This window comes from Carex rostrata, chromosome 17, assembly GCF_964058835.1.
Source record: "Carex rostrata chromosome 17, lpCarRost1.2, whole genome shotgun sequence".
Lineage (NCBI taxonomy): Eukaryota > Viridiplantae > Streptophyta > Magnoliopsida > Poales > Cyperaceae > Carex > Carex rostrata.
The window spans coordinates 8,940,107-9,058,159 of NC_135934.1; the positions used below are offsets into that span (position 1 = coordinate 8,940,107).

A 118,053-nucleotide genomic window follows, 5' to 3' on the forward strand; every position below is an offset into this window, starting at 1 on the left:
TGTTTGTTAAATGAATAAGGCAATTATATCTCCCCATGGTGCTCCAGTTCTGATAAATGCATACCTGTTTATTAGTCAATGTTAGAAATTATGCATCATTTATGTATAGTCCACTTAATCAATGAGGGGAATAGTTAAAACTAATTTCACGTACGGTTTTGTTATATTGCAGTTCACCTTGCTATGCACGTGTTTAAACAGCCACAATGATATCTTCTTCTCCCCCTTCTGCGTATGCTAGGCAGTTCTTCAATCTGTTTGACCCTAGTATGTTCCCTCCACTTTCACATTATTTACTTACTGAATCGATGGTTTACAAGTAATGAAAGCTCATATGTTCACTGTTATGCCCTCCGTAAATGAGTGTTCGAATTGCGTAATCATTCCTACATTTGTTAATCTGAAACATAGAAATATGCTATGTTACCAACATAATGGTTAGAATTCCATTGCTACTTCTATTTACAGTGATGGGTCATGTAGTGCTGTCATATTGGTTATTCTAAATTGATGAGTTTATGTGGTTTCCTTGAAGAGTAAGGTTATTTATCCAAAATTCACAAAAGGAAGCATGGTCAGACATGAGAACATTTGCAGAGTATGGAGTCAACTGAATTTCCTTCTCTTTTAGTCCTGCTAAACGAGTCGGGCCGACTCATGGACTTTGAGCTGGACTCTTGAATGGGTCAAGTTGAGCTGAGCTCAATTCGAGTTGAGCACAACCTCATCCTGAACTCGAAATAATTCATGGTTTCCCTAATGAGTCGATCTAATCCGATCCGAGCTGAGTCCTTCCTTTGCTCCTCCCTGTCAAAGCTCCGAGAAAAACAACTACACTGTATAACTTCCGAAATATATAACTTAAACATTTTGGACTTAGATCTCAATTTGACTCATTTAAGGGGAAAATCAACAGGGATAATAGCCAGAAAACAAAATAAAAACATAACCATAACGGGTAATGATATATCCTTCTTTTCATCTATGCTAATCTTAATCATGGTGTCTGATTCAATAATGCAAAGAATACAGTTCATTTTTAACTTGGAAATTAGGAGAAACTATCAGTCATGTGTAATTAAACTGCTACTTGTATTTCAGGAAAGTGATATTGAGAAAAATTCTATAGTTTTGAAGGCTGGTGAGTTAATTGACTGTGTGGAGATTGGTCTGCTTGCAACAGTTGGTCTCACTTCAGTGAAGGTACTATAACTTAATGCATAGAAATATCAATTAAAATTCACTGTGACAAATTTATAAGTCCAAAAATTGTGTATTTTATTTGGAGATGCTTGCAAGGTCAAAATCTCTGAACTCATGAAATTTCAGAATTTTTGCACATGAGAGCATAGAAATATCAATTAAAATCCACTGTGACAAATTTATAAGTCCAAAAATTGTGTATTTTATTTGGAGATGCTTGCAAGGTCAAAATCTCTGAACTCATGAAATTTCAGAATTTTCGCACATGAGAATTATTTTCAGTGCTTAGTTTAGCGAGAGAGTTTCTGGGTCAGTGTTGACTGGTTTGACAGTTTTAGAGTTTTCAATTGGTGAGATTGTAAAATTCACCAAAATTATTCTACTGGGCCAAAAATGGAAAAATTTATATGGAGATGTTTAACAAGTTATGCTCTACATAACTGCAAAATTGCATGACTTAATTCACAGTATAGCTATTTTTGGCAATTTAATTTGTGTTTTCCTATTTTTCTGAGATTTCTGGTACCAATAAAAGTGCTATTGAGTTTTGATTTGATTTTAGACCTGGTACATGCCTGGAACAGATACATGAGGCTGGTGTACGGGTCAAATACCATGCGCAAGGATTTTCATCTTTACAAACCCACTGTTTTGACAAATATGTGAATAACTCAATCATAGGGGCTTTTCTGTTAATTTATCCTCACCCTTGTCAGATCTTACTCTTGGATTTTCTCTTTTAATTTGATAAATTTGTTCAAATTCTAATTTTTGTCGTCGAGTCGGTTCAATTGAATAAGCATACCTGTCAAGAATGTAAACCTAAACCAATTTATTAAGCCTCAAGTCTTATGTTACTGTACCTATACCATACCGGTACCAATCATTAAAAAAAACCGAAAACAAAGCAACTGGTATTAGGGTACAAAGACAAAAATTGAATAGAATCCTTAATTTCTGATTTCTTTTGTTATGATATGGAAAGCATAATCAAATCGTTACATTTAAGTTGAATTTCTTATTTTTCTTTGCATTGGACATGAATAATCTGGAATTGACTGAAACAGAAGGATTGTACCAGGTCAGTAGGTTTTTTTTTTCCTGCATTGATATCTTCTTTGAAAAATGATTTTGCAGATTTATTGCATCAAAACATAGAGAAATTCTTTTATGACCATGTAATAATTTTTTAAAAATGATTTTGGGGTTTGAGCCGAGTTCAGGCCTTTGAAATATACTAACAATAAATTGGGTTTGAGCCGAGTTCGGGCCGAGCCTAGAGAATCCAATGGACTGAGCCGAGTCGGGCTTTACCCTTCAAAATTGAGTTGAACCGAGTCGGGCTTTTAATGAAAGATTGAATGAGCTGGGCTGAGTTTTGGGTTTGATCCGGCTCATTAGCAGGCCCTCTCTTTTAATCTCGTTATTCCTTTTGTGTTGTCCTCCGCATTTCCTTCTCTCATTAGTACTTTGAGCTGCAAAGATATCTCAAATCTCAAATTTCATTCCTACACTGTCTTTTATCTTCCTGTTAGTCCAACTTATTTGCCATGAATTGTGGATTACTTTTCTATTTTGCAATTGGAAAATTTTTGGGACTTCTAATTTGTCGCAATATTTTTCCCCTGTAGTTTACCCAAGTGGAGGTAGAAAACAAAGAAAATCTAGAGTAACAAATACAAACGGAGAGAGTGGAACTTCTGTTGCAATTGGGAAACACATTCTCCGAATGAAGAAGGCCGCCTTCTCCACTGGTACTAAGGTAAATTCCTCGCCGTTCGAAAGATTGCTACATGAACGGTCTAGAAAAGAAACAATGTAGAAGTCACCACAAAAAATGAAAAGGGATACCGCAAATTTGAGTTGTGATGCTTAGTTATAGTTGTCCTACATGCTTAATTGTAGTAGCATTTTCCCGAGAGTGAAAGCCTAGGTTCTAATTCCATCAATAGTTGGATGTAGAGGTTCTGAATTTGGGAGGGGTAAAAGCTGTACAAATTCAAACATGTTACAATAAATTTGCTGGTATCTTTAGTTCATTAAAATTACTACATTAGCTAGTCAGATCTGAGGTATTTTCCAACCAATCAGATTCATTTGCGTTTCTCATCTTACGTCCAAATTCATCTCCTTCCAGATATTGGAGCACTAGGATGTTAGAAGGGCATTGAGACGTCCAGCAAAGAAAAATTCTGCACCTTCTCCCCCCTCAATTTGATATATCTAATTTCAATTGTCATTTAGTTATGCAGTAAATTTATTCTCGTCGCCTGAGCAGCTGACCCTCCCAGTCTTCAACCTTCTAAGGTGCTGAGACTATTTGATATTTCGTACAATCTGAATATTTTTTCCCTTTAGTTGTCGCTGAAGTTTCCTTCATATGTTTTCTTCTGCAGGTAGGATTTGGTCTACTTCATGATTCAGAGACTTTAGCCAATTACATGTTAAATTTCATTAAATATTATTCCTTCTTCAAGAAAATGAAGCCGCCTTTTTTTAATGTACAAACTGCTGCAAATTAAAAATAAAAAGTAAAAAAAAAATACTAGTTTCAATTTGCAGTAGCATATCTTTCCTGGCATTAAATTTCCCCGCAATAAAACAACCGTTCAATATGTAGACCAAATTAGCATACCAGACCAGCATATCCTACTTTGTTCTTATTATTCTTTGAAAAAAAAGAAGAGATAAGTGCTCAGGAAAATACTTATCTTCATCATTACACTGCTGAGAAAAAATATCTTCCCAACAAGACAACAGAACAGATTTAATAGCGCAACACATCAGTTGCGGCTACTATTACAATTACAATTACACAACCCATCTAGACCCAACCCTGCGTGGATTCCAGCTTCACCTCCTTGCCTCGCCTCGCTCAAGGGCTCAAGGCTCTAACCCCAATTCCAATTAAATACAAGCAAGGCAAAAAAAGAAAAGGAGAAACAAACGAAGGAAGGATTGCCGGTGGCTGGTGCTGCCGTTCTGCTGTGCTCGCTCACTCAAAATTCAAAATTGATTCATTTACTATTCTTTAATTTGCTTTGGTTAATTGCTCAGAGTCGGAGAGTCTAATTTCTTATTCACACCTAACGCAGTCACCACCCCTTCCATGGCAACTCAGTCAAGGCCTTCCAACAGTACTTACTAACTTGTATCAACTTGTATCATTTATTTTATTTATTTATTTTAAGTAAAAAACCTGTCTTAAAACCTTTACTTTGGCCTTTGGTCTCCCCAATAAAAATAAAAATTGGAAAGAGTAATTAAGTTGTTCTTGTTGCAGGTGCAATTCTTAAGCAGCTCAGTGATGGAACTGCCCAGTTCCACCTCCTTCAACCACCCATTTCTCCATTTTCAACTGCTCTCCCCTTGTTTGCTAGAATCGCCTCCTCTCTCCCTATGTATGTTTATTCATTCCTTTTCATTAATTTTTACCACTCTTCCCTTTCCTTTCCTTCCCTTCCCTTCTCTGCCCCTCTTATTTATTTGATTAATTGATTGCAATGAAAGCGGGATAGAATCAGCAGCAATGAAGAAAGTGGAGAACTACTCGGTTCAAAGGGTGACAGGCAATGGCCGTTGCATGTTTCGAGCACTGGTATAAATGCATCACAATCAATTACTATCTTCTTGTATACATAACCTACCATCAACCAATTTGTTGCCTATCCTGTCTGATGCTATCTATATTTTACTATTGCCTGCCCTGCCCTCTTCTTATTCGTTTTTCCTTCCACGTTCCACCTCACTCAGGTCAAAGGAATAGCAAGGAACAAAGGGGTCCCACTGAATCCAAGGATGGAGGTCCAGGATGCAGGTGATCCTATATATCTGCTTGTCAACCTTTTCTTTTCCTTTTTTTTATTTTTGTTCCATTTTTCTACCTTGTTTAAGATATGCTTGATTTTTCATCTCTCTTTTTTTTTTTTTTTTCCTTTGGGGGTTGTTTGTACTTTACTTTATTATTATTATTATTATTATTATTATTTATTTTTGTTTTTGGGTGGGGGAAGATAGATGATCTTAGGTTGGCTGTGAAAGAAGTGATATGTGATAGCAGCTCAGAACGACAAAATTACGAGGAAGCCCTTTTAGCAATTACTATCGATGAGCCTCTCAGACGGTTTGTTTCTTCTTTTTCACCTGTGTTTCTTTAATCAAATTGTATCTATGTATCCTATGATAAATTAATCTTCTTAATATCTTTACTATCATTAGATATTGCCAAAGGATTAGAAGCCCTGACTTCTGGGGAGGCGAATCAGAACTTTTGGTCAGTTATTCTAGTTAGTGTATCATTTTCTGCTCACCTCTACTAATGTTTGAAAAAAAAATGATGGAAGTAAAATCTCATAAGATTAAGAATAATGAAGAAATTAGAGAACCCATTTATTATTCATTGTTTCTAGTAAAGATGCGCTAGCACTTTTGGGTGGTACCTGCCTCAAGATGAATTTTTCTGCATTTATCTCTCTGTGTTTGTAGTATACACATTGCTGCTTTAAACCATAAATTTCAATTTAGAACTTTTTACATGATATAAACCTCTTGCATCATGGCATTGTTTTTCTTCATCAGGTGCTCTCCAGACTGTGCCACCAACCGATTATTGTTTACATTCCAGAGTGCGAGGTATTATTTCTTTTCTTCTGAAAAGTGTTTATCCAGCTTTAAAATATTAACAGGAAATATTTTTGTCGTGTGTATTATTAATTATCAAGTGGTTCTTTTGTTCACAGCATTCTTTAAGAGGTACTGGAAATGGTTTTATACCTATAGCAGAGTACGGACTAGAATTTTGCAAGAGCACCAAGCAGTGGAAAAAGAGGGTGCCTGTCAGACTATTGTATAGTGGTTCGAACAATTATGATTTGCTGGTATAATCAGGCCAGGCAATTTTAGTTAACATACATATCTGCCAAACTTTTGATTGCTGTTTTCGTTTGTTCCATACTTACACTTCCACTTGACTTCTGCTGATGTTTTTGCTTGTTGGGCTCTACATATATAATTCTCTTTTGTAGTAAAAGACTATCAAATTGGACGGAACGATTTACATGGTTACTTTTGTGTTCGTTGATCGTAGATTTGGAGTTGTAGAAAACTGAAGTTGGTTAATTTGCAAATTTGAATGAGATGTTATTGGTGCTGGATTTGCAGTACCACACTATAATCAATAAAGCTCAATTTTCTTATGTTGGTTCTTAATCTCTGTGCAACAAGCACCTCCAGTATAATAATCTCTGTGCAGCAAGCACCTACTGCTACACAAAAACAATAGAAATCATGAATGAATGCTCTGTCATCAGTGTCAAATTAAATGATGAATGATGAATAAATAAGGTGAGGTAGAGGTACCTAGATTAGATAGTGTCGGGAAAACCCCCAGGTGGCTGATTTGCTGCAGGTTGGTTATCTCAGGTAAGGCTAACGCTGGTTGAGATGTAGAAGGGTGTTGGAGCTGGTGGCGGGTGAGAATTTCAGTCTAGTTAGGGTTAGGGTTAAAGGTAGGGGAAGGTGAATTAGGGTTAGTGTCAAGGGAAGAGAGATCGGTGGATAGCTGGCGCTGTTGGGGTGTGTTGGCGGTGAGAGGCGATTTGGATTTGAAATGAGGGGCTGAAAGAGGAAATGAGTTGCCGGCAGAAAGAAAAGGAGGTGTTAGGATTGAGTTGGCGTGGTCAGGGGAGGATGGCGGCGACGGAGAGTCGGGCACAGAGAAGGAGGTGGTGGCCTGGTTAGGGTTAGGGTTAGGGGTAAAGGTAGGCGAAGGGGAAGAGGTGAATTAGGATTAGTGTCAAGGGAAGAGAGATCGGTGGATAGCGGGGGCTGTTAGGGTGTGTTGGCGGTGAGAGGCCATTTGAATTTGAAATGAGGGGCTGAAAGAGGAAATGGGTCGACGGCGGAAAGAAAAGGCGGTGTTGGGATTGAGTTGGCGTGGTCAGGGGAGGACGGCGGCGATGGAGAGTCGGGCACAGAGAATGAGGAGGTGGTCTCATTGTCTGGCGACAGAGAGTCGGGTACGGAGGAGGTGGTGGTCTCATCGTCTTGCGACGGAGAGTTGAGCACGGAGAAGGAGGTGGTAGTCTCATCGTTTGGCGATGACTATTCGGGCATGGAGAAGAAGTTGGTGGCACCATCTGGCGGCATTGATCTTTTCTTGATCGTCGCTTACACTCCTCCCTAGTTGCTCCTCCACTGGATTCAGTTGTTTGCCTGTTAGTTAGATATAAGACTGACACTGACAGATCTAATTTCGACCTGCACTTCTCTCTCTTCTCATTTCATATCCGGCCCAATAACATTAACAATTCTTGTGCAAGTCCAAATTTTCTATAATAATAATCATAATATTAAAAAAATAATACAAGATTCATTCATTCTCTTTATTGAGTGTCATTACAGAGAAATGGTTCCTTTAGGGCGTGTTCGGATGTCACGGGATTACAGAATGGGAATAGGAATGGGAATGGGAATTCACTTTTGAAAAAGTGGGAACCCACGGGTACGGAATGCATGGGATTAATTATGGGAATATGAAAAAATGAGTGTTCGTTTGTATCATGGGATTAATTGTGGGAAATCTTTATTTATTTTAAAATATGTATATTTATTTGATTGTTTTAGTTTTAATTTAGTTATAAATGATTTTTTATTTAATTATTTTTTGTGAATAGTATAGCGTTATGTTATGTTATGTATTGATTTTAATCAATTATGTTAAAGTTAGCTTAATATATAAAGTAATTAAATATAAAATTACATTGAAAAAAAAATGTCGTGCCACCATCTATTTATTTAGACCAATAATGTACTGTAAATTTAATATTTTAATGGGTTGTAAATTGTAACATTTGATAAACATATTTTAAAAAAAAATTATATTAATGAAATTAAATAAAATTGATTAAATAATAATATTAAAAAGTTTGATCATTTCTAATAAAAAAATGTTACTAGAATGGTACAAACAAAATAATCCAAAAATAATAATTAATAATAATAATTTAATAATTACCTAACCAATTTGTCAATTATCAAATAAATTTATTGTCAACGTCACTTATCTCTTGATTTACTGTAATTGATGGTCTAAAATAAAATAAAAGAAGTTGCATAATCTATCTAACATGTGTATCAATTTTATTGACTAGTCTTGGTTGATGTACACCATTAATTGCTTTAGAAATGGGGGGCCCATTACACATGAGATCCAAGTGTTAATAAGTGACACCTAAAAAAAAAGAACCCACGGGTCCGGATCTGAACAAATAATTAGTCCCACAATACATAGTGAGCAAAGAAAAGTCTCTATATATATGTACTTCTTTAATAATGTTTGTTGTGAAGTTTAGTGAAGAGAGATAAGGGATGAGACAGCTCCACGTGGATAGAGAGGAGAGGAGAGGAGAGAGAAGAATGGGAAAAAAATCATTCAGTCGGAGCTCATTTTATTTTTCCCATAAATTTACACGGGAGTAGGAACTTTTCGGGGAAAATGGTGGGAAACAGCTGGGAGAAAACAGGGCCTCCGAACGGGCTCGGGAAAAAAGTTGGGAATTCATCAAAAATCCCATCTATTCCCATTCAAACCTTGCGTGCCGAACAGGGCCTTAGCTAATATCTATCTACCACATTGATATTGCCAATTACAGGAATAGAGATGGATGGAACGGGATAGTATCGCCTATTCGCCTTAGCCCTAAGCCCTAAGCCCTTTTTTTTCAACCTTTTCAACTTTACTTTTAGGCTGTGCCAGTGACACTAGGCTAGTGCTCACCTATCTCCAATTCGAATTGAACTTCATCATTTAGAACTGGGGCAGGTCAATTATTACTTTACCAATCCAATCAATCAATCCCCCTAATTCAGATCACTCTCTTTTCTTGAGTCCTTACCAAACAATAACAACAATACCAATAACAACTGCTGTCGACGCCTTTACTCCCATGGCAAAAGCAACAGAGAAACAAGAGAAACAAGATCAAGGAGACGAAGAAGAAGAAGATTTTGCTTTTGGAGAATTCAAATCTAGCCATTATAATATTATGCCCCCCCCTCCTCTACTATTTTCCCCTCATACACCAACTCCAACTCCAACTCCAACTCCAACTCCTACTTGTCTGCATCACCTGCTTGGAGGTGGAATTGGTACCGTGCTATGCTTCTCTACTAATTTCTCTCGTCTTTTGTATTCCCATTTCTGATATTAGCTATATTTATGTATATTGCGTACTTTTGGGGAATTTTCCGATATTAAGTTTCAGTGATCAATGCACCTATATTAGGGGTGAAACCGGAGTGAATAATACCCCATCCGTATTTGAAAAAAAATTAGATATGAATATTTGATATCTACAGATATGGTTTTGCATTTCAATTATCCGTGTCGGAATAGTAGATATATACCGTATTAATTTAATATATATTATGAAAAAATTATGTTATTCATCATTATAATTAGACAAATATTATGAAATTTGGTATTTTTTAATAATATTTATATAGTTTTTTAAATAAATATCCGTTTTGATTTGTATCTGTCCAATATCCGATCCGTATCCCAAAAATGAAAAACAGATATGGATATGGTTTTAGCACTACCCGCTCCGTATTCGATCCGTTTTCACCCTGACCTATATTCTATATAACTTTATATATTGAGTTAAAATCAAACCATGTGTCTGTTGTGACAGTTGCAGATGTGTTTCTGTGGAGGAGGAAGGAGGCAGCAATGAGCATATTGATTGGTTTGGTGTCGACATGGTTAGTGTTCCAAGTATGGGGATACACTCTCTTGTCTCTTCTCTCCAATGTCCTGCTGCTCCTCATTTCCATTCTTTTTGTTTGGGCTAAGGCTGCTGAACTTCTCAACAGGTTCGTAGCTACTTCTACATTTTTTTTTTACTTTTTATATTAATTAGCTCCTGCATGCATGCCTCCTCAATGATGCTTACATGATTTGGTAAATTCGGTTCAAACTCAGGCCACCGCCACCTGTACCAGATATTCAGATCTCAGAAGATGCTGTCCATGAAGCGGTACTCTACTTGCAGTCTCTTGTGAATAAGCTTCTCTTGGCCTTCAAAAGCATTGTGCTGGGAAAGGATGTCGGCCTTTTCTATGTATCAGTATCAGTCTTATGGTTCTTGTCAGTATTCGGCAGTCTTACTAATTTTGCCACTTCTCTTTACATCTGTAAGTCCTCCATCATTTCTGCTATCAGGTCTTTAATTTCTAGAAGGATAGCTAACTAGCTCCATTCACTAGTCATAGCATAACTGGTATCAGCAGCTTGTACTGGTACACAGAGGCTTGGCAGTGTGCTATATATGTAAATGAGTGAGTTACTTTTAATTTCAAGTTTCTACTTGAATTTCCCAATGAACAATAATTGGGCAGCTTCAGAGGCTGTTTGGTTGTAGAATCAATCAAGTAACAATTAACAACTGCTTGCTTATTATATAGGTCTTTTTGTTCTTCTCATAGTCCCGGCATTATATGAGAAATATGGAGAGTGCATTGACAGGTGTTTAAGCCTGGCTTACACCGAGGTGCTCATGTATGAGAGGATATATGAGCGCGTGTGCTTCCAGTGCTACCGCAAGGTTAAAGACACCATGAGAGAGATAATCAAAGAAGACACAGCTAGCTACTAGTGCTTAGTGCTTGCTTTTTCTCCTGTACAGTCTTCGGTCCCACATACATTGGGGTGTGTTTGCGCGCTTGTTATCTTATTTTCTACAGATTCAATTTTCTGTGTGAATGGTTTCCCTCTATTAGTATCTTAACTTTCCACACTTTGCGGTTTTTTTTTTTTTTTTTTCTAAAAAGAATGTACTGAACTGATGTAGATAGCAGCGAGTGAGTTTGACTATAAATTATTTATTTATTTATTTTCTTTTTTGGTTTGGAGTTTGTAAGGACCTATGTGGTGGGTGATTTGCCGAATTTTGTGTAGATAAGATTTGGAGTGACTTCTGAGTTTTGTTTTTGTTTCCGCATTGCATGCATCTGATGCTGAGCAGGCACAGTTTTGTGTTTTTCATTCTTCTTTGTTGCAGTGAACTGTGAATATGATCTATTATTACAAAGAAAAGAAAGGGGATGGATAAAATGATGTGTTGTCTTGTCGTCTTGGTGTTGGCCTGGAGAATTTAATGCAAATGTGTAAGGTACGCAACAGAATACAGAGTTGTTTGTTATTCCCTTTGGGTGGGGATTAATTACTAATTAGGAAGAGAATCGGAATTAATGTTGCTAAGTAGTTGTTATTTGTGTTAGATAGATGGGTTGGGAATATCCAGCTGGAGGCTAAAGCTTGTCAGCTCAGCGACAGACAGAGACAGCGTTAAATCATTACGCTGCCTTTAGAATAGACAGTCTAGACCACAAGTTTGGTCCATTTAAATATCTGGCAAACAGTATTTTGTCAGCATAAACTTTTCAAATATAATCTGTTTTACATTTTGAAATTTGCTAAATTATAAAATCTAAACAGGCACATTGCCACAACTTTTCCATTGTGAAATAGGTAAGTTTTTTATTTTTATTTTTTATTAACTCTCAGAATCTGAAGAGGCTGTGGAAGTAGATTGCTGTATTAATTTCTATTTTATTTTTATTTTGCAATATGTTGTCGTGTTTAAGAGTTCAATTGTGCACGACGACAAAACTATATACAACGTGTATATTTTCTCGATCATCAAATCAGCCTCCAACATATCGCAATACAACCTCAAAATAACATATCAGTCTTCCATTTTAATTTTTTTTATTAAAGGACCTTGAATCCATGATACATTTAGTATTTCTTAGATGTTATTTTTGAAAGTTAAATCGGTTTAAGAGATGAAACTCATACCATACCACTGCATTAAGTCCGCAGTTTTAATAAAAAAACAATCTTCAGGGCCGGCCTTGGTGCTGGGCAGCCAGGGCGATCGCCTTGGACTCCAAGATTCAAGGGGACCTCAAAAGAAAAAAAAAGTTATTTTGCATATATAAAAAAAATTAATCTGTATATATTAAATAAAAAAAATATTAGAGCTCAAATTTTGAATATATAAAGGGTCCAAACTTTTCTATAAGTAGATATGATCTATTGGTATATCAATAAATTTTTTTTTGTATATATCAGTATTGTAAATAATGGTATGACACTTGTCAAACGACGGGATACCGTCAAGTGATTAATCGGTATGCAGCCGATTAATTAGAATTATGCGGACAATTTAACTTAATTTAACTTAGTTCTATTATTATAACATGACACTACGCTTCACAATACACACATACTTTACATGTGTAAGTAACACATTTATTTAATGAAAAAATAAATTCTAGAATCAAGCGTTTTCAAATACTAATAATATATTATTGGAAGCTGATATGAGTACCCGCGCTACAGTACCCACACCTAAACTGCCATAAAAGTATTTATTTTTATGAGGTCAACTATTTTTGTTAGAGAAATGTTGACGTGGAATTAGTGCCGAGGTTTTGAAAGGGTGCTGCTGGGATTTTAGAATAATAATTAGTTGAGACTATATAATATCTTTTTAGAATAATAATTAGTGAACACAATATAATTAGTGGGGAACCATAATACATTATTTCTCTAAATGGAGTTACTGTAGCGCGGGTACAGAAATGATTATTCTATATTATTTGAAAGACATGAAACATTTCAACATAAAATCACTAAATTTAGTTTGTAATAACCACTTAATTTAATATATAAATATGCTGTACTAATTGAAAAAATTACATCAGTAAGTAAGAAAAATATGTGATATATAAATAATAGAGGAATTAATCAATTAATTCAAAATAAGTAAAAAGAAAAAACATATATAAAAAAATTAAATGTATATCCAAGCATAAATAAAATTGCAATACATGATTTATGAAACTTATTATAACACAATCACAGAAAAAAATGTAAAAATAAATAATCATTGGAATAAATGAAAATAAATGAGAATCAATGGAAATAAACGGACGATCAAATGAGAATAAATAAAATAATTGAGAATAATCAGCTGATTAATCGGAAAAATTCACTAATAGAACTCCGATAAATGTATTCATAATGGTTTGACCGTCGTTAACGATTAAACATGCATATAATTGACTGTTAAGACTATTATTTTACAACAATGGTATATATAAACGGCCCAAAATTTTCTTCCGCACCAGGCTCCAAAATTTTCAGAACCGGTCTTGAAGTTTAAAACAAATTATATTAATAACTAATAAGGGAAACTTTATTTACGTCCGATCAATATTTGATTGCTACCATATTTTTCACGATGTAGAATAAGTTATAATATTTATATGTTTAGATTTTAAAGAAAATAACAAGCAAATATGTTTTCATCTTTTAGGAGTTATTTTCATAAATGGCCTGGCAACAAACTTAACTGTGTTATAAAATAAAGTAAAAGAATAATAAACAAGAGATTGAGAATGTATAAAGATGGCTATCTTTTATTCATATGCTTTTGTTGTGTATAATACATCCATACAAAGCCTCTATTTATAGGCTAGAAAATGTAAATTACAAGCCATCTAATATTAACTCTATTGATAAATGTGGGAGAGAAACATACTCCTTTAAAGAGAAGTTTTGAAGTAATTGCTCAGAAGAGTTGCAACATGCATGGACATCCATAAATACTTTATTCATAACACTCCCCCTTGGATGTCCATTACATAAGAATATGCCTCATTAAAACCTTACTAGGAAAAACCCTATGGGATAAAAACCCAGTGAAGGAAAAAGAGTACATTATTATTCTAAATATGCAACTATAACCTTACCAGGAAAACCCAGTGGGAAAAACCATGGTTAAGAAAAATATAGTGCATATTAACTGCCCCTCATGACAACATTAATCAAGATCTTTAAGTCAACGAACTCCAATATTACGAACTAGCTTTTTAAATATTCCAATAGGAAGCGCCTTAGTGAATAATTATGCTGGATTTTCACTTGAACAGATTTGCTGAACATTAATAACATTATCATTTTGAAGATCACGTGTGAAAAAGAATTTTAGCGAAATATGTTTTATTCTATCTCTTTTAATGTGTGCTTCTTTTAATTGAGCAATACATGTAATATTATCTTTATATATGATCGTCGGGATCATTTCTCTAGAAGACAAGCTACATGTCTGATGAATCACGGATCTTAACCAAACACATTCTCGGCTTGCTTCATGTATTGCTAAAATTTCTCAGAGTTAGAAAAGTATATGATTCATTTCATTTCAATGTCTTCGCGTAGGAGAAGAACTATATCTTGCTAATAAAGTTACCTCAAATGATATATCAGATCTTGTATGTTCAGTAAGATACATAAATTTTACTATTGCACTAAGATATGGTACTTCAGGACCAAGTAGTTATTCACCAGTTTCTTAAGGTCTGAAAAGATCTTTATTAACATCTAATGATCTTACAACTTTCGGAGTGCTTAACGAATGTTATTTATCCATATAAAATTATTTCAACACTCTTGCAATATAATTTTCTTGATACATAAAAATGTCATTTTTCAAATGTTCAATTTGTAATCCAAGGCAAAATTTTGTTCTCCTAAGATCTTTTATCTCAAATTCTTTCTTTAAATAATTTATTGTTTTTGGAAGCTCTTCAGGAGTTCCAATGATACTTAGATAGTCAACATAAACTGCAATTATAACAAAATCATTTCTATATCTTTTCATAAAAATACATGGACAGATTGTATAATTCTTATATCCATATTTTAATAAATATTCACTTAAACGATTATAGCATATGCGTCCATATTGCTTTAATCGATATAAAGATTTATTCAATTTAATTGAATAATGTTCTCGAGAACCTAAATTACATGCTTCAGGCATCTTAAATCCTTCAGGGATTTATAAATATCATTATCAATTGAGCCGTTTAAATAGGCTGTAATAATATCCATTAGGTGCAAATCGAGTCCTTCATGTATTACCAGACTAATTAAATATCAAAAAATTATTGCATCCACCACAGGTGAGTAGGTTTGTTCATAATCAATTTCAGGTCTTTGCGAAAATCCTTGGGCGACAAGCCGCGCTTTATATCTTACAATTTCACCTTTCTCATTTTGTTTTTGCATAAATACATATTTATATCCTACTGGTTTTACACCTTCAGGTATTGGAACTACATGCCCAAATACTTTTCGTTTTTCCAAAGAGTTTAATTCTGCCTCAATTGCACCTTTCCATTTTGGCCAATTATTTCCTTGTTGACATTCTTTAATAGACTTCGAGTCATGATCCTCAATATTTATTATATTTAGCGCTATATTATATGCAAAAATATCATTGACATCAATTTCATCTCGGTTCCATCTTATTCCATTCATGATATAATTTATAGAGATCTCTTCATTTTCATGAATTTCAGATACCTTAGTTTCTGCTGGAACTCCAATATTACTTAGAATTTGATTCTCTTATGGAGTTTTATCTGAAATTATCATATCCTCGACTTGACCATTCTTTGCTCCTTTTCTTTTTCGAGAATTTTTATCTTTGGAACCGATTGGTCTTTCACGCTTCATGCGCGTCATAATTTCATTAGTTTGTCCAAAATGGACATCAACTTTTATTGGAGCATTAGCAGCTGGTACATGTGATTTGGTCACTTTCTTTGAGTCTGTAAATGCGTCTGGCAATTGGTTAGCTAATCTTTGCAAATGAATTATCTTTTGAACATTTAGTTCACATTCTTTAGAGGATCAAAATGAGACAATGATATTTCATTCCAACTAATATCTTTTCCCAGCTGATTATTTTCTCCCCCTAAGGTTGGGAATATTGATTCATCAACATGACAATCGGCAAACCTAGCCATGAATAAATCTCCTGTCATTGCTTCTAAATACTTTATTATAGATGGAGATTCAAATCCAACATAAATTCTCAACCTTCTTTGAGGTCCCATTTTAGTGCGTTGTGGTGGAGCAATCGGAACATATACCGCACATTCAAAAATTCTTATATGGGAAATATTAGGTATGTGACCAAAAAACCAATTATAAGGTGAAGCTTTATAATAGCTAGTTGGCATGATGCGAATTAGTTTTGTTGCATGTAAAATATCATATCTTCTTTTTATATATGAACATCTACAGGATGTTCAAGATTAATTTTGACATTGTCTAAACGTATTTTCATAATTGGATAATCATAAAATTATGCTCTTTAATCAAATCAATTGAGCAAGTAATCTCGCAAACACCAGGTTGCGATTTGATAATAAACATACATGTGACCATCTTGTTCATGCATCAATTTAAATTATAAAATATTCAAATGGTTCACATAGTTGATATAGTGTTCCACAAATATCATATTTTATACGTTTTAGAAATAAATTCAACACATAAAAATTCATCAGATTAAAGAATCTTCTGGTTCTTTGATGAGTGTTCACATTAAGGCTCTATTTTTTCGCATCATTATTGATCCAGAATGACCCAACCGGTCATGCCAAACTATAAGTATATTCTTATCTGTAAACTGCTGATTTACAATAACATGTGCTTCAATTGAATATATGAGCAGTACAAGTCGGAGGAAAACATATTCAATTTGTTTTCAATAAGCATTGTTTTTTTTATACATATATTCAACATTAGTTGTCTCAGCATAATATCCATTTCGGCGGATATTCTTAAAACTTAATAAATTCCTTTGAGACTTAGAATAATATAATGCATCATAAATATAGATTTATTTTCCTCCATGTAACAACAAATCAAGTCTTCCGGAGCCTTCAGTCATTTTTTTTAACAAGAATTACAATCCTGTAAATAAATGCATGTATTTAAGAATACATATATTCACAAAATAAGTGTTTAGTTGTCAAACACTTCAAATCAAAAGTATTATTGTGTTTATTAAACAAAATCTAGATAAACAAGAAAAAATCATGTTCACTAGATTATTTCTTATTTATTCCAGAAAGAAAGAGAAACAAAATCAAATTTAAAATATATAATTTCTATACTAATATATCCACAGCAGATTATATCTTTTATATAGACACTATATAATTATCAAGGTGATGACTTCCATTTCCAACAATTATAATTTTCTAGAAAACATAAATATGTTAACTAAAGCATATTTGATAATTTGACTAAAATATATTAAATTTAATTTCGAACAATTTCACTGTAAAATCTAATAATTTCGAAAATAATTCAAAGTTTATTCTAATTCCAATTTTAGAATAAATGCATTAAGCAAAGTGATGTGAAAATGAGGTAAGGCAAGGTTTGTTAAAGCTAACGAGCTGGGTAGGAATAATTTGTATGTTTGTCAATAGCATCAAAAATATAATTTCAACAAATAAAATTTAATAACATTAATATTGCTAAGATCGAGATCACACTTTCAAATAAAATTTGTCTCGATTTTTTATTTATTTATTTATTGATGTTTGATATAGGTAAACATAATGTTTCGGTGTACTACAGGTAGCGTACAACAGGTACGTAGCCAATGATAGTACGAAATTTTCTTTCTCATTATTCTTTTCATTTTTTTTTCTTTCTCATTATTTTCTTCATTATCTTTCCACTTCTGGTGAAAATGTGTGTTTTTGGAATAATCACCATGATAATAACATCGATCTTGTCCACAACCACGTGTTTGTTCAAAATTATTATTGTTATATATTGATACATTCACTTCAAGGAATGAAACATTAATCAATTGAACGAAATTCATGATTTTCCATCAACAACTTGTTATTTTGTTCAACCACAATGAGATATTAAATCAATTCATAATATTTTTTCAAATAACGTAAAATTCGCGTATCACATAAATTTTCTTGAAATTTCTTTCAGAAAATTTCTTCAGATCTTCTTCAGGAAGATTAAATTATAGAAATATGTACATCGCATAAAATTTGTACATCTTATAAATTTTCTTGAAATCTTCTTCATGAAGATCTTCTTAATATTTTTTGGATTAAATTATAGAAATATGTACATCGCATAAAATTTGTACATCTTATAAATTTTCTTGAAATCTTCTTCATGAAGATCTTCTTAATATTTTTTGAAATCTTCGCCAGGAAGATTAAAAAATTAAAAATAAAAATAAATAATATTCAATACTATAAAGATTTTATTGAAAAGAAATATATATCATGGCAGATTTTTTTTTTCGATATAGGCTTTGGACCAAACATAATGCCTTCAATTTGGTGCTATGACAGAAACAAACGTAAGTGGCTTCAGACCAATTACTAAAAATAAGTAAATCTTTCAATAAAGATTAATAAGAAAAAGACCAATGTTAATAGAATATAATAAATGTAAAAAGAATTGATGAAATAATATTCAATAATATAAACAGGACATAATTGAGACAGATCTAAAATTGCACATTATAAAATTTATAATTTATTGGCTTCGGGCCCTCTAATCAAATTTAAAATTTTAATTATCATATGGCTTCGGGCCTATTGAATCGATTGATTTTTAATTTGAGATAAATACTCAACATTATCTCAAACTTACCAAATTAGTCTTCAGACCATTTGAAATTTATGTTTAATAAAAAATAAAATCATAACATAACATAAAAAAGAATTCAAGTATAATGTAATATAAAAGATAACTGATGACTTCATTATTTTTTTTTATTATTATTATAAATTTTTTTTATGTTGTTATCTTGTGACAATTTCTGACTAGAAGTATTATGATATTAAAATTAAAAATATATATTACAAGTTTGCCTCAGATCTTCAAGAGCTCTCGTGCTGATAACGTGTTATAAAAATAAAGTAAAAGAATAATAAACAAGATATTGAGAATGTATAAAGATGGCTATCTTTTATTCATATGCTTTTGTTGTGTATAATACATCCATACAAAGCCTCTATTTATAGGCTAGAAAATGTAAATTACAAGCCATCTAATATTAACTCTATTGATAAATGTGGGAGAGAAACATACTCCTTTAAAGAGAAGTTTTGAAGTAATTGCTCAGAAGAGTTGCAACATGCATGGACATCCATAAATACTTTATTCATAACAAACTGCATTAATTGTTTGACACGCAACTTATTTTCACAGATGACCTTAAAGGATGCAGTCAGTATTTTGCATGATCATTGTTTAAATTTAGTTTTTTGTTTTACATTTTTCTTTATGTGGCGTCGGTTTGTGAGAATAAATATGTTTTTTAATCTCTTGACATACATAGTGACAATTAAGTATATACTTATACATAAATGGATTGAAGAAGTACCAACGGGTCAATTAACTCTATTTTTTGTATTTAGGTATAATTTTTTTACATAATTTAGAGTAAATTGTCACATTATGTAAAATTGATCTTCATTTCTGCATGAAAATTTTGTATAATTAATACTCATATGTGTTTGAACTTTATAGTTTGAGAGTCTGGCTCCGCCCTTGCACTTATATACATGTCACAAGTAAGAAAAATGAACAATTTATCTTCACAACCGGCCAATTTGAAGAATTTTTCTTCAGACATGCTATATACTTTTTATTTTTAAAATAAAAGGTAAAATGTGTACTTTATAAATTTAAATTGAGTTTTAATAGACAATTGATTGGGTAAAATTTGGAGTTTCTAAGTTTGAGAAGGTTAAATATGATATTATAAAATTTTAGAGAGAAAATGTCTAATTTAAAAGTTATTGAAGGGTGTACGGTGTACATGAAATTCCTCTTAAATTTTAGAAAAAAATTATAGTGTACCCAATAAAAATTTTAAAATTGTCAATTTTCTCATAAAAATATCTTCATATTCAATATGCTCATAAAAATTTAGCATTCTTTCTTTAATTCTCTTTTATTCATTGAATATGCTATTTAGCTATTTTATTAAAAGCTAAATTAACAAATATACTCCTTCATCAAATAGGTATGTTCCTTAAAAGTTGAGACACAATTGAATTGAATAAGAGAGAAAGGTGAAGGGATCCCTTCACTTCATCTTCTTTGCTCCTGAACTCCTCTTTTTTAGCTCTCAAGCTCATTTACAATTTTGGTTAAACCGCTCGTATATCTTTGCAGTTTGCACTCAAATTTACTAGTTATTTTTTAAAAACTAAGCTCCAACTCTTCAGCACATAATTGGTATCTTCTTGTCGAATTGAGAATAAAGATTTGACCCGCATTGAAATCAAGGGTTCATTGGTACAAGTTCGACTCAACTGACATCAGTATGGTCCGCGTTTGGATGGCTCTGCAATAGAAAAACCATAAATTATGTGTTTATCTTGCCTCGTAAATTATGTTGCCATTTAGAGACACTACTAGAGTGCTCCAGAAACCATCAATTGGAGTGCTGTATTAGAGTTGTAAATGACCTGTTATCTTACCTTCTGGAGACACTACTAGAGTGCTCCAAACTCTTTCAATTGGAGTGTTGTATTAGTGTTGTAAATACCCTATTATCTTGCCATATAGAGACACTACTAGAGTGCTCCAAACACCATCAATTGAAGTCCTGTATTAGGGTTGTAAATGCCCAGTTATCTTAGCATCTAGAGACACAACTAGAGTGCACCAAACATCTTCAATTGGAGTGTTGTATTTGGGTGGTAAATACCCCCATTATCTTGCCATATAGAGACTACTACTACAATGGACCAAACACCATCAATTGGAGTGTTGTATTTGGGTTGTAAATGCCCTATTATCTTACCATCTGTAGACACTACGAGAGTGCTCCAGACAACATCAATTAGATGGTTGTATTTGCATCGTAAATGCCCTATTCTCTTGCCATATGGAGACACTACTATAGTACTCCAAACAACATCAATTGAAGTGCTGTATTACGGTTGTAAATGTCCTATTATCTTGTAGTATGGGGACACTACTAGAGTGCCCAAACATCTTCAATTCGAGTGTTGTATTTGGGTTGTCAATGCCCTATTATCTTGCGATATGGAGACACTACTAGAGTGCTCCAAACTCCTTCAATTGGAGTGTTGTATTAGGGTAGTAAATACCCTATTATTTTGCCATATAGAGACACCACTAGAGTGCTCCAAACACCATCAATTAGAGTGCTATATTCGGGTTGTAAGTGCCTAATTATCTTACCATCTGGAGACACTACTAGAGTGCTCCAAACACCTTCAATTATAGTGTTGTATTAGGGTTCTAAATACACTATTATCTTACCACATAGAGACACTACTAGAGTACTCCAAACACCATCAATTGGAGTGCAGTAGTAGAGTTGTAAATGCCCTGTTATCTTACCATCTGGAGACACTACTAGAGTGGTCCAAACATCTTCAATTGGAGTGCTGATTAGGGTTGTAATTGCCCTATTATCTTGCCATCTGGAGAAACTACTTGGGTGCTCCAAGCACCATCAATTGGAGTGAAGTATTAGGGTTGTAACTGTCCTATTATCTTGCTATATAGAGACCCTACTAGAGTGCTCCAAACACCTTCAATTGGAGTGTTGTATTAAGGTTGTACATGCCCTATTATCTTGCCATATAGAGACACTACTAGAATGATCCAAACACTATCAATTGGGGTGTTGTATTTCGGTTGTAAATGCCCTATTATCTTTCCATCTAAAGACACTACTAGAGTGCTCCAAACAACTTCAATTGAAGTGTTCTATTAAGGTTATAAATGCCCTATTATCTTGCCATATAGAGACACTACTAGAATGCTCCAAACTACATCAATTGGAGTGTTGTATTCGAGTTGTAAATGCCCTATTATCTTAACATATAGGAACACAAGTAGAGTGCCCAAACCTCTTAATTTAAAGTGTTGTATTATGGTTGTAAATGCTCTATTAATTTGCCATATGGAGACAATACTAGAGTCCTTCAGAGACCTTCGATTGGAGTGCAGTATTAGGGTTGTAAATGGCCTATTATCTTGCCATATAGGGACACAAGTAAAGTCTTCCAAACACCTTTAAATTGAGTGTTATATTAGGGTTGTAAATAACCTATAATCTTGCCATTTAGAGACACTACTAGAGTGCTCCAAAAACCATCAATTGGAGTGCTGTATTAGGGTTGTAAATGACCTGTTATCGTACCTTCTGGAGAAAAACTATAGTGCTCCAAACTCCTTCAATTGGAGTGTTATAGTGTTGTAAATGCCCTATTATCTTGCCATATAGAGACACTACTAGAGTGCTCCAAACACCATCAATTGAAGTGTTGTATTAGGGTTGTAAATGCCCAGTTATCTTATCATCTGGAGACACAACTAGAGTGCACCAAACATCTTCAATTGGAGTGTTGTATTTGGGTGGTAAATACCCCCATTATCTTGCCATATAGAGACTACTACTACAATGGACCAAACACCTTCAATTGGAGTGTTGTATTTGGGTTGTAAATACCCTATTATCTTACCATCTGTAGAAACTACGAGAGTGCTCCAAACACCATCAATTGGAGCGCTGTATTACGGTTGTAAATGCCCTATTATCTTGCAATATGGGGACACTACCAGATTGCCCAAACATCTTCAATTCGAGTGTTGTATATGGGTTGTAAATGCCCTATTATCTTGCGATCTGGAGACACTACTAGAGTGTTCCAAACTCCTTCAATTGGAGTGTTGTATTAGGATTGTAAATACCGTATTATCTTGCCATATAGAGACACCACTAGAGTGCTCTAAACACCATCAATTGGAGTGCTATATTAGGGTTGTAAATGCCCTAGAGACACTACTAGAGTGCTCCAAACACCTTCAATTATAGTGATGTATTAGGGTTCTAAATACACTATTATCTTACCATATAGAGACACTACTAGAGTGCTCCAAATACAATCAATTAGAGTGCGGTATTAGGATTGTAAATGCCCTGTTATCTTACCATCTGGAGACACTACTAGAGTGGTCCAAACATCTTCAATTGGAGTGCTGTATTAGGGTTGTAATTGCCCTATTATCTTGCCATCTGGAGAAACTACTAGGTTGCTCCAAACACCATCAATTGTAGTGAAGTATTAGGGTTGTAACTGTCCTATTATCCTGCTATATAGAGACCCTACTAGAGTGCTCCAAACACCTTCAAATTGGAAGGTTGTACATGCCCTATTATCTAGCCATATAGAGACAGAATGATCCAAACACTATCAATTGGGGTGTTGCATTTCGGTTGTAAATGCCCTATTATCTTGCCATCTAAATACACTACTAGAGTGCTCCAAACACCTTCAATTGGAGTGTTGTATTAAGGTTGTAAATGCCCTATTATCTTGCCATATAGAGACACTACTATAATGCTCCAAACTACATCACTTGGAGTGTTGTATTTGGGTTGTAAATGCCCTATTATCTTAACATATAGGGACACAACTAGAGTGCCCAAACATCTTCAATTTGAGTGTTGTATTAGGGTTGTAAATGCTCTATTAACTTGCCATATGGAGACACTACTAGAGTGCTCAAGAGACCTTCGATTGGAGTTCTGTATTAGGGTTGTATATGACATATTATCTTGCCATATAGGGACACTACTAAAGTCTTCCAAACACCTTTAATTTGAGTGTTATATTAGGGTTGTAAATAATCTATTATCTTGCCATTTAGAGACACTACAAGAGTGCTCCAAAAACCATCAATTGGAGTGCTGTATTAGGGTTGTAAATGACCTGTTATCTTACCTTCTGGAGACACTACTAGAGTGCTCCAAACACCTTCAATTGGAGTGTTGTATTAAGGTTGTAAATGCCCTATTATCTTGCCATATAGAGACACTACTAGAATGCTCCAAACTACATTACTTGGAGTGTTGTATTTGGGTTGTAAATGCCCTATTATCTTGCCATATAGAGACACTACTAGAATGCTCCAAACTACATTACTTGGAGTGTTGTATTTGGGTCGTAAATGCCCTATTATCTTGCCATATAGAGATATTACTAGAGTGCTCCAAACACCATCAATTGAAGTGCTGTATTGGGGTTGTAAATGCCCAGTTATCCTACCATCTGTAGACAGAACTAGAGTGCACCAAACATTTTAAATTGGAGTGTTGTATTTGGGTGTTAAATACCCACATTATCTTGCCATATAGAGACTACTACTACAATGGACAAACACTTTCAATTGGAGTGCAGTATTTGGGTTGTAAATGCCCTATTATCTTACCATCTGTAGACACTACGAGAGTGCACCAGACAACATCAATTGGATGGTTGTATTTGCATCGTAAATGCCCTATTTTCTTGCCATATGAAGACACTACTAGAGTGCTCCAAACAGCATCAATTGGAGCGCTGTATGACGGTTGTAAATGCCCTATTATCTTGCAATATGGGGACACTACTAGAGTGCCCAAACATCTTCAATTCGAGTGTTGTATTTGGGTTGTAAATACCCTATTATCTTGCGATCTGGAGACACTACTAGAGTGCTTCAAAGTCCTTCAATTGGAGTGTTGTATTAGGGTTGTAAATACCCTATTATCGTGCCATATAGAGACACCAATAGAGTGCTCCAAACACCATCAATTGGAGTGTTGTATTAAGGTTGTAAATGCCCAATTATCTTGCCATATAGAGTCACTACTAGAATGCTCCAAACTACATCAATTGGAGTGTTGTATTTGGGTTGTAAATGTCCTATTATCTTAACATATTGGGACACAACTAGAGTGCCCAAACATCTTTAATTTGAGTGTTGTATTAGGGTTGTAAATGCTCTATTATCTTGCCATATGGAGACAATACTAGAGTGCTCCAGAGACCTTCGATTGGAGTGTTGTATTAGAGTTGTAAATGGCCTATTATCTTGCCATATAGGAACACTATTAAAGTCTTCCAAACACCTTTAATTTGAGTGTTATATTAGGGTTGTAAATAACCTATTATCTTGCCATTTAGAGACACTACTAGAGTGCTCCAAAAACCATCAATTAGAGTGTTGTATTAGGGTTGTAAATGACCTGTTGTCATACCTTCTGGAGACACAACTAGAGTGCTGCAAACACCTTCAATTGGAGTGTTGTATTAAGGTTGTAAATGCCCTATTATCTTGCTATATAGAGATACTAATAGAATGCTCCAAACTACATTACTTGCAGTGTTCTATTTGGGTTGTAAATGCCCTATTATCTTAAACATATAGGGACACAACTAGAGTGCCCAAACATCTTCAATTTGAGTGTTGTATTAGGGTTGTAAATGCTCTATTATCTTGCCATATGGAGACACTACTAGAGTGCTCCAGAGACCTTCGATTGGAGTGCGGTATTAGGGTTGTAAATGGCATATTATCTTGCCATATATGGACACTACTAAAGTCTTCCAAACACCTTTAATTTGAGTGTTATATTAGGGTTGTAAATAACCTATTATCATGCCATTTAGAGACACTACTAGAGTGCTCCAAAAACCATCAATTGGAGTGCTGTATTAGGGTTGTAAATGACCGGTTATCTTACCTTCTGGAGACACTACTAGAGTGCTCCAAACACCTTCAATTGGAGTGTTGTATTAAGGTTGTAAATGCCCTATTATCTTGCCATATAGAGAGACACTACTAGAATGCTCCAAACTACATTACTTGGAGTGTTGTATTTGGGTTGTAAATGCCCTATTATCTTGCCATATAGAGATATTACTAGAGTGCTCCAAACACCATCAATTGAAGTGTTGTATTGGGGTTGTAAATGCCCAGTTATCCTACCATCTGTAGACAGAACTAGAGTGCACCAAACATTTTAAATTGGAGTGTTGTATTTGGGTGTTAAATACCCACATTATCTTGCCATATAGAGACTACTACTACAATGGACCAAACACTTTCAATTGGAGTGCAGTATTTGGGTTGTAAATGCCCTATTATCTTACCATCTGTAGACACTACAAACGTGCACCAGACAACATCAATTGGATGGTTGTATTTGCATCGTAAATGCCCTATTTTCTTGCCATATGAAGACACTACTAGAGTGCTCCAAACAGCATCAATTGGAGCGCGGTATGACGGTTGTAAATGCCCTATTATCTTGCAATATGGGGACACTACTAGAGTGCCCAAACATCTTCAATTCGAGTGTTGTATTTGGGTTGTAAATACCCTATTATCTTGCGATCTGGGGACACTACTAGAGTGCTTCAAAGTCCTTCAATTGGAGTGTTGTATTAGGGTTGTAAATACCCTATTATCGTGCCATATCGAGACACCAATAGAGTGCTCCAAACACCATCAATTGGAGTGTTGAATTAAGGTTGTAAATGCCCAATTATCTTGCCATATAGAGTCACTACTAGAATGCTTCAAACTACATCAATTGGAGTGTTGTATTTGGTTTGTAAATGTCCTATTATCTTAACATATAGGGACACAACTAGAGTGCCCAAACATCTTCAATTTGAGTGTTGTATTAGGGTTGTAAATGCTCTATTATCTTGCCATATGGAGACACAACTAGAGTGCTCCAGAGACCTTCGATTGGAGTGCGGTATTAGGGTTGTAAATGGCATATTATCTTGCCATATAGGGACACTACTAAAGTCTTCCAAACACCTTTAATTTGAGTGTTATATTAGGGTTGTAAATAACCTATTATCATGCCATTTAGAGACACTACTAGAGTGCTCCAAAAACCATCAATTGGAGTGCTGTATTAGGGTTGTAAATGACCGGTTATCTTACCTTCTGGAGACACTACTAGAGTGCTCCAAACTCCTTCAATTGGAGTGTTGTATTAGTGTTGTAAATACCCAATTATCTTGCCATATAGGGAGACACTACTAGAGTGCTCCAAACACGATCAATTGAAGTGCTGTATTAGGGTTGTAAATGCCCAGTTATCTTATCATCTGGAGACACAACTAGAGTGCACCAAACATCTTCAATTGGAGTGTTGTATTTGGGTGGTAAATACCCCCATTATCTTGCCATATAGAGACTACTACTACAATGGACCAAACACTTTCAATTGGAGTGTTGTATTTGGGTTGTAAATGCCTTATTATCTTACCATCTGTAGACACTACGAAAGTGCTCCAGACAACATCAATTGGATGGTTGTATTTGCATCGTAAATGCCCTATTTTCTTGCCATATGGAGACACTACTAGAGTGCTCCAAACACCATCAATTGGAGCGCTGTCTTACGGTTGTAAATGCACTATTATCTTGCAATATGGGGACACTACTAGAGTGCCCAAACATCTTCAATTCGAGTGTTGTATTTGGGTTGTAAATGCCCTATTATCTTGCGATCTGGAGACACTACTAGAGTGCTCCAAACTCCTTCAATTGGAGTGTTGTATTAGGGTTTTAAATACCCTATTATCTTGCCACATAGAGACACCACTAGAGTGCTCTAAACACCATCAATTGGAGTGCTATATTAGGGTTGTAAATGCCCAATTATCTTACCATCTGGAGACACTACTAGAGTGCTCCAAACACCTTCAATTATAGTGTTGTATAAGGGTTCTCAATACACTATTATTTTACCATATAAAATCCCTACTAGAGTTCTCCAAACACCATCAATTGGAGTGTAGTATTAGGGTTGTAAATACCCTGTTATCTTACCATCTGGAGACAGTACCAGAGTGGTCCAAACATCTTCAATTGGAGTGCTGTATTAGGGTTGTAATTGCCCTATTATCTTGCCATCTGGAGAAACTACTAGGGTGCTCCATACACCATCAATTGGAGTGAAGTATTAAGGTTGTAACTGTCCTATTATCTTGCTATATAGAGACCCTACTAGAGTGCTCCCAAGACCTTCAATTGGAGTGTCGTATTAAGGTTGTAGATGCCCTATTATCTTGCCATATAGAGACACTACTAGAATGATCCAAAGACTATCAATTGGGGTGTTGCATTTTGGTTGTAAATGCCCTATTATCTTGCCATCTAAAGACACTACTAGAGTGCTCCAAACATCTTCAATTGGAGTGTTGTATTAAGGTTGTAAATGTCCTATTATCTTGCCATATAGAGTCACTACTATAATGCTCCAAACTACATCAATTGGAGTGTTGTATTTGGGTTGTAAATGCCCTATTATCTTAACATATAGGGACACAACTAGAGTGCCCAAACATCTTCAATTTGAGTGTTGTATTAGGGTTGTAAATACTCTATTATCTTGCCATATGGAGACAATACTAGAGTGCTCCAGAGACCTTCGATTGGAGTGCTGTATTAGGGTTGTAAATGGCCTATTATCTTGCCATATAGGGACACTACTAAAGTCTTCCAAACACCTTTAATTTGAGTGTTGTATTAGGGTTGTAAATAACGTATTATCTTGCCATTTAGAGACACTACTAGAGTGCTCCAAAACCATCAATTGGAGTGTTGTATTAGGGTTGTAAATGACCTGTTTTCCTACCTTCTGGAGACACTACTAGAGTGCTCCAAACACCTTCAATTGGAGTGTTGTATTAAGGTTGTAAATGCCCTATTATCTTGCCATATAGGGACACTACTAAAGTCTTCCAAACACCTTTAATTTGAGTGTTGTATTAGGGTTGTAAATAACGTATTATCTTGCCATTTAGAGACACTACTAGAGTGCTCCAAAACCATCAATTGGAGTGTTGTATTAGGGTTGTAAATGACCTGTTTTCCTACCTTCTGGAGACACTACTAGAGTGCTCCAAACACCTTCAATTGGAGTGTTGTATTAAGGTTGTAAATGCCCTATTATCTTGCCATATAGACACACTACTAGAATGCTCCAAACTACATCAATTGGAGTGTTGTATTTGGGTTGTAAATGCCCTATTATCTTAACATATAGGGACACAACTGGAGTGCCCAAACATCTTCAATTTGAGTGTTGTATTAGGGTTGTAAATGCTCTATTATTTTGCCATATGAAGACACTACTAGAGTGCTCCAGAGACTTTCAATTGGAGTGTTGTATTAGGGTTGAATATGCTATATTTTCTTGCCTTATAAGGACACTACTAGAATGCCCCCAAACTTCTTCAATTGGAGTGTTGTATTTGGGTTGTAAATGCCCTATTATATTGCCATATAGAGACTTTACTAGAATGCTCCAAATTACATCAATTGGAGCGATGTATTACGGTTGTAAATGCCCTGTTATCTTGCAATATGGGGACAGTACTAGAGTGCCCAAACATCTTCGATTCAAATGTTGTATTTTTGTTGTAAATGCCCTGTTATCATGCGATCTAGAGACACTACTAGAGTGCTCCAAACACCTTCAATTGGAGTAATTTATTAGGTTTCTAAATGCCCTATTATCTTGAAATATAGAGACACTACTGGAATGCTGCATGCGCCTTCAATTTGAGTGTTGTATTAGTGTTGTAAATGCTCTATTATCTTGCCATATAGGAACATTACTAGAGTGTTCCAAACACTATCAATTTGAGTGCTATATTAGGGTTGCAAATGCCTTATTATCATAACATGTGGAGACACTACTAGAGTTCTCCAATTACCTTCAATTGGAGTGTTGTAAATGCCCTGTTATCTTACCATATGGCGACACTATTAGAGTGCTCCAAACATCTTCAATTGGAGTGTTGTAATTGGGTGGTAAATACCCTATTATCTTGCCATATAGATACACTGCTAGAGTGCTGCAAACACTTTCAATTGAAGTGATGTATTAGGGTTGTAAAGGCCTTATTCGCTTACCATCTCGGGACACTACGAGAGTGCCCCAAACACCATCCATTAGATTATTGTATTTGAGTTGTAAATACCCTATTATCTTGTCAAATAGATACACTACTAGAGTGCTCCAAAGACCTTCAATTGGAGTGTTGTAATAGGGCTGTAAATACCCTATTATCTTGCCATCTTGAGACACTACTAGAGTGCTCCAAACACCTTCAATTGGAGTGTTGTCTTACGGTTGAAATTACCCTAATATCTTGCCACATATGGACACTATGAGTGTGCTCCAAACACCTTTAATTGGAGTGTTGTATTAAGGTTGAAAATGCCCTATTGTCTTGCCTTATAGAGACATTACTAGAGTGCTCCAAACATCTTGAATTGAAGTGTTGTATTAGGGTTGCAAATACCCCATCATCTTGCCATATGGAGACACTACTACAGTGCTCCAAACACCATCAATTGGAGTGTTCTATTAGGGTTATAAATATCCTATTATGTTGCCACCTGGAGACACTACAAGGGTGCTCCAAACACCTTCAATTGGAGTGTTGTATTAGGGATGTAAATGCCCTGTTATCTTACCATCTGGAGACACTACTAGAGTTCTCCAAACACCTTCAATTGGAGTGATGTATTAGGGTTGTAAATTCCCAATTATAGTGCAATATAGAGGCACTACTAGAGTGCTCCAAACACTATCAATTGGAGTGTTGCATTAGGGTTGTAAATGCCTTATTATCTAGTAATTTGGAGACACTACTAGGGTGCTCCAAACACCTTCAATTGGAGTGATGTATTAGGGTTGTAAATGCTATTATCTTGCTATATAGAGACCTTACTAGAGTGCTCCAAACACCTTTAATTGGAGTGTTGTATTAAGGTTCTAGAGGCATTATTTGCCATAGAGAGACACTACTAGAGTGCTCCAAACACCATCAATTGGAGTGCTGTATTAGGGTTGTAAATGCCCTGTTATCTTGCCATATAGGGACACTACTAAAGTCTTCCAAACACCTTTAATTTTAGTGTTATATTAGGGTTGTAAATAACCTATTATCTTGCCATATTGAGACACAACTAGTGTGCTCCAAACACCATCAATTGGAGTGCTGTATTATGGTTGTAAGTTCCATATTATCTTACCATCTGGGGACACTAATAGAGTGCTCCAACCACCATCAATTTGAGTGTTGTATTAGGGTTCTAAATACGCTATTGTCTTGCCATTTAGAGACACTACTAGAGTGCTCCAAACACCATCAATTGGAGTGCTGTATTAGGGTTATAAATACCCTGTTATCTTACCATCTAGAGACACTACTAGAGTGCTCCAAACACCATCAATTAGGGTGTTGTATTTCTGTTGTAAATGCCGTATTATCTTGCCATATTGGAGACACTACTAGAGTGCCCAAAAACCATCTATTTGAGAGTTGTATTAGGGTTGTAAATGCCCTATTTGAGAGTTGTACTAGAGTGCTCTAAACACCTTCAATTGTAGTGATGTATTAAGGTTGTAAATGTCCTATTATCTTGCTATATAGAGACACTACTAGAATGCTCCAAACTCCTTCAGTTGGAGTGTTATATTGGGGTTGTAAATGCTCTTTTTAATAGACTTATAGGGACAATACTAGAGTGCTCTCGACACCGTCAATAGCAGTGTTGTATTAGGGATGTTAATACCCTATTATCTTACTTTCTTGAGACACTACTAAAGTGCTCAAGAAATCTTCAATTAGAGTGTTATATTAGGGTTTTCAATATCCTATTATCTTGTCATATAGAGACACTACTAGAGTCCTCAAAACACAATGAATTAGAGTGCTGTAATATGGTTGTAAATGAACTGTTATCTAACCATATAGAGACACTACTAGAGTGCACCAAACATCTTAAATTGAATTGTTGTATTTAGGTCGTAAGTACCCGATTATCTTGCCATGTAGAGACTACTACTAGAGTGCTCCAAACACCTTCAATTGGAGTGCTGTTTTGGGGTTGTAAATGCCCTATTATCAGACCATCTAGAGACACTACGAGAGTGCTGCAAACACCATCAATTGGATTGTAGTATTTGCGTTGTAAATGCCCTATTATCTTGCCATATAGGGACACTACCAGAGTGCTCCAAACACCTTTAATTGGAGTGTTGAACTATGGTTGTGAATACCCTATTATCTAGCCATACAGAGACACCACTAGAGTGCTGTAAAGACCTTCAATTGGAGCGTCGTATTAGGGTTATAAATGCCCTGTTATCTTACCATCTGGACTACAAGAGTGGTCCAAACACCTTCAATTGGAGTGATGTATTAGGGTTGTAAATTCCCTATTATCTTGTTATATAGAGACACTACTAGAGTGCTCCAAACACCATCAATTTTAGTGTTGTATTACGATTATAAATACCCCATTATGTTGCCATCTGGAGACACTACTAGAGTGCTCCAAACACCTTCAATTGGAGTGTTGTATTAGGGTTGTAATTACCCTATTATCTTGCCATATAGAGACACTACTGGAGTGCTCCAAACACCTTCAATTGGAGTGTTGTATTAGGGTTTTAAATACCCTATTATCTTCCATTATAGAAACACTGCTAAAGTGCACCAAACACCTTCAATTGGAATGTTGTATTAGTTTTGTACATGCCCTATTTTCTTTCCATTTGGAGATACTACTAGAGTGCTCCAAACACCATCTATTGGAGTGTTGTATTTGGATTGTAAATGCCCTATTATCTTGCAATATAGAGAGTACTACTACAGTGCTCCAAACACCTTCAATTGGAGTGCTGTATTATGGTTGTAAATGCCCTATTATCTTGCCATATAGAGACACAACTATAGTGCTCCAAACACCTTCAATTGGAGTGTTGTATTTGGGTTGTAAATGCCCTATTATCTTGCAATATAGAAACCCTTTTAGAATGCTCCAAACACCTTCAATTGGAGTGTTGTATTAGGGTTGGAAATACCCTATTATATTGTCGTATAGAGACATAACTAAAGTGCTCCAAACACCATCAATTGGAGTGTTGTATTAGGGTTGTAAATGCCCTATTATCTTACCATCTTGGGACACTAATAGAGTGCTCCAAACGTCTTTAATTGGAGTAGTGTATTAGGGTTGTAATTTCCCTATTATCTTGCCATCTGGAGACACTACTAGGGTGCTCCAAACACCTTCGATTGGAGTGATGTACTAGGGCTGTAAATGCCCTATTATCTAGCTAGATAGAGTCAGTACTAGAGTGCTCCAAACAATTTCAATTGGAGTATTGTATTACGGTTGTAAATGCCCAATTATCTTGCCATATTAGAGACACTACTAGAGTGCCCAAACAACATCCATTAGAGAGTTGTATTAGGGTTGTAAATACTCTATTATATTGTCATCTAGAGACACTACTGGAGTACTCTAGACACCTTCAACTGCAGTGATGTATTAGGGTTGTAAATGTCCTATTATCTTGCTATATAGAGACAATACTACATTTCTCCAAACACCTTCAATTGGAGTGTAGTATTAGGGATGTAATTACCCTATTATCTTACCTTCTGGAGACATTACTACAGTGCTCCAGACACGGTCAATTGGAGTGTTGTATTAGGGTTGTAAATACTCTATTATCTTGCTATATATAGACACTACAAGGGTGCTCCCAACACCATCAATTGGAGTGCTGTATTATGGTTGTAAGTGAACTATTATCTTACTATCTGGCGACATTACTAGAGTGCTCTAAACACCTTCAATTCGAGTGTTGTATTAGTGTTGTAAATGCTCAATTATCATACCATCTAAACACCTTCAAATGGAGTGTTGTATTAGGGTTGAAAATGCCCTATTATCTTGCCATATAGAGACATTACTAGAGTGTTCCAAACACCTTCAATTCGAGTGTTATATTAGGGTTGTAAATGCCCTATTATGTTGCCATCTGGTGACACTACTAGAGTGCTCCAAAATCATTCAATTGGAGTGCTGTATTAGAGTTGTAAATGCCCTATTATCTTACCATCTGGAGACACTACGAGAGTGCTCCAAACACCAGATTTTGTAGTGTTGTATTTGGGTTGTAAATACCCTATTATCTTGTAATATAGAAACACTACTAGGGTGCTCCAAACACCTTGAATTGGAGTGTTGTATTAGGGTTGTAATTATTCTATTACCTTGCCTTATAGGGATACTACTAGAGTGCTCCAAACATCTTCAATTGGAGTGCTGTATTGGGGCTGTAAATGACCAATTATCATACCATCTAGAGACACTATTAGAGTGCTCCAAACACCTTCAATTGGAGTGTTGTACTAGGGTTGTAAATGCACTACTATCTATATAGAGACATTACTAGAGTGCTACAAACACCATCAATTGGAGTGTTGTACTAGGGTTGTAAATGCACTACTATCTATATAGAGACATTACTAGAGTGCTCCAAACACCTTGGATTGGAGTGTTGTATTAGGGTTGTAATTATCCTATTACATTGCCTTATAGAGATACTACTAGTGTGCTCCAAATATCTTCAATTGGAGTGCTGTATTGGGGCTGTAAATGACCAATTATCATACCATCTAGAGACACTATTAGAGTGCTCCAAACACCTTCAATTGGAGTGTTGTACTAGGGTTGTAAATGCACTACTATCTATATAGAGACATTACTAGAGTGCTACAAACACCATCAATTGGAGTACACTATTAGAGTTGTAAATGCCATATTATCTTACCATCTCGAGACATTACTAAGGTGCTCCAAACACCATCAATTGGAGTGTTTTATTAGGGTTGTAAATGCCCTATTATCTGGCCCTCTTTAGACATTACTAGGGTGCTCCCAAACACCTTTAAATGAAGTCTTGTATTAGGGTTGTAAATGTCCTATTATCTTGTCATATAGAGACACTACTGGAGTGCTCCAAACACCATCAATTGGAGTGTTATATTAGGATTGTAAATGTCCACTTATCTTGCCATATAAAGATATTGCTAGGGTGCTCCAAACACCTTCAATTGGAGTGTTGTATTAAGGTTGTAAATGCTCTATTATCTTGCCATATAGACACAACTAGAGTGCTCCAAACACATTCAATTCGAGTGTTGTATTAGGGTTGTAAATTCTCTTATCTTTCCATATAGAGACACTACTAGAGTGCTCCAATTACCATGAATTGGAATGCGGTATTAGGGTAGTAACTGCCCAATTATCTTGCCATCTAGAGACACTACTAGGGTGCTCCAAACACCTTCAATTGGAGTGATGTATTAGGATTGTAAATGCCCTATTATATTGCTATATCGAGACCCTTCTAGAGTGCTCCAAACACCTTCAATCGGAGTATTGTATTAAGATTGTAAATGCCAAATTATCTTGCCATATAGGGACACTATTAAAGTGCTCCAAACACCTTCAATTGGAATGTTAAACAATGGTTGTAAAGAGATGGTCAACAAGAGAAAAGAGAAGACCCGAATTATACATGGGTCTTCATGAGATCTTGGTAATGGATACCGACGATCCCTTGACCTACGAAGAAGCAATGGAAAGAAAAGACTCCAAATCATGGCAAAACAGCTGCTATGATCAAATCCAAGGGATTGACTATGAATGGTAACATAACAACTTACAAGGCAAGACTTGTAGCGAAGGGTTTTATTCAAATCCAAGGGATTGACTATGATGAAACTTTTTCACCAGTTGCTATGATCAAATCTATTCGAATTATGCTAGCTATTGCCGCATTTTATGATTATGAAATATGGCAATTGGATGTCAAAACAGCTTTCCTAAATGGGAAATTGGAAGAGGAAGTGTACATGGTACAACCTCAAGGTTTTGAAGATCCGAAAAATAGCAGCAAAGTATGTAAACTTCAGAGAGCCATTTATGGCTTGAAGCAAGCATCAAGGAGTTGGAACAAGCGCTTTGATGAAGAGATTAAAATTCTTGGATTCATTCAAAGTAAGGAAGAACCTTGTGTATACAAAAAGGTTAGTGGGAGCCACATTATGTTCTTGATCTTATATGTTGATGACATATTATTAATGGGGAATAATAAATCTTTGATGAAGCAAACAAAGAAATCATTGAAAACAATTTTTTCAATGAAAGACATGGGCGAGGCTCAATATATCTTAGGGATTAAGATATATAGAGATAGGTCTCGTAAACTCATTGGTCTGAGTCAAAAATTATATATTGACAAAATCTTGTAAAGGTTTCATATGGAAAATTCCAAGAAAGGAAATGTACCAATGAGTGGGTCTGTGCAACTTAACAAGTCGCAGTGTGCCACAACACGCAAAGCCATTGAATACATGAAGAATGTTCCCTATGCTTCTGCCATAGGTTCCATCATGTATGCTATGACTAGCACAAGACCCGATGTCGCATATGCTATGAGCATGATAAGTCGTCATCAAGCTTCACTTGGTCCTGATCATTGGACTGCAGTCAAGAATATTCTTAAGTACCTGAAAAGGACCAAGAATAAGTTTCTTGTCTATTGTGGTAAAAAAGAGCTCATTGTAAAATACTACACTGATGCTAGTTTTATGACAGACCCAGATGACAGAAGAAGACAAAATTTCATTGTTATGGGTTGACACCAAAAGCAACATAGCTGATCCCTTCAATATGCCCTTATCACAAGCCAAAAGCGAAATTCATTTCGAGTCCATGGATCTACAAGATCATGGAGAGTGGCATGAAGACTAAAAGGGACTTCTAGTTTTAGAGTTTATGCATTTATTATGTATATGAGAAACTTTAAAACAAGTGGGAAACTGAAGGATGTGTGTTTTGAAAGTTATCTTTTAATAATAATTTATGTGTTGTTCATGATTTTATTACAAATATTATTATTCTTGTTTCTTGAGATTTAAATGTTATATCTTTGGAAGTATTCGAGAAGATGCTCTTGGTCTTAAATGATATAACTCCTAAGATGAGAAACATTTAATCACTAAATAAGTTCACGATCGTGGTAATTAAGGAGGAACATTAATTACCAAGGAAGATTGTCATGTAGATTAAAGTAAATTGAAGTTTAATAAATGTTGATAAATGATTATCATTTAATTACATGAATATATAAAAATGTGTATTTTATATATTGAACATGACCTGAATGAATGGAACATTATATGGATTGTGCTTTGTGTCATTAATGTTTTCATTGTGTCTTTAGAATCTTAGATATGAGATGTGTAGGTTTTTCACATGAGAAGTATATAATGTGATTACTATTTAAATACTATCTTAAGATAGGAATGAAATAGTAGTTCATTGTGTACAACTTGTGCAATGTTAATATTATCATTGTCCCTCAATTTGAGTTATGATATTACTGGGCTCCTTGGTAAAGTGGAATTATATTGCATGCAATATAACTGATGTAGTTATAATTATAATTTACTTGAGAGACCAAGAAAACGAATATAATGCAAAAATGACACAATCTTATTTTGCATATTATTCATAATATCATGTGACAAGGATAGACACAAAATTAGTGGATTGAGTAAATGATTACTATGTCGTTTGGATAATTATAATGTAATGATATAACCTTTTATAGTCAATAATATAAAGTTTTATATTATTGCCAAGATGACATAGATCCTTTATACGGTCACACCAACTGAAGAGAAACAACAAGTATTTTATATTTCATAATGATGTATAAGATAAAATACATGTGATGAAATGCTAAAATAAAATGTCATAATATGACATGGTTAGACCATAAATAAATTTATGAAGTTATGCAAATATTATTTGGTATAATGTTTGAATACATTATAAGAATAATATAAATATTATATAATAGAATAATATGAATAATATTATTTGTTCATAAATTAATTTATTAAACCAATAGTAAGATGAGATTATAAAGAGCATAAAATGGCTAAACAAGGCTAGTGACATTTGTATAATTGATTCAAACCTTACACAGAGAGTTGCCCTAACCCTTGCCTATTTAAAGGGGTGTAATTAAGGAAAATTAAGCTAATTTTTCTGCCAAAAACGTAGCTAAAATTGACTAATTTTCAGCAGCCATTTTTCTTCTTCTCCTTGGCCGAAAGTTGAGAAGCTTACTCTCTCATCTTCTGTTGTTAGGTTTAGCCACCAAGAAATCAAATAGTTTGTTGATTTGAAGATCAAGAGGTGGTTGTATCTAAGCCTTGCACTCCACATCTACCTATCTAAGAGGTGTGGTAGTTCGTTGTATAGGTTCAAGGTGAACCAAGAGGTGCTTTCAAGAGAACGGCGGTTCCAAGAGATCTAGAAGGAAAATTGACTTCTCTCTAACAAGAGATTTGACAATCTCTTTTAGGTATGAATTCTTATCTCATCTTATGTGAGAAATAAATTTATTTAATTTTATTTGAAGCATATGAGATGCTAGAATAATTTATTTAACGTAATATTACTTGCAATTGTCATACAAATGAGATCCGTTGTGTATTGAGTTAAAAATTTTGATTTTTACCCTCTTGACATACACATGAAATCCCTACAATAGAGACACAACTAGAGTGCTCCAAACACATTTACTTGGAGTGTTGCATTTTGGTTGTAAATGCCCTATTATCTTTCCATATAGAGGTACTACTAGAGTGCTCCAAACACCATGAATTGGAGTTCGATATTAGGGTAGTAATTGCCCAATTATCTTGTCATCTGGATACACTACTAGGGTGCTCCAAACACCTTCAATTGGAGTGATGTATTAGGGTTGTAAATGCCCTTTTATCTTGCCATGTAGAGACCCATTTAGAGTGCTCCAAACACCTTCAATTGGAGTGTTGAACTATGGTTGTAAATACCTTATTATCTTTCCATATAAAGACACTACTAGAGTGCTGCAAACACCTTCAATTGGAGTGTTGTGTTAGGGTTGTAAATGCCATTTTATCTTACTATCTCGAGACACTACTAGAGTGCTTCAAACACCATAAATTTGAGTGTTGTATTAGGGTAGTTGATGCAGGAGCACTTGAATCAGAACCTGAATCAGGAGCTTAATTTCAGCAAGTAAATCAGCAAAATATTTAGTTACTTTAGTCTTATGGTAATATTTTATCTTTAGATTTTATTTCTAAATTTTGCCTCTGGACAGCAGCTCGCTACTGTCTAAATTATTATTTAGGAATTTGCATTATTTCTATATTATGTTACCAAATATTGGTAACTTTCCTATTTAGTTTCTGCATTGAGTAGTAGCTATATTACCCGGCTTGTGGGTGAATAATGTAGACAATTTTGCTAGAAATTATTTCTGTTATAAAAAAATTAAGGAGAGACATATCTCCCCTTTATTTTGGTGATCTCTGAATTTTAATCTCTGAAGATTATTGGTATCGTACGCCTAAAGAACAAATTTCTGTTCTTTGCGGCGTCAGTTGGTATCAGAGCGAAAGATTGGACCCTGTGAGATACTACAAAAGATCAATGATAATGCCTACAGGTTGCGTCTTCCAAGTCATATGAATACCTCTGACGTGTTTAATGTGAAGCACCTGAGCCCTTTTCTTGGAGAGCCAGTTGAAGCTGATGCGAACTCGAGGGCGAGTTCTTTTCAACCCGGAGCGACTGATGCAGGAGCACTTGAATCAGAACCTGAATCAGGAGCTTAATTTCAGCAAGTAAATCAGCAAAATATTTAGTTACTTTAGTCTTATGGTAATATTTTATCTTTAGATTTTATTTCTGAATTTTGCCTCTGGACAGCAGCTCGCTACTGTCTAAATTATTATTTAGGAATTTGCATTATTTCTATATTATGTTACCAAATATTGGTAACTTTCCTATTTAGTTTCTGCATTGAGTAGTAGCTATATTACTCGGCTTGTGGGTGAATAATGTAGACAATTTTGCTAGAAATTATTTCTGTTATAAAAAAATTAAGGAGAGACATATCTCCCCTTTATTTTGGTGATCTCTGAATTTTAATCTCTGAAGATTATTGGTATCGCACGCCTAAAGAACAAATTTCTGTTCTTTGCGGCGTCAGTTGTAAATGCCCTATTATCTTGCCATATAGGGACACTACTATAGTGTTCCAAACACCTTTAATTAGAGTGTTGTATTAGGGATGAAATGGATTTCAAAAAAAAAAAATTAGGGATGAAATGCCCTATTATCTTGCCATAGAGAGACACAACTAGAGTGCTCCAAACACCATCAATTGGAGTGTTGTATTAGGGTTCTAAATGCCCTATTATCTTACCATCAGGAGACACTACTAAAGTGCTCCAATCACTTTCAATTGGAGTGTTGTATTTGGGTTATAATTGCCTAATTATCTTGCCATCTGGAGACACTACTAGGGTACTCCAAACACCTTCAATTGGAGTTCTGTATTAGGGTTGTAAATACCCTATTATCTTGCTATATAGATACCTTACTAGAGTGCTCTAAACACTTTCAATTGGAGTGTTGTATTAAGGTTGTAAATGCCATATTATCTTGTCATTTGGAGACACTATTAGAGTGCTATAAACACCTTCAATTGAAGTGTTGTATTAAGGTTGTAAATACCCTATTATCTTGGTCATATCGAAGTTGTCCTCCATCTTCAGAGATTCCATGCGGTTTTGTGAAGGATCTGTGCGGTTTAGTGCTGAACCGTGTGCTTCTGGGATGCTTTGACAGAAGACCTACAAAAATTCCTTGATCTCGGATATTATTGAGAATTTTGGAAATTGCTAGGTATTATGAGAGAAAATGACTGAGAATTATGTCAGGATTTATAAAGAGAGTAGTAATCAATATATTGGACTAGTGGAGTGTTGGTTATTTTGCTTAATGCATAAATACCTCTAAAATAACCAAATTATGGTTATTTTCTTATTTGATCATGCCTCCAATTTCTTCTAAGTCCCTGTGATCATAGAATGTAGTTAGTATACGAGTTATAATTGCCAGAAAATCTAGAATCTTAGAAAATTTTCCTGAATTTTCCTTCAATCCGCACAAGTAACAGAATCGCGTGTGATTTACTACTAAACCGTGTGTTTATTGGAATTACCTTATTGAGAACCAGCGGTGATTCATGTGCGACTGGTTTTACCTTATTCAGAGTCAGCATACGATATGAAGGAAATGTGTTCATTCAAATACTTATAATTTCTTCTATTTCAACAGTATACTGGGTGTTTTGGTCGCATGCGGTTCTCCGGTGATTCGCATGGCCGCAAGAGATCAGATTTTTCCTTAGCCATAGTTGCTTCTGTTGGAGCTCCGTCCATGTGCGATTCTAGCTTGAACCGTGTGCTACTGAGACTGCTATTTATAGTAGGGAGATATGAATTTTTGGGCATTCTCTTAGTTGCATGCGGTTCAGTGTTGAAACGCACGGATGGGCGAAAAAGGTTCCAAACAGATGTATTCACTCAGATTTTTAACAGAAGCATTATGATTAAGTACTTATTGTGCTCATTAGTTGTAACTCTCTATGTAAGCTTTAAGTGTTAAGTTATCCCTCTTAAGTATGCAAGTCCTAACTATGACCTAACTTTAGTTATGCTAAGAAAAAGAAAATGCAAAAAGTAAAAACAAATGTAAAGTAAGTTCTTGGGTTGCCTTCCAAGTAGTGCTTGTTTATGGTCTAAAGCTCGACCATGCTGCATCTAGTTTTAGTGGTTGGGTGGTGGCAAGAAGGTTCCCCCTTCACTAGTTGGAGATCATTCATATTTGCATTCTTTTCGGTGGTTGATGCACTTACAACTCTCCTTAGGATTCATCTCCGGCTGACCCGGTAGGTTGGATATTCCTCTTGAGAAATTGGCGAAATCATTTGTGAGACGAGCAACTTGATTTTCAACATTCTTCATTATGTCAGTTAGTGCAGCCACACTTGAGCCACACTGGACAGCAACTTGATTTCCATGCCATCGGTTTTGCAACACAATTAGAAATAGCACCCATAATAGAAGGGTCTGTTTTAATCTCTTCAAAATCCCTATAAAAATAATAGGGATTGAGGTAGTACGCTGCTTTATGGAGCTCTTGATAAAGTCTACCCTTCATTCCATCAACAATTACCTTTACATAAGGCTCGAACACATCTTCATTGTATCTAAAAGCCGCTTTTATCTCCTTTATTGCATCTTTCAAACCTCCATAAACAAATCCCATTGGTTGCTTCTCTTCACCATCGACAATACGAAGAAGAAGAACTAATGGCAAGAAAACTTTGGTTGCAATGCCACTGATTTCCAAAAATTATTGGTGGCAACAACATCTGACATCTTTCTTGCCTTGTCAGAAAACTTCTTTCTCTTCTTGTCAGAAAACTTCTTTCTCTTTTTCTTAGAACTTTCTATCAAATCAATATATTCATCAGAAAGGAAAAAACGCCGCAATTGTGACTTCTTTTGTGAAATACTATCTAAGGTGAGAAAGGAAGTAGCAAACCGTGTAGCTCCGGGTCGCACAATATCTTTATTGTTCATATGTACACGCATCAAAGATAGTACTTGATGGTGATTGTAGATAAAATTGGTGATCTCTTTAGCTTGTCTGATTGCATCACTTATCTCTTTCTGCTTTGAGATGCTCTCCAACATCAAATCAATGTTATGTGCTGCACATGAGGTCCAATAAATTCGTGGGTGTTTTGCCATAAACAATTCAGCAACTTTCATATTTGCTGCAGCATTATCTGTCACAACATGAAGCACATTCTCCTCCCCAACTTCTTTTACTCCATTTTCCACAAAATCTAGAATATATTATGCTGTGTGAGATTCTGAAGATGCATCAATGGCTTTCAAAAAAACTGTTCCACGTTCACTATTCACACAAAGGTTCATTAAACTCCTTTTTTTTCGATTAGTCCATGCATCTGTCATTAACGTGCAACCAGTTTTTGCCCAAACTTCTTTATAAGGCTGCAAACTATTGGTGGTTTTTGCAACTTGCCTCTGCAATAGTGGCATACGGTACTCATACACAGTTGGAGGTTTGTATCCTGGTCCATATTGACCCACTGCTTCGCAGAAACGAAGAAATGCCGAGTCAGTAAGTGAATTGAATGAAATCCCACGCTTGTAAACCCAGAAAGCTAGAAAGTCATTGACTTTATCCCGTAGGTCCTTACCATAGGTACCCTTAATGACTTGTTGCTTCCACAGCCCTTTGTCTTTCACCAAATTCATCGAATTCACCAGCTTCTTGAGCCGCGATCGCTTACTCTCTGTCTCCAACTTTTCTGACTAAAAACCCTCACCAATTATATTGACATCTGCTGTTAAATCTTCTCTTGCCCTCTTTTTATCTTCTTGTTTCTTTTTTAATGTCTCCAAATACTCTCTTATTTCTCTTTGCACTTCTGGATCGGCTTTAGGGCATTTTCGTATGTTACCTCTGATCCCCGCAAGATGATTTTTCAACCTGTTTATTCCTCCCTTATTAGTTTGATTGCACAACAGACACTTGATTGTATTTGTGTCATTCTTATTCGTCAACCTCCCATACTTCTAACCAGGATCATTTGAGTTTAATGGCCTATACAACTCTAAATTAATAGAATCTGAGTTCGACATTGCATGAGAACCAGAACTGGACATGACCCTATTAAAAAAAAAACAATCATCAATCTAAGAAAACTTTAATTTCAATCTAAGAGAATAGTCTGATACAACTTCAATATAAAAATATAAAAAACAATAGAGAAGCTGTTTATAACTTCAATCTAAAAAAACAAATTTGATTTTGTATTTGTTTAATTGAATAGTCAAATAGTCTGATACTGAGAACTAGAGAAGCTGTTTACAACTTTAAATTGTAATTGTAGGTGGCAGAAAGTTGCACGGCGTCAGGTTAGCTAACGGTGCAGGATTTTTATGTGTGGGTGAGTGGAAATGCTCCCAGCTGGGTTCAGTGCTCTGTTTCTTTGAATGTGAGCAGGTCACCGAACTCAGGGGAAGGCATTCACTCGGGATTTGCTTTCTGCTTTCCTTCCGGTTCACCCCTTGTGACAACCTACGTTCATGATCAGTTGTCGGAGGTTTTATTATTTGCGGTTGCAGGGACGTTTTACTCCCGACGGGCGCAAGCCTCCGCCGTTAATTACATCAAAAAGACCTTTCGAGTCTATCTGAATACCTCATGCATTCCGGGATGTGTGCCTATTTGGATTGAACCGGATAATGGGGCTAAAAGAGGCTCATGTATGGTCTGTTTTGGTCGTATGGTTGGTTCTCATTTGATTTATGGGTGCGTTTTGGTAAATTGTCATGATGTGTGCGTGAAAACATGGATTTTTTTTAATGTGTTTGAAGTGTGAGAAACATTCATGAGAAATATCATTTATGTGTTTTTAATTTGAATGGAGTATTTAAATATTTTTTTATATATAAAAAAAAATATGCCGAGAGAGGGGTATTTTGGTCATTTCAGGTTATGGCTGAGACCTGAATGTGTTCAAATATTATTTAAAATTATAGAGAATTGAATTTGGGTTCATTTGGGACTGATTTGAGTCGATTTGGACTTAGTATGAAGAAGTTATGGCCAAAAAGGACTTGAAAGGACCTATTTGTGAACTTTTTATATTTCAAGGACTTGTTTGTAAATTTCCAGGGACCTGAGGCTGTGACTTGAGCTTTTGACAGGGTCTGGAATGCAATTTGGGCCTTTAAGGGCTTGTCTGAGAAGGTTTTATGCTGGCAGGGACATTTGTGTAAATTTGTAGGGACTTCTCTGCAAGTTTTGAGTAAACAGAGGGGCTTATATGTAAAAGGATATCTTTTGACCACATGTGGACTTTAAGATAGGTGCAGAGCTTTGAGATTCGGGCTTTTGGGCCTTTGAGATGTGCACTGGGCTATTAATTAATGTGCAGGGCTTAGGATTAGTCCATTTGGGCTTTGAGATTGGTGTCAGATCGTTTTAATTCATTTGAATCACTGACAGAGGGATCCTATGCTATCAGGAGCCGTTTGATTTAATGGTTTGAATGTGGGCCTTTAGATCTGGGACATGCTTCAGGATTCGTGCAGATGAGATCTCCGGCTAAGGTTCTTCCCTGACAAACTCGTTCCGACCGATATGGGCCACGGCGACGCCGGCCAAGGGCATGGTTGTGATCGCCTCGACGTCAGGAGTTGATTGGTACCATTGTCGGTCACCGGCGGCCATCAGAAGTGGCGGAGCAGGCATCTACAGTACCAATTGGTACTGATTGGTTCTCAGATCGATTTCCATCGATTTCCTTGTGATTTCTCTCAATCAATTAGTTATTTGAGATCGTATGAGGCTATGGAAGGCTTTGGAGGCATCAATTTCACGTTTAAACAGGTCTTGGACATTATTTGAGCTTCATGGTTTCGGTTTCAATACCAAGTTGGTACCAGAAGTTGGTACAGGGGATTTCAAGTTAAATTGAGTATTCAGGGGGTTTATTCAGGCCATTTAGGAGTTGTTAAAGCATACCAGGGGCATTGGGTTGGATTGAGATGGATTCTAGATCAACTTGTCATGAAGAACATATTAAACTTATTATTTCAGTTCTTTTTAATCCATTTTCTCATGATTTATGTATATGATGAACTTGTTTTATTTCATAAACTCAAAGATACATGTATTAAGAATGTTTGTTCCAAATTTGGGACTTTTCTGAGTTTATTTACTCAATCAAATGACCTGATCAAGTGCCAGGGGTATATATGGTAATTTTACCATTTTAAATACATAATTTCCATTTTTTTTAAAAGATGAACTTTGGAAGCTCATAACTTTCTGTAGGAAAGTCCAAATTATACGAACTTTATATCAATTTTGTGTGTTTTGATGTGTTCTATCTGACTGTGAAGTCTGTTTTCCAATTTGGTCCCTGGTTTAATCAGTATTGACAGATCTGTCAGCATAGGTCAATTTCACTGCTTTTGAGTGCTTATGCTGTACCAGTGGCACTTCTAATGCAATTTAGTGCTGAGGCTGGGTATGTCATGGTACCAGGGATTGGTACAAGCCCTGTCAAGGTCTGGTCTGGTTCAATACAGGTTTTCAAGGGGATTTAGCCACTGTTTTCATACCAGAAAAGTGTAAAATAGAGATCAAAGAATTCAAAGTTCATCAAATCATCATTTTAATACATTTTAAACATGTCAGAACTTGGAAATATGCAGGGAGACCCCTGATTGTTTTGAAAATCATGTTTTGAGCATATCCACTTGATTTTAGAGAGCAATATCATTAAAACTTCATTAGACAAAGAGTGTAAATGGCACATGGCAGTATAACTGCTGCATATTTACATCTTAGTCCTCAGTTTTTCACTATTTGCACTTAGGTCCTCCAAAATAGTGAAAATTAGCCATTTAAAGGGCATAATCTCACCATTTCTTTGGATCTAGTTGCATCTAGACTCTCTCAAGTGGACTTAGGGTTGAGAACTGCAAATGATGCTTACTTGCTCACTTTAAACAGTCCTTGTGTATTTATCTTTTGATTTAAGTCACTTTTTTCCTTTTATTAATCACTTTTAATCAAAGAAATTAAGGGATTGGATAAGCAAGGATGCAAGCTTGCTCACTACACTTATCTTAGCCCTCAATTAATTTGCAAAAGTGATCAAAGGAGGCAGAAAAGAAAAAGAATGGAAGAAAATAGAGAAAATGTGCTAAACTGTAATTTTTATAAAAGATTTATATCAAAACAGTGGATCTTTGCACTTTTAATGTTTATATACATTGTTTAAATACTTTTGAGAGAGGTTATCAGATCAAAAAAACAGAAAAGAAGCCAAGATGTAACAAAAGAAGGTCAAAGAGCAAGAAACAAACTTTATTAATGGAAATTAATACATGAAATGGCCCCCTATGGGCCTTACATTGAATCCAAACCCTAATTACCTATGAATTAGGCTTGCTTATCACAGAGGAAGCCTATGGTGTGTGTGTGTACCACTGTATGTGTGTGAATGTGTGTGTAATGTGTCTAGAGCTTGATGTGTGTGTATCTTTCTCTAGCTTTCTCTTTTTTTCTCTCTGTCTCCCTTCTTGAGCTTCATTTGAGGTGCCTTTTTATAGGCTAGGAGCTTGGCTCCAGATTTGGTAGGGCTGAGGTGGTCTCATCTTGGCCCTAGGTGTTTGATCAAACGTCTGTGCTTGATTTATGCTTATTTGAATGCCATCAAGGCAGGGGATCACCCAATTGTGTTTTGACATGTCACTTGAATGTGTTGGATGTATTTGAGCCCCTTGGATTAACCTGTAGGGCATGGCATGGCATCATAGCCCTTGATTTCATGGCTTCAAGGGTGCAATTTGATTTGCATGACTCCCATTGCACAGGAGGAATATTCCTCTATTTTGGAATGTTCTCAGGTGTCTAGGACACGTGTCCAGGGGACCAGAGTGAGCTGTTGGTGGCTAACAAGCCATGTTGTGTTGGACCCGAGCCCCTTCAAGGCTTAACATGGGCCTTCCTCGATTATTGAGCTTCATAGCACGCAAAGATGACAGAGAGCATCGTTTTAACCTCCTTATGATGTTCCGGAGCCCAATTTACCATTTGGATAGCGAATCAGACCCCCTCTAGCCATGTCACCTCGGAGAGCATGCTCCATTCACATGCTAGCTCAATCGTCCCTTTTCTCATCAAATTGACAAGCCAGACTGAGTCGCCTACTCATATTAAGCTAGCTGGTCAAGTTTCAGGTCTCAATTTGGTATAAAACCCAAGTTCACAATTTTATTCTTCTTCCTTTCTCGGCTAAAATCAAAGCTCGTGAGAGAGAGAAATTGTTCAATTCTCGGGTACAGAGAGGAGATCACCAATATCTTTCGATTTGAGGTGAGAGCCATCGATAAACTCCTTTAACTTTCATGAATTTCTGCTTTGAAATTCATCCATGGCGCGAAAGAGGAGAGGGAGACGATGTCAGGGACTCGGGGCCCGCATGTCAGTCTCTCAGCGCATAGCACCCTTTTTGACTTAAACACGCATAGGCTTGGTGTGTTATGAGCCGCGCAAGGGGGCAGTGTTATGGTTCACAGTGCTCCAAGAGCACGTAAAGTGAAGGGGCCAAAGGCGCTGAGTTTAAACTCAGCGCTTCCCTTGTTTGCTCGGCTGGTTTGGGTGTATGATACACCATTGCACTGTCAGTCTGGTGTATGGAGTTCATTTGCCATGCGCTGAGTCTATCTATCCCCAGAGATCAGCGAAATTTCACTTCTTTCACTGGATAACGGGTCCCACTTGTAGGATGGGGGTTTGCGGCTCCCAATTTGCACCTAGGATGCTTAGGGTTATTGCTATGGGTACCCGAGCTGAGGTGGCACCACTCAGAAGCTGCCAAATCAGCATAAACTTTGAAAATTCATAACTCTTTAACCATTTGGAGTTAGAATCTGAATCTTATATCAAAATTCATGGTTTTAAATGTAGAATATTACCATGAATTTTAATATGTCATTTCCCTTTGTCTTGGGAGGGTTTTAAATCATTTGGCGTCTTTCCAAGTGCTTTAAATTATTACCAATTTTCTGTTTATTTAATTGGCAATATTTTAGGGTACAACAGTAACATTATTAAGTTCCAACTAACTAACTTGTCTAAACAATTTATGAATTTGCAAACACAATCTAAGAGAGGAAGAAAAACGAGACCTGGAGAGTGGAGGTGATTGGTGGAGAGGCATTGGAGGGTGGAGAGGCACTGGAGATAGGGCGATCAGTGGAGGAGGTGGTCGGTGGAGAGATGGAGATAGGGTGATCCGGTGATTAGTGGAGGAGGTGGTCGGTGGAGGTGGTCGATGGAGAGACGGAAATAAGGCGATCAGTGGAGGAGGAGAAATGCGATCATTGGAGACTGGAGATTTGAGAGGAGCTGCTGGAGAGAAATCCGATCGGTGCAGGCGGAGAGGAGAAAAGAGATAGGGTTTTGATCAAAACCGCATGGGAGGACTGAATGGCCATTCTGAGCACGGCTGCCGACTGCATACGCATATGCGGCCGCATTTGAAAACACTGCGAAGGAGAGATGAAGAAGTGGCGGGACGAAGGTGCGGCAACAAGATGGAGGAGAGAGGCGACGACGCGTGAGAGAGAGGGGGGCAGACTAAGAGTGGCGGCGCGTGACAGCGTGAGAGAGAGAGGGGGTGGCAAGATGAGAGCGGACTCAGAGGGGAGAAGAAATTGCTATTAGCTAAGTTTCTTTGAACCGATCAGATCCATTGGACAAATTCGAACTGTTCATTGGTCCGTCCAGGCTCGTCCAAATTCGGCCCACTTTAATAAATGTCCACTGATCTGAACTGAGTTTCGGGCCGTGTTTAGTAATAAACTCGTTCATTATTTGTTCAGCTCTGTCCAGCCCGTTTGTCCATGGACAAAGCCATTCAATTAGCACCCTTGAGCGCATGGGCGGATCATAGTGGAAGCAGGGGGGGTGCTAAGCCACTCCAAGATTTTCAAAATTTACTACCAAGTATATAGAAACTCTTATTGATTTTTTTCTTTTATATGTATTAACACCCCCATAATATTTTAACAAATTTAAAGGGACTTGAATGTAAATTTTAAAACTCAAAATCACGGACTGGGCTTCCATGACTGTTTGGGTGCTTCGATTTCTATGTGTGCATAGCGAAAAAGGAAAAGATTTTTTTTCAAAAAAGATTGTACCAAAGGATTTACTATGTCCCTTCCAAAAAACAACATTAGATTTCAAAGAATCCCCAATTTTGCTATGTCCCTTCATTTTCCACCACGATTGTCCGAAACAATATATATATTTTTTAAAGATGTTGTTTAGCCCCCCTATGCTCAAATTCGGGTTCCGCCCCTGCTTAAGCGAAACAAACACGAAAAAAGAAGAAGGCCGGTTGTGTCTCTTCACAATAGTCTGTGAATGCGTATCCTCTGCATTAACTCAAAAGAGAATATTTTGAGTTAATGAATTTCAACCGTCTGATTTTAAACTGAGCTAATTTGGCTCCTGCTTATAACTTAGGGGGTCTTTAATATTAGTGTAGATCTAATCCGTACAAATTTTAAAACAGATTAGATGGTTGAGATTTATTAACTTAAAAGATTCCCTACGAATTCCAAATTCCATTGTTTTTTAGGAAATTTATGATAGACAATAAAATGTTATACTTTTATCATTTTATGAATATAGTGGATTTTAAGATGCTTTATAAGGAAATCCACTATTTTGAAAGTTTGATGGATACGCTAGAATTTTTTCCTAATTAAATTTGTGGATGTTGTGTGCTATTATTAATTTCAATATATTACCAAGTGCATACAATTTGCTTTACGGTTCCCATTTCTTAAAAGTGAGATATTTCATGAGAATCGAGTCAGGGGACAGTTATCATTCCTTCTATTAATTTGTTTCATTGCTCTGTACGCTGGCCATCGCTATCTTTGTCGTGGTGCCCACATTCGAGCCCAATAAAATTTCTTTACATTGATTATAGCGTGCGTCCTTATCTATTTGCTACAAGACAATCCTCGACACTTTTCAATAAATGAATTTCTTTTTCATTAACTCTCTATTGGAAATTAATTGACAATTGTATTGGTTGTCAACATATATTAAGGTAATATAAAAAGCAGACAAGGAGATGAGATATTTTATGTAGAGTAAATACCTCATGAATGAATTAGGACTGAGAATATGATGTTAATTTGCTTCCTTCCCTTATTTAAATGAAAATTAGCGCTGGAGCAAATCTCAAGCTTTATCAATTTTTTTAATTTACTTTTATAATTTCCAATGTTCTTTTTCTTAAAATAAGCTCAATTGTTTTGAGTTTTTTCTTTTCTTTTTTCATCTTGTAGTTACAAACCCTTTGTAACTTAATATCAATATATAAATGAGGACATTGATCCTTATTTTTTCCTTAAAAAAAAAAAAAGTGTAATGGACCTTTAGATCAAACACGGAGCCGAATTTAAAAAAAAAATAGTGGTATGAAATCATAACATATCTGCCATAGTACCTAATTGGTATTAAAATCAAATATAACAAGTTTTATACAACTGTTCAAAACAGAAACAAAAATAAAAGAAATACAAAACCTCATAACATGTACACAACTGAGCAAGACAACAATATAAGAAAGTATAAAAAACATCAAAATATGCATAAAACTAATTACTATATATCTAATAAGTCTTCATCATCCTCCTCTTCTCCAGACATTGGAGATGAAGGGTTGCCAACTCCAAAAACCTGCATGTCTTCTGAACTGGTCACTTGGGAAATAGACATTGGAAGGTCCATTACTTGAGCCAATTATGAACTTCTTACCTCTTCCTCCTGAAGTTGATCTGGGAGATCCTTAACATCAGAAGGGAGCATTAGACTCAATTTTAAAAATAAATTATCTAAACGAGATTGACTCCAAAACTAGCCAATGAAATAATTCTTGCACCAATAGATTTAATTGGTAATGAATTAGCATCATTAAAACAAATTCGATTTCTTTCTAACCAAATGATCCATAAAATGGATCCTCGTAATAGCTCAACCAATAGCCTATCTTTTAAAACAAATCCGAATTAATAGCTGTATTATATATTTTGTTTGAATTTTTCTTGACAGAAAAACTTAACATAGCAGGGAGCAAAAGATTGCATTTTAGAATCGATCTTGTTGGAATGTGTATATAATGATTATAATTCCCTGACTCAGCGCACGCACACACGTATATAGCGGTGAAGCCCATTTTCCCGTTTCAGGCTGTAAATGCTATTAAGATAGGATTATACAAAGCAATTTATTGCTCTTGACATTTACTTAAATCAAGAGAAAGGGGAGGTAGCACAATTAGCTAGAAAAATGTCCTAGAGTTGTTATACTCAAAGATTGAGAGTTCGATTCCCCCTCACAAATTTTGGTAGCTACTATCAAGTTTTCAAGAAAAGACATTTACTTAAATCAAGCAATTGACTCGGTCAAAGAAACTGGATTAACGAATTTATTCAGAACCAAGAAACTGTTAAATGACCATGAAAATGTAAAAATTTAATTTGCATTGAACTCGGTCAAAGTTTTAGAAAATTTTGAATAAAATAATTCAATAGCTGTTACCCGTTTCAATTTTTTTTGGGGGAAGTTTGAAATATTAATTTTCGTTTCTGAAATTCTGGGTGCTGGCATTTTTTTATTTGTATCTGTGCGTTTGAGTTGTAATTTGTATTTGGTGTAGTGCGGAGTCGGCTTTAGAAATTAGAAATTAGAAATTAGAAATAAGAATAGAGCTGGCCATTACTGTCAGTCGCGGCTGAAATAAGTGCCTTTCTTTTTCTTCTTCTTCTTCTTCTAGTTAAGCAAGCAGTTTATCTTGTTTGTTAGAATAGAGAGATAGAAAGAGAGATCTGTTTTATTTCTGGTAAGTTAGCGTTAGATCTGAGACGATCGATCCTCGATCTTAAATAGCTTCTCTCTCTTTAAGATCAGATCAGAAGTGATGAGCGGGACGGCGCAGAAGTGCAAGGCGTGCGCCAAGACCGTGTACGTCATGGACCAGCAGCTGAGCTTGGGAGACGGCACCACCTTCCACAAGTCCTGCTTCCGCTGCCGCCACTGCAACGCCTCCCTCCAGGTACACAAGTAAACACTTTCTCTTCTGATCTCTTCAATCAATTAGCTCAAGGTTGCTTAATTAAGATTGGGATTGTAGATGGATAAAATAATTGGTTAGTTTTGTGAATTGTGAATTAAGATGGATGGACAAATAAATGGTTAGAAATGTTACAATTGGATAATTAATTGTACAGCCGAGCAACTTCTCTTCAATGGATGGAGTGCTCTACTGCAAGCCCCATTTCCAGGAGCTCTTCAAAGAAGCTCCCCCCTCCAACAATACCTTTCAATCTCGTAAGTAATGTATACCCCCATTTCCTTCCCTCTCTCACAAAACATACATATATATAACCTCCTCCTTTTTTACAGCTGCAAAAACTGTTGAGAAGAAGATTACTCCTGAATTAGTATGTTTATACTATGCTTTTCTCATTCTCATTCACATTTTTTTTTATATCTGATTGATTATATTTGATGTTCTATCTGATGGACCAACTTCTTTCTGATGCAGACCAGATCACCGAGCAAAGCTGCCACCATGTTCTGCGGTACACAAGAGAAATGCGCCACTTGTGGCAAAACTGCTTATCCTCTTGAAAAGGTAAAATACACATTTATATATGTGTATATCCAGTGAAATTTGTGCTGCTTGCTTCAGAATTATTTACCTAGCTTTTACCTCCTGCTTTGCACAGACAATTGTCATCAGTTCAATTACATTACATTAGTTAAGACAAGAAAGAGAACCTCATCAGTAGCAATGAAAGAGGTAGCCTGGGCAAATTAATTAATCGTATGATGACTGATAGAGAGAACTGATGTTGATGGACATGGCAGGTCACAGTAGAAGAAAAGGCGTATCACAAGTCCTGCTTCAGGTGCTCGCACGGTGGGTGTGCAATTACGCCATCCAACTACGCAGCACTGGAAGGCGTGCTCTACTGCAAACACCACTTCAAGCAGCTCTTCAAGGAGAAGGGCAGCTACAGTCACATCTTGAAGTCTGCTTCCATGAAGCACACAGCCCCTAAACCCGAACAGCAGCAGCCCATTATCTCTTCCACCCCTGACGTCTGATTGTTGATTACTATCCAACTTGTTTAATTTAATTGCAGCTCTCTTTTGTTGCAAACATTTTCATGTTTCATTAATCAGTGGTCCTGCTTGTTTCTCATGTATTGGGCACACATTACATTTTATTTGCTTAATTAAAGTATGCATGAAGAATGCATGCTTGCTTCATCTTCAGAAACATCCATCTACTCTATTCTACTGTTAATGTCATACTCGTTTGTTGTATCTCTGGTTACAAGATGTGTTTATTGTATAATTAAATCGATTTAAATCTAATGCTAAAGAAGTGATTGCCATTGATATGGTCACTGTTATGCTTTGGGTTGTGCATACTTTAACCGCGGACGGCTGTGGTGTATTGTAAATTGTGATCCATTCAACTTCCCTACGGTTTTGTGGCACTCAGTTCGCTGACTCCCTTCTGATCTTCGTAATATACTGTGGTCAGACATCCACTTTTCTACTATCAGCACTACGACATCCATTTGTTTAAGCACATAAAATTAGGCCTTTTCTCTGTAAATCGGGATTTTAGGAATAATATTTTCGTTTCTTGAATTGGAACATTATAAAGTATTACATTTAAATTATGAGATAACTATCAATCCTTCTGTCCACAATTAATCCTTGTGCACATTCCCGATTATGGAAATTACAGCATAGCAAAAGAAATGTTTTGTTGAAGGGCCCAAATGGTCTACTTCGGCCCATACAAATTACGCCTTTCAAATAAACAAAATAATCTACTTTTAATCAAAATATTGGCGGAAGTGTGGTGGGCCCATAACTACAGGTCCCAGTATCGAAATCTGGCTCTGATATTGAGTTGCTTCCACCGCCCCTTTTTTTTCTTTTTTTATTTAATTTACCTTTAGTTTTGAAGTTTTTCCGCGATAAAAACCCTAAACCCAGCGTTGGCCTGGGGTCCGCCTCCGATCGAAATTTCGGCGGGAAACGATTAATCTCCCGCCAGGTGCCAGCAGTTTCCCTCCACCGCCCCTAAAATTCTTGTCTAAATAAATCTCTTCCTTTCATTTCCTTACTCTCCTCTTCGTGCCCAGTGCTATTCCTCGCGAGAGAATTTAGATTTGATTTTAGTAAGACAAGTAAGAGAGTAGAAAAGAGAAGATGTTGGAGCTGAGGCTGGTTCAGGGGAGCCTTCTCAAGAAGGTTCTTGATGCGATGCGGGAGTTGGTCAACGACGCCAACTTCGACTGCTCCGCCACCGGCTTTTCCCTCCAGGCCATGGACTCCAGCCACGTGGCGCTGGTAGCTCTCCTGCTCAGATCAGAGGGCTTTGAGCACTACCGCTGCGACCGCAACCTCTCCATGGGCATGAATCTCAACAACATGTCCAAAATGCTGCGCTGCGCTGGAAATGATGACATCATCACCATCAAGGCCGATGACGGCACCGATTCGGTCACCTTCATGTTCGAGTCACCCAGTTCTGTTCTCTACCCTATAATCCCCCCTCTTTGTCTGTTTAATCATTCATTATTCCTTGATTAAATTGAAATACCTGTTTCATATTTTGCACAAACAAATTAGGCCTGAATTGTTCATCCTTAGAAGGGCACAGAAAATAAAAAGAAAATATCAGATTCCCTTGTACAATTGGTACCGACCAGTAGAACAATATATAAATTGGATGATAGCCTGTTATTGTTAGGTCAGGACTTGGGAATAATCTAATAATGACTATGTCTTAATTACCTTGCTTTCCTTATTACGGGAGTAAAGAAAGTTTCCACCATTGCAATCCTTTGATCAAATGATGGATTTGTTAACTCAATTACATCTTCTTGCTATGGTATTTACTGTTAGCAGGACACAAATTGTGGATATATACTGTATTACACTGCTTTTGTTTTGGGAATAAACGCTAAAATTCCTACCATAATTTTTGTATGGTTGAAAATTCCTACCTTTGTAAAAGTTCCTTAAATACGTGGTGGATAAATTAGTTCAGATGAGACAATAAATCTATTGTGATGGCATTTACTAAATACAAATATATAAAGAAATGATCCAAGTTGTGAGTTTGTTTTGGGTGAGTAATAATTATTAATAAAAATATGGAAATTGGAATAAAATGAAGAACAGATCAGGACAAGATAGCGGATTTTGAGATGAAGCTGATGGACATAGACAGCGAGCACTTGGGCATCCCAGATGCCGAGTACCAGGCCATTGTTAGGATGCCGTCCTCCGAATTCGCCCGCATATGCAAGGATCTCAGTTCCATTGGTGATACTGGTCTCTCCTCTTTCTTTTCCTTTTTCCCCCCTTATTTCGTTCTTGTCACCTGTCAATCCTAATTCTTCGATTAGAAGATTTGCAAGTAGTTGATTTGGAAATGGATTGCAGTTGTTATTTCTGTGACCAAGGAGGGCGTCAAGTTCTCCACAGCAGGAGACATTGGAACTGCTAACATCGTGTGCCGCCAAAACAAAACTGTTGACAAGGTATGTATGTGTTCTTCTCTTTATTCACCTTATTCCCTTTTGTCCCATTCTCTTGAATTATGAGATGACTATCCTGGAATATATATTTTTGGAGAATTAGAGTTTGTATTTGTTATTGTAAATGAATGAATGAATGAAATGCACAGCCAGAGGAGGCAACAATAATAGAGATGCAGGAGCCAGTGTCGTTGACGTTTGCTCTGAGGTATCTGAACTCGTTCACAAAGGCAACCCCGCTGTCAGAGACGGTGACAATCAGCCTGTCGTCTGAGCTGCCGGTGGTGGTGGAGTACAAGATTGCTGAGATGGGCTACATCCGCTATTACCTAGCTCCCAAGATCGAAGAGGATGAGGATATGAAGTCCTGATTTCTCATTTTTCCTTTTACTCCTAATCTCTTCCTACTAGTCATGTGATGCATGCTGTTAGACTGTCCCATTTGCCCAGCTTAGTTAATCAATATCCAGATGTTCAGTGTTTACTTTAGGTGACAATTAATTACTGCTTGCCCCTGGTGCTTGCCTTTTCTTTCTTTCTGTTAATGCGCACTTGGTGTATTTACTTGTTGGTTGCATCCTGAATTGGCAATTTTCTTTACTGTCATATTTGAAATGATCTAATTCATTTTTAGTTCCAAATTCCTTGTCACAGCCACTCGATCCTGGTTATCTTATTCTAAATTTTTAATGCTTTCTGTTCTTATTGTTCGGTAAGAGTGAAAGGGCAGCATTTTCATCTTGTACAGCCCTGTTCAAATAAAATGAAATGAAATGACATGAACGTGCAGTGTTGTATAGTATTTAATTTGATTGAAGAAAAAGCATCCTGTAAACAACACAAGTTATGGTGTAATTATCCAGTCATAATATAGGATGGTGAACCCAGAGGCAAAGAACAAAAATGGCCATCGGTTCAAGCCAAGAACAAAAACAAGTGTGCTTGCTTAATTAATTAAATAGTAAGAGAGAGGTTCAAGCCAAGAACTTCTCCAACTTCTCCACCTCCTCCACGCTTCCTATGAACAAGGGAACCCTCTGGTGGATCTGTCATGTGTTTGAGTCACATTCGTTAAACAAGTATAGTCAATGCTATTTGTTGTTGGTTTAGTTCTTGTAAATAAAAGCCTCATGTTTACTGTGCTGCTGGTTGAGGTACCATTGTCATGTCAGGTACCAGATTTTGTTGAACATACAAAAAAAGAAAAGGTTGCCTGTTTGTTGCAACGGCCCATGATGCAAAATGCTTTTGCAAATAGCATTCAAGGAATAGATAGTCTCAATAGACAAGTTACTAGATGTGTTTTGCTGACGTTTGGTTGTATTTAATATTTCAGTAATTAAATGGACTAAAAATAAAAATAAAGAATGCATGTATAAATCTTGTAATTGATGATGCGCTAAATACTTAATAAAATACAATGATGCGCTAAATACATGTTAATATGTTATACCTCTTGGGGCTGGATGTCAAGAATCCTGTGGTGACCGTCTGAGCCCTTCCCGCCGGCCTGCTCGACAATGAAGCTCATAGGGGCACACTCGTAGAGCAGTCTGAGCTTTCCGTTCTTACTCTTCTTGTCACGCGGGTATCCGTAGATGCCTCCATAGAGCAGCGTGCGGTGAAAGTCTCCCACCAAGCTGCCGATGTACCTGGCGGAGTATGGCTTCCCCAATGGCCCGGGGTCCTTGAGGCTGTCCATGTATTGCTTGAGCTTGTCATCCCACAGCTGGTAGTTGCCCTCGTTGAACGAGTAGATTTTGCCGGCCTTGGGAATCTGCACTTTTTCCGTAGTGAGAACAAACTCCCCATACATGGGGTCAAGCGTGAACGCATACACCCCTTTCCCCACCGTCAACACAAATATGACTGAGCTCGAGTACATACAGTACCCTGCTGCCAGAAGGTTGCTCCCCGGTTGGCACACACTCACCACACACTTTTGCGTCCCTGAATCTAGCTGACAAATTTATTTTATATTATTTATAAGTTTCAATAGCATGCATCTATAATTTCTATCTATATAATATATATGTACATACAGTAGAGCCGTCGTCGATATCAATATCAGCTAGGCATTCATCGTTGGGGCTGTAGATGCCGAAGATGGAACCAGTGGAGACAGCAGCATCAATATTGGAAGAGCCATCGAGCGGGTCAAAAACAACGATGTAATTGCCGGAATAGCTCTCCTCCACTGCCACCGGCACATCCTCCTCTTCCGATGCTATTATTCCGGTCCTTCCACTCGACTTGAGGCAGTTTGAAAACACCTACACTCTCTCATATAATATAAAACAAAATAAATTTAGTTCCGGCAAAGAATATAATCAAGTAATTAGTAAGTAATTAAGTAATGAGTTTTGAGTAGTAGTTACCTCGTTGGAGACAACGTCAAGCTTCTTCTGGTCCTCGCCCTGCACATTGACAGCACCTTGTACTCCGGTGAGGTTGGAGATGCCGGCCCTCTGCACCAAAGATGCAATCTGTTTGCAGGCCATTGATATGCTCGACAGCACGATCGTCAGTTCTGCGTCAATGACCCCTGCCTGCTCCTGCTTCAGCAGCCATGTTGTCAGCGTCAACAGCTCGTAGCTGCTCTTTGTTGCACTCTTGGCGCTCGCTGCTGTTGCCGCATCTATGGCCATGCACCGCACTGCACGTGCTCCTGCTTCAGCATGTTTGCAGTACTGCATGGCCCGGTAATTAGGGAGGATGTGGAAGGGGGAGAGAGAGGGCCTCTGCCTCTGCCTTTGCCCGGAGAAGAGCAGCCGGGAAGAGGCTGCGGCGGTGGCGGCAGCACCAGTCATTGTAAAACAGTGTTAACTAGTTGTTTTAGAAAGATTGGTCAGAAGGCCGAGGCCGCTGGCGCTGGTTTGTTGTTAACTAAATTACTTGGTACATTGAATGGTGTGAAGAATGTGGCTGAGGATGATCCGGCAATCAGATTGCCTTTGAGAGGATGCTATTGCTTCTCTACTTCTCCTTCTCACTGGGTCCCCTGCTGCTTCATTTTATTTTAATTTTCATTTTTCATTCTCAAATTTTACTAGAGAAAAATAAATAATGATATTTACATAATTTTTGTCCATCTATTTTGGTTTTGTTTAGGAATATATATATATTACCTTTTCTAAAGGCATATTACTGCATTTGGTCAATTTTGTAACTGAAAAATCAACGTAAATAAATTGACTTTCACAAGTTTTTGATACCAATTAAATTGAAGTCTAAAACATATAAGTTGTTGTGGTGTGTACAGAAAAAATAGAATAGTTCACATATATTGGTATTATTATATATAATAAAGAAATGTTCAAATAGCTTCAATATTTTTATGTCTCCATCATATCGATCTCAACAATTTATTTATTTTATAACAAAATAAAATAAAATTCATACGTCAATATAAAATCAACGATCCTATAATACTTTCTCAACATCTTAATATTATCACTTTTCAATTTGTTTTTATATGAATCAATAAATTAAAAATCAAAATAACTATTACAAACTTATCATTACTACAAAAAAAAAAACACATTTATTATCGCTCATTTACCATCGAGTGTCCTTTGGACCGATGATGTAGAGGTTGTGATATTTACCATCTGTAATGTAGATGAGCCATCAGTATTGATTTGATCAATACCAACTCTGTTATTTTTTTTAACTGATGACGATGTTCTCAGAGGCAACGATGTAAATACTTGGAACCTTGATTTTAATATAAAATAACTTATCATTGTATTCAATTGATGATTATGTATTGTGTAATTAAGTTTAACGATATATTATGCAATTTTAATGAGATAATTATAAAATAACATACATAATATCTACTCAATAGCAAATTAACTAAAGATTAATTAACTGATTCCTGAATATTTGGTGTTATAATTTTTAACAGAACAACACATCAAACATGCATATAAGATTCATCATTCACCATCCAAAATTAAAAAAAATATTAATTGTACATAACATTTATAAACATATAGACTGGAAATATAATATTCAACATCAATACAAAATGTATTCTTCAACATATATAGTATTAACAACAACTCTTCTCGACATGTACAATATCTAAGTCTTAGAGCTACTAATTCTACAACTACCTAATCCCACCCACTATAAGTCTATAACTAATTTTTTTGTAAATAATAAGACCAACAAATATATAAATTGCTTTGTTAAATTTGATGGTATTATGCACATATTGTAGTTCAGTAATACATTTACATATTTGCTACTTATCCGAATACATATTTATATAATAAATATCCAATTTGTTTTTAAAAAAAATTAGAATATAAATGGAAAATTAATTAGGTTAACTAAGTCATTATTTCATTCAATAATTATTAGTTGTTTACTTGTTATCCATTTATATTATAGATAAGGATATTAATTAAATTAATTAGGTCAACTAAGTCATTATTTCATTCAATAATTATTAGTTGTTTACTTGTTATTCATTTATATTATAGATAAGGATATTAATTGTTGTGACCTGATTTAGTGATCTGAGTTATTAATTATTTTATTAAACAATTATTTGTTTTTCTCTTGATATCCATTTAATTATTTCATTCAACAGATAAGGAAATTCATGACCGGCTTTGGATATGTCATATATAATGTGTGGAATTTTGGGATACGAAAATTTATTTTACTTGTATTCCTAAATAATAGAAAAATGAATTGATAAAGAGAAAATAAGTAAGTACTATTGCATTGATTGATTACTTCTTTTTGTCTCATTACAATACAAGGCATTAAATAGTAATTAAGCATACAAAAATGGAAACATTTAATTATTAAAATTATTCCACAAGAGTTGGCAATACGAAATATATGGATCAGAGGTAAACTTGAATGATGTTTCTTTTGTTATATTACAGTCTATTTTAATTGTTGTACACTTTTCAATCTGCAATGCCTTCTTTTGACTAACTCAGCTGCTTATGTATTTTGCTATTTTAGTTCAAGTCATTTTATACAGAAAAATGGAAAATGGCCGAAATATTTCACCATGCATAATTGGAGTAAAGAATAAAGAAATTAAGAGGAGATGCGTACCGAGCATATTAATTAAGAAAAGTGATGAGAGCATGCAGGATGCATCTTGGTAAGCTCCAATCGATCGATCAATGATCATGCAAAGAGAACATATATAGTAAAATGGCAAGAGGAGAGATCCAAAAGGATCGATTGATCCCAATCACTGTTAATTTCTTAGTTATTTCGCCATCGCTCATACCAAGGATCAATGCGATCCCTTTGGATGCATCCTTTTACCACTGCTTCCAGCTCCAACAATGAAACACCTCTCTTTTATTCTGTTTTTTCCTTTAACCTTGGTGTGAGCTGCCAAAGTGGTAATGAAACCTCTCTCTCTCTCTCTCTCTCTGTGTATGTGTGTGTCACCTTTTAAAGAACTAGGGGAGATATCGATTAAGAGAGAGAGAGAGTTCAAATAAATTAAATCTGTGTGGAAAAGAAGGTTGGAGTCAATTGCTAATTAACATCTGCATGTGCTGTGCCCCGTAATTAATTAATATTCTATTGTTAACTAGTTGAGCTTTCTAATGATCTGATTTTAACGGCCCAGAAAGTCTTTAATTTCTATCTAAGATTTGGAACCGGATCATCTGCCCCTGGGGACAGGAAATTCCTGCCTCCAGAGTCACTGCAGAGTGGATCCCCATATAACTCTAAATCCAAAATCACTTTAATCCTAAATCCTTTAACAGTAACCATGTCTACTCCGCAGTGACTCCGAAGACAGGAATACTATTTTAACAATTTATTTTTAACTCTTAAAAGACTCTCAGTAACTTTTGACATTCTCAAAATACTTTTCTGGGAACCACAAAAAATAGTTTAAAATAACAAAAAAAAAAAAAACTCTTTTTTATTCTATTAGTGACACACATAAAGTCACACTTATCTAATTAATGAAAGAAATCTTCAAACAGATGAGTAGATGACCCTTCCTTAACGCGCCATTGTGACCACAACTAATTCATTCTGGACAAACTCAAAATATAAAAGCTGTAAAACATAATTTAAGCTTTCCACAACTAAATTTGAATCACTTTAGTTCGAGCTCATATGAAAGAGTTATGATCAAAATACGAGAGCGTGTCAATCTGAATTCTGAAGCTTCTGTGGCGATTATAACTTTGTTGGAATCGTCACTATTGAAAGAATGTCCCAGATGGTATCATGACTTGTTATTGAAACGGTGAAACTTACTAATTAAAATAGCGTTAGAGCGGTACGATTCAAACAGTGTCAGATTCAATCATAATTCATGCGGCCAAACCGATTCAAACAGTTCTAAATTTATCAAAATACACTGTTTCATTCAAACATATATATATTCATATTATAAATCAATCAGAAACTCCCTCTTCTATACAACATGAAATTTTTAAAAATGCTATTTCTCAAAAAAAAAAACCCACCATTTTTGAAAAATTCAAAATTTGACACGGCCGCACCCCGTAGATGCGGACTCATTTACTGGAGACCGCATCTAAGGGATGCGGACCATTAATGAGGTCCGCATTCTCAAGAATCAAGATGCAGCTCCATTTGTTTTTCAAACTTTGAAGTTTGAGTACAAATTCATTATAAAATATTATACAGCAAACTTCAAAGTTTGAAAAAAAAATGGAGCTGCAAACCTATTTTGTTAGTTTTCGAACTAAAGAATTCGTTTAAAAAATTTGTTATTTTTTTTTTAGAAATAACATTTTCAGTTTAAAATAGGTTCACGAACTATTATAGTTCTTACAAAGACTATTGATTTTTGCCTTTTGCCCATACTTTGTGGCTGTTTCCCTCTCAACATATTTGAAAAGGATATACTAAGATAGAGAGTTATATTGTATATCATTAACTGTACATTCTCTTAATTTAATTAAGTTGATTGGTACTAAATAACTACAAAAATAATCACTTTTGCAAGCACATTAAAAAAAAAGAAACATTTTTTTAAGTTCATAAATAATCTGAAAGATACATCAGGGCATTATTAATGGATGACTTGGTTCAGAATAACTGGAAGTACAAATAAATTCCCAAATAGATAAAATCAGAAATTCACGTCCATTCCCCGGTCTTGGCTGAAATAACAAAAATTCGGCTAAAACAAAAAGTTTCTCAGAAACATGAATTTTACTAAGAGTTTACTGTTTTTGGTCTGCAAAAATAAAATTCGGCCGAAACAGAAAGTTCTTCGTAAATGCAAATTTTACTTAGTGAATTTAATTGACTTCTATTTTTCTTTTGACATCTTAGCCCATAAAATACAAAGCAGCTGTATGGGCAATATGGCGCGAGAAAAATAGGCGAATCTTCTCCAACAAAATCATTTTTTTTTTTTTTTTTTAAGGAAAAGCAACAAAATCAAATCGGTGCACGTCCTAAAATAGAGGACACAGGGGGGAGGTGCTCATAGGGGTGTAAACGGATCAAATATTATCCGATTTTGTCTGAATCCGAATATGAAAAATTACTTAAATTATTCGATTCGTATTCGTATCTGAGACTATCCGTATCCGTATTCGAAAAATTATAACGGATACAAATACGGTAAAACATTTAATTATCTGTATCCGACCGTTTATATTTTTAAACCAAAACAATGTGTTATATGTTCTTAAATTGATTTATTAAATTGCATATTATATCCAATAATATATTAAATTGCATATTATATCCAATAATATATTAAATTGCATATAGATATATATATATTTTTTGATGAACAACACTATGACATAATTAATGACTAATATATTATTATGCAATTTATGCAATTTAGATATAGATATATATATATTTTGATGAACAAGACATAATTAATTTATAATTAGCTTGTTCGAACAATCAATTGTGGGCCAATAATTAGTAGATTAATAGGCTAAGTTGAAAGTTGTTGCTTGGGGAAACCAATCGAACTTACTCTAGTTTGAGTTTGGTTTGAATTAATTTCGAACTAAATTTAGTTTGAATTAATTTCAAATCAAATTTTTTATGAACTCAATTTCAAATATTTTACGAACTTTTTTACAACAAGGAGGAGTGATCATAATCGTCGAAAGCGAGATGTGAAAGTCGTCTCGGATTTTAGAACTGAGAGCGAAGGTTATGACTTGTGGCTCGACACCAATTGTCTTCTGCGGATTAAATTGCTGCAACGTTGTCTTTTGTGGATTAAATTGTGGTTGTGCGGGATCTTTTTCGAACTAGAATAGTTCACGAACCTATTTCGAATAAACCAGGTCCAGTTTGAATTTGGTTTGAATTAATTTCGAACTATTTTGAATCGAATTTTTTATGAACTTTTTCGAATCAAACTCGAATCGAATCACGAACTACGAATTTTTTTGTCCAGCCCTACTTGGAGGCATTCCACCAATTTTATGTGTGTATATGCCGTGCAAACATTTTCCACCGGACTTGGGTACGTGTTTTCTACTATGCAATATTTAAATGGGTAATGTTAGTTTATATCTAACTTTTATCCACTTAATATCTTGAAAAGTAGTGTTTAAAGCTAATTGTTTTATTAATTAAATATAATGTGTATTAAATTTTTGTCAATTTGGAATTCAATTGATCATTTATTGCAAAGGCATTAAACCTTCACATTTATAATTTTTTAAAATTGTTTCATGGAAGACTAAAAATCTTTCAAATCAACTTAAATTTGATAGACATGCTATTTACTTTCTTTTGAAAATCTTCGCAGAAGTTGCGAAATCGTGAGGGGGAATCAAACTCTCGACCTTTGAATACAACAACTCTAGAACTTTTTCCTAATCAATTATTGTGCTACCTCCCATTTCTCATTAGACATGCTATTTACGAAATGAATAATATATTTACAATTTTAGTTTTCTAATTTGAACAATATTTTTTAAATTATCTAATAGATATAAAAAAAAATTTAACTTACCATTAAATCATTTGACCTTTGTATGGATCATGTAGCATTAAAACTTGGTGAAATAACATGCTGCCCTGCGTAAACGCTATTCAATATTTTTTTTTAAATTTACTAAATATTATATATATATATATATATATATATATATATATATATAAAATAAACATAGGCTAGAACCATTCATATTTTGTTATCTTCGTTAGACTAATTAATATCGGTACATACACAAACACGCACATATGCTATATTTAGTGTGTTTTGTGAACGGAGGTATTTTAAAATGGTACTAGATGGGCATTCGCAGAAAAACATGCATTTCCACCGGATCGAAATTTTTATTTCTACCATATGCACAAAATTTGTTGGGAATTCGAAATTCACTCAGGCATCTAATTTATTTAGCGGCTTCAAAAACTAAGGGTCGCCAATTAACTATGTGACCTCAGTCTAGGAACCTCCAAATGAGTTGGTGGACCCATTTTTTTTTGTAATTAGCACAGATCTCTAAGCATATATAATTGCAAGGAAGTCAAGTTCTATGTCAGCCGACGTGGCACAGATTTAAAGGATGTCAATTTCTATAAAATGTGTGTGTGCATGTTTATATTCAAATCTCTTTCTTATTGCTCGAGATCCTGATTTATTGGTTAGTGAGATGTTAGCACATGATTTTTTAGACATATATTTCACAAAACAACTTAGTGGTGTCTCTTTTCATGAGTGGCATAATATGTTTTCTCATTTAAATAATTGTCGACTTAATCCCTTTTAAATGACACTTTATTATGGAGATGGTCCTCTATAGATAAGTTCATGGTTCATTCTTAATATAGGTGACTTGAATATGGAGGTATCCCTAAGTTTGAGTTCACATCTATTTGGTTATCAAAAATTCCTCTAAAGATCAAAAATTTTCTCTATCTTCTCAAAAGAAATAAATTGTTGACTAAGGAAAATCTTTCTCACAAAGGTTGGATGGATAATATATCATGCCATTTTTTTTGTTCTTTTGAATCAACTGATCATCTATTGTGCAATACCCCTTCTCTTTTCAAATATGAAACTGGATTGCTCAATATAATAACTTTATGTTTGAGAGATCTACAATGGATGATACATGGTTTATTAATGCTTCTATTCCTTTTAAAGATAAGTCTTTGGTAGAGCTTGTCCAAAGGCTTATCCGAGGCGCTGTGCTTTGGTGTTTATGGCTTGAAAGAAATAAGCTATATTTTCAACAATCTCATATGCCTACTTTAAAGGCTCTTAATTGGCTCCAAAATTATTGTTTTAGCTACATTTTGGTGTAAGACTTTAAATAATGGTTCATTGCTTAATCTGTCTTTAATTATGTCTTTGGACACTAATGACTTGTCTTCTCAGGATCTGATTGTATTAGAACCATAGGAAACAATTCAAGAGGGGGATTCAGAGATGGAGGTCGAGCACCCTATGCTGACACAAGAAGATTTAACCCATATACTTGGGTTATAGTTTCTAAATGATTAGGAGTTGTTTGTTGCTTGATGTTGTTAGGTTCTTGTTCTACCATGCTTTTGTTGTTTTTTCTATGCTTTGAATGTTTGATTGGGCACATTTCTATGTAACTGCCTTATGTTTTTTGTTTGTTTTTTGGTACAAATTGTATGCATTTCTTTCTCCAGTTGTTTGGAGTTGGAAGCAAACAATATTATGATTTCTAATAAAATCTGTGGATCACCACTTTTTTAAAAACAAAAAAACAAAAACAGTCACAGCTAAATAATTTGGCAACCTAGATAGTTTTTGAATTTTAACCAAACGATGGTGTTTTGGTTTATTTTTATTTATTATGGTATAAATGAAAATTTCGGTCCACCTGATGACTTCTCGGGCTCAAGGGTTAACAAGTGCGAAATTGTAAATTAAAACAAATGGCAATTACTTTATATTTGTTAATTATAATTATTAATTATCTTTGGTTGATTTCATAGGATGCTCTGAAGCTAGCTAGGTCACAATTCAGAAACATGTTATCCTCATCTCATCTCATCTCATCACACAGAATTTAATTTAATTTCTCCAGCTACCTAGCTAGCTACTCTTATCATGCATATCTAATTAATGTAACCACGTGCTAGATCCCTTCTCGCAAACACATACACATACACATGAATGAATGATATATATATATATATATATATATATATATCCATATATAGAGAAGGATCAAGTTACAACAATTTTTGAGTTACAACACGTTACAATAAGCATTTTCTACATTTCAAAGTTCAAATCGTCGATCTAAACCGTTAGATGTGATATCTACAATAAAATGTGCTTGGAAACCAAATTTTACATTTTTTGGAATTTTTTTACTATTTATTAAGATAGGTACAAAATTTAATGGTATGAATTTGACTAGTTTTTGTATCCATCTTAATAAATAGTAAACAAATTTCAAAAAATATAAAATTTGGTCTGCAAGCACATTTTATTGTAGAGATCACATCTAATAGTTTGGATCGACGATTTGGACTTTGAAAATGTAAAAAATGCTTGTTATAACTTGTTGTAACTCAAAAATTGTTGTAACTTGATCCCTCCTCATATATATATATATACACAGGGGCGGATCTACTGTAGCACAGGGGGGGTTAGCTGCCCCCCACTGGATTTTCAAAAATAGTGCTAAAAATCTGCTTTTCGGACCTCTGCCCCTCCCTGGAATTCAAATTGCCCCCTATAGCCCATTTTGGAATTCTAATAGACAGAACGGAGCCCATATAAACTCTGAGCGAAACAAATTAGCGGAGCCCAAATAGGCGCTGATCCCAAATAGCGAAAATTAGTTGAACCAAAATGTTTTTTTTTTTTTTTAATTCAAAGGCAGAGGCTGCCAAGTTGAACCAAAATGTTGATTTCAAATTCCCTATAAATGTTGAATTGTTGATTTTTTTTCAAATAATTTAGGATTTTTATTATATTGTTGGTATTTTTTTTTTGTTATGTTGAATTATACCCGATAAGCTATTGGGTTTGAACCCGATAAGCTATTTGCATCCGATTATTGCCCCGTCCTGACAAAAATCCTGCGTCCGCCCCTGTATATATACACACACAAACCATTTCAATTTATTCATCTGTTATTTTAAATACAAATAAAAAACATAGATGGCGGAAACGGCTAACACACAACCTATATAGAGGTTGATTGAATGAGCACATGATACCCATATTTATGCTTTATATATGTATTATTTTTTACAATTGATATGGTGTGTGTTAGTTATTATTACATGGAATCTGTGAGCTAGCTGAAGAGCACATGCATTAAACGTAATTAAGATAATTAACTAACTAACTAACTAACTAGATCCTAATCAATTATATGATGATCAGTACACGCTACATATATAATTACATCATGCCAACACTAGTGGAAAAACTGGAATTAGGATCAGTTATTTACGCACATTAGAATCGGAATTTAACCGATCTTGATTCGGGCAATACTAATACGAAACTAATCTGGATCGGTTAAACAACCGATCCTAAAAATTTAAATTAGGATCGGTTATTTCAATTAACCGATCCTAATGGTACCATTAGGATCGGTTGTTACAAATAATCGATCATAATGACCAACTATTATGATCGGTTATTTCAATTAACCAATCCTAATAGTACCATTAGAATCGGTTATTTAAAATAACTGATCTTAATAGTACTAATTAGGATCGGTTATTTAAAACAACCGATCCTAATTCCTTTTTCTTTTTTTTCTTTTTTTTTTGCAGAACCAACATATATTATATGAATCCATATTACATATTAAGAAATTACTCACAAGTCTCAGCAATAACCAACCTGAAACAAAGAGTTGCAATTAAGAAATTACTACTAAACCCAAAGCAGCTAATAACTCAATATCAGAATTTCAGCCTCATTTTCAAGATGGTACAAGTAATAAATATCAATAGGAGGAATGAAATACTTATTCTATCTCAAAATTCAACATAATAGCTAATAATTAAAACCAATAAGCCTAAATTTACCATTTTCGCAAATAAAATAAGAATTATGATCATATATATTTGCAATGGCAGTCAACATCTTTCGGCTTTGTTTGCAAATTACACGCAGGATTAAAATTCTAAAACCAAGTCATCAACAACATAAAATGACTAATTAAAGACAACAATACCTTGAATTGAACACAAAATTACCAATACCAAAATAGAATTTAATTAATACACCATAAATTGAATAATTGGTATCTAAATTATAACTGTTCTTCTGTGGCAGCGAAGAAGAGAGAAAGCCAAGCGCGACTTGAGAGAGCCGAGCGGACTTGAGCACTGAGAGGGTCTGAGAGCCGAGCAGACTTGAGAGCGGAGGCGCAGGTGGATTTTTTTTTTCTCTGGGCTCTGGGTGAGCCCGAGAGGAGGGAGAGCCAAGAGGGTGAGGCGAGAGAGAGAGACAGAGAAAGAGAGAGACACGGAGGAGAGGGAGAGAAAGAGAGAGGAATGAGTTGAGACTCAAAATTTTTGGCTAAGTACAGAGGTGTGAAACGAAAATAAATCCTAACGTCAAATTAGCATTAGGATCGGTTAATTCGAGAAAACCGATCCTAATATTATTAGGATCGGTTATTTTAGAAGACCGATCCTAATATATATACTACTAGGATTGATTCTTTAAAATAACCGATCCTAATAGTATTAGGATCGATTATTTAAAATAACCGATCCTAATGTATATATTATTAGGATCGGTTCTTTAAAATAACCGATCCTAATGTATATACTATTAGGATCGGTTCTTTAAAATAATCGATCCTAATACTATTAGGATCGGTTATTTTAAAGAATCGATCCTAATAATATATACATTAGGATCGGTTATTATAAAGAACCGATCCTGATAGTTTTTAGAATCGGTTTTTTAAAATTAACAAATTCAGATAGGTATTAGTATTGGTGTTTGATAATAATCAATCAATATAGGCCGATCCTAATTCCAGTTTCTTCACTAGTGCAAATCTCGTATCACCGGCTTATATATCAATTCTATTATATTAGCTATATCACTAACGATAGAGTTATTGAATCTATATATGATTGGTCGAAGAACCTAATTATTGACAAGCCTTCCTAGCAAAAATATGTTTTTGGGAGAACTTCCATGTACAATTAATTAGAGTGTTTTAATTCCAGCTTATATATATGTTTCTACGGGCCATATATATTAATAATATCATCATTTTTCTTGCTTAATCAAATAGAGTTAAAAGATCAGCTAACACATGCGCACATTTAAAGCCACCTCATCATCCTTGTGATCACAAGATCCATATATAACGAAGACCACAACAGCCTAATGGACACATAAAACAAAATAAATTATAAAACAACAACAACCGCCGCATACATAAAAAATGACATTTATAATAACAATGATCAATAATAGAAACCGTGAGTTAATTATTTAGTGCAGTGGCACAACCTTCTGTTTCTCTACGGATCAAAAATAATTTCTATAAGCGACAAAGGAAAAAAAAAATCCTAGCGCCGCCGTCATTCTCCTTCAATTTTCTATACCTCTCCATTTTATCTCTTTCACCTCTTCTAATTTTCACCTCCGATATAGTGATACCTTCCCCTCTCTCGTCTTTATCTCCTTAAACGAAGAGAAAAATAAGGGAGAGGAGAGGGAACCAAGCGGAGCCGACCGGAGCCGAGAGCACGGTATCGTCGGATCTCAAAGCGTAGAGTCTTTACTATCTCCATCTCGATCGAAGCATGGCGGTGAGTGAATTTAGCTGTCGGAGCGCAACGGCAATCGGACAAAAGCAGATCCGGTCGTGGAAAGATATGGAGAAAGAGGTAATAGAGTGTTTAAGAATAGATATTAGGATTAAGTGATCAGAGTAATTTACGAGATTTTATAAGAATAAATGAGTGTAGGTCTAAAAAGGAGGGTCATTTGACTCATTGTAAGTCCATTTTTTTTTATTATCAATGAAATTGTTAGTAGGCATTTAAAGCCACTAACTTTCAAAAAAAAAAAATTCTACAATATAAGATCGATGTTGATGTCTACATCGACTCTTTGATAAATAATGATAATAGAATAAATAAGATAAGTTTGTAGCGTGTTTAAAAAACAATAGCTTAAGTTTAATGGACACTTAAGAGTACCGTTAATTAAGCAATCGTTATGCGCATGATTAAGTAACCTTTAATTATATACGAATGTAAATAATTGGTTGTAATAAGTAAATTTGTGTAAGAATAGAGTATATATGCTTATTGTTTTCGTGTTCTAATTAGACCTCACATCATTATTTTTGCATTCAAAATCTAAAAGGTCGATTTGAATCACTCATATAATTATTCATATTAAAATATACTTCGAAATCAAACTTCATATTTTTAAAAGAAAAAAAAAGGTCTATTGTTTCAGATAGTTGCAAAATTACCGTTTTTTATAGTCCATAATCATTTGAAAATTTGTGATTTTGTACCTAGCTATCTAAAAATAGTAAAAAAAAACAAAGTTAAAAAAAATATAAATTTGATCTTCAAATATATTTTAATATAAAGATCGTATTGAACCGTTCAAATCGATTAATTATACTTTAAAAATAGAAATAAAAATGTCAGACAGAATTGGAGCACGAAAATAATAAAGTATTTTAACTCTACTCTTTTGTGTGATTATTAAGTATATATCAATCATCATTTTGGGAGAAATAAAAAATAACTAATATCTGAATATCTGATAGCAAGAATGATTTTTTTTTTTTTAAAAAAATCCCCAGTGAGCTGTTATACAGCATATATTGTACCATATATTGCAAACCGTACTTCAGAATGTAGTCATATAAATTGAAGGGTGTAAACAAAAATAAAATAAAATTGGATGCATAGGCACTGAGAAGCTAGGACAGTTTGATTTTAATTTTTTAAAGAGGACCAGAAATCATTTACACTTAATTTTCTTTATAAAATCTAAAGAAAACAATAAATTTCCGATTAACAGATAGTTTTTAGCTAAATATTAATTTTTGATCTTGGTAAAGAAAATATCCATCAAAATTCAAATAAAAATCTTTATAGTTATTAAATAGTTGTTTGAACCCAAGTCTCCAACTGTCCTAGTATAAAACAAAACACAAAGTTTTCTGATATTCGAATATCCAATCAAATTCGTCTTATTTTTATTGAAATTCGTACGAACAATTTAAATTACGAATCAATTTAGATTAATGTGTAGGGTTGGTAAAAAAATCCGTAGTTGATGATTCGATTCGAGTTTGAAAGTATAATTTGATTTGAAATTAGTTTATTCTGAAACGAACTAAACCAGTTTGGTTCGAAATTAATTCGAACCAAATTCGAACTGGATTTGGTTCGATTGAAATGGGTTCGCGAATTTTTATGATTCAAATCTCATAATAACATCGGTTGTTCATTTACCTAATGAAATTAAAACACAAAATAGAGAGTCATAATTTAACCTAGCCGACGGCTATCTCTCATCTCTCTCGCTCTCAAATCTCAATAACCTAGTTCGCTCTCTGCCTCTCCCTGACTCGCTCACTCTCGCACTAAAACCTAGCTGACGCTCTCGACGACTAGCCATCTCTCCAGCCGTTGCTCCTCTCTTCGGCCTAGATAGCTATTTCTCCTCTCTCCGGTCGTCTCTCCTCTGCTTTCTCTACCTTTCGGATTCTCACTTCATTAGATGGTTCGATCGAGGGTTTGATTGAGTGAGCACTCGGAATACGATTACTTGTTTTACTGCATATTCTAGTTCTTGCACTTAATTATCTTTTTACGATTATATGTTGTGATATATTTTTTCATTGATCTTCTCCAGTGATGGTCCGTTTGCTATTATGGGTTGGTTAGAGGAATTAGTAGCATCAAACAATTGCTGCCCTTGTTGAGTCATGTTTGCTATTTTTTTCTGATTTTTTGTTATGGGTTTTGTCTTTGGTTATGTATCAGTTTTACTGGTAAGAGGCGTTGTTATGGGTGTTGTTGTGATTTTTGGTTTTATGCGGTTATCACACCGTGTTCTGATACTATGTTGAAATTATGAAATCTTTTGGCTATGCTTTTGTGTGTGAACTGTGAAGTTTGAAAATATAATTAACTTTACGTTTAATTTCTGTTTAATTTAGATTTTGGTTGTGCTATTTTATTTAATGGTGATTGTTTAATGAGGAGGGTTCAAATGCCTTCATTTTTTTGTGCCTCCATCATGTCTTCATTTTTCAAATCTTTAATAACTCAAGATTTAAAACTTAAAAGTCAAAATAAAACCGTTAGATGTGATCTATGTTATTTTCTCTATGTGCTCATAAAAAATTTTCATATTTCAATTTTGTTTTTATGTGAATCAATAAGTTTAAAAATTAACATCTAGAAATCATCCAAATTAGTGCATTTTTTACAAGCTCTTGATGACAATCAAAATAAAATTGAAATGTCATAATTTTTTACATGTGCATAGATAAAATGATGTAGATCATATTCAACGGTTTTATTTTGATTTTTAACTTTTAAATTTTGAATTATTAAAGTTTTAAAAAATGGAGACATGATGAAGACACAAAAAATAAAGACATTTGAATCCTTCACTTGTTTAATTTAGGTTTTGATTGTGCTCTTTTCTGTTTAATTTAGGTTTTTGTACTTAGTTTAATGGTTATTGTTCAAAATCATATCTTAACTCGAACCATTTTCGAATCAAATCAAACTAGTTTGAGTTGTACCGAATCAAACTTGAATTGGTCCATTCAATTCAAAACTCAGTTTCAATTTCAAACCAGTTTGGATTCGAAATTAATTTGAACTTGAACTTGGGTAGATTTGATTTGGTTTGGTTCGTTGCCAGCCCTCCTATCAATAATGTGGATCTAATTCATTCGCAAAAATCTCAAACGGATCAAACGAAAATGATTAAATATCGGATTAATGATAAATCTGATCCGATGTTCATAGAATATCTTTTTCTCCCTGTATTAAAAATTTAAAACAGAACTAGTAAAACAATTTTTAAAATATCTGAAGATGGGCTTTGTAAAATCACATATATATTGTATTCGGGCCTACAAATGGGCTTTGCATTTGGGGAAAGGCCTCCCCAAAGGACTTCCAATTTTATTTTGCATTCATTACAATGGATGGATGATATCATGCAAGTTTTGCTTTGATAACTGATTAGTTGAAAAAAAATTAACTTTCAATTCAATATTGAAAATAGAAGGTTAACCATAATATCTTATGCATTGATGATTGCCAACTATATTTTTATGTGTATTTGTGTGCAGTATAGGGTTAATTAATTTTTGAACAGGCAGAGTGTTTATAATTTCCTTGTTTGCATAGCTATGGCCTATGGGGGATGGATAGATGTATATATCATTTGCGATTAATTGATTGGTTGTTGGTCAATGAATTGTAAAGATAATTATTTATTATAATTAACAAGGGACAGACTAAATATAAAGTGATGAACCCTGTCTGCGTACGTGCAATCTACAAATTAAAATTAAATTTTGAAATTTGAAAGACCGATTCGATTGGATTCCATTCTTGGGCTACACCTCGGCAGCACGTTGTAGTGCAAACAATATATACATGTACACTGAATTTATATGCTATGTAATTAATTAAGCAAAACAAAACCATTTATTATTATAAAATAAAATAAATGAACACGGCAGGGAGGCATGGACCGCATGGAGGCAATTAGGACTATAACCACTGACGCCTGTCCGGCCGCAAATCACGCTAACAAATTAATTATCTCAAGTAACATCCCAACAACCAAATTTGAAATTCCAATGGCACCATGGACAAAGTTCTGATCTCTCTCCATTGCTCATCTGAAGCATCCCCAAATTTCTTTCTTTATTTATTCTTTAACATCAAATTTTTAATCGTAGATATTACTTTTGAGAAAATTAATAACGTTATTTTTTTTGTTTGCATATTGTTGCGTCAAACCTATTAATATTTAACAAATGCATAGCGCGGATTATTAAATACAAAATGTCAATTGTGACCTTTTCAAATTTCACAGGACATGATCTTGAGTCACTTTCATAAATCCCAACTTAATATGTTCTATAAAATGGTTATTGACATGTAAACATCGTCATTTGATGCTGATTTAAATTAAACAGTAATCGAAAGGAGTTCAGAATTTTGAAACATTAAAATTTTTAATTCGGAAATACTAACATAAATTCATCTCATTTCTTTCCAACCATAATTAAATTTAGCCGCAAATATGTTCCTTTTCCATAAATAAGATGTTTTTTCCGGTTACATTTTTTTGTCGATTGCTGAGAGTAAGCCACGAAATGAAGCGATTTAATTAATTAAAAAAAGAGAAGAAATAAATATAAGTAGGAAAAAATATTAAAAAAATTATAAGAAGCGCGATACTTGCAATGTGTAATATTGTGTTACAAGCAGCAAAAAGCAATGAGAAAAGAATACTAAAGCGCGTAAGTTTCGGTTGTGGCGCACAAAAATTGAAACTTTTGGTACCTTTATCAAAAAAAAAAATGAACAGAGAGCGGAATTAGAAGATTGTATATGGGGCCCGTGCATGGGACCCGCGGGTAAGACATCAGACATTCAGACATGGCAAATTTAGGCGCAATTAATTAATTAATAAAGATTTCCATTTGTCGATTTGCCATTGACAGAAATTAATAGAGGGCGAGAGAGAGAATATAAATATATAATATATATATATAAGAGCGTGCGGCCACGACCTCAGAAGAAGGGACCCAGATGCCAGCTGCATCTTTGCTCCCGGCCTCTTCTCTTCGCACAGAAAAGAAAAAGTAAAAATAAAAGTTAATAATAATAATAATAATTAATAATAGATAAGACGTAGAAAATAACGAAGTCCATTGTATTGCATTCATTCATTCATTGAGCATAATTTGGTTACATTACATTACATGCACTACTATCTAATTCCAACAAACAAGAAGAAAAAGGAAAGATAACGAAAAAGAAAAGAAAGAGAATTGAAGTAAGCTGAGCTGAGCTGAGAATTCAGCTTGGCAGGAGAGAGAGAGAAGAGAAGAAAGGAAACGGAGAGGGTATACAGTGAATCAGCCAGTGATCAGCATATCGAGGATATATAAATCATATTAAGGCGATATGAGAAAGCTTTGCCCGAATCTGGATCGTGAGGATGGGCTGGAGACGGTGCTGGAGGTGCCCATCCCCGAGGAGATGTTTGCATCCCTCTGCGGGTCCGGAGGCAGCTCCCGTGGCAACAAGCTCTTCGGCTACTCCAACCTCGTCAAGGCCTGGATGCTACGTCCCCACCTCGGCCACGGCCAACATAACCAGCATCCACGCTCTGAGCCCGCCTCCATGAGTCGTGGTGAGCTGCAGCTCATGCTTGGCGTCATTGGTGCCCCCCTCATTCCCCTTTCCGTCCCCACCTCTCAGTCCCCTCTCGCTCACCACCTCCGCGACGACCATTTCGTATGTTCTCTAGCTATCTTTTATCAATTAATTAAATTCACTAGATAGATATATAGATTTAATGCAAATGGTGATCACCATGCATGCTCATGTAGTAACAGATGTGGGAATGTTGAAGTTTTAATTTTCTGTTTATTGTAAATGGGCGTTCGCCTTGTTTCAAAAAAAAAGAAAAAAGAAGAAGAAGAAGAAGCTATATATATATATGGTGCTAATTAATACTACAATTAATACATATATATCATATATTCATGCATGATAAATAATTAATGAAACAGGAGGCAACAACGGCGAAATACATCGTGCAGCAGTACATAGCTGCTTCTGGAGGTGAATGGGCGTTGAACTCAGTCACCAGCATGTACGCCATGGGCAAGGTCAAGATGTCCGCCTCTGAGCTAAATACCAGCGATGGCGCTGCTATAAATGCCACTGATGCCATTAACACAAGTGTGCCCAGCAAGAAAGGATCCGGATCCAACAAAGGGATGCACGGCTGTGAGATAGGAGGCTTCGTGCTCTGGCAGAAGCAGCCCGACATGTGGTGCCTTGAGCTCGTTGTTTCTGGCTGCAAGATCAGCGCCGGAAGTGACGGCAAGGTCGCTTGGCGCCAGACTCCATGGCACCAGTCCCATGCTTCCCGAGGACCCCCAAGGCCCCTCCGCCGTTCCCTCCAGGTACGTACATGTATTCCATTGTAACAATTATTAGTTTATTACAAATATGCAGCACGTAATTAATTATTAACTGCCTTTTGAATTTCCAATTTAATTACCTATTAATTTATTATACATATAGAGTACTATGCATTTCATTCCAGTCCACACTTGTTTTTCTTTTAATTTTTTTAAACATTACAAAAAAAAAAAAAATCATACAATACTTCTGATTTTTGAGGAGGCTGCACTTGCTAATAGATAGTCAAATGCACGCATGCATGCCACTCCTGCCGTCCTGTGATTACGGTAATACACTACATATAATACAATATAACTGTACAATACATGGAGAATGAATCAATGAATTATGATTTTTGTTTTTTGTTTTTTTTGGTTGAAATTATGAATTATGAATGGAATTGACTGCATCAGTATTAAAAAAAAAATTTATGAATGGAATGAGTAGGTGTAGCTGGGCCGCCTTTTGAATTTTCTTTTCTTTTTCCATTCCCATCCTGCTGTGATTCATGCATGCCTTTGTCCATACAGATCACATCTCTTTCTAGACTTTGCCCCCCCAACCCGAAGTCTTTTGATCAACAAAAGAAAAAGAGCACAATATAATAATTAGATGCACCCCCAAATTCAAACCTCACCTAAAATCAGTTCGCAGTGACTCTTTTTTTATGGTTTGGTAAAAGTTGAGAGTTAATTTGATTATGCTTAATTAAATTAATCAAATGGGATCGACTACTGATTGACTAATGTCTAAGACTAATTATGAGTTGAAGATTGATCGATGAGAATCAGATACGACAATCAATTACCAGTTGAATTTCCATTCCACTTGACTGCAATTTGATCATATATGCTTTTTGAGTAACAAGAAAAACACACCATCTGCTTCTGTTTGTAAAAATTAGGCATAGTCTAGTCCAGTGCCCAATGGAAAGATGATAGGTGATAGATGAGGCGTGCATGTGCATGTGATGCGAGCCAGGTGCATGTAATGCCAAAATATCAAGCACATGGTGGGTGGGTGGGTACTGGGATGGGTTAGTGTCGCAGTGACTAGTATAGCCAGTGTGTGTGTTGGGCTTGTCAGTTGAATTTTTCTCCTCCGAGCAATGAGTCAATATGACATAACCTCCCTTGATCCCTTCGCTGTTAGATCAAATTTACATATGCCAAGGCTCAAGATTCTCTTTAACTGATACTAGAGACTAGATAAGTAAAAGTAAAAGAATGATTATTGTTTGATTATACCACAAAACGAGTAGCTATTTTCGCGTACTAATAACATACTAGTATCATACCCGTACGTTGCAACGGGAACATACTATAAGAAAAAAATATCAATGAAAATAATAATAATTATCCAAAAATTAAGACACATGTTAATAGCTCGATTCGAATTTAATATCAAATATCGTACAACAATTCAATATTGACATATAATATGATATCAAAAAACATAAATAAAAAGTATTATCGTGTGTATGTATAGAATACACACACATATTATAAGAGAAATATATATTTACACACACGTTCCAATTTATATTTTTCTTTGTTTCCAATTTATATCCCTCTTCTTCTTTGTTTCCAATTTAGAATACACACACATCCATTGATATGTTATATATTGAAAATATATTATAAAGTACCCACAACAATATGTATAAAAACAAAGAAAAAGGAATAAGGAAATAAAAAAAAAATTCCATTGTGATCCGTATAGAAATGAAAAAGAAGTAAGGAAACAAAGAAATAAGAAAATGGAAAGTAGAGTCTTTTTAATTAAAGAGGAGAAATATGAAAACAAAGAAATAAATAAACAAATAAATATATAGCTAAATTTTAAAATTTGTTCAATTTTAATTGTAATGTATTGTGTAGTAGCACATGTGGTGAGTATGTTTTTAACTAAATTTAGACTTTTATACATAAAACCGATGCATTTAATTAAAAAAAGACTAATTATGTAATTGGAGGGTTGAGATCAAATCCGAAATTTCATCTTTCAATCGTAGCTGTTGGCGGATCGGACACCCAACGTACTTAATAATAGAATGGAGATATCATGCATACATGTAATGAGTACACAACGTGCATACCCTTTTTTTTTTTTTCATTCTTTACCGTTATGAGGTTAAAAAATGCACCCCCAACATGTTATGTACTGTTCGAAATGTGCATACCAGTATGCTACAAGCCCCTTTATATATAGTTGGAGAATAAATGACTTTATATGACCAATTAATTATCTTAACTCTCTTCGTCTCTCCTTTTTCTTACTTTATGTTTTCATGAGCTCTGTATCCCATTTAAATGTAATATCCTTTTCTGAATGGGTAATTTAATTGTGCCTAAAACAGCCTCTAATTTATAAGAGGGGGATCATTATCATATGAATGACATATATGCTGACAAATTAAAAACGTGCAGGGATTGGATCCGATGCTGACGGCCAATCTGTTTGCAAACTCAGTGTGCAACGGCGAGAAGTCGATAAATGGGGAGGACTGCTTCGTGCTGAAGGTGGAGGCAGAGGCGGCCAGCCTACAGGCACGCAACAGCAGCAGTGTTGAGATCATGCGGCACACGGTGTGGGGCTACTTCAGCCAGCGCACCGGCCTGTTAGTGCAGCTGGAGGACTCCCACCTGCTTCGTATCCGGTCATCCTCTGCCCAAGGCAGTGTCTACTGGGAAACCACCATGGAGTCTGTCATCGACGACTACCGCCCAGTTGACGGCATCAACATTGCCCACTCTGGCCACACCACCGTCTCCCTGCTCCGCTACGGGGACACCACAGAGGGAAACACCCGCACACGCATGGAAGAGGTGTGGACCATTGAGGAGGTTGACTTCAACATATGGGGCCTCTCCAAGGACTGCTTCCTCCCTCCCAGTGACCTCAAAGACACCAAACAGGACACCACCAATGATCATGCCGTCGTCCTCGATAAAAGTAAAAGCAGTAATAATAGCAATACCAATGTAAATTCATCATCATCTCAACCACTGCTCAAAGTGCAGTCTGCCATTAGGGTGGGGCCGGCTCAAGTGGCTGCAGTTGATGATTCTGATTTACCCGATGAAAACCAAACTACTTGACCCCTCTTTTTTTTTTTATGATTTCTTCCATATTTTTGCCCCCCCTCCCCAATTGACTCACGCGTGCAAGATGATGCCGCACATGTAAATATTTGGAAATGTGAATTTCTTTTTTCCAAGGGGTATATGTAAATGCCTGATAGAATGGTAATTTTGTGTGTGTATTTTGAGAGAATGAATGGAGAGAGACTAGACTAACAGCCTAGTGTATCTTGAGCCTGTGCTGCTCTCTTCTTCTTATAAACATGCTCTGCCTATTCTAGTATTTTAATTACATTGCTCTTACATACACAGCTTCTTTAATTCTACTGCCTAATTTTGACTCCTTTCTAGATTCTGGAGAACAGTGTTATTGTGCAATTAACCTTCCCAAAATCAAAATCAAAATCAAAATAAAACTACTTCACAACTTATAAATCAGAGGTGACAGTTTTTGAAAATTAAGAATGAATTATATTAATTAGTTCTGTTGTTACAATTCTCTGATACATGGTATTTATAAAACTAACTATACAATTAGCCGTTGCCTCATTTCCTAATCTGTTGGATTGTTGCCTGATTATTAGAATCAAACTAGGTATCAAATATGACTTGACAGCTATACAATGGATGTTTTTTTTTTGAAGGTTGGTGGTGAAGTACCACCAACAGATATATTAATAAGAAAAGTTATTTACATTGGACTACCTAGTCCAACTTACATTAAAATTGATCACTTAACTATCAAAAATAGATTGCAGTAAATTACAATGTAGCTCTCCATGCCCAACCTCCGCTCCCGTTGGACACCTATCCCAATTGTTCCCAAAACATAATTTCGATTGTTGTATTATTAATCAACAAATGCACCGGTTTACTCTTGTTGGAGAAAAATCTTCTATTTCTCTCGCGCCACAAAGCCCAAGCTCCTGCCGCCCAAATCCTGTTAATTGTCGGTACTATACAATGGATGTTAATTTATATGTTAGCTAAACTATGCCTGTGATGAATATTCTGAGGCTAATGTTTTATTTCTCAACATTTTTTTTCTTTTTTGAAAACCTAATAGTGGCTATCAGATGTATTACAGTTATTCAAACTACAACTATAGATTACTACAAACTACGAATTACCAGTAAAACTACATAATATCTACATGATTCTGAACCCAAAAACACGCATCCTACTCAACAATATTCCATCCACAATTTGGCTTCCTTCATGGCATGTTGTGCCATCCAACATGGATTTGTTGCGCACCCTTCAATAATATTTTTGTAGTGTCCTCTCCACAGAAACCAGCACACTGCAAAGAAGTAGGAACCCCACTTGTTGAGAACCTACGCTGACATGCTCTCTATGATTTATCCTTGTCCAAACTCTCCTTGTATAATTGCACTAAAAAAAGATGTGAATTGCTGTTTCCAATGGGCACTGCTGACAAACCTCACATCTTAAATCACATTGCAATTCTCTATGAATCATGATATCATGCATGAGCAGTCTACCTTGTAAAAGTAGATAGGCAAAGACACGAACAGTGGGGGGGGGGGGGGGGGGGGGGGGGGGGGGATTTTGAGGTGCCAAATGAGCCGATATTCTCATTTTGTTTTACCTGCAGCTACAACTAGTTTATAGAAAGAATTAGCTGAGTATTCGTTGTCATTTGTCCATAACCAACGAATTTGATCTTCTCCTTGTCTACCAGTTCATCCTAACAAATACCCCTGCTAAGTGCCATTTGCAGAGAGTATTTTCTGGTAGAAATCTCAGGTGTACCTTGGGACGCCTTCGTTGGGTATGTCCAAGAAACAAGCCAATAAGAGATCGATGAGTCCTGAGCAATGCTCCATGAGACACTCCAATCAAATAGCGGTCTAATTTTCAACAACTGTAACAAAAAAAATGAGCCTTGCCTCTTCAGAACTTGATGTGTTTGTGCAGCTGACACCAAATTGTAAAGTTGGTGTACTCTTTGGGTCCACAATGATTCTGAAAACCGGTACAACCGCCACCACCATCGCAGTAATAGAGATTGGTTTTGAGCAATGAGGTTAGCCCCTCCCATTCCTCCATATTCCTTTGGGATACATACAATCTTCCAATTAATTAAAGATATACCCCTTCTATTTTCAGATTTCCCCCATAAAAAATCCCTTCGAATTTTGTCAATCCTTTTGATCACCCATATAAGTAATAGAAAGGAAGACATGAAATACATAGGAATTGAGCTCATTACCGACTTCATTAGCTGCAGACGACCACCTCTCGAGATGAGTCAACCTTTCCAACCTTCCGACTTAGATTCTATTTACTTAATCAATGGCATAAACAGGTCTTTGCTGGGCCGTTTTAAAGTCAAAGGCAACCCAAATAGTTGATTGGAAAATTAGAAAGAGAGCAACCTAGTACAGCTGTAATAACCACTTGATTATAATCAATATTAAGATATATCCATGTGCTTTTGTCAAAATTAATCTGTAAACCTGAAAATTAACAATCAACTTGATTGAAACAACTTGATTGAATTACAGATGCTTAAAGCAATCAGATAGCCGCTGAGAATTAACAAAATTGTGCAGATCGCACGAAACAAGAAATAACACTCTGAACTTAACTTTCTAATGGAGGTATCAATTTTGGAGCCAATGTGAATGAGGTGTTATATTATTTATTTAAAATGTCCAAAGCAAAAGATGGGAATAATTGCTTAAATTCAAACATTGTCCTATCTAAGAAAAGAAAAGAACAAAAGTTTGGTTTGGGTAACTGGTGTCTATGTGGCGTGAGCCTCAATCAAATTCAAGACTGACCACCCATCAGTGCAAACCTAGTTCATCCTTCAAAAAGAAATACTAAAATACAATTGATATCAAATAAAGCAATTCTTGTAAACAAAGAAAAAGAAACCCTGATGAGGCTCACCAATTTGCTTTTAGATTAATCATAGGGTCTAAACATGATCTCTTATTTTTGTTGGAATCCTAGTAGAATGGGCACTTTGTTGCCTTTTGGTGTTTTCGTATTGGTATCAGTACAATATCAATGGTTTCTAACAGAAATCAATGGGATGCCCCACTTTATTTTGATGCACATCAAATAAGATTTAATTTGTTGATTAATTGTCAATGGGTTTACAGCGAGGCAAAATAACAATAACAATTCCAAATAAACAGAGGCAGGTAATAGTGAAAAACTGAAAATTGAGGAGTTAAATATGAGATTTAGGAGGATTTGTTGAAATATTATATGAGACAGTTGATCGATAATGTATTCCACAAGATATATTAAATTGAATTGATTGGAACATTGGTGTCAAAGATACAGGGGAATTAAATATAGAGCGCTGTTTTAAGGAGGTGTGATGAGAAATATTCAAACAATTTGATGTTAACAACACCCTTCAATTTGAAGGTACTTAAAAACAATACTTTTTGAAAAGAAGAAAGAACATGTACCAACATGGCAACACTGCCCATTGAAGGTACATTTTCTTTCTCAACAGCAATACAGAACAAAATTCATATATCACCGACTGGCTCTGAAACGACATAAGCTGCTTTCTCTTTTGCACTCCTGTGAGTGATACTGGTAAGGTGTCGTTGAGGCCTTAAAAAGATGCACTTTTAAATGAGATTACGGGCCATAGGTCCTTGAGGCCTAATAAAAATGATTGTAGAAGCATATGGAGGCCCAATAAAATAGAATAAAGAATGGGTTTTATTGGCCCATTGAGAATGTGGGACCCAACAGGAAACAGAATAAGGAAAGCGCCCAAGGAATATACCAAAGGGCAAGGATGGATCTGGGAATCAATGCAATGCTGAAGGAATAATCCTACCTAGGGTTTTCTTACCCGTAACCCACCTCATCTGCGGTCTTGTGTCTCTCCCTCCCATTCATTCCCGTAGGCTCTAGCTCTTTCAGTCTTTCTTGAATGAATTGATCCACGACGCCCAGTCAAGTTGTCAGTTTCTTGAATTAATAATGAACCATACTAAAACCGTCTTTGCATTGTGCCCCTGGAACATCAGACCGGAAAAAATTATACAAGTTGCCAAAGTTAAAAATATAATTTGTAAACTATAAAACTATATTAGTGTAATTCATGGAGTAACGAATGAGGCAAACAGAATAAATACAATTCTATAATTATAATAATGATAATTCTTCTTATTATGAGTAGAACTAGGGTGTTCTTAAGCTCACCAAAGTGTTTGGTGAGCTTAACTTCAAATTCTATTAAATTGGTTTCAAATGACGAATTCGAACCGTTGTAATTCATTTAACTTACGAGTGATATCTACATGTGAAAATTTTAAATATTCGAATTAATTTAGTATAAAGTCAAGTGGTCAAAAAATATTCAAAAAATAAATACACTAAAATTAATTTATTAACCTTTTGACCGATTAACTTTATACTAAATTAATTTGAATGTTTAAAATTTTCACATGTAGACACATCACTTTTAAGATAGGCGTGTTCTAACGGTTTGAATTTATCATTTGAAATTGATTTAATGAGTTTTGAAATTAAGCTCACCAAACAGTTTCGTCAGCTTAAAAACACCCTGGTTCTACTCCTCTTATTATTATTATTATTATTATTATTAGAAATGCGAATGAATTAGGATGTAAGGAGGCGTAAATGCCGTAACCATCCCTCCATCCGACAAAACCACAATCCCCAAACCCAATTCCTTCTCTTCCCTCCCGCCTCCCTTGCTCGATTTTTATTCGAAATTAGTAAATTATCCAGTCTAGCTACTAGGGTTTTACTCAATTAGCAAAAGGAAGGAGAAAGAGAAAGGTAGAAGAAATGCAAACGGAGTCGCGCGTCGGCATGGTGGTCGGCGCTCAAGCAACCTCCGCCTCCGCCTCTGTGGACGGCGGCGCTCGCCGTTTCACCACCGCTCAACAGCCGCAGCAGCAACACAAATTGCAGCATCCTCTGGGGACGGTCTCGCAGCTCCTGGCAGGCGGCGTTGCTGGAGCAGTGAGCAAGACATGCACCGCCCCTCTGGCCCGCCTCACCATCCTCTTCCAGGTACTTTCTTTCTTTCCTTCTTTGGCTCTCCTCTTCTCTACCCTCCTGTATGGGCTCTCTCTGCCTAGGCTACGTAAAAAAAAAAAGGTTTTATTCTAAATATCATTTGCTATTGCTGTTATGAAAACTGAATGGTATGTTGTCAAATAAAAGGGAATAATAATGATTATGAATCAGGTGCAAGGGATGCACACAGATGTGGCGACAATGCGACATAACAGCATCTGGCGGGAGGCATCGCGGATCGTGTACGAGGAGGGCTTCATGGCCTTCTGGAAGGGCAACCTTGTCACCATCGCCCACCGCCTCCCCTACTCTTCCATTAGCTTTTACGCCTATGAGCGCTACAAACACGTGCGTGCTCATCAAAATCTCTATTCAATTCTATTCTATTTTATTCTATTTAGCTCCCTTAAAAATAAACCACACACGGACTCACATCTGACTGACAAACTGACACCTCACAATAAAATAATTAAATCAACTCAGCTCAAATCAAATCAAAAGATGCTTTCTTTCTCCCTCTTTTGCAAGGGATGCTTTATTTCGTACTGATTTGGGACAGATGTACTGTTTATTTTCAATTTGGTTCAGTTGCTACAAACGGTACCCGGATTAGATAGGCACAGGGAGTTTGTTGCAGCCGATGTGGGCGTCAGACTGATTGGTGGTGGCCTGGCTGGAATAACCGCTGCCTCTCTTACATATCCCTTGGACTTGGTCAGAACCCGGCTTGCTGCTCAGGTCAGCTCATCCCATCATCTCATTTTCTCCTCCCACTTCAACCTCTGAAGGAAGATAGTTATCTGTAGAAATCGAACCATGCCTTATTCAATTCTTTAATTGCAGACAAATACAATCTATTACAGAGGCATCAGCCATACACTACGTTCCATCTGCAGAGACGAAGGCATCATGGGCCTTTACAAGGGTCTCGGAGCGACCTTGCTCGTATGTCCCTTTTTTTTGTTCCTTTTTGTATTTGCTTTTCTTTGTTTTCTTTAGATGGAATTAACTGCCTTTCGGAATTTGCAGGGAGTGGGTCCCAGCATCGCGATCAGTTTTGCTGTTTATGAGACATTGAGAACTTATTGGCAAACGAACAGGTCATCTTTTTGATCTTGTATTGGTTCATCACAACTTCATGTCTTGAGTTCTATGTTCTTTTTGCATGCCCATTGCTCATATTGCTTGCTTTCCCTGTTTTTTCTACTCTTAAGTTGACTTCGATTTTCTTTTTGCATGCGCATAGACCACAGGATTCTAATACACTGGTGAGCCTGGCTTGTGGAAGTCTCTCTGGTGTGGCTTCATCAACTGGTAAATCAGTTTTTGCTTGTGTCTGTGTCCTTTATGCGGTTCAAATTCAAGCTTCATGTCTAAATCATTTACCTAATTGTTGAATCTATACATTACTCAGACCTGTTAAAATATCTACGACAATTCAATAACAGAAAAGAAAAAACAAAACCATTGGGTTTTTTCAGAATTTTACAGTCGAACTCACTATTTTACACTCAAGTCGAATGATTTAATTTTATCTGTTAGCTAGAATTAAACATTTTACTGCAGTAAATTCATTATGTTAGCAGTAGATTCATTATGTTTAACATGGCTAGTTATTCATTATGTTAGCAGGAGATTCCTGTGGCAAATAATAGCAGCAGCAAGTTATTCATTATGTTAGCATGGCTAGTTAACATGGCTGGTTATTCATTATGTTAGCAGTAAATTCCTATTGAAGTTTAACATGGCTAGTTATTCATTATGATGTTAGCAGTAGATTCCTGTGGCAAATAATAGCAGCAGCAAGTGTGAACCATTTTACTGCAGGTCTTTAAAAGTAACAATCATATTTTCCTTTACTGTTGTTGTTGTTGTGGTACTGCTATTATGGGGTCTTAATTTGAAGAGGTTATTTTCTTACCTCTTTGTTAATGAGCTGTTGCTTAAATTGTACATGACAGCTACATTTCCCTTGGACCTGGTGAGACGAAGGATGCAACTGGAGGGGGCAGGTGGTAGGGCTCGAGTGTACAATACAGGCCTATTTGGTACATTTGGGCAGATAGTGCGTACAGAGGGACCACGTGGATTATACCGAGGCATCCTGCCAGAGTACTACAAGGTCGTGCCAAGTGTTGGCATTGTGTTCATGACCTATGAAACCCTCAAGAAGTGCCTCTCCCCTGCCTAACATCAACTATTAGGAACTACTGCTAAATCATTCAGGTGTGCTCTTAGCTTTTAGATATGAAACAGTGGCAAGTTTTGTGGATGTTGCCACAGCATAAAGAAATACTCGCCTTTTCTTCTTTTCTTTTCTTTTTTCTCTCTTTTTTTTTTTAAATATTCAGTGTGTCTATTATTGGACCACAGTTGTGGTCAGAGAAATTTGTAACACTGGAGCAGAGTGTACAATCAATTCATCCAATTTTGATGGTTGCAATCCACAAGGGTTTATTATTACCCCATTTCACAGGGGTATTTATTTCTGGTACGACTTGCTTGATCTTGTCATGGTTTACATTTTCCTGCTGTAAAATATAATATATAATATTCCTTTTCTGTTTCCTGCACCTTTTTAATTTTGAAAATTTTATTGGTCGTCCTTGTTTTATCATGACTTCTTTCCTTGTTTTGTGTACATGTGACTATCTGATGGAAACTGGAGTGTACCTTTTGGAACTGCTTTTCTTAAAATCTGCGTGTGATTCTTTTCTGGTATCAAGCTTTGAGAACCATAGTAACATTCCTGTATAGTTTTAATATAAAATAGATATGGTTAATTTTTTTATAATGCAAAACTATACAAAGATATTGATTTTGTGAGTGTAGGTATAAACCTGATATTGATTTTGATATTGAGCGTAGGTGCAATAGTTTTTATTGTATATAAATGCAACACTAGATGCGCTTAATAACATTCTGGTTCTATTTGTATAATAAAGATATCATTGTAAGATTCATTAAATACTTGCTTAATTCGTGGATTTTTTTTTCAGGGAGGTAGGTGTTGATAAAAAAAATATATATATTGATATCCAAAATTTGACTAATATGATTTAGAAACCAATTGCATATTTGCATTGAAGAAAGAGTTTGGTATTCTTAACCACATCGAGGCCAACAATCATATGAGGTTCATCTGTTAAACTTTAGTGCTTCAACAACTTATTTCACAAGATACAACAATTTGGCCTCTTTTTCACTCAAGAAAGCCAACAAATAAACTGATTATAACATTTTCTTTGGGCAACTCTAAATCTCGATATCATTTTCTTTTCGCATAAATAGTACACTTTCAATACTCGGAGGGATTATGTTAAACTAAATAGGACACCATCCGGTGTAACGAATGTGATCGAGTGTGCGGCGCAGGCCGTATTTGGTGACAGATGCATATGCTATTCTGAAGCCTTCACCATAAGCAGATGATGTGTCATGTTGGATCTGATGCTTGAAAAATTCCCCGAGTTTCTTCTCCATCGCCGACGTGCCTCCTTTCTTTGACGAGGTCGACGATGATGGAGCAGAACTGGAGGAAGATGCCCCATTATGTGTGTCCGGCACAATTTCAGACTCAAGCCATAGGTAAGATAGCACTTGACATATACCTTCCTCTACTTCTGGGCTTAGATTGCGGTATCCTAATTCACATGGGGATAAAAATCTGTGTTTGTTTCACATTTTCAAAACTAAAAGCAAGTGACCAAACCAAAAGAAGAAAATGTAGTTTTTTAGATAGAGGATGCTGGTAAATTAATGGGAATCTTGTAAGTTGAGCACAACATCTATTGATATTCTCTTTGAGTAGGTTTGTCCTGATATATTGGTAAATGCAATAAATACCTTTGAGGCGTAGCCAGCCATGCATAAGTTCGTGAGCAAGAATGGAACCCGTTAGAAGCCTGAAATAAAAAGAAAATTCACGAAGATCTGTCAAATATTTCATGTTTGTGTGATAATCTCAATGGAATAGTAATAATCTTAAACAGTAAACTAACCGGGGAAGGCCATACAAAACTAGAATTGCTGTCACTTCACATCTGCGGGTTAGTTTTTGTGGGTAGGTCCTCATGTCAAATATTCTATTCCTGCCTATTCTTGGCCGCCTTTGTATCTGTATAATATAAAAGAAAAGGTTAGTGGTGAAAGCTCAAGAAAAAAAGTTAAATTACAAAAGCTGATATCATATTGTCAATTTTTTTTCAATCGAAACAGTTCTTCAGGCAAATTACTCACACTGCTGACAGTCTGCTCCTCAGAGAGACACAATCCCCTTGTTTCAGGCATGTGATGTGTGCCCTAAAGAAGAAAAAAAAAAAGATTAAGATAATCACAAAAAATAAGTAAAACTTGTAAATTTAATTATGGATAGTTTATATTACATCCTTTTCTCCTTCCATGGCATCATTAAGTGCTTGCCTCTCAACCAAAAGCATAGGAATTTGTTGATCTATTCTCATATTCATCCCCTCGTAATAATCTCTTATTGAATGGTACAATGGCTGACAATCGCCTGTATCCATTATTGCCGAGTCGAGGCACTCTAGACACAAACTCCTTCCATCTCCAAGTGCAATGTACTTTATGCTCCTTGACTCCATCCTTTCGCAACTGCAGCAGCGGGGGGTGTTGTCATGCTCGTGCGAAGGACAGTACTTCTGACCCCAAAATGGATGCGCTCTGTACTCTATCAACCCTGTCCTGTTTGTTGGTATCTGCCAATAAACCAAACACATCTCTTCATTTCCAAACTCATCATTGCATGTATCATACATTCAGAATCATAAACATTTGTGTTACTCAAGAGAATGGGTATGATTCTTACAAACTGATGGCACACATTGCATTTCGGGTGATGCAGCTCCTTGTAGCACAGTTTGTGGAACGCGTCAATCCCTAACAATGTAAACTGCAACACCAATGCCACAAGAGGATTTAATATACCCGTCATAAGATAATTGGATTAGAAAAGCATATAAAATACAACATACGACCCTATATTTCATACATATGAGTATACCTCAGTCTCACGAATTGCATGGCCACACAAAGAGCAGCGGAAACACTGAGTGTGCCAAAAATTACCCATGCAGCTTAGGTAATGGCCATATCCTATTTCTCGTTGACAAGCCGCACACACTCTGTAAAATGCAGTTCTCATTTAAATGACCCAAAATATTAACTTGCCAGTTAAATGAAGGAGAAAAAAAAAAAGTACCTGTGTTCCCTTGGCAAGAATTGTATAGGTGCATTTGGGTAATAAGCCGATGGTCCCAAGCTCTGTTGCAGTTCTCTGGCGAGTTGTTCATCAGTTTTCCCTGGTGCATTTTGACCTTCAAGTCAAACATATTGCAAAAGATTAGTCCATCACTGTGAAGTTTTGAGTTTTAAAACTAAGAACTATGGAGAAAGTATTTGCCTTTGGGATGCTTATTCTCCTCCGCAAGAGAAAGTGCAACGGCACGGTCCAGTTCTTCATTGTCGGCTTTAGACTGATCATTCTGAAAATTTAATTACACTAACCAATTTAAGTATTCCTTGATTTTTTTTTTTTAAATTAATCTTTACTCCAGGATACAAGAACAAGGTGAAAGAGCAATTTCAGGGTAATGAAAGGGAAGAGATTACTCTTGATTTGTTGGGTTCTCGCCAGAGCATGTTTTCTTCACCAACAACACGAGGTGGCCGCCTCCCACCGGATTCGGCATGATTCCTTCCTCTGAGTAGTTTGCACAGCCACTTTATTAAACCAGATTTTCTACTTGAACATGACGTATCTTCCATGAAATCAATTCAGCTCCAAATTGATAAGCCAGCATGAGTTTATTATCCCTCCTAGGTTATATATTTACTTCTTTTTGAAATTTGAAGGGGGAAAAAGGAAAACAGATCATGCAAGTTAACACGGCGATACTCTTAGGTCTTAACAGCAAATTTCTTACAATATAATATTTTGGTGACTAAAGCACATCATTCAACCCCAATTTTTTCCATCATCAGCAGCCTACTGGTTTGTTGATTGTGAGTTTGAAAAATACAATAATGAGCATGATCCAAATTATTGTGTAATATAATTAATGTTATGTCTTTTGGATGGAAACAAGAAAACTAAACTTGTGGAAAGCATCTACGACTCAAAGGTGATTGTTTAACATCTTTTGTGGATTATAAATTGCAATATTACCAACAAATCACATCGAATTGATTGGATTTTTTTTTTTTTTTTTTAATTCAGATGCGTAAGCTAGCTGCAGGGTGTATACTTCGTAGGATAATAATTAATAAGTAATGTAATAATGGGGGAAATAAAAAAAGGAAATTATATAGTATACTATATAAATTCTGAATGGCCCTAGCTACAATAATTATACAGATAATGAATCTCAACCGTTCATCTTTCTATACGATTTGAGTCTGTTATAGTCCGGAAATTTTAAATTTATTAATTAGCTAACAGTTATAAATTACGCCTAATTAAAATTTTGAGTCAGTTAAATAATGAATTAAAATTGGGGATACAATTACTAAACCAACGTACAAATTTCAAATTTGTAAATTAGGTCCGAAAAATTTATTCGAAGCATTAGATTCAAAATAAATGAACACAATGATGAAATGATAAGTACACACTTACGAGAAATTAAATTATAAAACTTGTGACGTATTTAGGAATAAAGACTTCAGAAAATAACATAGTAATTAAATTTAAAGAAGATTATAAAATAATAACTATTAATCAAATTTTAGACTAACTTCATAATTAAATTATAAATTTAAAACCACGAATATTCGTACAAATAGTCAACAAAATTTTCCATTGATTTTTATTGAATAAATTAGAATGTCAAGTTGCGTCTAATCATTAATTGACGTTAGAAAAATCAGAAATAATTTGACCGTCCAATTAAATCGAATTATCTGAGAAAATTTAGAAATTAATAATGAAAAATGTAAATACAAGTCGCGTTGAATTATTGGAAAATAAGCATTTTTAAATTGGTATGTGTTAATAAACAAAATGTATCGAGTTCTAAAATTGGAAATATATGTATACGAATTATTCGTACGAGATAAATTATAAAATTTACAAATTTCGTTCATTAGGGAATTATAAAGGTTTAATTAGCTATATATATATATGAGAGTGACTAATATGCTTTCGGTAGTATATGGGCCGATATGCATACAGTCCAAATTTGAAATTTCGAAATCCAAAAAGTCAATTTGAACCGTTCATCTTGTTCTCTATATTAATATGTAATGTTATATGTGATCTCTACAATAAAATGTGCTTGGAGTCCAAATTTTACATTTTTTGAATTTTTTTTACTATTTATTAAGATGAGTACAAAAACTAGTCAAATTCAGACCATTGATTTTTGTACTCATTTTAATAAATAGTAAAAAAATTTCAAAAAATGTAAATTTTGGTCTCCAACCACATTTTATTGTAGAGATCACATCTAACAGTTTGGATCGACAATTTGGACTTTAAAAATGTAGAAAATGGTTGTGGTAACTTGTTATAACTTGATCCCTCCTCTATATATATATAGAGAGAGAGAGAGAGAGAGAGTGACTAATGTGCATTAGAATGTATATGGGCCGAAATACATACGGTCCAAATTTGACTTTTCAAAATCCAAACGGTTGATCCGAACCGTTCATCTTGTTTTTCATATTAATATGTGCTTGGAGACCAAATTTTACATTTTTCTGAATATTTTTATTATTTATTAAGTATTTTACAAAATTGTTGATCCAACGTTGGCTTAATAAAACAGTAAAATCAGTAGCCACCATTGGATCAATAATTTTGTAAAATAGTTAATAAATAGTAAAAAAATTCAGAAAAATGTAAAATTTGGTCTCCAAGCACATATTAATATGGAGAACAAGATGAATGGTTGGGATCGATCGTTTGGATTTTGCAAACTCAAATTTGGACCGTATGAATCACCGGATTCAAAGTTCAAATAGCCGATTCAAACCGTTCATCTTGTTCTCCATATTAATATGTGCTTGGAGATCAAATTTTATATTTTTTGGAATTTTTTTACTATATATTAAGCTATATATATGTAAGGGTACCATGCACTGCAATGCATAGGCATTTTTGTGTATTGGACTATAAATCACCGGATTCAAAGTCCAAATGACCGATCCAAATTGTTAATCTTGTTCCCCATATTAATATGTGCTTGGAGACCAAATTTTACATTTTTTGAAATTTTTTTTACTATTTATTAAGACACTTTGAAAATCGCTGATCCAACGATAACAGCAAAATCAAAAGACACATATGTGATTAACATGTTTTATTAAAATATTAGGATTAGGAATTTTAAATTATGAATTAGCTTTTGAAAACAGTATTTTGAACGACTAAATTTTATATAGGTACTTTAAATGAAATCAAAGTAGTTAGATAATTAGAATAGATTAATTAAGTAGAACATGTTTAATTTACCGTAACTCACGAATAATTATTTTTGCAAATATTTTGACATTAGAATTTTAACAAGCAATTTATCTTCAAATTAAAATATTAAAAATACCATTTAAGTTAAAATCAAATTAGATTAAATTAAATCAAAGTGAATTATCAATATCTGATGAATTTACTGTTAAAGATTAATGCTAAGCTCGATGGTATGAAAGTGAATGATCAATATCTTACTAAACAGGGTGAGTTGGATTGATTGACTCAATAATTTTTATAAACCAAAATAATTGAGAATTTAAATTAAACACATTAATTGGGGCGAGGGTTAATATAATTTAACGTAGATTTTAATTAGTTATAATTACGTAATTTCATATCAGAAGATCCCGTACGAGTCTGATTCATTGACTGATTTGGCTGACACGCAGTTCGGAGCAGATGAGGATCCCATTGATTTCACAGAGGTTTAGCCGCCACGTCTTCAGCCATTCAGGTGTGGGATATCTGAATTATTTCTTTTGTGGGCGTACTTTTACCTGTCGATCCATCTGACCTGACATCCGCACTTTACTTTTAAGTAGTTGAATTAAAACTACAGAGCATGTTTATCCTTTCTGCACTGTATATAGAAATTACATAAACCCTAAAAAAAAATTCAAATTTACTGTATTTTAGGTGTAAAGTAATTAAATAGTATTATATATATTATTAGAATATTAAGTTATTTGATTGCCCTCTTCTCATAGAAGACAATATATTATTATATAGACACACGCATGCAATCGTGAGAGCTGAGCAGAGGCTGAGTGACTTCGTTCCGTCTTGTAGTATGGGATACAGGACGACTTGACAGCCATTGAGCCGAGGTGTCACTTGACTTTTCAGGTGGTCTTTTATGACTTATATTATATGTATAAAATTTGATTATATGTCTTTTTTTATCATTTTACCATTACGTGCGGGCCAGACTCGAGCCCTAACGTACGAAACGATTTGGGAGTGATTCCCCTCTACATTAGAAGCTACATGCCTAGAATGGCTTCCACAAGACCGGACTCGAGCCTTGTGGAATTGTGATGTGGTGCATAAGGCCGAACTCAAGTCTTGATGCACAGGGCCGGACTCAAGCCCTTGATCCTATTGGTCTGGCTGGACGGTAGAGTTCTCTCATGCTCATGGGGGATGAGTTTGACTTATTTTACGACTTGCATGTATGATTTCTCCTATTTTATATGTTTGGTTGACGAATCATTTAGGCAAGATGAAACACGGAATTTAAGATATAACCATATGCTACTATGTTATTATCTTGTGGGCAATGCTCGATGTCATTTAGGCAATGTGTATCATTGTGCCTCTAATCACAGTACTTGAATTATATTATATTGGATATTTTGATTCTATTAGCACGGCACGGTGTGGTTTACTTAATTCGTATTATTATTATTATTATTATATTTGTGTACACGGTGCTTTGGTACTGGATTCCGATTTGATTATAATCCGCTATTGTATTTTTATTTTGGGATTATTCTGCACGTTGACATAATAGATTAATCACATCATGGCATTAAATAAAAGTGTTTTTCTTAGATATTGATATAGGTTCACACGTGCATGTTAAATTATATTCATAACTGTACGCAATTTATAAATAAAAGTGTTTTGACTGTAGAGAATCTCTGAGGGGATAATTTTGGGTTACATAATGAACGATTCGTCGCTCACCCACAAGTTGTTTCGTGAGTTTTAGGTACATAGTCCAGCGATCCGCAACAGGAGTTGTCAGGAGCTGTCCCCGATGGCCACACTGCTTGATTAGCTAGCAGGGTTCAGTTTTGATTAGGTTTATGAGTCTCATATTTGTTGTTTTATTATATACGGGCTCAATAGATCATGTATTTCCATCACTATATTATGTTATCTTGGATATGACATGGACTGGATTGTACTATATGTATGTTTATTTATTTGCTATGTGACTGATGCTTGATATTTTATATTTCACTTCCGTTGTTTATCATTTTGATTATTTTGAGCCTTGCATGTTTATTGATTAATAAACATGAGGCGAGGCTGATCACACCTTAATCCAGTATTCATTGTTTGGAGTGTGACAGAGTCGACCTTCCAAATTCAGTTTTGTGCTATCATTGCCTCTTGGTAAAACTAATCACAAACTTCAACACTTGACAGCGGAGCACGAACTGCCTATAGTGGGAACAAAAGGGTAAGAATTGAGAGAGAAGGAAGGAGATACATACCGTGGATGCAGGAAAGGGAGAATGAGGAGGAGGCCGTGGGGGCAATAATTGGAGCTGATCCCACCAAAAACCAAAAAAGTAACTTTGGATCTAAGGAAAGGGGTGAGGAGGGGGTGGGGGTCGGAGCAAGTGGTGAGGTGAGGTGAGGTGAAGAGAGAAAGAGAAGAATAAAGTGGATAGCTAGCTGCTGGTGTAGGTAATATAGGTAATATGAAATTAACAAATTAGGATTGAAGGAAGAATAGAAACAATTGCTCCTCCCCCACCCCAGGCATCTTATATAAATAACAAGTTAACAGCCCAATCCTTTTTTCTAAAAAAAATTGTGTGACTTTTGTTTATACTTTGGAATGAAAAAAGAAAAGGAGAAACAAAGAGAAAAGGAAAGGGAATACTAGATGTAGAGGAGTTAAATTAGATTATTGAGTTGGAGGTGGAGAGAATAAATAAGGTGGTGGCTAGGAAAGGAAGAGATTCTTGTTCCCCCTCACATTCCATCCTTCTTCTCATTCTTCTTCTCTCTTCCCGCCTCTCTCACTATATCACAAATCGCAAATAAAATTAAATAAATAAATACATAACAAAAAAGCAAAGCAATGAAACAGAGAAGAGAAGATAGAAAATGGGAATAGGATGCGGCAAAAACACGCTTGGTGCCAATTTCTTTTCAAAAACAACAAAAGGCAACCCCCCCCCCCCCCCCCCCCCCCCCTCCACTTTCAATCTTTCTTTCAAAACTAATCGTCCGTTGCTTACACTTGCATTTTCCAGTCACCTGTCAGAAGTTAGGAGTGTTATTAAAATTCAAAACGAATCTATTTCATTCAATTATACGCCGTCAGCCGTCACTTCCATCTCCATTCTGATTCTACTACTTTATCAAGTAGCAACGGTTTCTTACGGACCGTCAAACAACATGTTATTAGACCCTTCTCTATGAGTCTATGAAGGCATAATATTTTTGTAATGAATAATAAATAAGTGGGCATAACTCGATACATAAAAGAAGGAAAGCGAAATACACGTCTGAATGCTTGTTATTATCATTGTTATCATTGAACTGTATCGCTCTGTGATAAATTATTTTAAATAAAATAATATTTTAAGCTATTAGAATTAGGGTGTTCTTAAATTCACCAAGTTCTTTGGTGAACTCAAGTCTAAAACCTATCAAATCGGCTTTAAATAATGAATCTGAACCATTGAAATCCGCTTATCTTACGAGTGATACATCTACATGTAAAAATTTTAAACATTCGAATTAATTTAGTATAAAGTCAAGCGGTCAAAAAAACATTCAAAAAATGAATGCATTAATTAAAATTAATTTATTAACTTTCTAATTTTGACCGATTGACTTTATACTAAATTAATTCGAATGTTTAAAATTTTCACATGTAGACACATTACTCGTAAGGTAGGCGGATTTCAACAGTTCAGATTCGTCATTTGAAGCCGATTTGACAGATTTTTAAACTTGAGTTCACCAAGGGACTTGGTGAACTTAAGTTCACCCTAGTTCTACTCTGCATAACACTATCAAGTTCATTTTTAAAGATGATTGTGATGATGATAGCGGTGAAGATGTATTGAACAGGAGCAGATATATCTATCTCTTGATTTTCAAAAATAATTTTAGCTCATCTATATTACTCTTGTTGAAAATGTTTGCCTACCCCTATTAGAGCCCAATACATTTTTCCAGCAACAGACTCGGAACCCAACTGATTTTTGTTGATTTTTTGCAGTCCAACTAATTTTGCTAGTAGCTAATCGTTCTTTTGTTTTCACTGAAGCGGATTCAGATCTTAATTGTGAACTAAAATCGCAAAAGGAACAACAAACTAAAATTGCTACAGGAACAACAGCAAACTAAAATCGTACTGATGGTGGCAAGATAGGATGCAGCTCGCCTCGGCTCAGGCTCAGCGGCAGAAATCCTGATATTTTTACTGGTAACTCTCACTTTTTTTTTTCTTAATCTGTAGCACTTGGAATATAACAAGCTTTGTCTTTTAAGATGCAGGTAAGATTTGATTTAATTTCTTCCTTGAAATATCTACAAATTAAAACAAAAAGACATAATGAAAGAGAACCGATCAATTTTATTTGTAGCATTTAAAAGGAAAGAAAACCGATCACATGCTAGCTGCCATATATAAATGTATGCTTAAGTTCTAAATTCTTTCTTTTCAGTACTTAGTAGTAATCTATTATAGATCAGATTATAGTAGGTATTTCTAATTTTATTTTTTTAAGTTTATGAATCAGAGTATTCAAAATGGACAAATATTTTAAGAAACTATCTAAACCTCCAATTAATTCACCTTCATAGGAATCACAACAAATCAAATCTAGTTTAAGCTCTAATCGTCCTCATGGAGTTAATATTGTCGAATAAGACCATCCTTCTGATCTCGCTCTAAGACCATTATTCATATCTCAATATAATCCAAATGAGCATTATTGTATACATGGCTCAATTAGAAGATTTAACACTTGTTAGTTTAATCAGTACAACTCTTGGTTGGAATATAGTATAAATTAAGATGAGGCATTTTGTCTTTGTTGGTATCTATTTAGATCCAAAAATCTCAAAACAGGTGGAAGGATCAACTTTGTAGGAGAGGGTTTAGAGAAAATGGAAATGCAAGAAATGATTTGACGATATACCAGTGACTCAAATAGTTGGCACAATCATGCTTGAAGAAAATGTTTGAATTTGATGAACTAGAGACAACATCTAAATTATGCTAGAGACAAAATTAAGTGTTAGACACAAGATGAATTATAAAGCACAGCTAAATGTCTCTCTTACTATGTACAATATTTATTCGAAGTTTATCAATGAGTGAAATTGGCATTGATATGATAGTAGTCGCTTGTGTTGAAAGGACATTTTGACAATGATTACGGTAAAATATAGTTTAAGAATAGAATGGAAGATAATAGATGAATTATTATTTGGATACTTACATAAAAAGAATTTGTTTGATGGCGTATATAATGAAATTATTATATAAAGACTCGTGGAAGAATATTTGATTCGTCGTCATCAGCTTGACTATCTAGCATTACTATGTTTGTTGTTTTTTTATATGAAAAAAGAATATTATTTATTGTAATATTTAATATTATGCATGTTGATATTCAATACATGAACTCTCTAAAATAAAATATAACGATAATATGATGAGGTATTGAATAAATAAGGAGATAGGATGAAAAGAAAAGAAAAGGAAATAAGAAATGAAACTAATTTTAGAAAGAAAATATGTGGATGATAAGCAAACTCAGCGATCAGTAGTCAGCGGGATTACATTAAATCAAGAAGTCTCACATTGAGAAAGTATTCGTTATTTATTATTTTATAAATAAATATTTGGGTCTTAGGGGCGGATCAAGAATTTTTGTCAGAAAGGGACAACAAAATATCGAATCGGATTTAAACCCATTAACTAATTGAGTACTCGATAAAAAAACAATATTTTGACTTATATTTTTCAATACCCTGACTTATAATTTCTGATCTTATAACTTATAATTAATATTACCAATCATAATTCAAGACATTTAGTTTGATTTTAACACTAAATTTAATCCGAATTAGAAATCAAACATCCAGAAATGACAAAAATATTTCAGAAAGAAACAAAATTGATCGGTACCAATAAATCACCACTAAAATTCAAAGAGAGAAGGTGGCTGCCCCCTGTGCTACCGTAAATCCGCCCCTGATTAGTCCCCTCTAGAGTTTGGCAAAAACCCGGGTCGGGTATACCCGCCCGTACCCGCCGCCCGGGTATGGGTCGGGTACTCTGGTACGCGGGTATGGGCAAAAATCGAACCGGACCCGTTATTTTGGACCAATACCCGACCATACCCTACCCGAGTTTACCCGTACCCGACTAAACCTGTACCCTACTACCCGTACCCGTACCCGTATACCCGAGTACTGTTCATCCATTTCAAAATTCAAAAAATCTGATTTTTTTTCCCCCCCAAACCGGTGCCATCCCATCCGGACCCGACCGGCCGGACCCACCCGGACCAGACCGGACCGACCGGATGGGACGGTTTTTTTTTTTCTTTTTCTTTTTCTTTTTTGTTTCTGTTTTCTGTTTCTGTTTTTTTCTGTTACTGTTACTGTTACTGTTACTGTTATTCTTTAAAAATTAAAAATTTAAATTTTATCCCTCCAACCAAAATTTCTTTAAATACCCCTCTTCCTCCCTTCATTTTCACATCTCCTTCTCAATTCTCATTCTCTCATTCTCTTATTCTCTTAATCTAAATTTCTATTATTCTCAAATTTTAAATTTATTGTTAAAAAAATATATAGTTGTACATTTAATTCCTTCTACAAATACGCAAACGGAATTACGAAGGTATCGAAATTACGAAGTTCGGGACCTTCCACAAGATTTTTCCGCGAGATTTAAATGTTATATTTATTTCATGTTAGATTAATTTATTTTTGTAGAGTAAATTTAGTTTATGTAGATTTATTGGATGTTAAGTAATTAGATATTTACATTTGTTAGATTTATTTTATGTTAGATTTGTTAAGTAATTAGATTTATTAGATTTATTGAATATGTTAGATTTATTTAGTTTATGTTAGATTTGTTAGATGTAAAGTAATTAAATTTGTTTTGATGCTAGATTTTATTTTTGAAATTCGGATTTATTTTTCATAGGTTTAAAAAATGGGTTATATTTATTTTTGAAAATATGTGAAGTAATTAGATTTATTTTGAATATGTTAGATTTATTTTTGAAAATGTTAGATTTATTTTGAATAGGTTAGATTTATTTTTGAAAATGTTAGATTTATTTTGAATAGGTTAGATCTAATTTCTGTTTTTTTGTTTCTGTTTTTTTATTTCTGTTTTTTTTATTTCTGTTTTTTAATTTCTGTTATTTAATTTCTGTTTTTTATTTCTGTTTTTTAATTTCTGTTTTTCAGATTCATTCTTGTAAATGTTAGATTTATTTTGAATATGTTAGATTTATTTTTGAAAATGTTAGATTTATTTTGAATAGGTTAGATTTAATTTCTGTTTTTTTATTTCTGTTTTTTAGATTTATTTTTGTAAATGTTAGATTTATTTTGAATAGGTTAGATTTATTTTTGAAAATGTTAGATTTATTTTGAATAGGTTAGATCTAATTTCTGTTTTTTAATTTCTGTTTTTTTGTTTCTGTTTTTTTATTTCTGTTTTTTTAATTTCTGTTTTTTTAATTTCTGTTATTTTATTTCTGTTTTTTATTTCTGTTTTTTAATTTCTGTTTTTTAGATTTATTCTTGTAAATGTTAGATTTATTTTGAATAGGTTAAATTTATTTTTGAAAATGTTAGATTTATTTTGAATAGGTTAGATCTAATTTCTGTTTTTTAATTTCTGTTTTTTTGTTTCTGTTTTTTTATTTCTGTTTTTTTTATTTCTGTTTTTTAATTTCTGTTTTTTAGATTTATTCTTGTAAATGTTAGATTTATTTTGAATATGTTAGATTTATTTTTGAAAATGTTAGATTTATTTTGAATATGTTAGATTTAATTTCTGTTTTTTAATTTCTGTTTTTTTGTTTCTGTTTTTTTATTTCTGTTTTTTTTATTTCTGTTTTTTAATTTCTGTTTTTTAGATTTATTCTTGTAAATGTTAGATTTATTTTGAATAGGTTAGATTTATTTTCTGTTTTTTTGTTTCTGTTTTTTTATTTCTGTTTTTTTTTATTTCTGTTTTTTTATTTCTGTTATTTTATTTCTGTTTTTTTTTTAATTTCTGTTTTTTAATTTCTGTTTTTTGAATAGGTTTAAAATATGACAACTCCTCCTCGCGAGGGGCAAGAAGATTTTGCCTCGAGATTGTCGGCCTCACTTTTTGGCCCCGATATGCCACGATCTCATTATCCACAAAATTATCCGCCTAATTATCTTGATAGTTCTTCCTCCCAAATGCCACCACCTAATTATCCACAAAATTATCCACAAAATTATCAAAGAAGGGACCAAATGCTAGATTTAAATTATCAACAACCCCCACAAATGAGTGCACCGCCATCGTATTATACTTCAAACGATCCAAACGTATTCATTCCACAAGAATCACTTCAACCAACACCATCGTATGCATATGGAGGCATGGGCTCTTCTGTAGCATCGAGTCAATTCACTGACACTGCCCCTTCGACAGCTGAACCTGAAATTCAAGAAGAAGTTGTTGCTCCTTCGACAAGTAGACCCTCAGAAGCACCAACAGAAAAGAAGACTAAAAGAGAAAGAGCTCCTCCCAATTACAATCAACCGTGGGTGAGATTTTATGAGATTACCAGAGATGAGAGAGGTATTATGCAATTACTAGATTGTAAGGTAAAAAATTGCAAAAGACATTTTGAGTATAAATTAGGTAGTGGTATGAGCAGCTTTAAAAGACATTCTGAAATGCATGAAAAAAAGCACGAGGAACCAGAAAAAGATGCTCAACCGAAAATAATCCAAACCCTTATTAACGCGGATGGTACCAGAACCAACCCAAAATTCGATGAATCAAAAATGCTTAGTGAATTGGCTCGGTACATTACCCATAAAGAACAACCAATAAGTATGGGTAGTTGCATGAGTTTTTCCCGGTTATGCATTCGGGGGTTAGGCCAACCAATGTACAAGAGGATGCATCATAAAAAGATGGTTGGTGAAATAAAAAAACAGTTTCTCTCTAAAAAAGATGACCTTAAAGCTCTATTTGCATACCAAAGTAATAAGGTCTCGATTACATCCAATATATGGACTGCCGATAAACATGGACTTGGGTACTCTTGTGTTACCGGGCATTGGATCGATGATCATTGGTTATTACAAAAAAGGATATTAAGTTTTGGAGTGCTAGATTCCCCGCACACTGCAAATGTAATTTTCAAATACATTATTTCCGTTTTAGAAGAATATAACCTTAAGAGGGATATGGCTAACATGGTTTTTTCTATCTCATTCGATAATGTGAGCAACAACATAGCTTCCATTGAGATTTTTAAACGGTCACTAAACCCGATCATGAATGGTGAAATGTTTCACCAAAAGTGTGCGTGCCACATACTTAACCTCGTCGTGAAGGCGGGTCTTAAAACAGAAGCCGTAAAACTATTGATAATTAAATTTAAAAATGCTCTCAACCACGTTGTTTCAAACCAAGAAAGAAAACAAAAGTTTAGGGGTCTGTGTGTCAAATATGGATTGGACAAGTTGAAAGTACCTTGGGATATAGATACCCGTTGGAACTCTACCTATAGGTTGTTGAACCGATGCATTCCTTACAAAGCTGTCATAGGGGAGTTTTTGAGAAGCTCCACCCCCGAGGCACTACAATTGGAACTCACCGGCGGAGAATGGGAGCAACTACAAAGGCTATGCAATTTCCTTCAAACCTTTTTTACAGCAACCGTACAACTATCATGCTCATACTCACCGACGTCATTTCAGTTGCTCAGACATCTCTATGACATCTCCAAGGTGTATTGTCAATTGGAACAAGCTGAAATCCACGATAAATCTCTCACACCAATCGTAGATGCCATGAAACAAAAGTTTCTCAAATATTGGGAAGATGTACCGCTCGTCGCGATTATAGCGAACTGCCTCAACCCGGCATACAAGAAGTTTTACACGATCAAAGTAGTTCAAAGGTACAAAGATAATCTACGTTTAGACAGTACCAGGGTGGAGGCATACGTGGATTCGAAATTCGAAGAGATGTTTAACATATACAACTCAAGAATGAGTGCCAACCAAAATCCGTCTTCGTCCCGTGCCACCCCTAGGTATGAATATAAATATACATTTGTTTTTTAATCTTTATTATTTATAATATATATATTATTTGTCCACTAACTTTTTTAAATTTTTTAATAGTTTCACTTCCAGGAGCACTAGCAGTGGTGGTTTGTTAGCAGATTTTCAGTCGGAGATCGAACCACAAACAACAAGCGAGCTAGTGACCTATGTATCGATGATGAACGAAAGTGAACATGGACTTGACGTCATGGCATGGTGGAGGAGGCATCAAAGGGCCTTTCCAACACTGGCGATGATGGCTCGCGATGTATTTGTCGTGCCTGTGTCAACCGTCCCTTCTGAAAGTTGTTTCAGTTCGGCGAACAGGATCCTCTCCGATAAACGCAGTAAGTTGGGTCCATGATCGGCGTAAAAGCGCAACGCAAGTTTCGGTACGCTTGGGGGCGTACCTTTTAAAACCGCGGTTACACCTTCCGATTAGGGTTGCAAGTGTACAACCCTATCGAGGAGTATAATCGGGTATCGATCCACAGGGACGGTTCCCTTATCTAGATATTTACTTATCTCGACTAAAGACTAGAAGTGAGAAAAAGGGGTTTTGGTGTTTAATTTTCCTAAGGAATCAACTCAAGCAATCACACAATGATATAGAATAGTAAATGTGCAAGAAAAGGTATAAACTGTGTTTTGATTTGGGATAAAAGGTGTTTCAAGGGTTTCAGACTTCATCTCTGATTTGCCTCTAGTGGTACGGCCCTTACCAAGTTGGTACGGCCAGGCCGCACCAACCTGGTATGACCAAGCCGTATGGGGCTTGGTACGGGTAGGCCGCACCACTCTTGTAAGGGCCGTACTGGTTTACCAGAACAGAGCTTACAAGTTCGAGTTGATGCATTTCTTGCTGGTACCTCGTATTAAACTCTTGATAAAGGTTCAATTGACCATACCTAAGGTTCCTAAACCTCAACTCTCGTTTGTTGGTTCAAGATCTAAGTTTTGGATTCAATTCTTCACCTTCTAGGGTTTCTAAACCTCAACTCTCGTGTTTTGGTCCAGATCCTCTAGTTGATTGATTGGAGATCTAAGGTAACCTCTAATCTGTCGATTAGAGGAGAATTCAACCTTTCGGCTTCAATTCGATCAAGTCTACCTAAAGGGATTGGTTTGGTTGAGAGAAGGCAATGGTCACATGACCTTGTTAGGGTTGATCTACCACTATAGGCACACCACATGCAATCACAGAAACACAAAGCAATCAAGACAAGCAAATTCACAATCAATTCAATCACAAGAGTTCATACAAGATCCAAATCAAGAAAAGCAACACAAATCAAGAAAATCCATCTACAAACCCTAGAAACAAAAGTCTACTACTCACAAGTCATAGATCTGTCCAGATATACAAGAAAAGAGATAGAGAAAGTCATGAAAGAACTAGATTGAAGATCGGGAATGGAGAAGGTGTAGATCCGTCGATTCTCGCCTCTTCCTCTTCCTTGATCTTCTCTTCTTTCTCCTTTGCTCTCTTTCTCTCTTTCACTGAGCTCTCAATCTGGAATGAAGTGGAATCCCCGAAAATGGAGAGATCCCCCGCTATATATAGCCTCTGCCAAGATTTGAATTCTGTCAGGCGGCACCTATGTACGGCCCGTACCAATTTGGTACGGCCAGGCCGTACAAGGTGGGAAGAAGGCTGAAACGGCTAAGTTTGGTACAGGCCGTACCAAGTTTGGTAAGGGCCGTACCAAGGTGTCAAAAAACGCCGTTTCTTCGTGTATTTTGCTCCAATCCTGCAGAAAACAAACAAACTCTCAGCAGTACCAAATTCTAAGAATATATCAATGAAATGCACATGGTTTTGACAATTTGGAACATGGATTTGGTATGAAATCAAGTCAAATATAGGCTAAATATGCGAGGTATCAAATTCCCCCAAGCTAAACCTTTGCTTGTCCTCAAGCAAAAAGATTCAAACTTGGATTCAAAGCTAGACAACTAAATCTAAATGCTGTTGCAAATCTAATTGTGAAAACTTACGTGAATCTGCTATGGTTAAGAGTTTCTAGAATCATTTTAGTTGTAGTTTGGACATTTCTTTATAAACCGTAATTCACTCCACCAATTGGTCGATTGAACTTCTTATTTTGAGATGCTTTTAATGATTGTAAAGGTTTCATGATTAGGTTTGATCGAAACAATTTTATTCTTTTACCAAATCTATGCTTTTATTCATGGTTATTTTAATTTTCCCCCAAGCTTGAAACAAACTTGGGTAAGAAAATTTCAAACATGTGTTGGTACAAGCAAAATCATACATTTATTTATATATATTTTTTTTATTCATTCAATTTTTTTATTTCCTAGGTTGGGAGGCGAGCTCAAAGGCGTCTAATTCATTTTGAATCAGACTTATTGCCAGTACTCGCTTATTGCTCCTCTTTTCATCATCATTTTTTTTTATTTTGGGAGACGAGCTCAAAGGCGCCCAATAGGACTTATTGCCAGTACTCTTATTTTCTCCATCTTTTATTATATTATTATTTTTTTTATATTCTTTTGCTCATACCAACGGATACTCCAATAGAAAATCTCCATTCCTAAAGGTATAGTTCAGTGTATTCAAATAATTTCGTTCGATACAATCCTAAATTTTTCATCTTTTTCAATCATTAAAAACATCTCAACTTAAGCAGTTCAATCAACTAATCATGGGTTAGTTCTAATTCATTCAGGGCTGTCCTAAATACGACTAGAAATGTTTCAAAGTTACTCTTAATTCTAACAGTTCACGCAAATTTTCACCTAATAATGCAAGAAAATACGAAAAAGTACAAGTAAAAATAACGATAAAGTAAACATGACCTACATGCAAATGTCTCCCCCCCAAGCTTGCCCTGAGCATTGTCCTCAATGCTTCAAGACATAAAGATAAAGAATATGTAAAAGCTCGGGTAAAGGAAAGCGAACCTGAGAAGTCTAGGGTGGTGGTGGGCCAGGCCAGTGACCGTGGTCCATGAAGAATCGCCAGTCAGTCATCTGTCGCTCCATACGCTGAATACCCAGGGCCTGCTGAGCGACATCGGCCCGAATATCAAAAATAGCGTCCCCCTGAGCGGCCTGCGTCTCCTGAATGGCGAGCTGAGACTCGAGCAAGCCGGACTGAGTCTCCTGGATGGCCCGCTGCGAGGCCTGAATAGAGATCTGGGTGGCCTGCATGGAGGAGATGAGGGCGTACATCTCGCGCATGGTAGGCTCATGAGAGGGACCAGCTGAGGAAATGGATGGGCCAGCCTGATATGTGGAAGTGGATGGGCCAAGCTGGAAAGTGGAAGGTCCAGCACCGAATGAGGAAAGGCCTGCAGCAGGAGAAGGGAAAGGTCCCTGCGGAGAGAAGAGAGGGACCTGACTAGGAGAGGAAGGCATCAGGAGTGGAGAGTGAGGAGTCAGATGCTCATCCTGATCCTGAACGGGAATGTCGAGCATCTCCACATCGTCCGTGGGTGGTGGTGGTGGTGGTGGTGGTGGAGGTGGTGCGGGGCCCTGCTGGATACGAGGGGGACGGGTGAACAGCCAGGTGCTCCGGTCGTCAAAGGAGAGAGTGACCGGGAAAGGCATGACATAGCTGGCCTGGTCGCCGATGCGCCATGCCCAAACACCTCGTCCATCACGTGCTGCTGCTGGCTGGATAAACTTGTAGTTGTGCAGGGCCGTCAGAGTGAAATGGCGGGGGCCCTTGCACTCCTCATCTCCGATGATCTGGACACCCAGTCGCTCAGCAATGAGCGTGACGTAGGCGGAGATAGAGACAATGCCACCAACCTTGGTGGCGCGCTGGAGGCCGAGCCAGTGGTGGATCATCGCGAGCATCAGATCGGGCCGCTCGAGTGCGTCGTCAGGGCGCAGCATATGATCCAGCAACTGCAGATCCTCGACATTAGCACGGGTCATCGTCTCACCACGTGCAAAGAAGGTGCCGCCGAGGATCCGCAGTATACAGCGGAGGACGGGATGTGGGACATTCAGCTGTTTGAACTCCGGATTGAATGCAGAGCCCGCTCTCCTGCCAGAGATCAACTCCCAGAAGTGGTTGCGATCCAGATCGTCAGCGAATGAGAGGGAGTCCGTCGTCGGGTTTGGTGCAAAACCAAACCACTCGCGCAACTGGGAGAGCCAAACACGGTGAACCTCCTGACGAAGGCGGAACTTGATGTATGGAATATCCTTCTTGTTATATCGAAGCTCCAGAGAGGAGAGGAACTCAAGGGTGAGACCCGAGTATCCTCTCTGGGCGATGCTCCAGAAGGAAGAGGATATCCCAATCCGACCAGTGAGACGTAGGAACTCCTGGTCAAGTCCCAGAGTCTGGAGGGCCGAGAAGTCTACGATCCTCGTATTGGCGAACTTTCTCTGACGGAGGGTCTGGTGGAACTGCGCTGCGCGCTGGGTGGAGTCAGAGACACCCTCATCAGTGCCGTAGGAGTCGGAGGCGTGGTCACTGGAGGGTGTACCAGAAGGCTGGTAGGATGGGCTCTCGTGCCCACCTCCAGAACCGGCCTGAGAGGCACTCCTAGACGAGGACTCTCCTCCATCCCGAGACTGCGATGCGCTCCTGGAGCTACTCCGGCCGGAGAGACGAGATGACGTGGGGCCAGAAGCGGAGGGGACGGAGGACTCAGAATCAGACCCGGAAGGAGTGGGGGTGTGCGAGAGGTGCCGACGCATCTCGCGAAGACGCTCTTGGCGTTGCTGTTGAGCATACTTGCGTTGGCGTTCTGTGTTCGGGTCGGACATGTACGTCTCACACAAGACCTAAGCAGATGAAGGCCGGTCTGGACTGGTACGGGTAGGGTGTACAAGTCTGGTACGGGTAGGCCGCACAAAGTGGTACGGGTAGGCCGTACAGGACGTTGTACAGGCCGTACCGGGCTTGGAACTTGTGCTGGTAAGGTTAGAACCTGGTACAGGCCGTACAGGACTTGGTACAGGCCGTACAAGCTGGTACCAACACCAAATTGGTAATATCAGTGCTCAGAAAGCTCAAACCAGGTACAGAACACAAAAATTTGGTCAATTCAAATGAAGCAAGTAAGCACTGGTACAAGGTCTGGTACCTGTGCTGGTGCTGGTACGGGCCGTACAGCCTGGTACGGGTAGGCCGTACCAGGGTTAGGGTTTGCAGGAAAATGGCAGAATCGCTAATGGAAGGGAAGAAGAAGACGAAAATGAAAAAGGGAAGGAAGAAAAGGGAAAAGACAAGTGAAAACCACTTACCCGAAGAAAGAGGAGGTGCGGCCTACGCCGGTACGGGGCTGTACTTGGTGCGGGGCCGTACGTGAGAAACGGAGGCGGCAGGGAGGGCGGTGGTGCGCGGTAGAAAGGAGAAGGAGGTGGAGGTACGGTAGGGAGGAAGAAAGAGAGAGAGAGAGAGAGAGAGAGAGAGAGAGAGGGAGAGGTACGGCAAGGGAAGGGGTGCGGGGAGGGGAGGGGTTTAAGAAGAGAAGTGTGGCATTGAATGCCCTTCTGCGTCGCCCAGCCCTAGGTACGGCCTGGCCGTACCAACATGGTACGGGCCGTACCGGCCTTTAGTGAGCCGTGCCAACCCTAGATACGGCCTGGCCGTACCAACCTGGTGCGGTCTAGCCGTACCAGGGAAGGTTGCTGTTCTTTTGGCTCTTGAAGACTTCTCAATCTCGCTCAGGATGCAGAAAAAGAAAACATGAATGCATGTCTAATTGTTCCTAAGATACACAAATAGGCTTGGGCTGCCTCCCAAGGAGCGCTTGTTTTAGGTCTTAAGCTCGACCATCTCTCTGTTATGCTTCAACTCGGGCGGGATCAGAGAGATCCAAGTTGACGCGCATTTCATGGGGATGATCAGCAATGTAGTGCTTGAGACGCTGACCATTGACTGTGAAAGTCTGCCCTTCCTTGCTCTCAAGTTCCACGGTGCCATATGGGAACACTGTTCTTACCCGAAATGGACCAGACCACCTGGACTTCAGCTTCCCTGGAAAGAGCCTCAGTCGAGAATTAAACAGAAGGACCAGATTTCCAGCACTGAATTCACGAGGTGTGATGCGCTTGTCATGAATCTGTTTGGTCCTTTCCTTGTAAATTCTCGCATTTTCATAAGAATTCAGGCGCATCTCCTCCAACTCGTGCAAGTCAAGGATGCGTTTCTCTCCAGCTGGAAGCAAGTCCATGTTGATGGCCCGCGTGGCCCAGTATGCTTTGTGCTCTATTTCCACGGGCAAGTGGCAGGACTTTCCGTACACCAGTTTGAAAGGGCTCATCCCAATTGGCGTTTTAAAGGCTGTACGGTAGGCCCACAGTGCGTCACTCAGCTTAAGCGACCAATCCTTCCTCGTTTTTGCAACTGTCTTTTCCAAGATAGACTTGATCTCCCTGTTGGAAATCTCAGCCTGACCGTTGGCTTGAGGATGGTAGGAAGTGGTCACCTTGTGAGTTACTCCGTGACGACTGAGAAGATTGTCGAACTGGCGGTTGATGAAGTGTTTGCCACCATCACTGATGACGGCTCTCGGGACTCCAAAGCGAGGGAAGATGATGTCAGTGAACAGTCTTTTCACTGCATTGGAGTCCGCATTCTTGCATGCCACTGCCTCCACCCACTTGGAGACGTAGTCAACTGCCACCAGGATGTATTCGTTCCCACAAGAGGGTGGAAACGGTCCCATGAAGTCAATGCCCCAGACATCGAAGATGTCTACCTCAAGAATAGAGTGGAGAGGCATCTCATTCCTCTTGGTGATGTTTCCGGTGCGCTGACATTTGTCACAAGCTGCAACGAAGGACCTAGCGTCTCTGAAAAGGGTAGGCCAGAAGCCGGATTGTAGGACCTTTGAAGCAGTCTTGGAGAATGAAGCGTGTCCCCCGTATGATGAGGAATGGCAGTGCTCGAGAATGGAGCACGTCTCGTCGTATGGCACACAACGTCTGTAGATGCCATCAACGCCAGTTTTGAATAGGAAGGGGTCATCCCAGAAGTAAAACTTGGCATCCGATCGAAGCTTCTTCTTTTGCTGGTAGGACATGGTAGGAGGGAGTACTCCTGAAGCTAGATAGTTCGCAATGTCCGCATACCAGGGCACAGATTTGGTGTTTACTTGGTCCGCGGCGTGGAATGTCCGATCTTGCACAGCATGGGTCGTGTGCATCGATGTACCGACCGAGTTTATCTCCTCCATGGCAGAGATCGAATGGAATTGATCATCAGGGAATGAGTCATTGATTGGCAGGTTAGCAGAGTCTTCATCTTTCCAGCGAAGCCGGGATAGATGGTCAGCCACAGTGTTGTCGACTCCCTTTTTGTCCCTGATTTCAATATCAAACTCTTGCAGGAGGAGGATCCACCTGATCAGGCGAGGTTTAGCATCCTGCTTGCTCACCAGATACCTGAGCGCGGCATGGTCTGTGTAGATCACTATCTTGGAACCAACCAAGTAGGATCTGAACTTGTCGAGAGCGAACACAACAGCCAGAAGTTCTTTCTCGGTCGTCGTGTAGTTCATCTGGGCAGGATCTAGCACCTTGCTAGCATAGTAGATAGCACATGGCTTGTTCTCCTTTCTCTGCCCGAGAACTGCTCCCACAGCATAATCGCTCGCGTCACACATCAGCTCGAATGGCAAGGACCAGTCTGGTGGCTGCAAGATGGGTGCTGAGACAAGGGCTCCTTTCAATCGATGAAACGAGTCGACACAATCCTCTGAGAAGACAAAATCAGAGTCCTTGATGAGCAAATTGGTCAACGGTTTTGCGATCTTTGAGAAGTCCTTGATGAATCGGCGGTAGAAGCCAGCGTGTCCCAGAAAGCTTCGGACTGCTTTGACATTTGTTGGGATCTCCAGCTTCTCGATCACCTCCACCTTGGCTTTATCAACCTCAATTCCTTTGGATGTCACCACATGTCCAAGGACAACTCCTTCTTGGACCATGAAGTGACATTTCTCCCAGTTTAGGATCAGGTTGACCTCTTCACACTTCTCCAGGATTTTGCAGAGGTTGGTTAGACATGAGTCAAAGCTGGCTCCATAGACAGAGAAGTCGTCCATGAAGACCTCAACCTCATTCTCGATGAAATCCGAGAAGATAGCCATCATGGCTCTCTGGAAGGTGGCAGGTGCATTGCACAGACCGAATGGCATCCTACGGTACGCGAACGTACCGTAGGGGCATGTGAAAGTGGTCTTGTCTTGGTCGTTCGGGTGAATGGGGATCTGGAAGAATCCTGAGTACCCGTCGAGATAGCAAAAATGAGAATGATTGGCCAGCCTCTCAAGAAGTTGGTCGACAAATGGCAGTGGGAAATGATCTTTGCGCGTGGCAGCATTGAGCTTCCTGTAGTCGATACACATGCGGTACCCAGATACCACACGAGTCTGGACCAGCTCGTTCTTCTCATTTCTCACCACTGTTGTGCCACCCTTCTTGGGCACCACATGGATGGGACTCACCCACTTGCTATCAGAGATGGGGTAGATGATGCCTGCATCTAGGAGCTTGAGGATCTCCTTTTTCACCACCTCCTTTAGATTGGGGTTGAGTCGCCGCTGGTGCTCCACAGACGGCTTGTGATCATCCTCGAGCAGGATCCGGTGTGAGCAGGTTGCTGGGTTGATCCCTTTCAAGTCCTTGATTGAGTACCCGATGGCGCCCTTGTGAAGCTTCAGCTTCTCCAGAAGTCTGGCAGTTTGATCGGGGTTTAAACTCGCGTTGACAATCACAGGACAAGCTTTATCTGGGTCGAGGAACTCGTATCTGAGATTAGCTGGGAGAGGTTTGAGTTCGGGTGTTGGGCGCTTAGGCTGATCGTTGACACAAGCCGTGTCGGGGTGATCTGACTCGTGCAACGTCAAGACGTCAGCCTTGTCAAGACGTCAGCCTTGTCAAGACGTCAGCCTTGTCAAGCTCTGCTCCGCCACTCGTCTCAGGGTGTGTCGTACGGTCCTCGTGTGATCCATCCAACTTGCATCGGAGATCCTCCAGATCTTCAGGAATCACATCTGCTGCACAGATTGACTCGCTTGCTTCGCTTGGCAGCTGGGATAAGAATTCAGAGTGATGGCGCAGCGAGTTGTTGACTTGGTCAAGAAAGTAGTCCTCAGCTAGATCAGCTAAGAGCTCTTCTATCCCATCAACCCGGAAACATGTCTCAGATTGTGACGGATACTTCATGGCACGTTCAATTTGAAATTTCACCTTCTCCCCGCCAAAGTTCAGAGTCAGGGTTCCTTGTCTCACGTCGATTATCGCGCCAGCTGTTCTTAGGAAAGGTCGTCCCAGAATGATGGGGACTTCCTTGTCTTCTTCCATCTCCATGACTACGAAATCGACGGGTACAAAATACTTCCCGACTTGGACTGGCAGATCCTCCACTATGCCAAGTGGGAGTCGCACTGAAGAGTCCGCCAATTGCAACGTCATCCTTGTGGGCTTGAGCTCCCCCACTCCAATGCGCTCATAGATGGTGCGTGGCATGAGACTCACGCTCGCTCCAAGATCACATAGAGCTTTCTTGATTTTGGCCTTCCCAATGGTGCATGGAATGGAGAACTTTCCAGGGTCGTCCAGTTTGGGGGGTAGCTCGCTCTTCAGAATTGCGCTGCACTGCTCCGTCAGCTTGACCGTCTCGTGCCCCTCTAAGCTTCGCTTGTTGGATAAAATGTCTTTCAAAAACTTGGCGTAGGTGGGCATTTGAGTCAGAGCGTCGGTGAAAGGAATGGTGATGTGCAGCTGCTTGATGACGTTTGCAAAGTTGGCGAATTGTTCGTTCAATCTGGTCTCGGCTAATCTCTGGGGGAAAGGAACGGGTGGCCGGTACGGGGGTGGTTTCTCGTTTCCTTTCTTCTTCTGACTTCCTGACGCTTCAGATGAAGGTTGCACAGGCTCCGCTGAGCTGGTACAATCCGTACTCGCTTGAGGTGGAATGGGATCAGTTCGTCTTGGATTTACCTCGCTTGCCGGAGTATGCACGGGGGTCAGGGTCGCGTCAGGTGCCGGATCAGCCGCGATGTCACTTGGCAGTGGTGGTTCATCGTAGTGGGTTCCACTTCTCAGAGTAATCGCCTTAGCCTCTCCTCTCGGGTTGGGTTCTGGTTGAGCTGGAAGCTTCCCAGGTTGAGGTTGGCTTGAGGTGACCATCTGGCTCAGCTGCTCCAACAACTTGCTTTGGGCAACCATCTGAGTCGTCATGCTTTGCATCTGCTCCCACATCATTTGATTCATCTTGCCCTGCTCATGGGTGAAATCATTCACTCCGGTAGGCGCATGTGATTTTGGGGGATCAGATGGAGCTGCTCGGTTGCCTTGATTGGAAAAGGAAGCGTTCTGGTAGAAGTTCCTGTTGCCGTTGTTGTTGCTGTTGCTCGAAGATGGGTTGCCCCAGTTATTGTTGTTGGGAGGGGGGTTGTTCCAGTTGTTGTTCGCTCGATTGTTCCATGTGTTGTTGTTGAAGGATGGTCTCTGAAAGTTGTTGAAGGGCGGTCTGGAAGAAGAGTTGTTGAACGGTGCAGGGTTGTTCTGGTTCGACCTCCAATGCTGCTGCTCAACCGGATCTTTGGAATAAGACCGGCTGAAAGGAGGTCTCGGGAAGAAAGAAGGTTCGTTGTTGAGAGAGTTGACCTGCTCGCTTTCCTCGTCTTGTTGCGCCAGCGGGCATTGCTCGTAAGCGTGCCTCTCATCTCCGCACATGACGCAGGCTTGAGGTTGCTGTTCGACTGCCTTGACGCTGAGCTTGTCCATCGCTCTCTGCATGGCGTCCATCTTGGCGGTGAGAGCAGTGATGTGATCCACCTCGTACTTGCCACCTCCTTGGTTACCTCCTTGGCCTCCTCTTCGTCGTGAGTTTTCGCGGCCGGACCACTGCTGGTTCTGCGCCATGCTGTCTATCAAGTTCATAGCCTCTAAAGGCTCCCTTGACATCAGCGCGCCTCCCGCAACAGCGTCGACGTAAGCACGAGTGCTCTCGTTCAAGCCGTCGTAAAACGTTTGGATCAAGAGCCAGTCTGGTATACCGTGGTGTGGACAAGAGTATTGCAATTCTCTAAACCTTTCCCATGCCTCATTCAGGGGTTCATCAAAAATTTGGTTAAAGCTGGTCAGGTCATGTCTTACCTTGGCAGTTCGTTTATGAGGGAAAAATCTGGTCAAAAACAATTTGGACAGTTCCCTCCAAGTCAAAACCGAGTCCCTGGGTAAAGATCCCAACCATTTCTTTGCTTTGTCCCTAAGAGTGAAAGGAAATAGAGCAAGCTTGGTGTAATCAGAATTCTCACCGTTGGTCTTGATGGTCGTGATGCACTCGAGGAAAGTCTGGAGATGGGAGTGCGGGTCCTCGTGATCGAGTCCATGGAAGGTGTTCTGCTGCACCATGTTGACAACCCCTGGATTGAAGTTAGGTTGTTGTCCTGGAATGCGCGGCAGCCGGATTGCACCTCTCACATCTTCAGCCCTTGGCACATTGAACTCTCTCAAGGTTCGGGGCATGAAATCATCCATCTCGTGGTCAGACTGATCGGTCAGCTCTGCTTCTCTGTCTTTGTCCTCCTCTCGCTCACGCCTGTCCTCTCTGCTCGGATGTTCGGACATCTTTTCTTCAATGCGGGTTGCGTCTGATGTGACTCGAGTCGCGTCGAGAGAGGTCTGGGCAGGGACAGTGTCGTCTGGAGGAGTGTCGTCAAAGAGTGGCCCTCTGCTCCTCAGTTGGTATTTCAATCTGAACTTTCCTGCAGGAGGTTGTTCGAGAGCCAGTTTTTTTTTTTTTTTTAGTAATAAGAAAGAGTAGCGTAAAGGAAAAGATACAAGTTAAAATCTAGATTAGCTAAGATAAGCAAAAAAAATCCAGAGAATGATAGCCGTCCCCGGCAACGGCGCCAAAAACTTGATCGGCGTAAAAGCGCAACGCAAGTTTCGGTACGCTTGGGGGCGTACCTTTTAAAACCGCGGTTACACCTTCCGATTAGGGTTGCAAGTGTACAACCCTATCGAGGAGTATAATCGGGTATCGATCCACAGGGACGGTTCCCTTATCTAGATATTTACTTATCTCGACTAAAGACTAGAAGTGAGAAAAAGGGGTTTTGGTGTTTAATTTTCCTAAGGAATCAACTCAAGCAATCACACAATGATATAGAATAGTAAATGTGCAAGAAAAGGTATAAACTGTGTTTTGATTTGGGATAAAAGGTGTTTCAAGGGTTTCAGACTTCATCTCTGATTTGCCTCTAGTGGTACGGCCCTTACCAAGTTGGTACGGCCAGGCCGCACCAACCTGGTATGACCAAGCCGTATGGGGCTTGGTACGGGTAGGCCGCACCACTCTTGTAAGGGCCGTACTGGTTTACCAGAACAGAGCTTACAAGTTCGAGTTGATGCATTTCTTGCTGGTACCTCGTATTAAACTCTTGATAAAGGTTCAATTGACCATACCTAAGGTTCCTAAACCTCAACTCTCGTTTGTTGGTTCAAGATCTAAGTTTTGGATTCAATTCTTCACCTTCTAGGGTTTCTAAACCTCAACTCTCGTGTTTTGGTCCAGATCCTCTAGTTGATTGATTGGAGATCTAAGGTAACCTCTAATCTGTCGATTAGAGGAGAATTCAACCTTTCGGCTTCAATTCGATCAAGTCTACCTAAAGGGATTGGTTTGGTTGAGAGAAGGCAATGGTCACATGACCTTGTTAGGGTTGATCTACCACTATAGGCACACCACATGCAATCACAGAAACACAAAGCAATCAAGACAAGCAAATTCACAATCAATTCAATCACAAGAGTTCATACAAGATCCAAATCAAGAAAAGCAACACAAATCAAGAAAATCCATCTACAAACCCTAGAAACAAAAGTCTACTACTCACAAGTCATAGATCTGTCCAGATATACAAGAAAAGAGATAGAGAAAGTCATGAAAGAACTAGATTGAAGATCGGGAATGGAGAAGGTGTAGATCCGTCGATTCTCGCCTCTTCCTCTTCCTTGATCTTCTCTTCTTGCTCCTTTGCTCTCTTTCTCTCTTTCACTGAGCTCTCAATCTGGAATGAAGTGGAATCCCCGAAAATGGAGAGATCCCCCGCTATATATAGCCTCTGCCAAGATTTGAATTCTGTCAGGCGGCACCTATGTACGGCCCGTACCAATTTGGTACGGCCAGGCCGTACAAGGTGGGAAGAAGGCTGAAACGGCTAAGTTTGGTACAGGCCGTACCAAGTTTGGTAAGGGCCGTACCAAGGTGTCAAAAAACGCCGTTTCTTCGTGTATTTTGCTCCAATCCTGCAGAAAACAAACAAACTCTCAGCAGTACCAAATTCTAAGAATATATCAATGAAATGCACATGGTTTTGACAATTTGGAACATGGATTTGGTATGAAATCAAGTCAAATATAGGCTAAATATGCGAGGTATCAGTCCACATGTTTTTGAAAGACTTGTGTGCTTGAAAGATTGGATTCAAGCTGAAGAGCGCAGGCAACATGTGCCTGAAGCATCATCATCCTAAGTCGACACTGAAGAAAGCGGTACCGAGGTGCGGCACTAAGCTAATTCGAATTCAGACGGTGCGGAAGAGAGCGAAGAATGGTATAGGAATGAAAACTTCTAGATAGGTAGTGTCGGTATAAATTTCTAACCTCTTTTAGTCTTTATCATTATTTTTTAAATTATAAATTTCTAAATATATCAATTAGTTTTTAAATTATTCATTTTAAAGAAGAATTACTAACAAAAAAAAGTTAGAACTCCGCCTATGTTATTTTACATAGCCGGTCCCAAGCCCGGAATAAAGGAGGAGGGTAACTTCTATTGTTTTAAAAAATTTGAAATATAAATAAATTATGAAACTATATAATTAGAACGAAAATTTAAAAATAAAATAAAAAACAGAAATTAAATCTAACCTATTCAAAATAAATCTAACATTTTCAAAAATAAATCTAACCTATTCAAAATAAATCTAACATTTACAAAAATAAATTTAAAAAACAGAAATTAAAAAACAGAAATTAAAAAACAGAAATAAAAAAAACAGAAACAAAAAACAGAAATAAAAAAACAGAAACAAAAAAACAGAAATTAAAAAACAGAAATTAAAAAACAGAAATTAAAAAACAGAAATAAAAAAACAGAAATAAAAAAACAGAAACAAAAAAACAGAAATAAAAAAACAGAAACAAAAAAACAAAAATTAAAAAACAAAAATTAAAAAACAAAAATAAAAAAAAAAACAGAAATTAAAAAACAGAAATAAAAAACCAGAAACA

At 36.6% G+C, this 118,053-nt stretch overlaps 9 protein-coding genes across 21 annotated transcripts in view; 6 read left to right on the plus strand and 3 right to left on the minus strand.

Annotated features, from left to right (window-relative positions):
• The window catches only part of LOC144568385 (OVARIAN TUMOR DOMAIN-containing deubiquitinating enzyme 3-like), an 8,129-nt gene extending 1,732 nt beyond the window's left edge, over positions 1–6,397 (plus strand). For 2 of the 9 annotated variants that reach the window (XM_078318719.1, XM_078318721.1), the window contains 13 exons: positions 173–267; positions 1,102–1,203; positions 2,271–2,284; positions 2,835–2,965; positions 3,341–3,510; positions 3,600–4,340; positions 4,487–4,604; positions 4,714–4,801; positions 4,957–5,020; positions 5,221–5,326; positions 5,422–5,476; positions 5,782–5,835; positions 5,943–6,397. In XM_078318719.1, coding sequence (XP_078174845.1) covers positions 4,313–4,340; positions 4,487–4,604; positions 4,714–4,801; positions 4,957–5,020; positions 5,221–5,326; positions 5,422–5,476; positions 5,782–5,835; positions 5,943–6,086 — 657 coding nt within the window. In that variant the 5' untranslated portion in view covers positions 173–267; positions 1,102–1,203; positions 2,271–2,284; ... (1 more) ...; positions 3,341–3,510; positions 3,600–4,312 and the 3' untranslated portion in view covers positions 6,087–6,397. The remainder of the gene's footprint in view (positions 1–172; positions 268–1,101; positions 1,204–2,270; positions 2,285–2,834; positions 2,966–3,340; positions 3,511–3,599; positions 4,341–4,486; positions 4,605–4,713; positions 4,802–4,956; positions 5,021–5,220; positions 5,327–5,421; positions 5,477–5,781; positions 5,836–5,942) is intronic. The other 7 variants (XM_078318725.1, XM_078318726.1, XM_078318727.1 and 4 more) reach the window with 7 other exon arrangements.
• Positions 6,398–8,703: 2,306 nt separating this feature from the next.
• On the plus strand, positions 8,704–11,165 carry LOC144568384 (reticulon-like protein B12). The gene is made up of 4 exons (XM_078318718.1): positions 8,704–9,351; positions 9,897–10,077; positions 10,187–10,398; positions 10,669–11,165. Exons 1-4 carry the CDS (start codon positions 9,150–9,152, stop codon positions 10,857–10,859), a joined length of 786 nt encoding a protein of 261 aa, XP_078174844.1. The 5' UTR covers positions 8,704–9,149; the 3' UTR covers positions 10,860–11,165.
• Positions 11,166–41,571: 30,406 nt separating this feature from the next.
• Positions 41,572–51,208, minus strand: LOC144568097 (uncharacterized). Its single transcript, XM_078318326.1, has 6 exons — positions 51,158–51,208; positions 43,119–43,368; positions 42,753–43,031; positions 42,185–42,611; positions 41,911–42,098; positions 41,572–41,849 (listed from the first exon to the last, which is right to left on the minus strand). The coding sequence occupies exons 1-6, from the start codon at positions 51,206–51,208 to the stop codon at positions 41,572–41,574; spliced, it is 1,473 nt and encodes a 490-aa protein (XP_078174452.1).
• Positions 51,209–51,949: 741 nt separating this feature from the next.
• Positions 51,950–53,689, plus strand: LOC144568157 (LIM domain-containing protein WLIM2b-like). Its single transcript, XM_078318401.1, has 5 exons — positions 51,950–52,454; positions 52,630–52,729; positions 52,805–52,842; positions 52,947–53,036; positions 53,273–53,689. The coding sequence occupies exons 1-5, from the start codon at positions 52,320–52,322 to the stop codon at positions 53,510–53,512; spliced, it is 603 nt and encodes a 200-aa protein (XP_078174527.1). The 5' UTR covers positions 51,950–52,319; the 3' UTR covers positions 53,513–53,689.
• Positions 53,690–54,401: 712 nt separating this feature from the next.
• On the plus strand, positions 54,402–56,561 carry LOC144568156 (proliferating cell nuclear antigen). The gene is made up of 4 exons (XM_078318400.1): positions 54,402–54,956; positions 55,616–55,768; positions 55,880–55,977; positions 56,124–56,561. The coding sequence occupies exons 1-4, from the start codon at positions 54,638–54,640 to the stop codon at positions 56,343–56,345; spliced, it is 792 nt and encodes a 263-aa protein (XP_078174526.1). The 5' UTR covers positions 54,402–54,637; the 3' UTR covers positions 56,346–56,561.
• A 205-nt stretch (positions 56,562–56,766) lies between these two features.
• HCEF1 (high cyclic electron flow 1) lies at positions 56,767–58,914 on the minus strand. Its single transcript, XM_078318399.1, has 4 exons — positions 58,353–58,914; positions 58,017–58,247; positions 57,428–57,934; positions 56,767–57,020 (listed from the first exon to the last, which is right to left on the minus strand). Exons 1-4 carry the CDS (start codon positions 58,782–58,784, stop codon positions 56,949–56,951), a joined length of 1,242 nt encoding a protein of 413 aa, XP_078174525.1. The 5' UTR covers positions 58,785–58,914; the 3' UTR covers positions 56,767–56,948.
• Positions 58,915–75,963: 17,049 nt separating this feature from the next.
• LOC144568468 (uncharacterized) lies at positions 75,964–80,353 on the plus strand. Its single transcript, XM_078318826.1, has 3 exons — positions 75,964–76,455; positions 76,734–77,132; positions 79,563–80,353. Exons 1-3 carry the CDS (start codon positions 76,123–76,125, stop codon positions 80,232–80,234), a joined length of 1,404 nt encoding a protein of 467 aa, XP_078174952.1. The 5' UTR covers positions 75,964–76,122; the 3' UTR covers positions 80,235–80,353.
• A 4,526-nt stretch (positions 80,354–84,879) lies between these two features.
• On the plus strand, positions 84,880–87,757 carry LOC144568395 (uncharacterized). Its single transcript, XM_078318743.1, has 7 exons — positions 84,880–85,262; positions 85,440–85,616; positions 85,857–86,006; positions 86,112–86,213; positions 86,298–86,368; positions 86,515–86,582; positions 87,230–87,757. Exons 1-7 carry the CDS (start codon positions 85,035–85,037, stop codon positions 87,457–87,459), a joined length of 1,026 nt encoding a protein of 341 aa, XP_078174869.1. The 5' UTR covers positions 84,880–85,034; the 3' UTR covers positions 87,460–87,757.
• Positions 87,758–88,400: 643 nt separating this feature from the next.
• On the minus strand, positions 88,401–96,512 carry LOC144568394 (LIM domain-containing protein HDR3-like). 5 transcript variants are annotated; one of them, XM_078318739.1, is made up of 11 exons: positions 95,982–96,512; positions 90,900–91,106; positions 90,691–90,772; positions 90,490–90,604; positions 90,292–90,412; positions 90,097–90,180; positions 89,654–89,986; positions 89,508–89,570; positions 89,270–89,385; positions 89,115–89,173; positions 88,401–88,912 (listed from the first exon to the last, which is right to left on the minus strand). In XM_078318739.1, the coding sequence occupies exons 2-11, from the start codon at positions 91,053–91,055 to the stop codon at positions 88,593–88,595; spliced, it is 1,449 nt and encodes a 482-aa protein (XP_078174865.1). In that variant the 5' UTR covers positions 91,056–91,106; positions 95,982–96,512; the 3' UTR covers positions 88,401–88,592. The 5 variants fall into 5 exon arrangements, with proteins under 5 accessions (XP_078174865.1, XP_078174864.1, XP_078174863.1 ...); XM_078318738.1 differs by having other exon boundaries at positions 90,900–91,122; XM_078318737.1 differs by having other exon boundaries at positions 90,900–91,125.
• Positions 96,513–118,053: the final 21,541 nt, after the last annotated feature.

What these genes read in the sequence shown, in the direction of transcription:
- LOC144568384 (XM_078318718.1), top strand. Translation starts at nt 9,150, where the DNA reads ATGGCAAAAGCAACAGAGAAACAAGAGAAACAAGATCAAGGAGACGAA. An exon ending in CCTGCTTGGAGGTGGAATTG is followed by an intron (nt 9,352 to 9,896) that starts GTACCGTGCTAT and finishes CTGTTGTGACAG; the next exon opens with TTGCAGATGTGTTTCTGTGG. An exon ending in TGCCACTTCTCTTTACATCT is followed by an intron (nt 10,399 to 10,668) that starts GTAAGTCCTCCA and finishes CTTATTATATAG; the next exon opens with GTCTTTTTGTTCTTCTCATA.
- LOC144568097 (XM_078318326.1), bottom strand. Translation starts at nt 51,208, where the DNA reads ATGCTCCCTTCTGATGTTAAGGATCTCCCAGATCAACTTCAGGAGGAA. An exon ending in ATCAACTTCAGGAGGAAGAG is followed by an intron (nt 43,369 to 51,157) that starts GTAAGAAGTTCA and finishes GATCCTGGTTAG; the next exon opens with AAGTATGGGAGGTTGACGAA. An exon ending in AGAAGTTTGGGCAAAAACTG is followed by an intron (nt 42,612 to 42,752) that starts GTTGCACGTTAA and finishes AATATATTCTAG; the next exon opens with ATTTTGTGGAAAATGGAGTA.
- LOC144568157 (XM_078318401.1), top strand. Translation starts at nt 52,320, where the DNA reads ATGAGCGGGACGGCGCAGAAGTGCAAGGCGTGCGCCAAGACCGTGTAC. An exon ending in ACTGCAACGCCTCCCTCCAG is followed by an intron (nt 52,455 to 52,629) that starts GTACACAAGTAA and finishes TTAATTGTACAG; the next exon opens with CCGAGCAACTTCTCTTCAAT. An exon ending in AGAAGATTACTCCTGAATTA is followed by an intron (nt 52,843 to 52,946) that starts GTATGTTTATAC and finishes TTTCTGATGCAG; the next exon opens with ACCAGATCACCGAGCAAAGC.
- LOC144568156 (XM_078318400.1), top strand. Translation starts at nt 54,638, where the DNA reads ATGTTGGAGCTGAGGCTGGTTCAGGGGAGCCTTCTCAAGAAGGTTCTT. An exon ending in CTTCATGTTCGAGTCACCCA is followed by an intron (nt 54,957 to 55,615) that starts GTTCTGTTCTCT and finishes AATGAAGAACAG; the next exon opens with ATCAGGACAAGATAGCGGAT. An exon ending in CAGTTCCATTGGTGATACTG is followed by an intron (nt 55,769 to 55,879) that starts GTCTCTCCTCTT and finishes AATGGATTGCAG; the next exon opens with TTGTTATTTCTGTGACCAAG.
- HCEF1 (XM_078318399.1), bottom strand. Translation starts at nt 58,784, where the DNA reads ATGACTGGTGCTGCCGCCACCGCCGCAGCCTCTTCCCGGCTGCTCTTC. An exon ending in TTGACGTTGTCTCCAACGAG is followed by an intron (nt 58,248 to 58,352) that starts GTAACTACTACT and finishes GAGAGAGTGTAG; the next exon opens with GTGTTTTCAAACTGCCTCAA. An exon ending in ATATCGACGACGGCTCTACT is followed by an intron (nt 57,935 to 58,016) that starts GTATGTACATAT and finishes TAAATTTGTCAG; the next exon opens with CTAGATTCAGGGACGCAAAA.
- LOC144568468 (XM_078318826.1), top strand. Translation starts at nt 76,123, where the DNA reads ATGAGAAAGCTTTGCCCGAATCTGGATCGTGAGGATGGGCTGGAGACG. An exon ending in ACCTCCGCGACGACCATTTC is followed by an intron (nt 76,456 to 76,733) that starts GTATGTTCTCTA and finishes TTAATGAAACAG; the next exon opens with GAGGCAACAACGGCGAAATA. An exon ending in CCCTCCGCCGTTCCCTCCAG is followed by an intron (nt 77,133 to 79,562) that starts GTACGTACATGT and finishes AAAAACGTGCAG; the next exon opens with GGATTGGATCCGATGCTGAC.
- LOC144568395 (XM_078318743.1), top strand. Translation starts at nt 85,035, where the DNA reads ATGCAAACGGAGTCGCGCGTCGGCATGGTGGTCGGCGCTCAAGCAACC. An exon ending in CCTATGAGCGCTACAAACAC is followed by an intron (nt 85,617 to 85,856) that starts GTGCGTGCTCAT and finishes AATTTGGTTCAG; the next exon opens with TTGCTACAAACGGTACCCGG. An exon ending in TGGTGTGGCTTCATCAACTG is followed by an intron (nt 86,583 to 87,229) that starts GTAAATCAGTTT and finishes TGTACATGACAG; the next exon opens with CTACATTTCCCTTGGACCTG.
- LOC144568394 (XM_078318739.1), bottom strand. Translation starts at nt 91,055, where the DNA reads ATGGAAGATACGTCATGTTCAAGTAGAAAATCTGGTTTAATAAAGTGG. An exon ending in GGAGAATAAGCATCCCAAAG is followed by an intron (nt 90,605 to 90,690) that starts GCAAATACTTTC and finishes TTTGACTTGAAG; the next exon opens with GTCAAAATGCACCAGGGAAA. An exon ending in ATGCAATTCGTGAGACTGAG is followed by an intron (nt 90,181 to 90,291) that starts GTATACTCATAT and finishes TTGGTGTTGCAG; the next exon opens with TTTACATTGTTAGGGATTGA.